General features: G+C 43.7%; 1 protein-coding gene across 1 annotated transcript; it reads left to right on the forward strand.

Annotated features, from left to right (window-relative positions):
• The first annotated feature begins 59,019 nt into the window (after nt 1-59,019).
• Nucleotides 59,020-118,168, forward strand: LOC141141133 (vomeronasal type-2 receptor 26-like). Its single transcript, XM_073628838.1, has 5 exons — nt 59,020-59,274; nt 69,205-69,999; nt 75,462-75,683; nt 89,580-89,703; nt 116,806-118,168. Exons 1-5 carry the CDS (start codon nt 59,020-59,022, stop codon nt 117,711-117,713), a joined length of 2,304 nt encoding a protein of 767 aa, XP_073484939.1. The 3' UTR covers nt 117,714-118,168.
• The last annotated feature ends 26,011 nt before the right edge of the window (nt 118,169-144,179 follow it).

Genomic DNA, 144,179 nt, shown 5'->3' on the forward strand with positions numbered 1-144,179 from the left:
GCGCATGGCTTCCATTGCAACTGTGTGAAAAACTGCAAACACCAGTTGGAAGCCACAGAGGTCTATCTCCTGAGTTAAACTCAAATTGGGGAAACTTGGCAGATAGAATGAGGGAAATGCAGCGCATAATGGGAGGAAGAGATACTAGGGGTTCAGACGCCCTGGAAAATGCAAAATTTAGGAGGGGAATCAATGTTGGAGATCTGAATGAGGAATATTTAAATAACAGTGCGGTAACTGCGCTTGAAAGTGATTCAGGAGTTGAAACAGTGGAGAATTCCGACGAGTCCATTGCTAGTGAATACTCAGACAATGAAAGTGTAAAATCTGTTCATTCCAATCAGTGATGTTATACAGCAATGTGAGTCTCCAGTGCCATATGCTCAGAGAAGGGCCTATACAGGGAGACCAGCGCTCAAGTGCTTTGGTTGTAAAAAGGGGTTCACACCACTAGGTATTGTTTGGCTAATAATGATATGCAAAGGAAATACCCTAAAATTACACCAAGGCATTATGAAGTTTATTCTGTGAGATGGGATAGCAATCCAAGGCATAGAGGCCATAGTAATCAAACCCATTTCCCTTTTTAAGACCCAAATGCTGAGACTACAAATCGAAAATAGTCAATTAAGACAGCAATGGTATCACTATATATAACAGTCACATAAACTCGCATGTTCATTCAAATATAGCACTGGGGGAAACAATGAAACAACAGCCCTTAGTGAGCTGCATGGATGGTAAGAATTTTCTGGTTAATGTTTCTTTGCTATGAATAAGGTTTAGATGTGAGTTTCAGAGATTTGCCCTTCATGTTTGGAATATTATAGAGAACCTTGATATATTTTTTTCAAGGATAAGCCTCTGGATTGTTTTTTTTTTTTTTTATTCTGTTATGATTATTATGTTTTTTTTTTCTTCTCTTATTTTTAATTTTTTGTAAAAAAAAGAAAAAAAAATGTTTTTAATGTTTTTTTTACATTTTTTAAAATTTTTAAATTTTTTTCTTTTTTTCCTTTTTTTTAATTTTTAATAATTTGTTTATTCATTTATTTTATTTTTGTTTTGTTCAGGTGGAAAAATTGTTGAAAGGGGGTAATTGGCTATGCCCTCAATTAGCAGCTGAATAGATGGTCAATTAGCAACTGAATACATTTTTGTTTAAGACAAGAGTTGATAGGAAGCCATTCTAGCCACTGGAGTTCGTTTTTTTTTCTTTGTTTTTATTTTCATTCAGGTGGAAAAAGTTCCAACAGGTTTAGGCTTTGTCCACCTGAAAGGGGAGTTAGTGCATAGGTCTTAAAGGGGTTGTAAACCTTCCAGTTTTGTCACCTTAATGCATCATATGCATTAAGGTGAAAAAACATCTGATAGTTACAGGCCCCCCAGCCCCCCGGTTTACGCGCTGGCTTCTCTGCTCTTGTCGGCCCGGTCTTCTCGGCTCTTCATTGGATAGATAGCAGCGCAGCCATTGGCTCGCGCTGCTGTCAATCAAATCCAAATGATGTGGTCCCTGGGGGGCAAGACCGAGACATACACTCTGTGTCTATGGACGTAGAGTGTATGAGATGGGAGCATGCCCAAAAGGTAACCCCCTCGGGAGAGAGCTTCCCGAGGGGGTTATCTATTGCAGGGAGAAGCTGCGAGAGCCGCTGTGGTACCCCAGAACAGGATGTTCGGGCCACTCTGTGCAAAACGAGCTGAACACTGGAGGTAAGTGTGACAGACCTAGCCAGGAGAGAGGCTGTTGGAGAGGACTGAATGCAAGCCTCTTGCCTTTTGATTATGGGCCCTGGATTTTCAATGGAACAATACTCTTTGTGAGGTGAATTAGAAATCCAGTCTGAACTGTACTAATCTGACTCAGTCGTGTATATATGTATATATTGTATGTTGTTTGATTCTGTTGGAGACTCCTTGCTGTGGTCATTTGGGATTTGTGTCCCTGAAGAGGGAGGGGGGATTCCTCCAGCAGCCCCCTGCTGATAAGACTGATTCATACTGTTGGGACACATCCTGTGAGGAGATGCTGGTGTCATCAACTCCAACTACCTGTGTTTATGTTAATTGAATGAGCTGATCACATTGTCCTCTATACAATGTTGGAGACGGGACGACTCCTATTGGAGCTGCTGCTATTGTGAGAAAATGTCCTATGATAATTAACTCAGTCTGAGCAAAAGGTCATGTCTCAGTCACCTAGGCTGTATAAAGGATTAGTTAATTAGCTCATGTTAATTAGGTTAATTAGGCTACGTTTGTATTGTTAGAGTAATATGAGCAGGAGGGTGGAACCTCATCTTCTCCTGTATATAAGACTGTATTCTGGTTCTGAATAAAGTGAGTCCATGTTAGCAACAAGTAAGTGTCGCCTTGTTTTGTGCTCAGAGAGGTTGGAATATCTGATATCTGTATACAGACTGGGAGGAAGTGGTATATGGCGGAAGCACTCAAGCGGAGTATTGGACGTTCCGTGACAGTAAGTATGACATGTTTGTTATTTTTAGGAAATAAAAAATGAACCTTTACAACCCCTTTAAGGTACAGATAAATGCATTGTTTTTCTCAGCGTTTAAATTGAGAACTTTTGAGAAGCAACATTCACGTTAATTTTTTAAAACATTTTTGCTCATACCATGGGGATCCATTTTAGAGTGGGTTCATCCTAAAGAAATCATGGTTGTTTTGATAATTTGTTCAGAGTTTCAGAAGCCAGGAATACTAAGTTATTGGGTTCCAAGGAGGGAACTATAAGTAAACATAGCAAGTGAGTAGACATTGTGGATAAGAATTTGATTCTGCTCTTGTTTTTCACTTCCATAATCCTGGTGAAGTGAGACTGGAGAGGTTTCTGGAACAGAGATGAAAGATGTTCATCTGGTTTGCAGTTTGTCTGTGCCACCCGACACCGCAAATTTGTTCTGATAAAAATTCAGGAGAGAGGGGACAAACGAAAAGATTCAGATTAATACTTGAAATATAAGGTTTCTTTTTCTAATGGATAATTTAGTGCTAATACTGAATCTGAAAGACTGTGCCTATCAACAAAACTTGTGAAACATTTTGTGAGTCTCTCCTGTCATTTATGAATGAAAACGTACTGTGAATGTAAGTGCAATTTGTTGGAGGTTGGGGAAGGAAAATAACCTATCCAATCGGTCAGAACAAGAAATGTGAAATATGTTTTTTTTTGTTTTTTTTGTTGGAGGGAGGAATTGAAAGAAGGAAAGGTTTTTAATGTGTGACATAACTGAATTAATATGGTGTAGGTACCCAGGAGACTGGCACTTACACATAAGTAAGATGTCCGTTGGCCAGGTGTCACATCAATAGGGTGAAAATTTCCTTGTAGGGGAGGTGTCTCAATCTTAGCAGTCCTACAGAGAGGTTCTCGGGTACTGGACATGTGGGACACCAGAGCTGGATATGGGCGAGATACGCCTGGTTGATGTCTCACCTGAGAGGTTGGAACCTTGCACAGGTAATGCCAGTGAATACACACAGAAGCATGCTCTGTTAGGGAAAGCAGAACAAACGCTGGCTACCAGGGTACAGTATGCCTTCACCACATGGTGCTTCAACATCTCACAGTGGTTGATAAAAGCCTATTACCCTTTATGTGCTGAGTATACACTGAACCAAGTGCAGTCATTGTACCAGTGGGTTGCTCCCAGAGATGTGCGGACACAAAAGGCACGCAGGATGCTTATTTCTGAGGAGTAACCGAAAGAGGAGGGATGTATTCAGCACTATATTGGGGGGAATAGGAGCTGTGGATGGGTGTTGTTAATGGTGTGGACATCGGTCTCCTGAGGAATAAACTCTCAGCCATAGCTTCAGACAGTAGGCTGGGCTTTGTTACTCAGAGAGATTGGTGGAATCCTTAATAGCATTCAACAAAGTCACATAAATACCCAGGTTAAAGTGGCTCCAGATTTTGTCAGCCATGTTGAGAGGTTGGTAGAGAGTGTGATGGTACAGCACAGAAATCTATCATGGGCTCTGGCATGCACGCAAGGGCAGGCGGAGGTATCAACCAACTTCAAGCTGATTGTACAGTCTCTGTATGAGGGGCAGTGGCCTTATGAGTTAGCATCACCACTCAGTAAGATTTTGCCAAAACACGTTGCTTACATTGATCCAAGGTAGTGGTCGAATGCCTGGATGGGCTGTGCTAGTCTGGATTATGAGAGATGTTATGCTTCCTCATTGATCCCATATACAGAAGTGCAGACTCAGTCTGTGTATTTGGTGGCATCAATGAGCTTACTGACTGGGGATTCTACCTTGTTGCATTTGAGGCTAAATTACCCACATGTAAAACAAAGAAAGGACACAAAGGAGAGGAAAGGCGTGCTGCTCACCCCTGTTATTGAAAACAAAAAAAGAAGCAAAATGTCCCCGGGTTTGGGGTTTTTAGGCAGCAGGATACAAATATCAAATCAATATTATGTAAAAAATATGTTTTATTGTACAAAAAATCGCACCACATAAAGGTTAAAAAATGAGCTCCAGTAGAAAATGTTTTGCGAAACCTTATAAAGTCAGACACACATTATATAGAGATATTTCCATAGCAACATTAAACAATGTTGTTGACATCAGAAAATAAAAATCTGATGCGTTTTAACCCATATATTAAGGGTCTTCTTCAGAGGTCAGTCTGTTGGAAAATATATGATAAAAGTACACATGTAAGAACATAATCGCGCACAATGAGAATGATATATAGTGCATGCATGTAATATAATTACCCAACAATGTGTGTCCAGCAACAAGAGCCCTCCTAACTGGAGATCCTTTTTAAAAAAAGTGCCTATTCTCTCTCCCCAAGGGGTCTCAAAGCACACCCGCCGACACGGCCACCTGCACCAGAGCAATAGTCCGAAGATGTGGCTTGCCAGAAGTCACACTAGAGGTCGCCCCCCATTGGGCCAGATGATCGGTCGGGGAACAGGCCACACCTGTAGTGAAAACCCAAAAATACACTAAGAAAAAACGCCCATGATATATATCAAAACAATTATATCAAAACGTATTACTCCAAAAAGGAGGTCAAATGAGAGGCACCAATCTCAACGTATACCATATACGCAACCTCAGAGTATTAAACATATACATATGTGAAAAAAGTGATAGGTAAGTGAAGGAAATCCATTAAAAATAATTAAAGAAAATAAACTAAGTTAAGGGATCAGAGTAATATACAGCCGGCCATTACAATAACGTGGTGTAAGATTGAAAGAAGGGGGACCAGGTGAAAGAGTGGGTAATTGTGGCTACTCAGAGCTGTGAAGGTGAAAGAATTACATGCAGTGTATATTGACCCCCAGGTGAAAAAGGATATGAACACCAACCGTGCACAAACGAAAAACGTGAATAAGAAAGAGTGCCCATATTAGAACAAAACATAAAAGTGACAAAGTGAACTTGAATGTTTACCTCAAACAATGTGAAAGCAAATATGGAGCTGCACCATATCGCCCTATATAATCAAACTGAGTTTGTGACCTAGCCCGGGATTGGCCGCAAGTTGTGTCAGCTTAATGGATAAATCTCCAATTCAAGTTGACAAGTCTGAAATATATGTATATAAATAAATAGTAAAGGATAAATGAATAAAAAATTATATTTGTAGAAAATTATACATAGTAAATCGTATTAACCAAACATAGTTGCATAGGGCTAGATTGGTGCAGAGCATATTGCTGGAAGGTGTACTTACAGTGCAGGAGCTGCTACAGTGTCTGACCAGCCGAGTAGAGAGTCTACAAGTGCAAAGGCTTTCATATGTATATATACTTGTTGTGGGCATGTGCCAATTGGGAAAAATCCACCACAGGTGTGAATCCCCTCCCCTAGAACCGACCTAAGAGGCCGTCATGGAGGGCATGGCCGCCATTCAGGCAGCCTCGTGTGGCTTCCCTGGCGTTCGGGATGGGCTGGCAGCCCTGAAATGACGTCATCCTCCTCGTAATTACGTGACGTACCCGCGTCACGTCGCACGCGCGGGGCCCCGCGCGCGCACAGTGACAACGGACATCCGAGGATGTTCTCGAATGCCGCCGGCAACGGCAAGGGGAAAAGGTCTCCAATGTAGGAGCCGGGGCCAGCCCGGGTGCCCAATGGAGACAGACGTGGGGGGGAGCCAGCAGATGGAGAGCGGCTCCTCCTCCCCCCCCTTGCCGGGAAGGCACATCTGAGGGAGAATCCCCGATCCAAGGGCAGCGGCAGCAGAGTTGCCAGACTTCCGAGGGGAGGAATGAAACAGACAAAGAGAAAAGCATAATAGTCATTACATTTGCTTGAAACATAAATAAACAAATATGTAATCCATCACATGTAGGGGTGTATTAACCCCAGCTGAGTATAATCATTTAATGCACTAATATGCAAGCACAGAAGACATCAGTACATGCAGGGAAAAACAGTCACATACATTGGTGAATCTACAAAATCGCAACCAAAAAAGAAAAAGAAAAAACAATATAAAGTAAATATGCACATGAAGAGAAAATGAAGAATAAATGCGATAAAGCAAAACCTAATTCTTCAAGGGAGGGGGAAAGGAGGGAAAAAAAGAGCCACAAGAACTGAGGGGTCTTTGATATTAAAAGAGGACTGGGAGAGGTTTAGTGAGTTTTTCCAGAAACAAAACCTTTTAGAAATGGGGCAAATGAGATGGCTTTGTTTAATCCCGGAAAAGAGGTGGCATCTAGTTTGAATATCCACCTCTGTTTGTGTTGGCGCAGGGTTTTGTTCCAGTCACCGCCTTGATCCGGTATATGAACCCGATCGAGTGCGGTGAAGGATACCTTGGGCATCCTATAATTGTGCACTGTCATGACATGTCGCCCAAGTGGTAAATAGTGGTTACCAATTTGCAGCCCGCTGAGAGGCTGAGCCGGGTGTCAGTTATTTTTTTATTTTATTTATTTTTTATTGGATATATTTTATAACAAAAAATAGAAAATACTTTTCTTCAAAATTGTCTGTCTTTTTATATAATAAAAAACCCAGTAGCGCCACCAAAAGGAAGCTCTACTTGTGTGAAAAAATTATATAAATTTAATTTGGGTGCAGTGTTGCATGACCATGCAAGTTGAAGTAGCACAGTGCCAAACAGCAAAAAAATATCTTGGTCATGGGGGCAGTTTAAAACCTTCTGGAGGTCAAGTGATTAAGGCCCCAAGTAAGGCTTGGAAACCAAGGAGAAAGTATAACTTGATCATTTATAATGACGTAGGATACAAAAGTTTCAAAAAGTACCCAACTAAATCCTTCTTAGAACAGAAGAGGAGACATGTGCCAATCAAATGTGTGGCAAACTTAGAGGCAAATCAAGAAGATATGAACATGTTTTGTATATTTGTGACCCTTGCTTTGACAAACCAGAGCAACCAACTATGACAGATTTACACAGGTCTGTGAGAGAACTAACAATGAAGATACATTTTACTTCCAAAAGACTCACAAAAGGGAAATGGTTGGGGCAGGTCTATTCTGTTGCAGTGCTACTTTAGAGCAGTTGAGGAAAACATGTTTGAATCGTGGAAAAAACACACCACATTTGAGATGCCATTAAAAATGAATGGCACCCAAACGTGGTGCGTTTTGCCACTGTTGTAGGGCAATTTGTAATTGCGGACAGAATCGTGACAATTGTGCTGTGCTAGGAGTTAATTATTGTGACACGCTGGGGATTAATAATTGTGCCATGCAAAAGGGTTAACTGCTCTGCAGTGCTGGGGGTTAATTATTGTGCAAAGTCAGGTTTATTGTGCCATGCTTGGGGCTGATTATTGTGCCAATAATAAGGGGATAAACTGTTCTAGGAGTTAATTGTTGTTCCATGCCAGGGGTTAATTATTATGCCTTGCTGGGGGTTATTTCTGGCCCTGACATATGCTGGATGTTAGCATTGCTGTCCACATTAGCTCCGTAGTGACAGCACGGTTGTCCCCCTTTATGTTGACGTTTTTGGTATCCGGGGAGGCAGATCTCGGAGCACAGAGAACGTGGAGCCTGAAGACATAATCCAGTTTTTAGGTTACCCATATTACATTTTCGTTAGTGTTCTTGATTTCTTGTAATAACGTTTAACATGTACTAAGCTATCCTATATACAGTATATAAACAACCTTTTTGAAGGAGGGTTTAATCTACCACATGATGACCACACATTTATAGCATGTACTGTATGCTGACCACCATTCTACTGCTCCTTTATGAACACCCTAAATCAAAAAGGTGATTTATGGCATCTTATCAGTCCTTAGATATGGTGGCTGCGTTGTCTTTATTTTAAACCTAAAAACAAAACATTTTCAACAAATACGGAAGTTATTTGCTGATCTTGCTAGAAATACTATGTCAGTTCCTGTGAACTGAACATGGATTCTGTCCTTATCTACAGAGCCTCATTGGAAGTCCACCTTATACCGAATAGAGAAACAGCCTTTTCCACCATCTCCACCAATGGTGTTGGTGGTTATTTACCTGAGAGAGAAGAGAAAATACCACATATATTTTAACTGAGTGATGAAAATGTCAGGATTATAAAGACACACTTAGGAACAAGATCAATATGCACAATCATGCCTGCAGCAAGCTGACCCAGGGAATCGATTAGAAGACCTATATGCAAGATCTAGTGATGCCCTGGTGGAGAGGATGGCAGTGATAATGGATTGAGACAACACCAGAAGGACAAGGAAGAAGCTAGCCCAACAAAAGGATGAAGGAAGGTTTTACACTTCCCTGAAGTGTTTGATGGTATTAGTCATAACTTGGGGTCCATTGTATGCTTGTCTGACCACCATCATTATAAGAGACTAAAGCCTCGTACTCACGATCGGATTTTCCAACGGGAATTGTGTGATGATAGGTTCTTGGTGGAAAATCTGACTGTTTGTATTCTCCATCGAACAAGGTCTTAAAATTTTCCGCAGACAAATGTCTGCTGTCGGATTTTCCGAGCGTGTGTACACAAGTCCGTCGGACAAAAGTCCAAAGTAGAAACATGCATTCTTGGAAGCAAGGACAAGCCAGAAGCGGTCGGTCTTGTAAACTAGCGTTAATAATGGAGAATTAACATTCGTGACGTGGCAAATTCTGAAATCTCAAAATGCAGCGCACATTCTCTTCTTCTTTAATAGGATAATAATGAAGCTGCTTTGCTGGTGATACTGATGGAGTTATTGAAAACGAATTTTCAAAGGCTTTTTTTTCTAGTGATATCAAGAATAATATTATTATGCGCTTTTTTTTGGGCAAGTTACCACAACACCATTATCCCGTAGTTTTTAAGATCAAAGATAAAACTATGTTGGTGTCCCTTGTTAATTTTAAATTGTATTTTTTTAAATGTAACTGCCTACTCTCAAACTGTCATTTGAAGTAAAACACATAGCCAAGTATTATTCTCCACAATTTTTTTTATTGTGCATTAAAAAAAGAAAAATAATGTCAGACATGCTATCTGCCAATAGAACGTAACCAAAAAGTGCATTCTATGCATCCAAAAATATAGAAAATATAACAAATCAAATCATTATTATTCAACCAAAAAATTAAATAAAAGCCTCATGCATGTGTCCTGCTTCTTAATATAGGGGGTCAGCAATGCCATGATTTGGTGAAAGCAGGGGTCCGTCATCCTGAGATAATTCCGAAAAACATCTGGATTATTCTCCTGGAGCTCCCGCAGCAAAGGCATATGACATAATTGGTCACGATTAATAAAGCAACCAATTTTTGGACCAAGAAATCCTCCTCCTCCTGTTCCTGGACTGGACTTGGATCAAAGCAATAACTCCAAGGCCAATAATAAATAACACGATATCTCCTCCGATTCCGCAACATGGCTGGCTGACGAACGGCCATTCAGAAACAAACTGAAAAGCACGAAATGAAAAGCACGAACTGAAAAGTGCTAAATGAAAAGCGTGAAATGAAAAGCGCAAATCAACACTCACTAAACTTCTACTAATATGAAATTAGCAGAAGGAGCCCAAAGGGTGGCGCTAAAGAGCTGAAAAACCATGTAGTACATCAGTTCCTTGCCGTTTGTATGCAAGACAAAATCCAGGCACACTCCTTCCGACAAAAGTCAAGGGTTTTGTCTGCGGAAAAATAAATGATCGTGTGTACGAGGCTTTACAGCTAAATAAACTAACTCCACTGCCAGCATAGAGGTAGCAAACACCATTTCTCCAACAATATTTAGCAGTCGAGGAAGAAAGGAGGCCACGGACATCCACCTACCATCAAAGACAGGCAGCGGGAGCAACAAGGAGGTCTCAACAGTCTACTCACCACCAGGAAGTCAGGACAATAAAAGGGACAGCAACACAGTGGTGGGTTACAATGTTATGGCAAAAATGTTAGGCTTCTCAACATATTTTTTTTCTATGCAATAAATACTGTCAAATAGGTTATAGACTTTTTATTTCTGACTGTTAATAATTCCATTCTTACATTAATTTTGCAATTTTACAATATATTCATTTTATCTCTATTCATACAGGTAGGCCTGTAGTCTGAAAATATCCAGAAAACAAAGTTTGTATCACTTGTTTATTTTTACTTTTTATCTGTAGGATTTAAAAAAATAACTTGTCTGTGTAATTATCTTGTCAGACGCATCTCGTATTCCCCTGTCGATCTCCTCACATCTTTGTACGTAGAACTTTTCTATATAAAGAGAACAGATTCTAGCCGGTGTGCTCCACTGCTGGAGATCCCCGGACACTCTGCGTCCTGTAAGTAGAATTATCATCATCCTCTATGTAAGAGGGAGGGAGGGGAGATACAGAATAGAGAGACACACACAGCTCATCACTTCATGACATATTACACACTGAGTCTCCTTCATCTCCTCAATATATTACATAATAAAGCATTAACATTGCACTGATTACTATTGATCTGGGATATAGAGATAGTTTTCAACACTGAAAGACTTAGCACAAAGATTCACCTTTCATCTTTTTTTTTGTTTTTCACATACATGCCTAAAGTGGAACTTTACCTATAACAACTTGATAAAAACAATGATCTTTTAGCAAGGAACATACATTCCACATTAATAATTATGCTACTAAAATTGGTGTGTGCTATAAATTCCTCCAGCATTGCTCCTGTTTTATCTTCCCGGAGGCTGCCACTTTGCTAAAGACCAGAGCAGAAGTAAACCAAGGCTGTCAGCAGATTGGCCTCTCCAAATTCAGCACAGTGCCTAAAAACAGAGAGCAACTGAGCATGTGCAGAGCAGGGGGAGACAGTGTATTACTGGAGTTTAAATAGTAGAGACACTTATTTTTAAAGTTTTACATAGCTATACCTGCAAAAGGGACCTGTCTGAGGTGATCTAGAAGGAGTTTGTTTACTGACTAAAGTTTCACATTAAATGTACTTTACTATAAAAACCCAAGAATCGCGCTTATTTATAAGTAATAACATATGAAACTAAGTGAGTAAATTGATAATCACTACAAAAAATTCAAATTAAAAACAAAATTAAATGGGTGTAAAGTGCGAACATAAAAAGATAAGTCTCTGTGTATAATAATGACAAATGTCATCCACCCGTGCAAAACAAAAAACATCCACAAAAGACGATCTTCATCCACTGTGTGACGTAAAGATGTGATCCACCACCGGTATAGAAGGGGTTACTTCTTACCAAACAGACATGATCCCCCACTACAGAGGATCATGAAAAGCATAACAGCTGTGACTCTGAAAGTATCACCCGTGATGATCTGCCGCTGGGTCCTCGGATCATCACCTTGTATGGACCGGCTCATAGGAAATGCATAGCCTGCCGCATGCAGTAGAGATGGAGATCATGTCTGTTTGGTAAGAAGTAACCCCTTCTATACCAGTGGTGGATCACAGCTTTACGTCACACAGTGGATGAAGGTCGTCTTTTGTGGACGTTTTTTGTTTCGCACGGGTGGATGACATTTGCCATTATTATACACAGAGACTTATCTTTTTATGTTCGCACTTTACACCCATTTAATTTTGTTTTTAATTTGAATTTTTTGTAGTGATTATCAATTTACTCACTTTGATTCATATGTTATTACTTATAAATTATGTTATTACTTATAAATAAGCGCGATTCTTGGGTTTTTATATTTTATTACTATATGGGTGTCATATAATTAGAATTGCTGCTTTTCACATTTATCTGTTTTAATTTCACATATTTGAGTTATTCACTCACACATATCTTAGCGCAGTTTTTTACCTGTTTTTTTTTGTTTAAATGTACTTTACTGCCTTGAAAAATTACTAAAGATTATAAAACTTTTTATTTTTCAAAATCTAAAATCTTAAAGAAGAAGAAAAAAAATACAATATTTGCACCTACTTTTCTAAAGTTAAAATTTAAATTTTTTTATAGTGCGCACAAAAACAAAATATACACTCAAAATGTTAAATTATATATATATCTATATATAGATATATATGATGAGACTGCATGAAGTGAGTAAAAACAATATATAGATATCTTCTTCATTAGAAATGAGTGAATCTGCCCGGTTTCAATACACCGAGCATTCAGCAAATCCTGTATGAAATTTGGAGAATAAGAGCAAAATTTGAATTTCAGGGGAGGATAATACTGTTACTAAATTCTGCCCATTTTTAAGGTATAATAGGCAAGCTACTGTCAAATAAAAAAGGTATGGGAAGCTGGCCACTGTCATAAGGCACATGTACTAAAGCAAACATTAAAAAAATAAGTGGCTTCAAGTACAACATTTTTTTTTTTTTGTAAAGTCTTTATTTTAGCAACATTTTAGTAAAATGACTACACACATTACAGAAATGTAACACAGAACATATAGAAAACATGACCAGGTACAGTCTAATGCAAATGGTTATTTCGGACTCAAGGTGCCAGTAGGATTAGAAGCTTATAATAAATTCCTGAACCAGGATGGTCAAGAGATGGTAGACTGGTCAGAAACCAGCCACAATACCCTCCGAGGTGCTAAGTGATCTAGAGGCCTTACAGGGGGGTCATCTCTCCAGCAGCAGTCCAAGCAGAGGGGGGCATTAGCCTCCTACAACCTTGCCCTTCCCGCTATTCCTAGGAGGACGTCTCCCCCTATACCCCGCCCGACAGGAGGTGGAAAAACGGGTGTCCACCCCCGTGTGACGAGGTAGTCCTCTTCCTGCTAACCACCTCCACCTCGAGTCCAGACAATACAACAGATATCTTAAACAAAAACAGCCTGGCAACAGAGAGGCGTTATGTAGTCTTAAAAACAAAAATATAGATACAGTAGAAATAAAGAGTAGTAAAGGAATAAGAATAGAAGGGCAATAGGTAGAAAAGGATAAGAGGGTAGGGAAGAAGGGGGGGGGGAGTGGGTGTGGAGCATACCTCTTAGCCTAAGAAGGTCTTGATGATCTGCGCCGGGCGAGTCCCCCAAAGATATGTCCTCTTTATAGCAAGTAAAGATAAAATATGTCTTGCAATGGGTCTTATTTTCATTGTCTAAGCGGGATCGCAAGGATGGTTCTGCTAATTCTAGTAGTGCCAAATCTAAGCTCGAGGACACGTGATTCGGATCGAACATATAATCTTTCCATGGGCCCCATATGGCTTCAAAACTTTCTATCTTTCCCTTACATGACGCTATCCAATGTTTGGCTTCCCTAATATCATTTACTTTTTTTTCCCAATCTTCTCTGGAAGGAACCCTGGATTGTTTCCAATAAACTGGAACAAGGCGTCTAGCCGCATTTAATAGGTGTGGTAGTACACTTTTTTTTTATCTACCAATCAGTGTCAGGGGGACATGCAGAAGGAAATAGGCTGGAGACAAAGGAATATCTAGATCTAAAATTTCCTTCACGAGAGCTTTAATGTCTGTCCAGTATGGCCTGATCAAAGGACACTCCCACCAAATGTGCAGGAGTGTACCTCTTTGGCCACATCTCCTCCAGCATTGATCTGACACCGTGGGGTAGATACGGGCCAAATCAGCTGGCACTCTATACCAGCGTGACAAAATCTTGTAATTCGTTTCTTGTGTTTTGGATTCCATAGAGCTCAAATGAGTGAGCTGGTATAGGTGTGTGAGTTGGGACGTAGAGAAATCTAGCTGTAAATCTCTCTCCCATGCCAGTATGTAAGTTGTTCTGAGGTTGTCAGTGGTGCTTAGTAAGCGATACATTTCTGAGATCAACTGTGGGATCGGGTCTTCTTCTATAAAGAGTTGCTCAAAGAGAGTGAGAGTGGAGATGTCTCTTATAGTATTCATCATCCCCCCTGGCTATAGGAAGTGGAGTACTGTTCCTTACCAGTTCATCCAAACAAAGGCCCCAACCGGGTTAAGGTCGCAAGCTCTTTTGGGCTTGCCTTGTGGTAAGCGCGCATTTTATCTTGAGCTTTCACGGTGGTGCGGTGGAGGAATGCTATACCCTATCACCTATCTATTCATTTTAAAGACTGAAATTCTAGCATAAGCCTTCTCACACCTTATATGCCTTATATGGACTGATATTCGCTTTATATGGTGTATCAATGAATGTTTATTTTTAGTTTTGTTGGTTCATATTATTTTATTAGTATTTTCTTGGTAAAATATTAAGGTCAAACTTCACCATTTATTTATTCACTTAGGATTAATAGCGCTGCTATCTTTGTTACCTCTTAGAGAGCGCACATGGATTTCAAAAAAGTGATGGAGCTGCCTATATCTCCAGAAGTTCATTTTGGAGCCCCCCGTGTTTATGTTGTAGGGATTCATAACTCATCAGCTTGCCATCGCTCATTAATTTTCCGCAACTGCCATTACCATCATCCACCAAAGGGCCTAAAAAAGCCATTTGCTCGCCTGGTGGAAACCAAAGGAACCCCCCTAACGGAGCTAGCGGGGACATAGGTGGAGATAAATTTAAAGTTAGGTTCAGTGTGTCCCAAATAGAAAGAACATGGGTCGTCAACGGGGAAGTTGTATCTGACAGCCCTCGATATTCACGTGGCAGCCACAGAGCAAAGGCCAAATTCCTGCCGGCTAACCATTTTTCTAGCGAGACCCATAATTTGGACCGGGTGTGGAAGCGCCAGTTGAGGATCCTCTGAAGAGCGATGGCTCTATGGTATTTCAAAATATCTGGGTTCCTTAAACCACCTGCTAGTTTTGAGCGCTTCAGTATTCTCATAGCTATTCTAGGCTTTCGTGCATTCCACACAAATCCAGTTAGTATGCTATTAATTTGAGAAAAGAAATTTTTGGGCAGGGGTATTGGTATCATTTGTAGAAAAAAAAGTATTTGGGGCAGGATAATCATTTTTTTTATGTTAATGCGACCTATCCATGTAAACGCGGTCTTGGTCCAGATGGAGAGGTCTTTTTTCCTTGTCAAAAGAAGTTTATTGAGTATACAATGTTATAAAGATACATAAAGTAAGTTTACAAGGATCTATAAAGTAAGCTCATTGTTTTACAGTAGGGTTTATATAGGTAAATATCATGAAATTTCAAATATTAAACATTGGGTTCACGTAAACCTAAATTAAAGATATATATCATTTCCTTAGTTACTTTTGTAGGTATTTAAATGATTTATACCTACTATACATATTGTTTACAAGTAGAGTGTATATAGGTCAAATAAATTCTGATAATGAGCTTTAATCGTAAGGTGGAGAAAAGGAAAGAGAAAGAAGAAAAAGGGTAGAAAGGTAGAGGTATGGTCCACAAGGTTGTCCCGCTCGTCAGTTTATTATTCTTTTTAGTTCTCTTTGAAGCCTTAGAATGGGTGTCTCTGTAAGTCATTTAATCTGTTACCATGGCAACAGGACAGAGTCATTGAAGTTTGACAGGAACTGTTGTTTTATCCAAGGATGCCAAAGTTTTTCAAATTTTGGAATTTGATTTTGATTGATGGCTACCATCTTAGCATGAGACATTGTATTATTCATTCTGTGAATTGTTTCTGCTAGTACCAATGTAGGAGATTTCCATGCCTTGGCCACTGTTTGTTTTGCAGCCGTTATTAGTTGGATCATAAGTTTGAATTGAGAGAGTGTTAACCATTCCGGTTTTAGATTAAGTAAAGTTAAATATGGATCTGGTTGTATTATTTTTTTAAATATTTTAGATGCAATCACGAAGACTTCCTTCCAGAAGGTTTGGATTACTGGGCACGTCCACCATATGTGTAAATATGTGCCTATTTCTGGGCATCCTCGAAAACAAAGAGCTGAGGTATTAGGTGAATATTTTGCCACTCTAGCGGGTACAAGGTACCAGCGAGTTAAGACTTTATAATTTGTCTCCAGTGCTAAGATGTTGGGTGAAGATGACTTAGATGTGAGCCATATGTTAGACCAGTCCGTGTCTTCTAAAGTTCGTCCCAGGTCCTCCTCCCACCTCTGAACGTAAGAGGGTCTATTAAGATTTGCTACTCCATATAATTGATTATAAAGTGATGAAATTGTACCTTTGGCAAATGGATCTTTTGTACAGATTGACTCAAAAATGGATAATTGGGATAATGGTGTATCCCCCTTTAGGAATGGTGTATAGAAATTTTTGATTTGGAGATATCTAAATATCTCAGAGTTTGGTAGATCATATTTTTCTCTAAGCGATGGGAATGAAAGGAATGATTTAGATGCTATGAAGTCATTTAGTGTCTGAATGCCTGATGTTGTCCAAGCTTTAAAAGAATTTGGGTAGATCCATGCCGGATAAAAGGCCGGATTTCTGATAAAAGAAAGGAGAGGATTGTGTGGAGATTGTAGCTGATATATGGTTTTTAGTTTATCCCAGAGAGATAAGAAGTGTTTAGTTATGGGATTATGAATTTTAAAGCGGTCTTTAGGATCAAGCCATAATAAATTTGATATTAATAGAGGGTCATTTTCTGAAGCCTCTATAAATACCCATAATGGGATTTCCTGTTTTGCATGGTATTTGGACAGACTGGCCAAATGTGCTGCTCTGTAGTAGTTAGTAAAATTAGGGTATCCCAGGCCTCCTTTATTTTTGGGAAGATGTAGTGTGTGTATAGGTATACGTGGTTTAGAAGAGCCCCATATAAACGAAGTTGCTCTTTTTTGTACTATTCTCAAAAAATAGGAAGGAATTGGAATAGGGAGGACTCTAAATAGATAAAGCAATTTGGGTAGAATAGTCATTTTGATTGCATTAATCTTCCCTATCCAGGATAAAGGAAGTTGCGACCATTGTTTTATTAGATTTGTGATCTGTCTTAATACAGGAGGATAATTGGTTGAGAATAAGTCAGAATGAGATGCTGTTAAATGAATTCCAAGATATGGGATTGATTTTTCTGCCCATGGTAATGGGAGTGCAGCCCTAGCCGGGATCAATTCCATGTTTGTGAGTGAAATATTAAGCACTAGGCATTTCTTAGGATTAATCATAAGGCCGGATAGGGCTGCAAATCCATCAAGAGCTGGTATTAAGTTAGGACCAGAGACCTGTGGTGATGATAGAAAAAGTAATATATCGTCTGCAAATATACATAATTTGTGTGTAATACCTCCTACTTCAATGCCAGTTATAGTTTGGTTTGTTCTGATGTATTGGGCCATGGGTTCGAGTATAAGGGCAAATAATAAGGGAGATAATGGGCAACCCTGTCGGGTACCTCTTTCGATATTAAAGGCTTCAGATTTGTATCCAGCATATTTTATATAGGCTTTGGGTTTATTATATAATGCTTTGATCCATGTTAAAAAAGTGGGGTCCAAAACCCCATTTTTGTAATGAATATTGCATATATTGCCAGGATACTGTGTCAAATGCCCTCTTAATATCGAGAGATAGAAAACATAAAGGGATTTTCCGTTTTTTAGCAATATGTGCCAATAACACTGCCCTGCGTATATTATCGCCTGCCTGTCTATTTGGCATGAAGCCTACTTGATCTCTATGTATTAATTTTCATATAATACTATTGAGGCGTTTTGCTATTATTTTGGCTAATAATTTAATATCGAGGTTTAACAGAGAGATAGGCCGATAATTCACACAGGAAGTATCATCAGAAAGGGGTTTTGGGATCATACAAACAATTGCCATTAGTGTTTCTTGCCGAAAAGAATGTCCATCTAGAAGTTTGTTAAAAGTTTCAGTGAGAATGGGAGAGAGTATTTCTGAGAATGTTTTATAGTATAAAGCCGAGTAGCCGTCTGGGCCTGGTAATTTGTTAAGTTTTAGGTCTTTTATGGCGTTAGCAACTTCATCTATAGTTATAGGCTCATCCAAACTGTTTTTTTGATTCTGAGATAACTCAGGTAAGGTTATTTTTGAGAAGAAGGATTCAGCCTCTGTAGGATTAAATTCATTGTTTGTCTTGTTTAAAGTTGCGAGATGTGAGTGAAATTTATGGACTATTTTAACTGGATTACAAGTGTAAACATTTTTTGATAATTTCAAACGTATTGGTTTGAAAGATTTGTTTGTTGAATTTAATGCCCGAGCCAAATATGTACCTGGTTTGTTTGTATTCATGTAGAAATTGTGTTTGGAGCGTTTGAGGGATTTATCAACTGACTCAGTGAGAAATAGATCGTATTCCAATCTAGATTTTTCCAGATGAGATTTTGTACTCTGAGATGGATTATCTTGAAATGATATGTAGGCTGCATTAAAATTGAGTTCTAGTTTTTTTGCTAGATTTTTGCGTTCCCGTTTAAATAGTGCCATTTGTCTTTGTATTGTACCACGCAAGACAGGCTTATGAGCTTCCCACAGTGTTATTGGGGAGATGTCTGTTATATTATTAATTGATATGTATTCCTTTAAAGCTTGTTCAATGGCCATCTGATGTAGTGGGTGTTTGAGCATTATGTCCGGTAAGTACCACGTTGGGTCATGCGCTTTTGGTATGGCTGAGGCTATAGTAGTGTATACTGCATTATGGTCAGACCACGGAATCGGAATTATATCTGATGCAATAATTTCTGGTATCATTCCTATTGTTAGAAAAATATGATCTATTCTGGTGAAGGTTTGATGAGGGTGCGAGAAATAAGTGAATTTCTTTTTCATTGGGTTACTTTCTCTCCATGAATCTACCAGATTGTATTTGGAAAGAAGTTGAGAAAAAGGTAATCTAGAGGTTATTTTGGATGGTGTAAAAGGTGATTTATCTAGAAATGGGAGGAGGACCTGGTTCGAATCCCCACACATTATCACTGTTCCTATTTTGTGTGTATTAATCACTTGTAATATATGTGAGAGGAATGGTGTAGGTTGTTTGTTAGGAGCGTAGTAGGAAATCACCGTGATTGCTGTATCCATTATATAACCCATGAGTATCAGGTATCTACCTTCTGGGTCTTTAATTTCTGATGATAAGGTGAATGGTGTGGATCGGTGAAATGCAATTAGAGTTCCCCTTTGCTTGGTACAGGCAGAAGCCGTGTAAATTTGTTGATAAAAAGGAGAAATATATTTTGGAGTAGAATCTTTGGTGAAGTGTGTTTCTTGGAGGCATACTATGTGAGCCTTCTTGTTATGGAAAGTACGGAAGGCTTTGGTCCTTTTTTGAGGGACATTTATTCCCTGAACATTCAGGGAAAGTATATTCAGTGGTGCCATGGCAATAGATCAAATAGTTTTGACTTACTTTTTGTTATGCAGAGCTGACTGCGCAGATCAACCTGTGTGGACTGAAGAGATGAATAGATAGAAAAGAAACCAGTGAATTCTGGAGTAAAGAGTAAACAAAAAACATATGAGATTAGATGATACATTGTATAAATTATTTTTTGCAAGTAATCACAATTTACCCGTGAAAGAGAATAAATATCTCTCTCAGGGGAATAAGTGCCTTCGTCACACTCCCACATAATATGGTTGGGAGAATGAGGAGGGCTAATGGGGGTACACGGATCTTCCGCTTACAGGAGAGAAGTGCTATGTCAAAAGACATCAAAATGATGTTTCATTAATTGGAGTGCAGAATATAGTTTTTGTTGAAATTATTTATTCCAGGGTGGTTGTATATGGTTAGTCTTGCCCTAGGCTAAATAATTCAGTTAGAAAGGTACTGTTAATAACTTTGGTATTGATGAAGATAGTTTGAATTATTTTGGGATTTTAACCCTTTTAGAGTAAACAATTACATATTTTATTCATATGTAACTGTTTATATATGTTAACTCATAAAATTGAGGTTGTATTGCTTCAGATTAGAATAACAAAAACATAATTCTAGGAACTAGTTAGGTAAAAATATATTCGTTTTAAGAAAAGAAAGAAAAAGCTTCCATTACTTCTGGATTATTGAACATATTTGTCCTAAAAAGTAATAAATCTATTGTTATTACCTGATAATATATAACTGAACAAGAATTTCCTTATTTCACTTATATATTCTAAGGCTATATGAATCAGAAGTAATAAGAAATATAACTGGAATGTAACATGATCCCACACAGTGTGTGACTATCAGAATGCAGTTACATTCAGTTATAAATACAGGTTTTTTATAGAGAACCATCTCTTAGTATAATAAATGAAGAGATATCAGGAATTAGGATGTCAGTCCATTGAATCTTCTTGGTCCATGGATGATGTGGCATAACGGCCTCTTTTGTGAGAATGATGATTCCCATTTTGTTCTGAAATTTTCTGGGTGCTGCCTGTAGGTGAAGATGACGCCATTCTTCTGCGTGTGGGAGTGTTGCTGCTTGTGGGTTCTGTCAGATTTAATTTTAAAAGGGTTTGTTGTAGTTCATCTGCTGATCTGCTTCTGTAAATTGTACCTTGGTAGTTAAATCTGACTGAAAAGGGGAAGCCCCATTGATACATAATGTTGTGGCGTTGCAGTTCCATTAGTTGGGGTTTCATGGATCGTCTTTTAGTAATAGTAAGTTGGGATAGGTCAGCAAAAATTTGATAAGTGTGTCCTTGAAAATTAAGTTCCTTTTTTTCTCTTGCAGCAATTAGTATTTGTTCTTTCGTTCTGTAATAATGAAATTTTATGATTATATCACGTGGGGGTCCATCTTTCTTTTTGGCTGTGAGGGCTCTGTGTACTCTGTCCAGTTCTAAACGTTCAATAGGGATATCTGGCTTTAGTTCTTGTAATAGAGCAGTAATAGTAGATTGCAGGTCTGTCACAGTTTCAGGTATTCCCCTTATGCGCAAGTTTGAACGTCTGGCTCTATTTTCGTAATCTTCGAGCTTAGTTTGAAGTATTAAATTCTCTTCTTTTAATTGTTCCAATTCTGTTATATTTTCTTGGGTTGTAATTTCAATTTCATCCATTTTTATTTCTAAGGCTGCGGTGCGGTTTCCCAGCTCTCTTATTTCTTTGGTTAGGCTTTTTGTTATTTGGTCTGGGGTTTGTTTTAAAGGAGCATCTTTTCAAATTGTAATAATATTACTGGGGATACTGAGGAGGCTTGTGGAGAAGTTTGTGAGAGGATTTGTTCTGTATCTGACTCAAATGGAGAGTCTTGCTGTGACATTTTCTGTCTGTGAGAGCGCCCTGATGCTGTATCTTGTGAGGTGACTGGAGCTGCTTCAGCTGCAGTGAGTGCCTGTGAGCTCTTTGTGAGGTGATTTTTATTTCTGCCACGGTTTCCTCCCAGTACCATATTTCCTGCCCAAACTTTCACAGTTTGTTCCCTGGGGCAAAAAGGTTCAAATGGATACCTTTTGAGCCTGCAGGCTCCGCTTTGTCCTTCTCTTCTCTCCTCAGCGGTGTGGAGCTCTAACACTGCATGTCTGCTCCGCTAGGCTCCGCCTCCTGCCCCCGGAGAGGTCTTTTTTAATTGTGTTAAGTAACGGTGGGAAATTTGTGGCATAGAGGGTATCAAGACTGTCTGTTAATTGTTTACCTAGGTATCGAATGGAGGACTTGGCCCAGGTGAAGGGGAAGGAGGCTTGTAAGCTGCTAGTCAGTGTGGGGGTCTAGTGGACCGGCAAAATTTCAGACTTAGAAAAATTAATTTTAAAATTAGAAAGCGCTTCGAATAGTTTTAGTTCCTTCATCAGGACTGGCAGTGAGATCAGGGGTTCTGAGAGGTGGAATAGTACATCATCTGCATATGCTGACAATTTGTGCTCAGTATTTCCTACCCGCAAGCCTTGAAGTAATTTGTGATTATTTCTGACATTTTGGCAACAGCCGCTGTATCGTCAAACAAATTTTCGTTCAACCTCCACGTCCAAGCCCCACGGGAGCTGGAAGGGAGTATGAGAGTCACCCCCACTGATGCGTGATCAGATAGGGTGAAATTCCCAATGGATGCAGATTGCACGAGCTCTAGTGTGGGACTGTCCACGTAAATATGGTCTATACGAGTGTATACATCATGGACTGCAGAGTGATAGCTGAAGTCTCTCTCCTTAGGGTGAAGAACAAATCCTTTTAATAACATGCATACTTAGGGGATGCATTAAAGCTGTATGTGGTGTTACATAACAGTCAACTTTTTATAGACACTCTCTGCAACCAGCCTACACACGTATTTGATTGTGGAATTAAACTAATCATTACTTTCCTTCCCTTTTATTTTTATATTTTTTGTTCTTTATTCATTATTTTTATTTTATATCCTATTTTATTATACTTTATCATACTCTAAATTACTTAGTTAGAATGGGTTTTTGACAGGGAATCTAGAATTGATAAAATGTTAAACTGTAAAATGGTCCAACTGTTCATCCATGCTTAAAGTGGTTTTAAACCCTAGATTAAGGCTTACCTGTAGGTGCTTGAAATATCTCCTAAACCTACATGGTTTAGGAGATATTTACTATGTCCCCAAACGATGCCGTCTTCTGCGCATGCGCTGATGTATTCGGTGCTTGCACACTCTTGAAAGGGCACGCTGTGCCGTTTCAAGCTGGGGTCGTGCCGTTACTGGCGGCTCCCGCCAAACCATCCTGCCACTGGCCAATTTTTATCAAGCTCTCATCAAGAATTATTCATATATTACAATATAAGATACAGTGGTGTAAAACTGGCCAGCAGCAGGACATTTGTAATAAAGGGGGAATTTTCCAAAATGTACAAGCCTATAGTGCAGCAAGGAGTGGTGACTGCTAACTGATCCTAGAGAGTGATCCCAAATGGTCATGGCGGATCAAGGCTAGTCTGGTGTTTTTGAACCTACTATTACAAAAAGTTCAGTTTTGTTTGAATTTGCCTGCCAGTTGGTGATATTGATTTCAGAAATTCACCTTGAAGCTTGTTAGGATTTTTTGCACATGCACATATTTATTTCACATAAATGTTTCTGTAGTCCACTACTCCCTGTTACCTTTATGTCAATGACCCCCGATCTTCCTTCCCATGCAATTTCAACACACGAGACAATCTCTGTACTTTATAAAACTATAACATTATTCTTGAACTCTGGTTGGTATAACAAATAAATAGAGGATATGAGATGCCTCTATAAATTCTGGTTCCTGTGTACTTTCCTTTTGTGAACTGACCAGCATCACTCTGAATAATGCCATGGATAAAAGATTCCACAGTCCCAGGCCTCCACCGCCTAATTCTCTGACTCTTGCAATCAATCCATGTCAGTTCTGGAAAGTGTCCCTTACTAGGTCCTTGGACACATAGCAAGTTTACGGATAAGCACTACTGGGTTGCACTCCCTTTGCTCACTCCCAATCAACAGTCCGTGTTACTCACAGAAAGTAAATTCCCAGTTTCCTCTGTCCGCTTTGCTCCTACTTCCTCCTCCTCATGGTAGTCCAGCACATCCCAGGCTGGGACACCCGGTTGCTCCTCTTGCTCTACATGGTGATGACTGCTCCTGCTATCCAGCACTGGGGTCTCTGAACCACCCAGGTCTTCAAGCCTCCTCCTCCTTCACCCGAACTTCTCCTGCTATCCAGCACTGGGGTCTCTGAACCACCCAGGCCTTCAAGCCTCTTCCTCCTGCACCCTACATGGTTACAGCTCCTGCACCTCTTCCAGTGAACTTCCCCCAGGAAGCATGTGACCCAAGCTTATATGCGAGTCCTGCCCCTGCCAATACAATTTAACGATTGGTCCAGAGCTCTCCACATAAGCTGCCTGCCACTCAGGTCCCAAATCCTGCCTCCCTTCCAATACAATTTCACTGGAAGGATGAGGGGACTTTCTTGAGCCCGAGTGTAGGTGGCCACACCCCCTCTATTCTAACACTCACATCCTCAAATAAACAACCAGGCCTAAGGAAAAGATGCAAGCCTTGGCCAAATTTACCTATCACTAATTACAGAAACACACTAAGCACCCACCTGAATGGGGTGGGCGCTACATTTCTTTTTTAGTTTATTCAAATTAATTATACTATTTACCACTAGAAATAAGGTAAGCTAGTTTTTTTATGAGTATATTCAAAATGAGACAAAGAGTACAAGCAAGGGTTTTACTGGAAGAATTAAGAGACCACGGATGATGCAGTAGCATAAAATTAGCAAGCAGCAGGACAGATTTTTTTTTTTTTTTATAACCCTATATCATTATTCCAGATTTTTAGTAGAAAGCCATAAAAGGTACATACTTGTGAAGCAGCAGGATATATACAAGAACAAAAAAAAACCTTGTAGTTTCGCAACAGCTGGAGGGCCGCCAGTTTGACATTTGTGTTTTAAGAGGATTTTGAAGCGCCTGGTGCCATTGTGTGAGGGAAGCTTAAAAATGAAGAATCTAATCTTCCATCAAGAGTAGTTTATTACGAAGTTAAGGTTGTGAGGTTGTAGGAGCAGCTTATAAATAAAATAAATTCCTTTTCATGTTGGTTTATGGTGGTTATAAAAGCGTAATAGATCCCAGGTAAGTGTGCTAGGAAATCGTTTGTTTGTGACATGCGTTGCCCTTCCATGTATACTTTACTGCTAACTTAAAAGGGGTTGTAAACCCTCGTGTTTTTTCACCTTAATGCATCTTATGTATTAAGGTGAAAAATCTTCTGACAGTGACCAGCCCCCCCCCCCCCCCATTTTACTCACCCGAGCCCTTCGTTCCCTAGGCGGAGACACACTTTTCCCCTCTGCCCGGGGTTCTCGGCTCTTGATTGGATAGATTGATAGCAGCGCAGACATTGGCTCCTGCTGCTGTCCAACAAATACAATGACGTGGGCGCCGGGGGGCGGGCCCGAGTCCGGCATTCTGTGTCTATAGACGCAAATGCTGGACTCGGGAACGCACCCGCAAGGTAACCCCTCGGGAGAGCGCTTCTCCCTGGGAGTTTACCGATGTGAGGGGGAGCCGTGAGAGCCGCCGGGGGACCCCAGAAGACAATGATCGAGGCCACACTGTGAAAAACGAACTGCACAGTGGAGGCAAGTATGATTTTTTTTTTTTTTTTTAAATAACAAGCATGAGGGTTTACAAACCCTTTAAGGCTAGTTATAGGTTGGGGTGGTTGCCACTTTTTTGTACAGTTGGTTGAACTGGGTGCAGGGATGCACTGAATAACTTCAGTTTGCCATTGTGCTCACATGGGTCTACTGTGCCTTTAAGGAGGGGTAGGCTCCCTCCAGGCACACCTGCTCTCAATTTATCCATTTCTATATGTGCTCCTACTAAGGAGACACAGAATTTCAGTTGACGTGGGCACTGCAGCTTACACATATACGTGCAAACAAAATTGTCTGTTTTAATGTGACTTGTTAGACAGGGTCATTTTAGTTGATTTGCAGGCTGGTGGGTAAGTGTTCTGGGAAATCTGTTTTTGACATGCGTTGTCCTTCCATGTACACTTTACTGCTAAGGCTAGTTATAGGTTAGGGTGGTTAGCACTTTTTTGTATAGATCCCAGGTGCTTGTAGAATCAATCCAAGTGACTAAAATAAAGGACAGGACAGATGTGAAGAATAGATATACAGGTACAGAGATAGATCCAGGCTCATGAGTTCCAAAGCAGAGAGGGGCAGGAGCTGAGGAGTCCTTGTTGTAATAGTATTGGCTAATTGTAGAATTGATTGCCGGGGCACATTTATGGTATCTGGGAAGGAGTGTTGAAGCTATAGGGTACTCTAGAGTAATTTAGGTTCACAGGTTAAGGCAGCATGTTCAATTGGTAGTCATGAAAACTGTTTGGTCTGGTCCAGAATATCCGTCTTAATATAGGTTTTTATATTTGGAGCACCTAGGCCTGCATAAAATGAAGGGATGCAGAGTGTTTCAGGTGAGGGCATTTTTCCTCCCAAATAAATTATTTCAGAATGCTTTGAAGCAATGGTTAGAGAAGATTGGGACTTGCATAGTTCTAAACATGTATAAGATATGAGGTTAAAGGTATATTTTTGTTAGAGTGATGCATCCTGCCCAAGGTGCTCCTACTAAATGCAAGGTTAGGCATGTATCAAGTTTTTTGGTTAGTCTGTGGAAGTTGAGTTGAAGCAGGTTGGTAGAAGGCATTATGAGATGGATTCCTAGATATGTGAGCGTTAAGGCAGGTGCCCATGAGAAAAGTTTAAACTCCGATATCTGGGTTTTAGAGGCTTGGTGAAAGCAGATGTCCAGCATACTAGATTTAGTGTGGTTAAGTCTGTATAAAAAGATACTGATCCAGATATTTCTAAAGCGTGTTGAAGGACAGGTAGGGACTAAGAGGGTTGGATAAGGAGATAACAACGTCATACACATACAGGCCAATTTTATGTGCAACATTCCTGACTGTGAAACCCGATATTAGAGGGCTGGAGCATATACATTCTTCCAAGGATTCTATAAGAGTGAAGATAAGGCGAATAAGAGGCAAGCCTGGTAGGTGCCATTAGTAACATTAAATGATTCTGAGAGTAGCCCAGATGTCTGCAGCTTCACACTAGGAGTAGAATCTAGTCCAAAAATGGCAGATAAGATGATGCAAGTAAGGCCAAATTTAATAAGAGCAGCTCTAAGGTATTCCCAGTGTACTCTATTGAATGCCTTCTCTGCATTCAAGAAGAGGAGCAGAGAAGGCATTCTATGATATTCCTTCCATTGGCTCACGTCTATAAACCTCCTAGTGCCACCAAAGGCTTGTCTTTTTGGAATAAACCCCACCTGATGCGAGTGTACTAGGTTGGGAATGTACAGTATGCGGCTAGACAGGTGGCTGGGAGTTTCACATAGAGTTTTAAATCGTTATTATAATACATATAATAATATACAGTGTATATAAGATTTGGGCCGATAATTGTTTGGGTGCTCAAAGGACTTGCCAGGTTTTTGGATGGTGACAAGGAGGGCTTTTAGCAATTCTTTTGGGATCTCTCCTTTGGTTGCAAAGAGATTAAAGGTGTTACATAAGTGTGGAGTATGAAGATCAGAGAATGTTTTATAATATTCATAACTAAGGATGAGCTTCGAGTTTGAGTCAAACTCATGTTCGACTCGAACATTGGCTGTTCGCAAGTTCGCCGAACAGCGAACAATTTGGGGTGTTCGCGGCAAATTCGAATGCCGCGGAACACCCTTTAAAAGTCTATGGGAGAAATCAAAAGTGCTAATTTTAAAGACTTATATGCAAGTTATTGTCATAAAAAGTATTTGGGGACCCGAGTCCTGCCCCAGGGGACATGGATCAATGCAAAAAAAAGTTTTAAAAACGGCCGTTTTTTCAGGAGCAGTGATTTTAATAATGCTTAAAGTCAAACAATAAAAGTGTAATATCCCTTTAAATTTCGTACCTGGGGGGTGTCTATAGTATGCTTGTAAAGGGGCGCATGTTTCCCGTGTTTAGAACAGTCTGACAGCAAAATGACATTTCGAAGGAAAAAAGCCATTTAAAACTATTTGCGGCTATTAATGCATTGCCGGTCCGACAATATACATAGAAGTTCATTGATAAAAATGGCATGGGAATTCCCCACAGGGGAACCCCAAACCAAAATTTAAAAAACAAAATGACGTGGGGGTCCCCCTAAATTCCATATCAGACCCTTCAGGTCTGGTATGGATTTTAAGGGGAACCCCGCGCCAAAAAAAAAAAATGGCGTGGGGACCCTTATCCGAGCACGCAACCTGGCAGGCCACAGGAAAAGAGGGGGGGACGAGAGCCCCCCCTCCTGAACCGTACCAGGCCACATGCCCTCAACATTGGGAGGGTGCTTTGGAGTAGCCCCCCAAAACACCTTGTCCCCATGTTGATGAGGACAAGGGCCTCATCCCCACAACCCTGGCCAGTGGTTGTGGGGGTCTGCGGGCGGGGGGCTTATCAGAATCTGGAAGCCCCCTTTAACAAGGGGACCCCCAGATCCCGCCCCTCCCTGTTTGAAATGGTAAGGAGGTACAAAAGTACCCCTACCATTTCACTAAAAAACTGTCAAAAATGTTAAAAATTACAAGAGACAGTTTTTGACAATTCCTTTATTTAAATGCTTCTTCTTTCTTCTATCTTCCTTCATCTTCTTCTTCTTCTTCTGGTTCTTCTGGCTCTTCTGGTTCTTCCTCCGGCGTTCTCGTCCAGCATCTCCTCCACGGCGTCTTCTATCTTCTTCTCCTCGGGCCGCTCCGCACCCATGGCACTGGGGGAGGCTCCCGCTCTTCTCTTCATCTTCTTCTCTTCTTCATCTTCTTCTTCATCTTCTTCTTTTCTTCTCTTCTTCTCTTCTTCATTTTCTTCTCCGGGCCGCTCCGCATCCATGCTGGCATGGAGGGAGGCACCCGATGTGTGACAGCGTCTCCTCGTCTGACGGTTCTTAAATAATGGGGGGCGGGGCCACCCAGTGACCCCGCCCCCCTCTGACGCGCGGTGACTTGACAGGACTTCCCTGTGACGTGACGGGGAATGCCACAGGGAAGTCCTGTCATGTCCCGTGCGTCAGAGGGGGGCGGGGTCACTGGGTGGCTCCGCCCCCCATTATTTAAGAACCGTCAGACAAGGAGACGCCGTCACACAGCGGGAGCCTCCCTCCATGCCAGCATGGATGCGGAGCGGCCCGGAGAAGAAAATGGAGAAGAGGAGAGGAGGAGAAGAGGAGGAGAAGAGGAGGAGGAGAGGAGGAGAAGAGGAGGAGAGGAGGAGAAGAGGAGGAGGAGAAGAGGAGGAGCCTCCCCCCATGCCATGGGTGCGGAGCGGCCCGAGGAGATGAAGATAGAAGACGCCGCAGAGGAGATGCTGGACGAGAACGCCGGAGGAAGAACCAGAAGAGCCAGAAGAACCAGAAGAAGAAGATGAAGGAAGATAGAAGAAAGAAGAAAGAAGAAGCATTTAAATAAAGGAATTGTCAAAAACTGTCTCTTGTCATTTTTAACATTTTTGACAGTTTTTTAGTGAAATGGTAGGGGTACTTTTGTACCCCCTTACCATTTCACACAGGGGGGGCCGGGATCTGGGGGTCCCCTTGTTAAAGGGGGCTTCCAGATTCCGATAAGCCCCCTGCCCGCAGACCCCCACAACCACCGGCCAGGGTTGTGGGGATGAGGCCCTTGTCCTCATCAACATGGGGACAAGGTGTTTTGGGGGGCTACCCCAAAGCACCCTCCCAATGTTGAGGGCATGTGGCCTGGTACGGTTCAGGAGGGGGGGGCCGCTCTGTCGTCCCCCCCTCTTTTCCTGTGGCCTGCCAGGTTGCGTGCTCGGATAAGGGTCTGGTATGGATTTTTGGGGGGACCCCACGCCGTTTTTTTTTTTTTTTGGTGCGGGGTTCCCCTTAAAATCCGTACCAGACCTGAAAGGTCTGGTATGGAATTTAGGGGGACCCCCACGTCATTTTAAAAAAAAATTTGGCTGGGGTTCCCCTTAATATCCATACCAGACCTGAAGGGCCTATTATGGAATTTAGGGGGACCCCCACGTCATTTTTTTTTTAAATTTTGGTTCGGGGTTCCCCTGTGGGGAATTCCCATGCCGTTTTTATCAATGAACTTCTATGTATTGTCAGACCGGCAATGCATTAATAGCCACGAGTAGTTTTAAATGGCTTTTTTCCTTTGAAATGTCATTTTGCTGTCAGACTGTTCTAAACACAGGAAACATGCGCCCCTTTACAGGCATACTACAGACACCCCCCAGCTACAAAATTTAAAGGGATATTACGCTTTTATTGTTTGACTTTAAGCATTATTAAAATCACTACTCCCGTAAAAACGGCCGTTTTTAAAACTTTTTTTTGCATTGATCCATGTCCCCTGGGGCAGGACCCGGGTCCCCAAACACTTTTTATGACAATAACTTGCATATAAGCCTTTAAAATTAGCACTTTTGATTATTCATGTTCGTGTCCCATAGACTTTAACGGTGTTTGCGTGTTCGAGCAAACTTTTTTCCTGTTCGCATGTTCTGGTGCGAACCGAACAGGGGGGTGTTCGGCTCATCCCTATTCATAATGAAAGCCATCCAGGCTCAGGGCTTTGTAAAGGGGAAAAGCGGCTGTGGCTTTTTTAATTTTAAGTTCGGAGAATGGTCGAGATAGTTCCTCAAGTTGGTTGGGTGTCACAGATGGGAATTGTGTGGACGAAAGGAATTGTTGCTCATATTGTCCTCAAACATAGGTTCTGAGTCAACTGCCTTGAGCTTGTAGAGATTAGAATAGCAATTGATAAAACAATTAACAATGTCTTGGTGGTTAGTTAATCCTTGGATGTGGTAGCCTTTTAAGTAAGGTATTTTGGTTAAAGCCAGTTTGTGTTTGAATTGTCTGGCTAACAATGCTCCTGTCCTGGTTTAATGCCTTGAGCATACCAGTTAAAGTGGAGACATTTAATATAAAAACCATAGCCCTTTTATAGATATGTACAAAGCTCATTTCTGGGATACTATAATTCCATTGTGTTTCTATGGCCAGGGTGAGATTTATTACTCCAGTGCACAAATCCGATCAAGCATGCGGGTAACTGTCTTAGTTCATAGTATTTTCTCGTGAACACCAAACTTAATGAAAAAACCTCTAATATACAATTTATGTGGGTTCCAGAGTGTGGCAACATTAGAAACAGAGGTAATATTTGTTCTAAAATAGGAATTAATCTCAGTTTTGATTTGTTCCTGAAATCGTGGATGGGTGAGATTGGAGGCATTTAGTCTCCATAGAGAATTTTTGTTGTTGTTAGGACCACGTAATAAGACCAATATTGTCCAAAGAGATGGATTGTAGGGTGTGCTTATAAGTCAGGAACAGATCAATACTGGAAAAATAATTTTGCTTCTGGGAGCAAAACACGTAGTCCTTTTCCTTTCCATGCAAACACCTCCAGGGATCATCGAGTTCCTCAGAGTGAAGTAAGGAAGGGTGAGTTGTAGATCGCTTCCTGAGTGAATTAGAAGAATCTAGGGATTTGTCAATTGGGTCATTTAAGTCATCACAAATAATATGGTTCTTCTGATAGTGGAGTAGTTTACTCATCACAGATTTGAGAAAGTGTTTCTGGTGAATATTAGGTGCATAGATGTTAACAATAACCAAAGGGTGGTTGTTGTAAGAAGCAGAGAGGATGAGATGCCTGCCAGAAGGGTTGATCTCAAGGTGCCGTGGTTGGAAGGCTACCGAGTTGCACACCACTATCACGACCCCTTTTGCCTTTGAACCATACCAGGCCGCATGCCCTCAACATGGGGGGGTGGGTGCTTTGGGGAAGGGGGGAGCCCTGAGGCCCCCCACCCCAAAGCCCCTTGTCCCCATGTTGATGAGGACAACGGCCTCTTCCCGACAACCCTGGACGTTGGTTGTCGGGGTCTGCGGGCAGAGGGCTTATCGGAATCTGGGAGCCCCCTTTAAGAAGGGGGCCCCCAGATCCCGGCCCCCCACCCTATGTGAATGAGTATGGGGTACATCGTACCCCTACCCAGTCACCTGGGGGAAAAAAAAGTGTCAATAAAAAAAACACACTACACAGGTTTTTAAAGTAATTTATTAGGCAGCTCCGGGGGTCTTCTTCCAACTTCGGGGGTCTTCTTCCGACTTCTTCGCTCTCTCCGACCTCTTCTCCCGATGTCCGGTTCTTCTCCCACTCTCCGGTTCTTCTGCCGGGCTCCTCCGCTATCTTCTGCTCTTTTGCTGCTCTTTTGCTAGCGGTTGCCCGGTCTTCTCCGCCGTCTTGTTCCCTCTTCTCTTCTTCTGATGTTGACACGATGCTCTCTCCCGATGTAATGCCGTGTGCGAGGTGCATGCCGACTTATATAGGCATGGGGTGTGGTTATCGGGTGATGTAATCCGGTGACCTCGCCCCTTATGATGTCACAGTCCTGGGGGATGATGGAAATGTGACATCAGAAGGAGAGGGGTCACCCGGTAACCACGCCCCATGCCTATATAAGTCGTCGCGCACCTCGCACGCGGCATTACAGCAAGAGAGGGCGTTGTGTCAACATCGGAAGAAGAGAAGAGGGGACAAGACGATGGAGAAGACCGGGCCACCGCTAGCAAAAGAGCGGCAAAAGAGCAGAAGATAGCGGAAGCCCGGCAGATGAACCGGAGAGCGGGAGAAGAACCGGACTCTGGGAGAAGAGGCCAGAGAGCAGGAGAAGAGGCTGAAGATCAGGAGAAGAGGCACACGTTTTTTTCCCCCAGGTGACTGGGTAGGGGTACGATGTACCCCATACTCATTCACATAGGGTGGGGGGCTGGGATCTGGGGGCCCCCTTATTAAAGGGGGCTCCTGGATTCCGATAAGCCCTCCGCCCACAGACCCCGACAACCAACGGCCAGGGTTGTCGGGAAGAGGCCCTTGTCCTCATCAGCATGGGGACAAGGTGCTTTGGGGTGGGGGGGTCGCAGGGCGCCCCTCTTCTCCAAAGCCCCCACCCCCCCCATGTTGAGAGCATGCAGTCTGGTATGGTTCAGGGGGGCGCTTGCTCGTCCCTACCCTCTTTCTGTGTGCTCGGATAAGGGTCTGGTATGGATTTTGGGGGGACCCCTACGCCGTTTTTTTGGCGTAGGGGGTTCCCCTTAAAATCCATACCAGACCTAAGGGCCTGGTATGCTTTTGGAAGGGGAACCCATGCCAGTTTTTTATTTAAAATTTGGCGTGGCGTTCCCCCTCATGATTCATACCAAGCACCTGTCAGCAATGCTTGGCGCTCATCGGGAAAGGAAAAAACACATTTTTCCTGCACAGTACCCTGTCGCCGAGAACCAGCGCGATGGGATCGCGCTGGAAACACATTCTCGCGGTCAGGTACTGTAGATCCACTGATTCCACTTCTGGGAAGCTCCTCTTTCAGGAATAACTTCCATTCCTGACCATTGAGTTTACTGCCAAGTTGGGATTCATTGAACTGCTTGTTGGTCTAGGGACTCACTCCTGACATCCAAGGCTTCGTATTTTACCATGTCCGCCAGGAAGTTCTAGGAAGCCAGAACACAGAGCGATGAGATGAGACAGGTTTTACTGTTGGCAAACCCGAATGGGAGATACCTCTGGCATGAGTTGAATAATCTAGTATTCCTTCTTGCCATGATGATAGGAGATTACCTATTGCCGTCTGTTTGGAGCATAACTGAGGCCTCCTAGGCTGTGTTGCCCAAACAACTTCACCACTTGGGAATCACTATACCCCTGATGTTAGACACTTTATCCTCCACTGGCCTATGTCATTGACCTTGAGCTAGGAGGTCACTGAGGTGAATACCAAGAAAGTGAATAGACTTTGATGATTTGTATGCCTGGAAGCTGATAAAAGCTGACAAGATTAACTATCCTTAGCCACCATCAATGGGACTTGACTCATATGTGAGGTAATCTTCCCTGGAATAGGAAGCAAATCTTCCATCACCTTAGAAGGCCAGGTTATGATGTTCTCAATCTTCCAGTGCGCCCAACCGACTGCATGGATTACTGCAGACTACTTCTTGACCATTTGAGACCATGGGATACAAACAGATGGGATAGAGCTAGGACTTGCCTCCAAATAAGGACCCAATACTGTCACCCTCTGTGAGGGCAACTCTACAGTATTCTCCTGAATGTCTAAAATGTCATTATAATAATGAGATTAGTTGGCCTTCCCCAGTTGATGATCTGTCCAAATTTGATCTGAGTCTGAATCAGGATTTGCCAGGACTTGGAGGATATTGAGTCACCCGCAGCTGTTGTCCACATAAGGAACCTGCAGTCCTTGCTTCTGCAAGATGGCCAGTACTGGAAGCAATGTTCTGGAACATGTCTTGAGTATGTGGAAAGGTCAAAAAGTTGTTGCATGAACCAGAAGTGAAACTCCCAGAAACCTGGGTGCACCGAAGTGCGAATGTACACATCAGCTAGATCTAGAGAAACTGTAGCTGCTTTATCTGATGGTTTGAGTGATTATTCTCAATGACTACATATGACGTTTTGGATCATGATCCTTTGTTCCATATCTTGCCTAAATCTGCTTTTCGACTAAAGAACAATGGACCAATGGTTCCAGTTGGGCAAGGTTTGGTAACATTTGCTTAAAGCCTTGATTGCTCTAAAGAACCATAGTGGGAATTAGAGGAGTTGGAAGAGTAGAATGAAATTCCATTGACTTCCTTACTGCACAAAGTACAACTTGCCAGCACACCAGAAATCTTCTGTTGTTGTCCCAAGGTTTTTTTGCAGACAGATCACATCACAAAGACAAGTGCTGCACAGGCCCCACTGATCCTAAGCCTCCTGCCCCAATTTTTCATTAATTTCTGCAATATAACACCTACTGGGCTTATTTGAGTGAAAAGGAACTTTCCTGCTTCTCGATAGGAGTAGACTTGGGCTTAGGCGATCAAAGACGATTATGGATCTTCCAATCTTTGCTAGCCCTTCTCAGGCCCTGTCTTTGTTCTGGGCCTAGGTAACTAGCCTAAGGGATTAGTCCCTGATCTAGACATCACTGATTCCATCTTAAATCACATTCCATTTGACTTAAAAGAGGTATAAGCAGTCAGTGGGTTAAGCCATAGGGCTTGACTGACCCCACAGAATAGTAGGAGGAACAACCTGCTGCATCCATAGTGGTTGTACTGCCTCGCTGGTCACTCTAATTTCACTCATGGATCAAACACCACAGAGGCGTATTACTGGCCAAGTTTACCTTCAACTCATCTGCTGTCGTCTGCAAATAGCCTTGGCTACTGAGGTGAAACCTTCATTTCCAAATCCATATTGGTGTTTCCATGCCTCTGCGAAGGCTATTGCACCATCCGCTGGCAGACTGGCACTTCTGGCTAGTCGGATGAAGATTACTTGGCTTGGCTAACTGCTTCTGCAGTAAAAGTTGGGCTTTACAGAGGGGATCTTGCATCCCCTGCTAGCATGAAGACACATCTGTCTTTGTTCTGGGCCTAGGTAACTAGCCTAAGGGATTAGTCCCTGATCTAGACATCGCTGATTCCATCTTAAATCACATTCCATTTGACTTAGAAGAGGTATAAGCAGTCAGTGGGTTAAGCCATAGGGCTTGACTGACCCCACAGAATAGTAGGAGGAACAACCTGCTGCATCCATAGTGGTTGTACTGCCTCGCTGGTCACTCTAATTTCACTCATGGATCAAACACCACAGAGGCGTATTACTGGCCAAGTTTACCTTCAACTCGTCTGCTGTCGTCTGCAAATAGCCTTGGCTACTGAGGTGAAACCTTCATTTCCAAATCCATATTGGTGTTTCCATGCCTCTGCGAAGGCTATTGCACCATCCGCTGGCAGACTGGCACTTCTGGCTAGTCGGATGAAGATTACTTGGCTTGGCTAACTGCTTCTGCAGTAAAAGTTGGGCTTTACAGAGGGGATCTTGCATCCCCTGCTAGCATGAAGACACATCTGGCCAATCTGATGAACGCTGCTTGACCTGCTGCTTTTTGAGGCGGAGGCACCCTTTAAGCAAACTCAGTTGTTTAGCTTGATTAGCTTAGTACCTGAGCGTTAGCGACTAGAGATCCACCCAGTCAGTTTGCACTTGAGTCAACACATTTGCCTTTGTGTTTACTGCTGCCTGATATGCAACTTGGCATAGCATCTTGGAGGACACGTCAGCTAACCACAGTACCCATACTGCCCAGGATGGTCCTTATTGTGATTACCTTTAGTCTGCTCCTTCTGGCAGCACTTTGAATCTATAGCAGTTTTCTTTAGAGCCAAACAGGACCTGTCACTGTTGGAGGAACAAGTTGCCACTTTTTCTTTGGGGTGTATTTAAGGGCTGGAGAGTTTTACTATCCATACTGCTTGTGCACTCTTTTATTTATTTATTTATTTTTTTATTTTAGGATAGCATACCTACCTGACCCTCCCCTTATTGATCGTGGCTGGTCTCTGGCTAAGATCATGGCTCAAGATATGAGCTGCAGGTTTGTGGTCATAATAAATACCTGGAAGTATTGGCTAGGACATAGCCTTAATACAATATCAGTGGCCACCCACACACCCATTTGCAGACATTGAAGCAGCAAATGCACCTATATGCTGAGCAAGGGTTAAACCCTTATGCCGTGTACACACGGGTGGACTTTACGACCGGACTGGTCCGACGGTCTTTCCGACGGACTTTCGACGGACTTCCGACGGACTTTTGAAGGAACGGACTTGCCTACACACGATCACACCAAAGTCCGACGGATTCGTACGTGATGACGTACGACCGGACTAAAATAAGGAAGTTGATAAGCCAGTAGCCAATAGCAGCCCTAGCGTGGGTTTTCGTCCGTCGGACTAGCATACAGACGAGCGGATTTTTCGACTGGACTCGAGTCCGTCGGCAAGATTTGAAACATGTTCCAAATCTAAAATCCGTCAGATTTTTGACCGAAAAAGTCAGCTGCAGGTCCTATGGAGCCCACACACGGTCGGATTGTCCGCCGGATTTGGTCCGTCGGACCAGTCCAGTCGAAAAGTCCAATTGTGTGTCCAATCGTGTGCATAAGACAGGAGCAATTACAGATAGTAGTGTAATAAACCAATTACTTGAGGCACTGAATTTCACTCTGACATTTAGCCATAATAGGTTAATGTATATCATTAAACACATTGAACCCAAAAGCAGACCTTAAACGCATAGCAGAAACACAACGCATAGCAGTGTCATCCATACTGAAGTATCACTCTGTCATAAGCAGCGCAATGAAGGTTTAATATACCTGGCAGGATAACCTACACTAGGCGACTGCCCTGTGAAGGTTAGAAAACAACAAATCAAAGCATTAGAGCATTTGACACAGTGATCTCAAACCTGCAAAGCCAGGCCTTGCTGATTTAATAGGAAATACTCAACTTTGCAGCAAACACCTGTATATCAGTTCATGCATTAGTAGTGCTACAGACAGACAAACCTGTAAGGCAAATGAAACAGACAAAACTATACACAGCAGTTTAACCTACATTGGCAGCTTGTATATTAACAGCCTAATGATTCAGGCACACCATGACAACCCATGGAAAGCTTACCTGCTCTGTGCAGCACTCCTCCTTGACTGGCTCTAAGGAGGGATGGGAGAGGCTCCATTCCTGAACAGGTGGCCACCAATCCATTCCCGGGCAGCCGCTACTACAGCAGGCCAGCAGTTACTCCAACCTCATCTTGCTGCTCCCTGCCAACTGAAAGCCCACAGTCCAGCCACAGGAAGCAGACAAGGAGCCATCTTGGAAGGGGGGAGCCCTGACAAAAATGTCAGCATCTTTGCAAGGAAAACCAACATACCCCAAGCCAGACTAACAAAATGTGTGTGCGGGGTCACAACTCACCAGGGAGGAGAGACTGGATCCATCCCAACCAACCACAAGGCAGAACAGTTTTACCTGCATCCAGAGACCAGTATCCCAGCCCCCCAGTATCCGGGCCTGGGGGGAGTCTCCCTCGTATGGAAGTTTTACAACCAAACGGGGGGGGGGGGTTTGTCACAGGAAAGAGGCTAAACCTGTACGGCTGGCCAGGTGAATCCAGCAAGGTGAGGGCAAAAATAAAAATTTTCTTTGATTCACAGCCATAACCATTTGAGGAACAAAAAGAGAATGCCGCATAGGGGGAGGCAACTTATTTAAATATAGTATCCTGATTGGGCGAGGGGAGGAGCTTAACCCATACATCTTTGCTGCCATTCTTGTGTTAGGAAATATATTTTTAAGGAAAGCTTTGCAGCACAATTTAAAAAGAAATAAAAATGTTAACTTTTTTAACTTATGAAATGACATGTTAACATATAATAAAAATCATTATACCTCCAAAACAAATGAAAGTCCAAAAAAAAAGAAAAAAAAGAAATACTCCTTTTTTTTAAAGAGAAGCCTTTTGACAAAAAAAAGCAGGTAAACCTTAAAAAAAGGCCCTATAAACATACAATAAAAAACAGTATACCACATAAGTAAAAAAAAAAAAAAACGTAGAAAAGTCTTTTTTTTTTTTTTTTAAAGTAGTCTTGCAGGGAAAAAAAAAGAAATATTGCTATGCATAGGAAACTTTAAAGAAGAACTCTAGATTTTCCTCCCCAAAACAACAGATGCATTGTGTATGTGAGTGAATCCCAGCCACACTGTTAGTTTATGTGTAACTTACCTCCTTTAGCTGTATGTAGGGGGTTTCTGTGTCTGTGATGTCACTAGAGTTGCCACCTTTTCTTCAAGTCAAACCCGAACACTTTAGCGGCACACAGCAATTTTTTTTTTAAGTATAAACTATGCATATATTTTGCTATTAAATAACATTTCTAATCATATGAAGTTAATAACAAGAGCCCCCTTTTACATCAGAATCCACAGAGTTCCCCTTTTACAGTTGAATTTGCAGAGTTCCCTTTACCTGTAAGGGGGGACTCTGCAGACTCTGATGTAAGGGAGAACTCGGGGGACTCTAACATAAAGGATGCTCTGGGAACTCTGATTTAAGGGGGAACACTGGGAACTCTGATGTACGGAGAGGACTCTGATGTAAGGGGGAACACTGTGGCCTCTGGTGTAAAGGGGAACTCTGATATAAGGGGTGCTCTGGGAACTCTGATTTATCTTAGTGTACTCACTCAGAGGCAGGGGAGAGAAGGGGGGAGACTTCAGTCACGGACAGGGATGGATGGTGAGCTCACTCACCCCTTGGCAGTCAGCACCTCTCATCCAGATGTATCTGAGGCTGCTGGACTTCAAATTTCCAGCCCGCACTTTCCTTTTCTGAGTTACAGCGCTGGGGATTGGAGTGTGGGCAGACACAGAGGGATAGGGGCGGGAGGAAGAGGTGCAGATCAAGCCCTCTCTCTTCTCCCATCTGTTTGTGTGTTTGGGGGGGGGGTTGTTAGTGTTGGCTTTGGGCAGCATGAAAGAGAGTGTAACAACAGACACTCTCAGCTTAGACAACAGCAGCCAGCAACCCTACTGGGAAACTATAGTCCAGTCTGAATAATGTGTCCGGGTTTCAGGCAGTCTGAAACCCGGATGCATGATGCCAAACCCGAACTGTCCAGGTGAATCCCGGACAGGTGGCAACCCTAGATGTCACTCCTCCACCTGGCTGAATTTCAGAGTTCTCTGACTTCCTGTTTCCTTCCTTTTCCAGTCCTGATACTACATGCCTCTTGATCCTTTGAACCTTTGTAGTTTTTAAGGGCTATGGGAGTCACTTGTACCAGTTCTGGGGGTTGATGTGGGTGGGTTCTAGGGTTACTGTGGGTGTTTCTGGGCTTTCATGTGGGTGGTGAAATGTGTAAATGTGTAAATGTGTCATGCCTTCTCCTGTGTAATTCCAGTCTTCTAGCATGCCAAAGAATTATGGCTTACTGCAATACTACAGAGGAAGGGCTATGGGAGGTTATTATGAAGGTGTTTCCTTTATATGTTAATTAATCACTTCACAGACAGACTATAGCTCCCAGGATTCTCAGCGCTCTGCATAGTAGTTAATCGGCTTGATTGGCTTTAGCTCTCCTCCTGCTGTCCAGAGGAGGATGGTGCAGCATAATATTAATATCTCGGTAGAGGGAGAGAAGAATAAAGGGCAATGTTTCCATCTTCATATTTCTGTAGACCAGCACCTACCTGTCTACATGTCCTCTGTCCTTCCAGGTACAAATGCTGAAGAAAATACTCAATATATCCCTGTTAATCCCTTTGTTAATGTTTGATAAGGATGAATATGTGAAAGAACCAGCATGTAGCTTGGCAATGGTCCGGAAAAAGCCTCAATATTTTTCGAGAGATGGAGATACCATCATTGGGGGCATTTTACAAATATCTCAATTTACAACATCATACCTCTCGACGTTCGAAACTCGTAGACACCCAGAGGACAAATGTGTACTGTAAGTAACTTATGTTTATGGAAATTCATCACTACCCCCTCCTGACACATACCTTTCTCATATGTAAAAACAGGAAATGAAGAACAGTGAACAGGGTGTTACTGGGGTGTGTGTAAGTGATCTGGTGGTTACAAAGCCACTAGATTACTTCTGTCTGACAGCCAGCAGTTAACTTGTCAGATTTACGCACACTCCCTGTGGCTGCATCCTGCAGTTGGTGGATGGACAATATTGACCCTCTTCTGTCACTTTTTGCCAAAAATGGTTCACACTTTATTTGGGAGATCTGAGAGGACAGAATCTTTTGTTTGCATTTTATGATTTGGCGGCATTTGCTACTTTTCTTTACATAGACACTTGAGGGGAATTTTTTGAGATATTTATCTTATTTACTTTGATATTTTTATTTGAGTTTTATCCACTTTATTACATTTTTTTTTAAGAATATGTTTATATTGAATGCCTACATTTAGTGCTGCACTTTATGTATACATATACAGGGCTCAAAATTTCAAGTCCTGAGATACTAGCTAGGCCTTAAGAGTTACTCGCCACCAGTTGCCCCACCCAATTTCTACCCTTCCCCACCCCTAATTCCGCCACAAACACACCCTCGTATATTATCTCATGAAATTACACTGTTAAATGCTTTATTCAGTATTAGGTTTTGTTTCGCCTCCCCCAGTACGCCTCTACCTCCAACGCCTCCCCCAGTACGCCTCTACCTCCAACACCTCCCCCAGTTCACCTCTACCTCCAACACCTCCCACAGTACGCCTCTACCTCCAATGCCTCCCCCAGTACACCTCTACATCCAACACCTCCCCCAGTACACCTCTACCTCCAACACCTCCCCCAGTACACCTCTACCTCCAACACCTCCCCCAGTACACCTCTACCTCCAACGCCTCCCCCAGTACACCTCTACCTCCAACACCTCCTCCAGTACACTTCTACCTCCAACACCTCCCCCAGTACACCTCTACCTCCAACACCTCCCCCAGTACACCTCTACCTCCAACACCTCCCCCAGTACGCCTCTACCTCCAACACCTCCCCCAGTACGCCTCTACCTCCAACACCTCCTCCAGTACACCTCTACCTCCAACAACTCCCCCAATACACCTCTACTTTGTATTCCTCTTCCCAGCATATCTCTGCCTCTAATGCCCCCCCGACATCTGTGCTTTTAACGACCCCCCCAGCACACCTCATCTTCTGACTTCCCCTCTCCAGAACACCTATGCCTCCAATCTCCCCCCCCAATCCAGCGCATCTATGCTTCCAATATTCTCCCCAATCAATCATACCTATGCCTTCAATCCCCCCCCCCCCCAATTCATCATACCTATGCCTCCAATCCCACCATGGGAAGGGGGTGGAATTGGAGGCATAGGTGTGATGGATAGGGAAAAGGGGCGGGGGGGAATTGGAGCCATAAATATGATGGATTAGGACGAGGGGTGGAATTGGAGGCCCAGATATGATTTAGACCTCCAATTCCACCCCCCCCACCCCCAATCCAGCACATGCTTGGTCTCAATACCACCCCCAGCACATCAGCACATATCTTGTTTAATCCCCCATTGTACCAATGCCTCCAGCACACTGTCATATTTACCATTCTGCAGCCACGGGGGTCAGTTATCACTGTGCACACTGAGGGCAGACCGAGATGGTTTGAGCCTGTCCACTTAGGACCACCCCACTCCTTAGATGGGCAGCAGAACGGAGGCGGAGGGGGCAGTCCCAGGCAGCTCTTTAATGCCTATTGAACAGTACGGTCTGTATGCCTGGACGGGGATGTGCAGGAGGGAGGCGGAGAAGGCCATTCCCAGGCAGCTCTTGAATGTATATTGAAGTGCACGGTCTGTGTGCCTGGGTGGGGATGTGAAGCAGAACGGAGGGGGAGAGGGGCTGTCCCAGGCGGCTCTTTCATGCCTTTTGAACAGAACGCTCTGCGAGGGAGGAGGTGGAGGGGGGCGGTCCCAGGCAGTTGACTGTATGTATTGAAATGGCCACGCTGCGAGGCTCGCAGCACGGCTGGGGCACTGGCTATAATTTCCTGGGACAGCACAGCCCTTTCATTACTTGCCCTCCTCATTTGTTTACTCGCCAAAATGCGAGTGCAAATTTTGAGGGCTGTACACATAAAGTGTATATATTATATATTTGTACAGGACACCAAGGTTGGGTCCTGGATGGGTGCTATATAGCACCGATATTTGGGGTATGATCCCTTTAAGGGAAGTGCGGTAGTGTTCAGGGGGTCACCCAGGATGGGTGAGGAATTCCCAGGAGTAGAGTCAATCAGGAGAGGACTGACTCGCAGTCCTCTCTGTCTTAATAGAGAGTTATTTGGGACCTGGAATTTGGATGGCTCTGAAGTGATATTCGGGTGGGAAAGAGCCTCCACCCCTGACCACAGGGATTCAGCACACAGGGGGTTAAAGGTGTCCAGGAAACAGCTCATAAAAGACAGGAAGTAGTGAGAGGTGGTGGTGAGGAGGAGTAGGTGATTACACCTGTTGTGATGAGCTGTGTATCTGTTGGAAGCTGCTAAAGATTCAACACGGACTCTTAAAACTCTGGGCTGAAGACTCGGCCACAAACTGTACGTGCTGAAGATAAGCAGACTTTATTTTATGCTGAAGATAAGCGGACTTTGTTTTATATATTTGTGCTGTGTGCTGAATGAAGCTTTATTTTTGATTTGCTTACAAATAAAAGCCTTTTTGTTTAAAGTTTAAACGTTCTATGCACTTAGTCCCGGGGAGCTATTATCCCCAGACTTTACACCTTAGCATTTTCAACACTTTTCATTTCTGTTAACATATTTTTGTGTTAGGAGACAAACATCTGCATGCTTAGAAAAAAAAGTGCTTATTTTCTCTAATATACACTATATTACCAAAAGTATTGGGACATCTGCCTTTACACGCCCATGAACTTTAATGGCATCCCAGTCTTATGCCCCGTACACACGGTCGGACTTTGTTCGGACATTCTGACAACAAAATCCTAGGATTTTTTCCGAAGGATGTTGGCTCAAACTTGTCTTGCATACACACGGTCACACAAAGTTGTCGGAAAATCCAATCGTTCTAAACGCGGTGATGTAAAACATGTACGTCGGGACTATAAACGGGGCAGTGGCCAATACCTTTCATCTCTTTATTTATTCTGAGCATGCGTGGCACTTTGTCCGTCGGATTTGTGTACACACGATCGGAATTTCCGACAACGGATTTTGTTGTCGTAAAATTTTATATCCTGCTTTCAAACTTTGTGTGTAGGAAAATCCGATGGAAAATGTGTGATGGAGCCTAAACACGGTCAGAATTTCCGACAACAAGGTCCTATCACACATTTTCCATCGGGAAATCCGACCATGTGTACAGGGCATTAGTCTGTAGGGTTCAATATTGAGTTGGCCAACCCTCTTGCAGCTATAACAGCTTTAACCACTTCATGCTAGGGATGGGCCGAACGACCCCCTGTTCGGTTCGCACTAGAACTTTCGAACATCGCAAAAGTTCGGAACCGAATAACGAACCTCATTGAAGTCTATGGGACCCAAACTGGAAAAATCAAAAGTGGCCATTTTTTAGGCTTATATGCAAGTAATTGGGCATACAGTGGTTATGGGGGTCTGGGTACTGCCCTGGGGGACATGTATCAATGAATTGCTGTCAAAAGTTGAAATGATATGCACCTGTCAAACAGGTGTGGAAAAATTGGTCTTTGGGTGTCGGTGGTGCCTTCAAACTATAACCCTATAGAGGTACTGATGAAAGCAAGAATTGGCCTTGCTGTTGAAAATTAAAATGATATGCACCTGTCAAACAGGTTCAGAAAAATTGGTCTTTGGGTGTCAATTGTGCCCAAGAAACCTACACCAAAAAAATTATTCCAGATGAAATCAACACCCACAATGCTAGGCAGCTTGGAAGTCCTGCAGAGATTTCACATGCATTCGTTTTGATAAATGGCACACGGTCCACAGAATCTGTGAACAGACGCGTTCTATTATCAGTAACAAAACCTCAAGCAGCACTGAATGCCCGTTCGGAAAGCACACTGGATGCAAGGCAGTGCAGCAGCTCAATAACATACTGGGCAAGTTCTGGCCAGTGGTCTTTTCTCATGACCCAGTAAGCCAGTAGATCGTCAACTGGAAAGCTCTCCATCTCTGTTTTTGCCCCTAGATAATCGTCCACCATATGATGCAGATGCTGGCGATGGGATGTGAAAGCTGACAGCCCTTGGTGGTGAGGACTAAATAAATTGTGAAATGCATCACTTAGGCGGTCGCCTTCTCCACCACTCCTCTCTTGATCAACAGACGCAAAACTATGTTTTGCAGGACATTTTAACCTACCAGAGTCGGGAAAAGCTTTAGATAAACTCCTCTCTAAGGTATCCTCAAGAGATTTCATCTTCTGCACTCTCTGTGGGGATGGGATGAGTTCTGAGACTTTCCCCTTGTAACGGTGGTCAAGGAGGGTTGCCGACCAATAGTGATCCTTCACCTTTATGCTACGTATTTTTGGGTCCTTTCGCAGGCTTTGAAGCATGAGGGAGCCCATGTACCGCAAATTTGCAGAGGCATGAGAAGCGGACTCCTCGGGGTCACAGGATTACAGTATCTGGAACTGCCTCCTCCCAGCCACGTACCACTCCTAAGGGTTCTGGGAATGGAAAACCATCTCTTACTGTCTGCCTTACTCTGATTCAATGCCTCCAAAACTGCCAGAATCCTCCTCCTCCCTTTCCTCTTGTGTGTTCTGTGGAGTAAGAACAATGGTGTTTGCATGAAGTGGGCCTTGAGAGGAAAGGAAGTCCCCCTCTTCCTCCCGCTGCTCTGCCTCGAGTGCCCTGTCCATAATGCCATGCAGAGTCGCTCCAGCAGGAAAACGGGGATTGTGTCACTGATGCATGCATTGTCACGGCTCACCATCCTTGTGGCCTCCTCAAATGGTGACAGTACAGTGCATGCATCCTTTATGAGCAGGCATGGGGAAAAAAATCTGAGCCGGCCTGAGCCTGTTGTTGTGCCATTCTCACACAGGTACTCGTTGATGGCCCTCTGCTGCATGTGCAGCCGCTGCAGCATTGCCAAAGTTGAGTTCCACCTGGTGAGCATGTCACAAATCAGGCGGTTTATGGGCAGGTGGAATTCTAGCTGAATTTCAGCCAACCGAGCACTGGCTGTGTATGACCGCCTGAAATGGCTACAGACTCTTCTGGCCTGCTTTAGCAGATCTTCCAACCCTGGGTACCTATTTAAGAGATGCTGCACCACCAAATTCAGGACATGTGCCAGGCATGGCATATGTGTCAACTTTCCTGTCTAAGGGTGGACAGGAGGTCTGTGCCATTATCGCACACCACTATTCCTGGCTCCAGCTGGTGTGGCGTGGCGTGAACCATCTCTGGGGCTGCCCCTGCAGAGCTGCAAGAATCTCTGCTTCGGTGTGGTTCCTGTCCCCTAGACACACCAGCTGAAGCACTGCATGGCACCTTTTAGCCTGACTCATTGAATAACCCCCTGAAAGCTTAGGGGGTACTTGTGGTTCATAGGACAATTCAGCAGATGAGGGCATGAAGGAGGAGGTAGAGCAGACAAATCTCGCATCATCACCACTAGCTGTATGGAGACATGGCGGCACAACAAACTGCAGCACTGAGCCCTGTCCTTCTGAGTTGCAAGCAAACTTACCCAGTGTGCTGTGAACAAAATACATCATCCCTGACCATGCTTGCTGGACCACGTGTCAGCAGTAATGTGAACTTTGCGGCTGACTGCCTTGCCCAACAATGCCACAACATTGCCTTCCACGTGATGGTACAGAGCTGAAATGGCCTTACGTGAAAAGAAATAGTGACTGGGAACCTGCCATTGTGGTACAGCACATTCTGCAAATTCACAGAAGGGGGCATAATCCACCAGATGGAAAGGCAGAAGTTGTAGAGTCAACAGCTTTGACAAGCTTCCATTTAGATGCTGGGCATGTGGGTGGCAGTGACTATTTTTCGCTGCAGCAGATGGGGTCGAAAATTTTGCAGGCTACAGTCTATAGCTGGTGGTGTGCTAAAGGCAGATGTGCTGCAAGGACCTGGGACACCCTGCGCTACACCCTCATCCCTGTCAATGGAGGCTGCTGAAAGGTCATGAGGTATAGTGGGGGCAGACTGAGGTGAGTAAGGAGGAGGAACAGAAATGTGCCCCTTTTGTGTGGCTTTCAGGTGCTTTTGCCAATGGGCTGAGTGGTGGTAGAGTAAATGCCTTGTCAAGCATGTGGCACCCAAATGGCTGGTGTTTTTGCCACGCTTGATGTGCTTGAGACAAAGTTTGCAAATTGCAACAGTGCGATCGGCTGCACATCTGTAGGCTCATGTTCCTGCCTTCCTCAGCATCAGAACCAACATCTGAATTAAGTAATGGCTGTGCATCGTCAAGGAACAAGTGGCTGATGCTGTGTTCAAATAACTCAGCTGACTCCTCCATGCTTAATGCTGGGGCTATGACAGGAATAGCTGTGGACAAGGAGGCAGGTTTAGCCACTCTGGCAGCTGCAGTGGACTGCGCGCTAGTCTCTGCTTGGGTGACGGAGGATGAGGATGGTTTAGTAAGCCAATCCACCACCCCCTCTGCATGATGTGGCTGGATAACACAGGCAACATCATTAAACAGAGAATATGATGACCTGCCTGAGGACTGTCCATGTCCACCTTTGCCTGTGGACACAGACTCTGCTGGCCCCCTAACAGTGCCATGGGAACGTCTGCCTCTCCTTGTCCTCCCAGACATGATGGGGGGTGCTTATTAACAAAAACGAATAAAGATGTAGAAATGTGTACGTGGATGCACTTTAATCAATGGAAAGTGGTGTTTGGTGCACTTTAATTTGAGTACTCACTACACAGACACACTCCACTGACACATTATAACAGGGCTCAAAATTTCAAGTCCTGAGCTACTAGCCAGGCCTCAAGAGCTACTCGCCACCAGTTGCTCCACCCAACCCCGCCCCACCCCTAAACACACCCCTCTCCTAAACACGCCCTCATAAATTATCTCATTAAATGACACTTAAATGTTTTATGCAAAATTAAGTTATAAAAATAAATATTAACAACAACAACTTTATCCGTGCCCACCAATGCGGCCTGCCTGTGCCCACCAATGCAAGCTGCCTGTGCTCACCAATGCAGCCTGCCTGTGCCCACCAATGCAAGCTGCCTGTGTCCACCATCCAGCCTGTGCCCACCATCCAGCCTGCGCCCACCATCCAGCCTGCGCCCACCATGCAGCCTGCACCCAACATGCAGCCTGTGCCCACCATGCAGCCTGTATCCACCATCCACCATGCAGCCTGTGTCCACCATCCACCATGCAGTCTGTGCCCACCATGCTGCCTGTGCCCACCATGCGGCCTGTGCCCACCATGCAACCTACCTGTGCAGGGAAGGAGAGGAACAGGAGAGCCGCCCGGATGTTCAGAGTGCAGGGAACACAGCGATAACAGCTTTCATTTCAGTTGCTGTGTTCCAGCCGCTCAACGTCATACAGCCCGGCCCCCTGGCCGGGGAACTTTGATTGACAGATCACCTGTCCCGGGATTTTACATATGATCTATCAAAGTCCCGGGACCAGGGGGCAGGGCTGTATCTGACAGCGAGCGGCAGGGAACACGGCAATGTTAAATGAAAGCTGTTATCGCTGTGTTCCCTGCGCTCTGAACATCCGGGCGGCTCTCTCTGTCTTCCCCTCCTCGATCGCTGGGAGAAGGACTCCTATTCAACCCAGGCTGCCGGCGGTGTTCGTCGTCCCCCCCCCCGCTCCAGGCAGCCCATCCTCGCCAGCCCTCAAAATGCACTCGCAAAATGCAAGCAGGCGAGTGCGGTTTTTGAGGGCTGCACTATAATATGCTGCAGGAAAACTGCACAGACGCACTGCAATATACTGTATCAAACGTGCAGTAATGCACAGAAATATACTGCGTTAAATGGCACGTAATGCACTGAAATATATGCAATATACTGCATTAAACGGCACATAATGCACTGAAATATATGGCGTTAAACGTGCACTAATGCACAGAAATATACTGTGTTAACGGCACATAATGCACTGAAATATACGGCATTAAACTTGCAGTAACGCACTGAAATATACTGCGTTAAACAGCACGTAACACCCTGAAATATACGGCGTTAAACTTAAACTAACGCATTGAAATGTACTGTCTTAAACGTGCACCAACGCACAGAAATATACTGCATTAAATAGCACGTAACGCACTGAAATTATTATTATTATTATTATATGCGATTTATATAGCGCCAACAGTTTGCGCAGCGCTTTACAATGTATAGGGGAGACAACACAATTACAGTACAGTTCAGTATAAAAGGTACAGGAGGGCCCTGCTCGTAGAGCTTACATTCTAAAGGGAGGGGGTGGTACAAAAGGTACTAGCTGCAGAGAATGATTTGATGGGGGTGGCTCGGAGACAGTTGTTATGTGGGTGTGTGTTGCGTTTGTTACAATATGATTTTTTTTTAATTAATCAGACTTGATACATGGGACATAACATTACACAATAGTGGTTGGTCATAGAGATATTGTCAGTTTTTGGCTGGAGTAGATTTCTCAAACAAATGCTGTTTTATACAATGGGGGTAGATATCATTGTTGGATTCAATTGACAGTTAAATTAACAGGCTATTGTGTCTATAGCTAAACAAGTAAGAAATGTACTTTTCTAAAGTTCTTTCAGCTCTCAAACTGAAAGAATGACTTAAATTACTGTCTTGGTTTGAGTAGACAATGGTACGACACACACACACACCATCATGCTGTAACATCAGAAGCAAGCCACCCATGATAGAAGAACAGTGCCTGATGCTCCTGAAAAATCGTTGCCAATGGAGATCACGAACATACAGTAACAGAAGATAAGTAACTTTTAAGTGTATTTGTACTGATATAGACTATAGGCTGTTCATTTGCTAGGCATTTTGCTTGTTATAGAGATCTGTCAGTCTTGTATTGTATTCCTAAGATTGTAATAGTTTTGTATGTACAGCATCTTTGTATAGTAAAAGCACATTTACACATTGCAGAAATCTCAGCTTCCTTGCTTATACCACAGAGTAACCTTGCTAGATAGACGCAAGCATAACATTTGGGGGCTCATCTGGGATCTGTGCTATAATTCTACTGAAGCAGACCTGTTTTTCTGTAGTGTGTTGTGTAGCTTGTGCTAGGTAAAATGCTGCGTAAGCTGTTTAGGAAAAGCAAGGCTGCAGAGGGTTCTGGTGGCCAGAAGGAAGTGTGCAGCTTACCTATCTGGGCCAGAAACAATGAGTGGGAGCCTCTTGCTAAAGAATTTGTGAAATATGCTTCTCCCTTGAAGCTGACTTGGGGCGATAAAGTCTCAGATCATTTTGTAGATTTTAGCCTTAAGAGGTTGGATTTAAGTAAAAAAGAAAAGAGGACAGTGTCCACAGTGGGCTGGTATTTCCTTCATACTATTTACACTGAATCACAGAAAAGGGAGAAGGCAGAGGCTGAAGTTAAGGTATTAAAAGACCAGCTAGTAGTTGCTTCAGAGTGTGTGCGTTCAACTGCTAGTCGGGCTGATGATTTGCAAGAGCGCTGTGCAGCCCTCATGACCAAATCAATTAATGCCTTAAGGAAAAGGAAGGGCCGTAAACCTGTTAGTATAGCCAGGGTAGGAGCCATTGTCACATCCCAAAATTGGGATTGTGAGGATGTGCTCTCCTCAAATGATAGTGAAGATGAGGAGATAGAGTTTGATATTTCGCATGATGATCTGCTAGTGCAAAAGTGAAAGTATGCCAGACCTCTCATTACTAAGCATAGGAAACGGCAACATGATAGAGAGGATATGGCAGATTGGGAGGTGCATTATCGCAACCCCAGAGATGTTGAATTTGAAGAAGTACAGGAGTTTACACAAACTGAACTCCATGAGCTGGCAAAACATTACAAACAAAGGTCTGGGGAACCCCTAGTGAGGTGGCTCTTACACTTATGGGATGAAGGGGCGGACAGTGTTGTTTTGTCAGGTAAGGAAGCAGTGACTATGGGAGTGTTAACCCATGATCCACAATTGCGTCAGGCAATGCGAAAAGCCCTAGAGTTTAGCGTTAATTTTTCACTGTTAGACCTTGTGAGAGATGGAATAGTCAGAGTATAAGCTAGTTCTACTGACCTGGAAAATACCTACTCCTAAAGATCAATAGGAGAGGGTATTTCCAGGTTACGGGAGATGGGTTGTATAACCAGATTAAATACGTTTCCAGAATGGATGGGTCCAGATATGGAACGCTTTACGTCTGCTCTGCGCTCTAAGCTGATGAAGTCTGCGCCATTTAATCTCAGGGCTCCATTATTGTCCTTGTTGTGAGGCCTGGGATTAAACAGCAAGATTCATGAAGCCACAACCCTTTTAAGCCAGTTGGAGGAGCTAGAGGAGATTAAAACAAAACCTGTCAGGGCAGTAGATAAGGTCAAGGCCAGACAGGAAGAATACAAGCAGAAAAGAACAGAGAAGAAAGGGAATGAGGTAGAGAAGACAGGAGGTGAAGAGAAAACCAGGCTAGTTATTTCTAGGAAACAAATGTGGGTGGACCTATTAAAGGCAGGAGTACTTAAAGAGGAGTTCCACCCAGGGGGGCCGTCAAAAAAAAAAAAAATTAAAAGTCAGCAGCTACAAATACTGCAGCTGCTGACTTTTAATTGGACACTTACCTGTCCCTGGGTCCAGCGATGCGGGGGATCGAAGCCCCGCTCGTCCCCCCCTCCGCTCGTCGGCGCCGGCATTTCAACTGTGGGCGCCAGGCTGTGGCTTCACAGCCTGGCACCCACTGCGCATGCGCGAGCGGCGCCGCACGCCGTGATTGGCCGCTCAATCACCTGGGACCTGTAATGGGTGCCAGATGATTGACAGGAGGGAGGGAGCAGAGCGGAGCCCTTCCTGTGCCTGGGGGAAAGTGATGTCACCAGCCCAGGCAAAGGAACAGGCAGACTACGAGGGACCACCTAGCAACAGGCATTTAGATGTAAGTGAAAAAAAAAAAATATCCAAATGTTTTTTTGTTTTTTTTTTTAGAATTTTTCCAGGTATTTTTGTTTTTTGGGTGGAACCCCACTTTAAAGATGAGATAGATGGCATTTCTACTGCAGAAATGTTGAAGAGGTGGAAACATTTAGTAGGGAAAACTGTCAGGGTTAGAAACACTACTCCTAGTGAAGATAACACCAGCCTGGACTTAGAGAAAACAGAACAGACCCCTCCTGTTAGCCCCAAACCAATTCCCAAAACTGAACATGAACCCAAATCCCTTTATCCTGGGGAGGAGTTAGAGAGAATCAGAAAAGGGGATTGGGAGGTTCCTTATCCTTTATGAAGGGAAGGTGAGTCTCCTGTAATAGCCGTGAGGGCAGTGACAGCAGGAGACCGACGCCCATATGCACTTGTCACTGTATGGTGGGGGAAGTCATCTTCTCCTACACATGTAATGGCTTTAGTTGATAGCGGAGCCGAAGTTACACTTTTGCAAGGAAATCCTTCCCATCACAAAGGAGAATTGATTTATGTAGAAGGTATGGGAGAGCAAACTATACCAGCAGTTAGGATACGGGTGAAATTGGCTATTGGCAAGGGATCAGGATTTATGACAAATGTTTTGGTATCAGAGTTACCCGAAAATATTCTTGGGATGGATGTACTTCAAGGTCAGTCAATTCAGACTGAAAGAGGTACATTCACATTCGGGTATCCTGATAAAGCGTATCTGGTTAGGGCGGTGAAGGCTGTGGTCAGAGGTCATGCGAAATGAACCCCTGTCTACATTCCTCCACCAGAGAAGCCAGTCTGTCTCAAGCAGTACAGATTTCCTGGAGGCCACAAAGAAATTGGGGAGACTATTCAAGAACTGTTGAGAGTAGGGATCCTTAGACCTGCTGTAAGTCCTTTCTCGTCTCCGGTGTTCCCAGTAAAGAAACCCGATATGACATATAGAATGACTGTGGATTACAGAGGTCTAAACAAAGTGGCACGTTCATTGAAGTCAGCTGTACCAGATATGATCTCAATTGTTGAGAAAATTGCTAAAAATGCAGGAGAATATCATGCTGTGATAGACCTGGCTAATGCTTTCTTTTCGATTTTAATAGATCCAGAGTGTCAAGACCAGTTTGCTATGGTGTGGGACGGCCGCCAGTACACTTTCACTGTCCTTCCGCAAGGCTATCTTCATTCTCCAACGATTTGTCATGGACTGATTGCCCGAGATTTAAGTACCCTGAATTTGAAAGTCGCTGTGTTTCACTACATTGATGACATCATGATCTCTGGGTCAAAAGAAGATGTAACTGAAGCACTGCACCTGCTGATAGAGCAATTGAAGAACAGAGGGTGGGCTATCAACAGAGACAAAGTCCAAGGACCTGCCACAGAAGTGAATGATGTGGACTGGGCCGCAGAGGAAAATTCCAGAGACAGTTGTGCAAACTATCCAGGCGCTGTCGCCCCCTACTACCAAAAAGGAGGCACAGAAGTTCATTGGAGTTGTGGGGTTCTGGAGATCGTTCATCCCACATCTTGGACTGATTCTGAGGCCTATATATAATGTCACCAGAAAAGAGACTGAGTTCTCATGGGGTTCAGAGCAGCGGACTGCATTCCTGGCTGCTAAAGAAGCTATTTTGCAGCATCAGGGATTAGGACCTGTGAGACAAGGAGTACCATTTCAGCTGGATGTAGTGGAGCTTAATGGTACCATATCTTGGAGTCTGTGGCAGCCAAATGAAAAGAAAGGACTGAGAGCAATACCCATTGGATTTTGGTCCAAACAACTGATAGGGGCACAGAAGAGATACACGCCCCTAGAGAAGTACCTGTTTGGGGCCTACACAGCACTTCAACATGTAGAGACCATTACAGGAAAGGACACAGTCACCATTCATACTGCATTGCCAATAGCAGGATGGGTGAGAGATAATGGACTGACCACTAGGGCAGCTGTAGCCCAGAACCAGACACTGATAAAATGGAAGTGGTACCTTCAAGAAAGAGGGGGTATTGCAGCTGGGGATGTTAGAGACATTTCAAAACAGTTGGCTGGGCTTGTCACTTTTACCAGCACCCGGCCAGAAGAAGAAATTCTTGTGCTGCAGTCATCCCCATTCAAGAGGCTCCACCCTTTGAGTCTCTGTCAGAAGACATGAAGGAGTCAGCGTGGTTCACTGATGGTTCAGCCATAGTCACCTCATCTGGACGTAAACGGACAGCAGCAGCCTACAACCCAAGTACAGACACAGTCCTGCAGGAGACCGGAATTGGAGGGTCCAGTCAGTATGCAGAGTTGAAAGCTGTGGTGATGACTCTTCAGGAGGATCCTTCTTCCCATGTCACTATCTACACTGACAGCTGTGCGGTTTTTAAAGGACTGACAACTTGGATGCCCATGTGGAAGTCCAATGAATGGATGATTCATGGAAAGGTGGTGTGGGGAGGCAAGGAAGTCTGGGACTACATCTGGAAGGAAGCTCACTCCCGCACCATAAAAGTGGGGCATGTTGATGCACATGTGCCCCTAGTCCCAGACTTTGAGAACTATAACAGATGAAATTGCCAAAGTGAAGGCATTTGTGCCAATTGATCCTGTCTTGATTAACTTGGCCAACTGGGCCCACAAGCAATCTGGACATTTGGGGCAGAAAGCAACATATGAATGGGCAGAGCAGAGAGGATTGCCTATATCCATGGACATGATAAAGACTGTAATAGGGAACTGTACAGTGTGTGGAGAAGTGCGACAATAGACATCGCAAAAATACTCCACTGGGTCGATTAAGAGGGGTGAGAGGCCTGCAGAGATCTGGCAGATCGATTTCATCTATCCCCTGCCCCGGGGAAACAATGGACTAAGATATTGTTGCACTGCAGTAGACACCTATTCAGGACTTATGCTTGTTCATCCTTGCAAACGTGCAGATCAAGCCGCAACGCTTCAACTGCTCCAGAAACTTGTCGTTGCTTATGGTTGTCCCAAACAAGTCCAAAGTGATAACGGCTCACACTTCACCGGATCAACAGTACAGCAGTGGGCCAAAGATTCTGGAGTGTACTGGTTGTGTCACATCCCATACCATCCACAGGCAGCTGGTTTAATTGAAAGATACAACGGGCTATTGAAGGACCAGATATGCAAACTTACACCCACACATACACTAAGGGGGTGGGATCGGGTCCCCACACAGGCAGTCATGTTGTTAAATTCTAGGTCAATAGCCAAAAGCACCCGATATGAAAGGATGGTAGAGGCTGGGGCACCGATTCCACAGCTGGAGTGCAGAGTTCAGTATTTATGTAAGGTTCCTGAAAGAACAGGGCTTAACAGATACCATGTTACTGCTTCCCATGACATAGAAACCAAGAGTGACGTATCTGAAGCTGAAGCCTATCTAGGAATGAGAGGGAATCTGGCAGGAAGGTTTGAAGTTACATTTGCATTGACAGATGAGCTTCAAGACAGTGGCTGGGACTCTGACTGGTTAGTGGATACTTCCCAGCAAGAGTGGAAAGTGAGGCTACATAACAGCAAACCTTCCAAAATAAACAGCAGTGATCTTCTGGAAATATCAGTATATTTCCTCTCCTCCCTATTGATGTTCTTTGGGAGGGTCAGAAGTGGGTACAGGCAGGGGGCAAAGTGTTCATCAGATATCCAGGCAAGAAGCCATTTAGAGGAGAGATTTTAGCTGAAGGGCCTGGATCTACTGTTTATGTATTATTAGAAGGAACAGATAATCCGCTTTGTTTTCCACTCCACAGGCTGTCTCCGATTTGATCCATAGGAAGACCAGAGAAAAGTGGTTACATGATGGAAAGAATGATGGAAGATCGCAAGAGCTGTGGAGAGCAAGGCCTTTGACGTATTACAAGCCTGGACTTGTTTCTAAAGAACTTTAGAATGGACTTTCTAATGAACTTTTTTAGTTAAAGACTGAAACACCTTCTCAGTGACAGAAATGGGAGGTGTTGCTTTCAAGGAAAATAAATGTTTAAAATGAGTTTTCATAGTAATGAAGTGATTTTCTGTATGGAGTCTGAAAGGAAAAAAAAATAGGGCGGAATGTGTTGCGTTTGTTACAATATGATTTTTTTTTTATTAATCAGACTTGATACATGGGACAGAACAATATTACAATAGTGAGTTGGTCAGATTACTGTCAGTTTTTTGGCTTGAGTAGATTTTTCAAACAAATGCTGTTTTATACAATGGGGGTAGATATCATTGTTGTATTTAATTGACAGTTCAATTAACAGGCTATTGACTCTATAGCTACAGTAAACAAGTAAGACATTACTTGTTTGGGATTCTTTCAGCTTTCAAACTGAAAGAATGGCTGTTAAATTACTGTCTTGTTTTGAGTAGACAATGGTACGTAGATACCATTTTTGTACGTAGATACAGTTTTCAACTGTCTATTGTTTCTACAGCTACAGTAAACAGACATGTTTTCTGTTGTTTGATAACTATGGCAAACAGCCTGACACATAAAAGGGGTGAGTAGGGAGACACACACACACACACACCATCATGCTGTAACATCAGAAGCAAGCCACCCATGATAGAAGAACAGTGCCTGATGCTCCCGAAAAATCGTTGCCAATGGAGATCACGAACATACAGTAACAGAAGATAAGTAACTTTTAAGTGTATTTGTACTGATATAGACTATAGGCTGTTCATTTGATAGGCATTTTGCTTGTTATAGATATTTGTCAGTCTTGTATTGTATTCCTAAGATTGTAATAGTTTTGTATGTACAGCATCTTTGTATAGTAAAAAGCACATTTACGCACTGCAGAAATCTCAGCTTCCTTGCTTATACCACAGAGTAACCTTGCTAGATAGACGCAAGCAAAACAAAGAGGGGGGCTGACTTGTGGAATCGGGGGAATTGGGATGAGAAGGTTGAAGTTACGACTACTGTTGGAGGAGGTAGATGGCCAATCTTGGCGTTGGGAATTGGGTGTGGGAGGGCCGGGGGTTTGGTGCGGTGTCCCCCGAGATTAGGAGTAGCAGGAGGAATACACTGAAATATACTGTGGTAAACGCAGTGGCGGCTAGTGAAGTTTTAGGATGGGGGGCGCCAGACCCCGCCCTTCCTTTTTGACCCCTCCCACTTCTCATAAGCCTCACCCCTTGTAGAATCCACCCACTCCGTCCCCTGTATTCCACTTGTTTCCACCCATAGTGCCAGCATAACAGGACAGAGTATATAGCTCAGCCTCACAGATCAGGGTATATAGCTCAGTCTCACAGATCCGGGTATATAGCATCACAGATCAGGGAATACAGCTCAGCCTTGTAGATCAGTGTATACAGCATCACAGATCTGTGTATACAGCCTCACAGATCAGTGTATATAGCATAACAGATCAGGGAATACAGCTCAGCCTCGCAGATCAGTGTATACAGCATCACAGGTCAGTGCATACAGCCTCACAGATCAATGTATACAGCATCACAGATCAGTGTATACAGCCTCACAGATCAGTGTATACAGCCTCACAGATCAGTGTATACAGCCTCACAGATCAGTGTATACAGCATCACAGGTCAGTGTATACAGCCTCACAGATCAGTGTATACAGCATCACAGGTCAGTGTATACAGCCTCACAGATCAATGTATACAGCATCACAGATCAGTGTATACAGCCTCACAGATCAGTGTATACAGTCTCACAGATCAGTGTATATATCATAACAGATCAGGGAATACAGCTCAGCCTCACAGGTCAGTGTATACAGCCTCACAGATCAGTGTATACAGTCTCACAGATCAGTGTATATATCATAACAGATCAGGGAATACAGCTCAGCCTCACAGGTCAGTGTATACAGCATCACAGGTCAGTGTATACAGCATCACAGATCAGTGTATACAGCATCACAGGTCAGGGAACACAGCTCATTATAAGTTGCACTCACAAATTTAAATGGTGTTCAAATCACACATGTGAGGTATAACCGTGATCGTCAGAGCAATAATTCTAGAACTCTAAACTGGTAACCATTAAAATTTTTTAAAGCATCGCCTATGGAGATTTTTAAGTACCGTTGTTTTCGCCATTCCACGAGTGTGCACAGTTTTAAACTGTAACATGTTAAGTATCCATTTACTCAGCGTAATATCATCTTTCACAATATACAAAAAAATTGGGCTAACTTTACTGTTTAGTTTTTTCAGTGAAGTGTATTTTTTCCCAAAAAATTGCATTTGAAAGACCTTTGCTAAAAAAATATATATGACGTTTGGGTGTTCTAAGTAGTTTTCTAGCAAAAAATACCGATTTTTAACTTGTAAATAACAAGTGGCAAAAACAGACTTGGCCCAGAAGTGGTTAACTCTCCTGGGAAGGCTGTCCTCAAGGTTTAGGAGTGTGTCTATGGGAATGTTTGACCATTCTTCCAGAAGCGCATTTGTGAGGTCAGGCACTGATGTGGACGAGAAGCCCTGGCTCGCAGTCTCCGCTCTAATTCATCCAAAAGGTGTTCTAACAGGTTAAGGTCATTACTCTGTGCGGGCCAGTCAAGTTCCTCCACCCCAAACTCACTCATCCGTGTCTTTATGGACCTTGCTTTGTGCACTGGTGCGCAGTCATGTTGGAACAGGAAGGGTTACCATATTGTCAGCGCCACCTAGTGGCCATTTTTTTTTTACATATTTAATTCAAAGAGGAGAAAAATGCATTATGGCCAAATTGTTCCCAAAAAGTTGGAAGCATGAAATTGTCTGATTTCCAACATCAGTGCCGGACTTCACAAATGCGCTTCTGGAAGAATGGTCAAACATTCCTATAGACACACTCCTAAACCTTGTGGACAGCCTTCCCAGAAGAGTTGAAGCTGTTATAGCTGCAAAAGGTGGGTCAACGCCATATATTGAACCCTACGGACTAAGACCGAGATGCCATTAAAGTTCATGTGTGTGTAAGGGTAGGCGTCACTATACTTTTGGTAATATATCGTATGTAGTTACCATATCGTCAGCGCCATCTAGTGGCCATTTTTTTTTACATATTTAATTCAAAGAGGAGAAAAATGCATTATGGCCACTAGGGGCACTGAGGACATAGGAACTACATGTATTACAGAAAACAAAATGATTTTCTTTCTAAATGTTTGTCACAACCGCACAACAAATGTTTTATAGATAGAACCCTTAGGTCCAGTTTACGCTTCCTTCAAAACATGGCTTTTGGACACGCTTTGTTAAAGCTCTCTGAACGCTAGTCAAAGCTTCTGTCACTAAATAAAATGGTTAGCTTACAGTCCTGTTTACACCTTGCTTTTGCTTGGTGCTTCGATGAGGCTTCAATGGGGCTTTGGTGGAGCTTCGATTGGGCTTCAATGAGCCTTTGGTGGGGCTTCGATGAGGCTTCAATGAGCCTTTGGTGGGGCTTCGATGGGGCTTCAAGCAAGCTTTGCAATAGACTTCTATGGAGGCTTTGAAGACGCTTTGAAGCACAACTAAAGCGACATGGGGTATAATTTTTAAAGAAAAGCCAAGCAAAAGCAAGGTGTAAACAGGACTGTAAGCTAACCATTTTATTTAGTGACAGGAGCTTTGACTAGCATTCAAAGAGCTTTAACAAAGCCTGTTCGAAGCCTTGTTTTGAAGCAAGTGTAAACTAGCCGTTAATGTGTGTTGAAGCCGAAGCAAGTGTGAATGAGCCCTTAGTTTGGATTGTTGGGTGAATATGAGTTACATGCAAAAATAATATTGACTGTCTCTTCAGTGAACTCAGTTTTCTGAGACATCTTTTAGTCTTCATGTTTGCCATAGAGGAGATAAACAACCGAACGGATCTGTTGCCGAACATCACGTTGGGGTACCAGATTTATGACGTGTGTAATATTGAAAGTAAAGCTATACAAAGTGTGCTGGATGTATTATCTGGGATGAAGGATCCAGTTCCAAACTATGACTGTCGCAAGAAGAGTAAAAAAGTCATGTTCGTAGGTCACAAGATGACTTCCCCATCTGTGGCATCGGCAACACTGACCGGAGTCTATGGATATCCTCAGGTAAACCACTCCCTGTCATTAACCTTAAAATTGTGAGTAAAATAACAAACAAACCAGATATTTTAAATGCTTACTTGCATAATTTTCCCATTTGGTATAAACATTTTTTTATTCACTTGCAATGTCTCTTTGAACCTTCTAGGAAAGTTGTCCACTCCAGAATGAGTTGATTCCTTAGCGTAGCCTTCCCTTCCTCCTGCCACACCTTGGCCTCCTGCAGGAGGGTGGAGAAACTATGCTAGCTACCTTGCTGCCCTTGATTTACAGAGACATCATCACTTTACCCATTCAGGGCAAGGTAACCGTGATTCTAAAGTGCTTTCAATACAAACAAGAAAAAAGGAAGTGGGATAGAAAAATTCTAATGCCTTGTACACACGACCGGTTTTCCCCTCGGAATAAACTCTGAAGGTTTTTCCGACGGAATTCCGGAGTGACGTACAACACGTACGACGGCACTAGAAAAAAGGAAGTTCAATAGCCAGTGAGCCACCCTTTGGGCTCCTTCTGCTAATCTAGTGTTTATCTCGTGTTAGTAGAAGTTTGGTGAGAGACGATTCGCGCTTTTCAGACTCCTGCTTTTCAGATCGTTTTACTGCTCTTCAATTTGTGCTTGTGGGGTTTGTATCTGTTCTTCAGTGCATGTAGTCAGTTTGTATCTGTTTTTCAGTGCGTTCTTGTCTGCTCATTTCTGATTTTCAGCTCACTCTTCACAGGCCTTGCTGTTCTTCAGTGCGTTCTGTTCGTTCTGAGCAGCCGACCGTTTTGAAGCCATGATGCGGGTACATACTCGTCGTAGAGTTCGTGCTGTGTGGGGGATTGGTGTTGGGGTTCAAATTCGGACCCAAGTCCAGTCCATGAACAGGGTGGGGAGGAGTTTATGGACCAAGAATTGGTTACTCCAGCGTGACCAATTCTCTCATATGCCTTTGCTGCGTGAGATCCAGGAAAATAATCCTGATGATTTCAGGAATTTTCTCTGGATGACTTACCCCGTTTTTCACCATCTGTTGGCTTTGCTGACCCCTTCTATTATGAAGCAGGACACCTGCATGCGGCAAGCCATCACTCCGGAGCAGAGGCTAGTCGCCACCTTGTGGTACTTGGCGATGAGGAAAAGTCTACAGGACCTCAAGTTCTCTACAGGCATCTACCCCCAGGCTCTGGGGATCATTATTCCAGAGAACTGTTCTGCCATCATTCAGGTCCTGCAGAAGGACTATATTAGGGTAACTTTTCTCCTTTAACATCACATTCAATGTATTTAATGGATGCTAATGTATTGTATTTCATTCATCATTCCCTAATTATCATGATTGTAATATGCTGTGAATGTTCTCTTTATCCTCATGCATGCTGTAATCTTTTAATGCTCCTTTTTTGTCCTTCATGCATATTTGCCTTCACTAACCTCCCCAGCATGCTATCCTGGGTCCATATACATCTAGCCTATTCACTTAACAATGTATTTTGCCAGCTCCATAGTAGTGCTTTACCCTAAACGCCCCCTAAAATGTGTCCAAATGTTATTGTTGTCCTTAAATTCAGGCAGAGTGCCAGAGGCTTTTTTTTGGGGTCCCAAACTCAGCTCGAACCATCCCAAAATTTTTACAATGGGCCATCAGAGGGGGAGAGGAATCTGATAAGTGGGACTTATATTTTTGTCTTTAAATACTCCTTAAAATAAATGTTATACTGATGTTGGCCAAGAATGTTTTTGTGTAATCTGCTTGCAATGTTATGTGCAAAAGTACTAATATTTTTTTGTCTGGTTTGACTCCACAGTTTCCTTCAACGCCACAGGAATGGCAGACTGTGGCCTCCCATTTTGCCGACCGTTGGGACTTTCCCAACTGTGGAGGGGCTATAGATGGGAAGCACATCCACATCGTGCCACCACCCCATTCGGGGTCTTACTATTACAATTCTAAGGGTTTTAATAGTATAGTGTTGATGGCGGTGGTGTCAGCATAATATGAGTTCCTTTATGTGGATGTGGGGAAGAATGGTCAGATGTTGGATGGAGGAGTCTTCGTTCTACCAATGTCCCGAGACTGGTGGCCTGGCATTGCCACCTGCTGCAGACAACGTTGAAGGACTCCCGTTCGTCTTTATTGCTGATGAAGCATTCGGTCTGGGCGAGCACCTGATGAGGCCATTCCCCCAGAAGACCCTCACCCCGGAGAGGAGGATTTTTAACTACCGGCTGGCCAGAGCCAGAAGAGTCGTTGAGAATGCCTTCGGGATAATGGCCAGCCGATTCTGCCTGTTTCTGACAGCAATACATATGGCGGACTACAAAATTAACCACATCTTATTATCCTGCTACATATTGCACAATTTTTTATGGAAAAATGCCCAAAATTATCTTGCCTCAGTTGGGCCTGAGGCCGGACTTCCTGCTGATCCCCTGACGGGCCTGGATACTGGCCGTCCTGGCTTGGCACCCCAAAGCACTCGTGAAGTTTGCCAGAAATATGTCAATTATTTTACGGGTAGGGGGGCCATTGCTATGCCAGACAATGTCTAAAATTTTTAATAAAAAAACAAATTATCTGATAAAATCTAGAATTTTCTTTATTGCTTGTGTTTCTTTTTAGCTGTCTCCTAGGTTCTCCTAGTGCACTTGTAGTGCCAAATGGATTTTCCTTTAGTAAATAAGCCCCATTGTGACTGTAAACACAAAATTACTTCAAAAACTGGTATTGAGCATTGAAAGAAGAAGCCACACATTTTTGATTAGCAAACTTTTTACTCTGTACACATTCACATGTGCGTTATAAAATTTTGTTGTAAAATATTTTTTCTCAATTTTTTTACATTTTTTTTTTTTTTTTAGAAACAGGCATGTTTCGAAACATAACATACACAACTCTGGAACTTACAAAGTTCAACGTATAAAAACTGAAGGCAATATCAGACATTATAGTGTCAAAAATATCTTGATATTGCCTTCATCAGATGGGGTGATGTCACCCCTGTAAAAACCCCTGTGTTTTAGGGGTGCAACCCCTTCCTCTCACCTACTAGAGTTACGAGGAAGGGGTTGCACCCACAAAACGTGTACATTGATATCCCCTGATGGCAGATAGCACATGTTGACACACCGTGTGCATTTTGAAAATTTGGCTTTTAAAATGTATAAAAAATATTTTCGTTTAGTCAAAAACAATTTAAAATGGTGGGATTTGGAAGATATTTAGATTCTCCCCAACACATCAATCATGTTCTTCATTTGTTGTTCAAGAACATTGAGTTTATTCCTTATGATGTCTACTTCACGATTCCACACCATGATGTACTGGAGTAGGATTTGTGCACTTGCACTTGTGAAATGTTGAGCTTGCTCTTCCACAGCCACCACATCACCTAAAAATTGTTGAGTAAAAACATGTATCGTAAATATGCAGGCATACATATATTACTTGAAGCTGGAGTGTCAGACACTGACCTGTTGTGGTGACAATCTCGCCCACTTCCTCTACCTCTCCTTCTTCCAGATCCTCGGGGTGTGGTGTTGTGCTGAGTTCCCCTTCTTTCTGAGGTGTGGGGTTTCTGGTGTCCTCTGAGTGGTGTCCTCCGAGTCTTTTCTCCCCTATGAGAATGAAACAAAAGGTATACTTAGCACACAGATATTTGGGTCCAGAAATAGGAATATGAAACATTGCTGGGAAGTGGGGTACAATTGTCTGTTTTGGCAGAGTTCCAAGCTGAAGACATGATTTGTTACCCTAAAGCTGGAATACTTACCTTTTTGTGACAATTTTCACACATGGAGACACCCCTAGTATCCACTGGAGTACCTGTGTGGGACACCTTAAAAAGTTTGTTCTTGTGTCCCACACTAGTGCTCCTGAGTCCAGATGTGTAAACAGCTGCTGAGTGTCCGCTCCTTACATTACACTGAATCAAGCTTGCATTTCATTCTAGTTACAAACACATCTAGACAGCAATGTACAAAACGTAATTTTATACAAATAGGCATGACCAAATGTATTTAACCTGTATCTGCCCAAAACATCGTATTTAATGAGCGAACAATGTTTCCTACGACCGATTACTGTGCCCACGAACATGAAAGTCACCACTTTAAACTGTACAAAAGTAAAGAAAAGCATATGGAGCAGCATGCAAGTAATACTAATAGGAACACACGACAAGTACTTACTTTTTAAAAGCACTCTCTTGATTCTTCTATACTGATCCTGCTCCCTCATTTTCAGGTCTGACCAGCGTTTCTTCAATTGCTCCTTGGATCGTCGTACCCCGAAATTCTGCCGCAGACTCTTCACAACTTTAGTCATGATCTTGGCCTTTCTCAAATAAGGTTTGATGTATGGTCCATGCTTCCATCATAGTTGTTCCTCCTCAAGATGTCCACCATCTCCACCATCTCTACAAAGGCCATATTTGAGGCCTTAAATCTTCTCCTCCGGGATCGGGACGTTTCTGGCTCCGGGCTTTCCTCTTCCTCGTTACTGGAATGAACACACACTTGCTGTGTCTCTGCCATGTCGCTCCTACTGCGCGCCGAAAAAGAAGGGGTGGGGAATATTCTAGAAAGAACGTCAGGGGCGGGCGACGTGGGTGGAGTTTCACGCATGCGCAGTGTATATCAAGCTAACACGCATGTTTTGTACGTACGATCTGTATGCGGAGGAAGGACGGAAGTGGCAAGCGTCCTAAACGAAGGTAAAATTTTAACTTGGGCCATCAGTGCTTCAAGATTGAGGCTTTTATTGGGATAAGATTATGAGAGTTTAGGCTGACATTAGTGTTTTTGTCTTGTGTATTGTCTTACAGCAAATATGAATCACTTTAAGGACCCAGAATTCATGGCCAGTTTCACAGACAGGTACAGGGAGATGAGGAATTTGTGGGAGGTGAAACACAGCTTATATTATAATAAACCAGCTAGGAGGTCTACGCTGGAGAAACTTCTGGAATTTGTGAAGACTCGGGTCCCCGATGCAACGATCGTGTTCTTGGAAAAGAAAATTGGGATTTTGAGGAACATGTATAAGAAGGGGCATAATAAGATCCAGAAATCACTCAGATTAGGAGCAGCAGCAGCAGCACAAGTGTATGTACCCAGGCTGTGGTACTTCAACAAACTGCGGTTTCTGGATGACCAGACTGAAACCAGGGAATCACTTTCTACCCTTCCCTGCAGCCTTCCCTCCACCCTTCCCTCAACCCCAGCAGAGGCTGATGAGGAACAAACTGGGCCTTCCATCCTGGAAGAAGTGGATGCGCCCAGCTGGAGTCAGGTATATTATTTTACTACATATTTATTGTCCTAATATTAATAATGTTAACGAGATGTTATAATTGGTAACAAATTAATGATTTAAAAAAAAAAGTGATTTACATATCAATAGACAGTAGTGGCCAAAAATGTTTGGGACAAGAATGAAAAATGCTGGGCTCAAAATGATAGTCTTTTCTATTTATTAACATTCAATTTGCAAGTCATGAGCTAAAAATTGTGTGTGATTAATGAACCAAAAACTAAAACTATGTGCCTTTTTTATACACAGGATGAGCTCAGCCAGGAGGAGGGTCTGGAAAGTGGCAGGCAGAAGGAGGCCGTGCCCAGTGTCAGCCAGGAGGTGGGCAGGCCCAGTGTCAGCCTGGAGTGGACGGGCCCAGTGGCCTCACCCAATCACAGGTGCCTCCCCTCCGCCTTACAACAAAAAGGCCCAGGAAGGGGATGATCATGGAGGAGGCAGCACTGGGCCTCATTAGGAAAGCAAATGATGTCCTCAGAAGCCCCCCCGATGCTGAAGAGGCCTATGGCTGATATCTAGCCACTAAATTGCAGAAGTTGGAGGAGGGCCAACACTTCCTCTGTGAGGGAATTTTTGTTCAGGCCCTTCAGAAGATGTTGAGTGGCCAACTGACTGAGAACTGCCACGTATGTGAGCTCGCCCATCCTCCTCCTCCTCCTCCTGCCACAAGTCCACCACCAGAGCCACAGCCTCCAAGGAAGGCTGCAGGGAAGGGTGCAGGGAAGGGTGCAGGGAAGAGTGGAGGGAAGGCTGCAGTGAAGAGAAGAAAGCGATGGCCTGGATTCAGTCTGGTCTGACAGAAGACGCAGGCTGGTGTAGTACCACAGCCTGGGGACATAGATATCATCTGCTGCTAGTCCTGATCTCTGGGAGACCTGGACCAGATTGGGCTCCAAATTATATGGACTCCTCAAGCTAACAATTTTATTTTCCACAGACTTGATGTCTGCCCTGGGGGCCAAAAGGCTTTGCAAATTCCAAACGTTTCTCCAGCATTGCCTTCCTCTCTAGTTTGTTACCCAGAATAAATGGAGATTTTATTTTTCACAAATACTTGCCTATGTGTTTTTCTACAAAAATGACAGATTGTTTGTGAGTAGGCAGGTACATTTAAAAAATACAATGTCAAATTAACAAGGGACACCAACACCAACCTCCTTGAGGTTAAAAAATACAAGATAATAATGGTGTTGTGGTAACTTGACACAAAAAAAAATCATGGAGATCACTAGAAAATAATTTTTCAATAATCCAAAAAAAGGAGATCTTGATGAAATAAAAAAAAAAAAGAAAAAAGATGACCATAACACATAATTCTAAACATTATTCTGGAGATCTGGCTTAAAAAAAAAAAGATTATTCATGAGATCACGAGAAATAATAAAGAAATAAGTTTGTGAGAACTCTGTCTGAATATTAGCAGCAAAACAACTTCATTCTTCTAGCATTGTAAAGCACAAAAGAATGCGCTGCATTAAAAGATCACAGAATGTGCAGCGTGAGGAATGTGCTATCTCCATTACGAACGCTAGTTTTACCAGACCGAGCGCTTCCGTTTCATACTTGCTTCAGAGCATGCGTTGTTTTTGGTGCGTCGGAACAGCATACAGACGAGCGGTTTTTACAATAGTAATTTTTTCCGTCGGATAAATATAGAACATGTTCTCTATCTAAGTCCGTCTGAATTTTCAACTGAAAAAGTCCAATGGGGCATACACACGATAGGGAATATACAATGAAAAGCTCCCATCTGACTTTTTCTGTCAAACATTACGACCGTGTGTACGTGGCATAACATGTCCTTCCTACACACATCCTTAACCACTTCAATACCAGCCACTTTTACCCCCTTCCTGCCCAGGCCAATTTTCACCTTTTTGCGCTGTCGCACTTTGAATGACAATTGTGCGGTCATGCAACAATGTACCGATATGCAATTTTTATCATTTTGTTCACACAAATAGAGCTTTCTTTTGGTGGTAGTTTGCAAATAAATAATATTTCTTCATAAATTTAGATCAAAATGTATTCTACTACATGTCTTTCGTGCAAATAATCCAAATCAGTGTATATTATTTAGTCTGTAGGAAAGTTAGAGTCCATAAACTACGGTATATACAGTATATATATGAAAATTGATCACTCCTGATGTACTGATACATTTTTTGAAACCCCAAAATGCCAGGACAGTACAAGAATCCACAAATGACCCCTTTTTGAAATGTAGACAATCCAAGTTATTTAAGAGGCATGGCAAGTTTTTTGAAGTTGTGATTTTTTTTGTCATAATTTTTTGAAAAATTAAGAAATTATTATTATTATTTTTTTTAACAGACTGTCACCAGTGCAGTACAGCGTCATCGTATAACTGGTGACAGTATGAAAAAAAAAAAAAAAATTTTTAGTATTTTTTATTTTAAATTATATATTTTTTCCTTATTTTACAATTTTTTTAACACTTTGACCAGAGCAATATAATTTTACCATAGTGACATTGCACTATGATGGGGAAGTGATCAGTATTTTTTTTTTTACACATTATGTTTGCTTATAGCAGTGAATTCCATTGATCGCCCCCTAGTGTTAACCCCTTCCCTGCCAGTGTCATTTATACATTGATCAGTGCAATTTAAAGCACTGATCAATGTAATAATGTCACTGGTCCCCAAAAAGTGTAATTTGAGGTCAGATCTGCCCGCTGCAATGTCGTAGTCCCGCTAACAATTGCAGATCGCCGCCATTACCAGTAAATAAATAAATGTCCATAAATCTATCCCGTAGTTTGTAGACGTGATAACTTTTGCGCAAACCAATCAATATACGCTTATTGTCATTTTTTTTTACCAAAAGTATGTAGAAGAATACATATTGGCCTAATTTCATGACAAAATTACCGTAGTTTTTTTACATTTTTTTGGGATATGTATTATAGCAAATAGTAAAAAATATTGTTGTTTTTTTTTCAAAATTGGCAGTCTTTTTTTGTTTATAGCGCAAAAAATAAAAACCGCAGAGGTGATCAAATACCACCAAAAGAAATTTCTATTTGTGGGAAAAAAAGGACATAAATTTTGTTTGGGTACAACGTCGTACAACCACGCATTTAATAAATAACCGCTAGTGCATTCCCAGTGACTTACTTTTTATGAGGAGGGTGCAGAAGTTCGTCCAAAACTGGTTTTTGGAAAGCCATTATTGGGATCCTTATTATATCCAGCCGTCTTGTAGAGGATGTGTGGCAGCTTGGGTTAATGGAGGACTGGAACCCTTTCACTCTGACACTGTGAATGCACTGTTATTTACTAAATGCATAAGAAAAATGTAAGTTGCTTGGCAGATACTCTGTCCATTTATAATAAATGTGATATCTGTATGTAGCCCATAACACCGTTACTTTAATTCCCCTTAGATTGTGATACAATTTTCCCTGATGAAGACTCTCTTGAATAATATATGTTGAAACGCGTCGGAATTCTGCTACTTGACGCCACCTTTTTTGCACTGGTGGTGATTGTTTCTTGTAGTAAGCTGTATAACTTTCTATTATTCTTTTCAAATATGCATTGTGTCTTTTAATATTATATATTGTCTACATCATGAAGCTCAATTAATTAATGTTTGTTCTATGTAGTTATATTAATAATAAATGAATTTTTTACTCAATGCAATTGTTTAATTGCCCTAAAAATCCCAAACTAGAGGTTTGTGCAATTTTTGGAATATTATATGGGATGATGGCAATAACACATCCAACCATTTGAGTCAATTATATTCTTTAGCTTTCAATGGGGTTGCCTCCCGCAGCTAATTACTGGGATCCCCCACTGAAGTTCATGCATGTATTCACAAATGGTCCCATTCGTTAGTGTGAATGGAACCTAATAAATACTGAAGCTCCAATAGAGCTCTAATGGATGGCAGGCTCAGGGTGGAATATTGAACCATAGAGCAAACAGACAAACCAGGCCTGCACAAAATGAAACTCTTGGGCTGGTACACTTGGCTTTTATATCTCACAAAACAATATCAATCAAGACAGACATCTGGTATGTTGTACACATTACTATATGCATAGATAATATGCATCCATAAGGCTACACTCTGATGCCCCGTACACACGGTCGGACTTTGTTCGGACATTCCGACAACAAAATCCTAGGATTTTTTCCGACGGATGTTGGCTCAAACTTGTCTTGCATACACACGGTCATACAAAGTTGTCGGAAAATCCGATCGTTCTAAACGCGGTGACGTAAAACACGTACGTCGGGACTATAAACGGGGCAGTGGCCAATAGCTTTCATCTCTTTATTTATTCTGAGCATGCGTGGCACTTTGTCCGTCGGATTTGTGTACACACGATCGGAATTTCCGACAACGGATTTTGTTGTCGGAAAATTTTATATCCTGCTTTCAAACTTTGCGTGTCGGAAAATCCGATGGAAAATGTGTGATGGAGCCTACACACGGTCGGAATTTCCGACAACAAGGTCCTATCACACATTTTCCGTGGGAAAATCCGACCGTGTGTACGGGGCATGAGATATTCACTGATATCCAAAAAAAAAAACAGCCACCAATGGCTACAAGAAGGTTTTTTGACTACTCCTAAACTTACCAATCTGATGTTTGATTACAGATTAGCTATGGAGCTATGGATTCAGTCTTTATTAATAAGTTCCGCTTTCCCTCATTTTACCGCACAGTCCCTGATGAGAGACATCAGTTTAACGCCATCATCCTTCTACTGAAACATTTTGGCTGGAATTGGGTGGGCATTGTGTCTTCACAGGACCATGAGAGTGAAAGAGTCATTACAGAGCTGAATAGTCTACTGATGCAGAATGAGATCTGTGTTGCGTTTACTATCACTATCAATGGACATATTGCACCTTATCATAATTTAAAAACTATGTACAGAATTTTACAAGCTACCAGCAGTGTTATAATAATTTATGGTACTGTAGAAAGCACATATCTTTCCGATGTCATTCATTTTACTTCCAAGGAAAGGAACATTTTCATATTGTTTGGGACTTTTCAGTTATATGTTAACTTAAAAACCGGCATTACTCTTAATGGTTCTCTGATGGTCAGTTTGCACAGCGGGAACATTCCAGGACTGAAGGATTACCTGCTCAATGTGAACCCTGAGAAATATCCTGACAACCCCATATTACTGAATGTTTGGAGACAACAATTCTCCTGTGTGCCTGAATCTCTTCTGAATTTCTCAGAATTTACAGAACTTCCTTGTGGAGAGTCTCATAGTTTTCAATCTGTGGATCTATTTGAATATGATGTGGAAAGTTTCCGCTTCTCTTTCAATGTGTACGCTGCAGTTTACACTCTGGCACATGCTCTGCATGATACATATTTATACAAGGAAGGGAATGTCTTTAAATCAGAAATCTCCAACCGGCAGATGTGGCAGGTAGGGCATATGTTTGGTGGAATATCACACTACAATCTCCTTGCTAGGTTTTATATTCTTAAAACCTCCTATTGATCCTTTGTATTCCAGATGTACAAAATAGTGTCAAGACAGCATGCAAGCACTGAAATATGCAGCAAATAAACATTACTCTGCCTGCAGTGTATCAGCTGTGGTAAAACCACGTGCATGAGAACACATGCAACTCTACACCACAGACAATGACACTTTCATTCTCATCCTGCATTTTCTATGGGATTCCATTCAGAAAATGTGCCTGTCAAAAAGCATAGGATTTTTTACTGAAAAAGCCAGATGCTATCTCCCTTGCTATGGAGGGACACCCCCACTTGTGTAAGTGGGGGAACATTTGCAAGCATTTGCAGAAGCATGGCGATGGCTATTATGCAATGTATGTGTTCATTGTATGATTGCTCTCGTTTGTACGTTATCATGCCAGTTCTAGAGGATGAAGGGTTCTGAGGTTCTGCTTAAGCCTTGTTACTTTTTCAAAGCCGAGCGATGAGGTTCATCTAACAGTGAAATGTCAAAGGGAGCAAGCACATGGAGTAGTGGCATTTCAGGGGTGTTTTTTTTTTCTGGCATCATAGGACAAAGGTATACTACCTAAATGCCCCAATCTTTGTTTCTTCTCTCCAGAGGTTCTTTTTCTTAAAGTGTAGGATTTGCATTTTTGGTTTGTGGTCTGGGCCCTGACCCACAAGTCCAGGTTTTCCCTGGCTTGGGTGGTGCCCCAAGCAGTTTGGTGTGCACACGTGCCCCCTTCTCTGTTCAGGGCCATCCATACATGGGACAGACGCCCTCCCTGACAGCCTGTCCACAAATCCAGAAAGGTTGACGATGGTCTTTTTTTGGGCCTTTTTAAGGGTGCCTATTTGGAGGTACCTGAACAAGCTGCTGCTCAGGGAGCAGTCTTTTCAGCATCTGGAGCACAATGCATCTCTGATAATGTACTCTCTGGAGAGGTTGAATGGTTCTTATTCTATAGAGTTTGGCATTGGTGCCAGCATTGGGTACCTGGGCCTGCTCCTGGACATGGTCCAGGTTAAGCTGGCTCTTTCTAAAAAAGATGCCTGTCTTAGAGGAATCAGGTGTCATCTTTTATTCGGAATGCTAAGGTATCTCTTAAATAATCTTGGCATGAGAAGATTGTGGAAGAATGTTGCCTCGTATGAGACAGTGTGTTTTCCAGAACTATACAACAGAATTTTCGGTTGGCATGGGGCAGGAGGAGGCTCAAATGTCCTTACATTCCAGTGATTATGGTCTAGACTGGTGGATGTCTCTTCTAAAGTTGGAGACAGAGAGATCTTTTCTTACTTTTACAGGACATCCAGGACATTAAGAGACTGGATAGATAGCAGTGGATCCTTGCAACATCGTGGGATCAGTTCTCCCTGAAATAGGTATTTTTTCTACTGTACAGTTCTTCCATATCTGCATTCACAGGATCTGGGTGAAAAAAAAGCTGGGGTTTATCATTACACCAGCTTGCCCCAGGAGAAAATGGTATTGTGGTCTTCCTCTCTTCCTTACATTTGCTGGCTTGGACAGCAGGGCTTTCGAAGAGATTGAGTTGAGAGATGAGGAAGTGCCTGATTCAGTCATCCTTATGCTTTTTAGAGCTAGGATAGCTGCTTCGGGGGAACTCAGTGTTGAAGAACTACAAGAGGCAGTTGTAGTGGATCTGAAAGGACTGTTACGTTTTGAGTTAGGAATTGTTAAAGACTCGTACCATAGGAGGAGACGGTATTCCTGCATGTGCAGAAGTGACACTTTGCTGGGGTCTTTCCCTGCACGGCTGTCTTCCTACTGAAGTCTCTGAGTCTGCCAATTGAATCTATAACTACTTAAAGCGGAGTTCCACCCAAATGGAACTTCCACTTTAACTGAAGGTGACCCCCTCACATGCCACATTTGGCATGTCATTTTTTTTTTTTGGGGCGGGGGGAGCAGAAACCATCTTTTTAGATTGTTTCAGCTCCCTCTTCCTCCTGGCACTCCGAAGCGCCAGAAGGGAGATTACCTCTCCCCCCTCTCTCTCGCAATCATCTGGGGCATGTCACAGGTCCCAGATGATTGCCCAGCCAGTCACAGCGCACAGTGCGTGCCCAGCTGTGAATCCACAGCTGTGCGCCCACAGTGCCAATACCGGTGCCGCAGAGCGAAGGGGCAGACGAGCGGGGCTTCGTTCCTCGCATCGCTGGACCCTGGGACAGGTAAGTGTCCGATTATTAAAGGTCAGCAGTTGCAGTATTTGTAGCTGCTGACTTAAAATTTTTTTTTAAGCGGAACTCTGCTTTAAGGATGTCCTGGCCCTAACCCTCTTTCCCCCAAAAATACAAAAAGGACTGTCAAAAGAAATACTTACATCCAAGAAGTGTCTGGTACCCAATGACTTTCACCATCTTTGCACCCACTATGCCTCACAACCCACTACATATTGAAGGATGTCAGCTATCTTTGGCTTTGGAGGTTCTCCTTAGACTGGATGAGGCCGGAGACCTTGTTACATTAGTGTTTCGCTAAAAATTTACATAATTAATTCATTTCTCCAACTAGCTATAAAATCAATACTGAATCCTGTGATGTCATGTGGCGAGTGGATTGAACCACAGCACCCAGTGGGGGACCAAACATCCAACATACCTGGAAGTGTGTTGGCTATTGAGTTTCTGCAACTTTAGCATACATTTACAGTAAATCAACCCCTGACAGAGAAGTACAGTGCCTTGAAAAAAGTATTCATATCCCTTGACATTTTCCACATTTTGTCTAGTTTAACCAAAAACATAACTGTATTTTATTGGGATTTTATGTGATAGACCAACACAAAGTGGCACATTATTGTGAAGTGGAAGGAAAATGGCAAATGGATTTCAATTTTTTTTTACAAATAAATACCTAAAAATTGTGGCGTGCATTTGTATTCAGCCTCCTTTATTCTGATACCCCTAACTAAAATCCAGTGGAACCAATTGCCTTCAGAAGTCACCTAATTAGTAAATAAAGTCCACCTGTGTGTAATTTAATCTCAGTATAAATACAGCTGTTCTGTGGAGCCCTTAGAGGTTTGTTAGAAAACCTTAGTGAACAAACAACATCATGAAGGCCAAGGAACACACCAGACAAGTCAGGGATAAAGTAGTGGAGAAGTTTTAAGCAGGGTTAGGTTATAAAAAAAATTTCCTAAGCTTTGAACGTCTCAAAACGCACTGTTCAATCCATCATCCAAAAATGCAAAGAGTGTGGCACAACTGCAAACCTACCAAGACATAGCCGTTCACCTAAACTGACAGGCCGGGCAAACTGACAGGTGGGCAAGGAGAGCATTAATCAGAGAAGCAGCCAAGAGGCCCATGGTAACTCTGGAGGAGCTGCAGATATCCAAAGTTCAGGTGGGAGAATCTGTCCACAGGACAACTTTTAGTTGTGCAACTCCACAAATCTGGCCTTTATGGAAGAGTGTCAAGAAGAAAGCCATTGTTGAAAGAAAGCCATATAACGTCCCGTTTGCAGTTTGCAAGAAGCCATGTGGAGGACACAGCAAACGTGAAAGAAGTTGCTCTGGTCAGATGAGACAAAAATGTAACCTTTTGGCCTAAAAGCAAAACACTATGTGTGGTGGAAAACTAAGACTGCACATAACCCTGAACACACCATCTCCACTGTGAAACAAGTGGTGAAAGAATCATGTTGTGGGGATGCTTTTCTTCAGCAGGGGCAGGGAAGCTGGTCCGAGTCGATGGGAAGATGGATGGAGCCAAATACAGGGCAATCTTAGAAGAAAACCCATTATGTGACGTACACACGAGCAGACTTTTCCACCGGACTGGTCCGATGGACCGAATCCGGCGAACATTCCCACCATGTGTGGGCTTCATCGGACTTCCAACGGACATTTCGGTTGAAAATCTGCCGGACTTTAGCTTTGAAACATGCTTCAAATCTTTCCGCCGGAACTCCGCCGTACCCATTTCCTATCGGGAAGCCGTTCGTCTGTATGTTGGTCCGACGGGCCAAATATGATGCAAGGGCAGCTACAGCACCTGCCTGCGAGAATGTTTCCAGCGCGATCCTATCGCGCTGGTTCTCGGTGACAGGGTATAATCTTGCGCTTGCTGCAATAGGAAAAACACATTTTCCTATTGCAGCGAGTGCGAGAAAGAGGCGACAATGTCGTCTGGTATGGATTTTAAGGGGAACCCCCTACGCCGAAAAAATGGCACGCAGCCCAGCCGGTCAGGAAAGGGGGTGGGGACGAGCGACCGCCCCCCCCCTCCTGAACCGAACCAGGCCGTATGCCCTCAACATGGGGGATGGGTGCTTTTTTTCGTTTATTAGGCAGCTCCGGGGGTGGTCTTCCGACTTCGGGGGGTCTCTTCCGACTTCTCCGCTCTCTCCGGCCTCTTCTCCTGGTGTCCGGTTCTTCTGCCAGGCTCCTCCTATCTTCTGCGGCCTGGTACGGTTCAGGAGGGGGGCGCTCGCTCGTCCCCATCCCATTGCCGGGCTGTGTGCTCGGATAAGGGTCTGGTATGGATACTGGGGGGACCCCCACACCATTTTTTCGGTGCAGGGGGGGTTCCCCTTAATATCCATACCAGACCTGAGGGCCTGGTATGCTCTGCGATGGGGCTCGCAAGGTGTCAATCTCGCCGATAAAATGGCGAGATTGACTTCCTTTTCTAGTCCCGTCATACCTCATCATGTTCAAAATGAACAGACTTTAGTCCGTGTGTGGGCAAGTCCGTTCATTTGGAAGTCTGCCGTAACTCCGTCGAAAGTCCGTCGGGAAGACCGTCGGGCCAAGTCTGCCAGAAAGTCCGGTCGTGTGTACGTGGCATTAGAGTCTGCCAAAGACTTCAGACTGGGGTGGAAGTTCACCTTTCAGCAGGACAACGACCCTAAACATACAGCCAGAGCTACAATGGAATGGTTTAGATCAAAGCATATTCATGTGTTAGAATGGCCCAGTCAAAGTCCAGACCTAAATCCAATTGAGAATCTGTGGCAAGATTTGCTGTTCACAGATGCTTTCCATTCAATCTGACAGAGCTTGAGCTATTTTGCAAAGAAAAATGGGCAAAAATGTCACTCTCTATATGTGCAAAGCTGGTAGAGACATTCCCAAAAAGACTTGAAGCTGTAATTGCAACGAAAGGTAGTTCTACAGGGGGGTTGGATACAAATGCACACCACACTTTTGACATATTTATTTGTAAAAACTTTTGAAAACCATTTATCATTTTCCTTCTATGTCACAATTATGTGCTACTTTGTGTTGGTCTATCATTTCAAGGGGTATGAATACTTTTTCAAGGCACTGTAAGTATGCACAATCTTTTCACACTGGCATATTCTTTAAAAATGTTGATGGGGTATCTTTAAAAACTATTCATTTACATATACAGCATTTATTGTTTAATATTTTTTCCCTTTAGATTATCAGGTATCTAAGGAGAGTGCATATTATAACCAAAGGAGGAGAGGAGATACAGTTCAATGAAGGAAAAGTTTCACCCAGGTTTGACCTAATAAACATCATCTTTACACCTAATAAATCTTTCTCAATGGTTAAAGTTGGATATTTCCACTATGATGCAGAAGAATTTAAATTTAAAATTAATAGGAAAATGATTCAGTGGCATCCCAGGTTCTCCAAGGTATCTAAAACAGTGCTTTTTAACCTTATTCAGTCAAGGCACCCTTTAGAACTGTGCACAATCCCGAGGCACGCCAGTCTGAGGCCTTGTAATATTTCTTAGTCCCATCGCACACATTCCTGGATGAGCTCATGAATATTGGTGCTGCAGCAACAACCAGCTGCATACTGGTTCAAGTCAAAATGAAGATATTTGCCAGCACACCATGGAACGACGTGGATAGCGTCCAAATGTGTAATTTATTGCATGATTACAACACAAGGAGAGTGCAACGTTTCGGAGTCACGCAGGACCCCTTTGTCAGGCATGTGAGGACTCCTTCATCCTTACATGCCTGACGAAGGGGTCCTGCGTGACTCCGAAACATCGCGCTCTCCTTGTGTTGTGATCATATAATAAATTACACTTTTGGATGCTATCCACGTCGTTCCATGGTGTGCTGGCAAATATCTTCAGGAGGTGTGTCCGAGCACTCACTTTTTTGCATGTTCATGCATGTCACATTTTTTAATGAGTACAAACGTACAGGCATTTGCTAGATGCGTGGGGATGTCATTAAAAATATTGACACCCATGTGCAACTGCAAAAGGCAGCACATTTTTGTGTGGTACAGGAAAACATGCGATTTCGCACGTTACCTCACTGTACCCGGTGTGAAAAAGCCCTCAAATGTAGTCTGTGTGGCACAGTTCAGTGATCTTAGACTGTAACTCTTCTCCCTCCAAATTCCCCCTTGCAGGGCAAATCCCCCCAGCACACAATCCACCCCCCCAAATTCCCCCTCCTAGCACAACCCCCCAAATCCCCCCTCTTATCACAACCTCCCCCCCAAATACCTTCTTCTAGCACAAACCCCCACCCTAAACCCCCCCTCTTAGCACAACCCCCAAATCCCCCTCCTAGCACAAATGTGGCTTGTGCTCTCTTTTTCCTCCACCTCCTCTTCCTCCTCCCTCTACCCTCACCCGCAATTTCTGCTGTCTGTACAGGAACAGTGTGGGGCAGTAGTCAAATCCTGCACATTAGGATAAGAGTGCTACTTTGTGTTAACTCCCTTGTTATGCGACTCTGCAAGGAGAGAGAGCACAGCCCACATGGCTCTCTCCTCCTTCTCCTTCAGCTACAGTATATGAATAGCTATGTGAACTATTGCCGGCAAAGCAGAAAGCTGTAGTGCCACCTGACATGTCCTTAACAACCAATGATGTTATCAGTTGGTAGGACGTGGGCGGACAGCCAGTACAGCTTTCTACTTTGTCAGGAATAGTTCACAAAGCTGTTCACACAGTTCACATAGCCCCAGGGAGGGGGAGGAGGAGAGAGCTGTGCGGGCTTTACTCTCGCTCTCCTTGCAGAGTCACAGTGCACGGGAGTTAACACAAAGTAGCGCTCAGACCAGAATGTGGCCAAGGCACCCATGAGATCTCTTTGCAGCACCCTGGTTGAAAAATCCCAATCTAGATCATGAATCACACTGAAAACGTTTAAAATGATAGGATGCAAAAAGCAACAACATAAAATGAACCAGATAGTAAACATGATAAATAAAACATGCCACATCCAGTAGGGTAGGGGGCTAAGAGGCTCACCATGGTATATATACAGGATATAAATTTGCATTAACTAAGTTGATCATTTATTTCCTTTTCTCATTATGAAGAATGCACCAGGAGGAACAGAAAAGTAAATCTCTTTTGTTGCAATAGAAGTGCTTCTGCTAGATAGGTTATATGTGGATAACAAAAAAAAGAAACAAAAAAGCACCTTAATGCCCCGTACACACGGTCGGATTTTCCGATGGACAATATCCGATCGGAGCGTGTTGTCGGACATTCTGACCGTGTGTGGGCTCCATCGGACATTTTCCATCGGATTTTCCGACACACAAAGTTTGAGAGCAGGCTATAAAATTTTCCGACAACAAAATCCGATCGCGTCAATTCCGACCGTGTGTGTCCTGTTCCGATGCACAAAGTGCCACGCATGCTCAGAAGAAATTCCGAGACGGAACAGCTCGGTCGGGTAAAATTAGCGTTCGGAATGAATACAGCACTTTTGTCACGCTGCAATGTTAAAAATGGTTTAATACAGCGCACTCTCTTCTTCTTTATAATGTGAGAAGAATGAAGTAGTTTTGCTGCTCATATTCACACAGACTTCTTACAAACTTATTTCTTTATTATTTATCGGGATTCCCTCAATATATTTGGATTTGATTTGTCACATCTGACAAAAATTTTTTTTTTTTTTTTTTTTTAAAGGCATTTTTTTTTTTAGATTTTAGGTTGGTATTTTTTCCAAGGCTGATCTTTGTTTTATTTTATTTTTAGTTTTACTCCAGAATATTTTTGTGTGTTTTTTGTGTGTCAAGTTACCACAACACCATTATTATCTTGTATTATTTAATCTCAAGGAGATTGTTTGGTGTTGGTGTCTCTTGTTAATTTCACATTGTATTTTTGAAATGTACCCGAATCCTCACCAACAAACTGTCCTTTTTGAAGGAAAAAACACATAGGCAAGTATAACTGAAAACAAAAATCCTTTATTAAGGGCTCATAACCAAACAAAGAGGGAGGCAACACTGGATAAACAGCAGAAATTAGCGAAGCCTTGGACCCCCAGGGCAGACATCAATTCTTTAACATCAAAATTGGTGGCCTGAGGAGTCCATATGTAAGGAAGTGCAGTCTGGTCCAGAAGTCCCAGAGATTCGGAAAGCAGCAGATGACATCTGTGTCCCATGGCTGTGGTATCACAAGAGGCTGCATCTTTTGCCAGACCAGACTGGATCCAGGGTCATCACTTTCTGGTCTTCCTTCCACGCTTCATTCCCGGCTGTGGCTCTGCTGTTGGAGATGTGGCAGGAGGAGGAGTAGGACCTGGAGGAGGAGGAGGACTAGTGGGACCTGGAGGAGGAGGAGGAAGAGGAGGAGGAGAAGTAGAAGGACCTGGAGGAGGAGGACCATGTGTGAGGTCACAAATGTGGGTATCAGATGTCAGTTGGGCCCTCAACCCCTTATTGAGAGCTTCCAACATTAATGACTCACACATGAGTTGTTGGCCCGCTGCATTTTACAGGCAATTATGGCAGCAAAGTCCTCCTCCACAGTGTGTGGTGCTCCCAGGGCCTCTGTAGCCTTCCAAAAGAGGATTATGGCCGCCTCCTCTAGGGTACTCCTCTTCCTGCCACTTTCTCTTTGCAGGTGTAGGGGAGGGACCGGCATATCAGGCAGCCTGCTTGGCCCGGCCACCTCCTGGCAGCGACTTCCCTGTGTATGAAAAAGGGGCATGGTTTTAGTTTTTGCATCATCAATCACAATCAGAAATTAGTACTCCAAACTAACATCTAGTTAACATCATTGATTGGACAACCTGAACTATTTAGAGGAATGCTATACCTGGCTCAAGCTGGGCTCCTCCACATGTTGCTGCCTGGAAGGCCCAGGTTGGGCGTCAGAAGCCTCAGCTGGGGGGGAAGGAAGCGTGGAAGGAAGACTGGAAAGTGATGACCTGGGTTCAGTCTGACCTGCCAGAAAATGCAGCCTGTCATAGTACCACATCCTGGGGACATAGATGTCATCTGTTGTTCCGGATCTCTGCGAATCCTGGACTTTCTGGTGCTCCCTTACATATGTACTCCTCAGGCCACCAATTAGGATCCTCAAATAGGTGATGTCTGCCGTGGGGATCACCTGCTTCACAATTTCCAACAATTGATCCAGTGCTGCCTTCCTCTTTGTTTGGTTCTTATAATGTGGGTGGTTGATTTCCCACAGACAAGGCAGCTCCCTGAACATGTCAGTGAAGATTGCCATGAAGTCGGTATCGTTCAAGATATCCATTTTCACTGCAAGACACAAGACAAACCCTAATGTCAGGCAAAACTCTCCTAATCTTGTTACAATATAGGCCTCAATGTAGAAGCAGTATAGGCCCAAGTTTGGCTCTTACCTTCGTTATCACGATCGGTGCCTCTGATACTCCTTCGTCCGCTCACAGATCGTACGTACTACGCACGCGTGTTACGCTTTATACACACTGCGCATGCGTGTAACTCCACCCTCCCCTGACGTTCTTTCTAGTCTGTTCCCCGCCCCTTTTCGTTCTGCGCAGTGGGTGAAGAGCACATGGCGGAGTCAGAGCAGGTGCGTGCTAATTATAGCAACGAGGAGGAGGAAAGCCCGGATTCGGAAAAGTCCCGATCCAGAAGGAGACGATTTAAGGCCACAAATATGTCCTTTGGGGAGATGTTGGAGATGGTCGACATCCTGAAGAAGGCCGACTATGACGGGAAGTATGGACCTTACCCCAACCCCAATATCAGAAAGGCCAAGATCATGGCGAAAGTGGTCAAAAGTCTGCACCAGAATTTCGGGGTACAACGATCGAAAGATCAGCTCAGGAAGCGGTGGTCAGACCTGAAATTAAGAGAGCCCGAACAGTACAGAAAGATCCGGAGAGTGCTGCAAAAAAGTAAGTAGTTGTGCTGTTTTCCTATTCTTTTTGTCTTTATTACGTTCGTGCTGCTCCATATGCTTTTCTTAAGTGTTGTACAGTTTAAAATGGCAACTTTAATGTTCATGGGCCCATTATTCGTTCATATCAAACATTTTTCTTTCGGCCTATAAAACACCATTGTTTAGGCCATATGCATTTTCCTACATTTTTTAGGGCCTACTTGTATGACAAATATTTGGTTGTGTAGATGGGTTTGTTACTAGAATGAAATGCAAACTAGATTCTGTGTAAGGAGAGGACACTCAGCAGCAGTTTTCACATCTTGACGCTGGAGCACTAGTGTTTGACACCAGAACACCCTTTTTATTAGGGGGCCCACACAGGTGCTCCAGTGCATACTATAGGGGGGTCTCCATCTGTAAAGCTTGTACAAAACAGGTAAAGTCTTGAAGCTTGACAAAGGACAATAAAAATGCTACATCTTGGAACTCTGCCCAAATAGACAATTGTACCCCACTTCCAAGCAATGTTTCATCTTTAGATTTCGGCCATCAAATATCTGTGTGCTAATTATACCATTTTTGTTTTACATAGGGGAGAAAAGACTCGAAGGACACCCCTCATCCGAGGAGACCAGAGACCCCCCACCTCTGGAAGAAGGGGAAATACCCCCCAACCCAAGCTGAGCAGGTGGAGGAAGAAGATGTGGTGGAAATTGACACCACAACAGGTGAGTGTCTACGACCACAGACTCAGGTAAGAGATGGATGCCGGCAGATTTTTGATACCTGTTTTTGTTTGGTTTCTCTCTTTTTAGGTGATCGTGATGTTATGGATCCAGATCCTTTCACATCAGAAAGTGCCCAGATCCTGATCGGGGAGATCATGGGGTGTAATTTCGAATTGGAAAACCTCAAGAAAAAAATCAATGATGTTATTCAAAAAAATAATAACATCATTGATGTTTTGGGGCAAATTTAAAACCACTCAAAATCACTTTGTTTTTTTGTGTGCTACAATCTTAAAAATGTTTTAGCGATGTTTTGAAAAGCCAAATTTGGAGGATGCACACAGTGTGCCAACATGTGCTATCTGCCATCACGGGAGATCAATGGATGCATTTTGGGGGTGCAACCCCTTCCTCAATAATAAAGTAGCTGTGAGGAAGGGGTTGCTCCCCCAAAACACGTCCCTTGATCCCCTGTGAATTTGAACAGAGATAATTCCCCTAGTGGACTTTAAAGGCACATATAAAAGGATATGTAGGAGAGTATATTTAAGTAAACAACAATTTATTAATTACAAAGATCCCCTGTGATGGCAGCTAGCACATGTTGACATTCGTAAATTGGTGTGCATCTTCCAAATGTGGCTTTTCAAGGGGTGACTTCACCCCATCTGAACGCAATATCAAACACAGTTCCTAAATACTCATGTCTGATATTGCCTTCAGGTTTTACCATATGTGAACTTTGTAAGTTCAAGATTTGTGTGTTTCTTGTTGGTTTTACACATGCCTGTTTTAACTTAAATGGACATTTCTATTTTTGATAATGCCACCCCAAAAATTGTTATACAACAAACATGTTGGTTTGTTTTAAAAACCTTTTCTAAATGCACATGTGATTGTGCAGGTATTAAAAAGATTGTTATCAAGAATGTGTGGATTATTGTCTCAACGCTACAACACTTTTGTGGTGATGTAATTGCTGTTTTCTGTGAAAATGGGGGTTATTTCCTAAGGGCAAATCCTCTTTGCACTACAAGTGTAGTTTCAGTGCAGTTTCAAGTGCACTTGTAGTGCAAAGTGTCTACGCCTTTAGTAAATAACACCCAACAGTGCTTTGTATAAGGTTACACAATCACGCCATTTTCAGGACTACCCACATTGCTGTCAGGGTCAGCTAAAACAAACACAAGCAGTCAATGTCACCAAAGATTAGCTTTTTTTTATTTGATAAAGGCTTCACAAATTGTCTGGCATATTGATGGCCCCCCTACCCGCAAAGAACTCAAGGTATCTTAACCGGACATCACGGGCACTCAGGGAGGGCAAGCCAGGACGGCCACTTTCAAGCGCCGTCAGGGTTGTTTCATGTAGAATTCCGGCCTCAGGCCCAACTGAGCCAGCATAATTGGCAGAACATTGGCGTAAAAAGTTATGTAGAACACAGCACGCCAGGATTATATGATTAAGTTTATACTTCGGATGGGTGTCAGAAATAGGCGGAACCGGCTGGCCATGATTCCAAATGTGTTCTCCACCACTCTTCTGGCTCTGGCCAGCCGGTAATTAAAAACCCTCTGTTTCGGGGTGAGGGTTCTCATCGGGAATGGCCGCATAAGATAGTCCCCCAGCGCAAATGCTTCATCCGCAACGAAGACGAATGGGAGTCCTTCCACATTGTCTTCTGGAGGTGGAAAGTCCAAGCTGCCATTCTGGAGACGCCTGTAAAACTCCGTCTGGACGATGACTCCACCATCAGACATCCGGCCATTCTTCCCCACATCCACATAGAGGAAGTCATAATTAGCCGACACCACCGCCAACATCACAATACTATTGAACCCCTTGTATTTATAATAGTACGACCCCGAGTTGGGTGGTGGGATGATGTGGACGTGTTTCCCATCAATTGCCCCACTGCAGTTAGGAAAGTCCCTCCGCTGGGCAAAGTGGGAGGCCACAGTCTACCATTCCTGTGGCGTGGAAGGAAACTGTTGAGGAAAACAAAAAAAATTACTATTTTTGCACATAAACATGGCAAGCAGATTAGACACAAACATTCTTGTCCAACCTCCAGATAACATTTATTAAGGGGAATTTTACAACACCAAAGTATAAGGTACACCTATCATATTCCCGCTCCCCCCCCCTCTCATGGGCCATTTCTAACATTATAGGGGGGGGGGGATCTTGGACAGGTAACCCTCTCCACTTCATTGAGAGATGAATGCCTAAATACAGGGTATTATTTGGAACAGCCCCTCCTTAGTTACACTATTGGCAGCCCACTCGACAGGTAAGAAGTGTCCTAATACAAAGATATAAATACACACTGTACACATTTGAGCACATTTGGACATTCTGCTATTACCTATCAAGATAATAAAAGTATCCAAAAACTTGAAACAGTACCATTTGAAAGTATACAGGCAGGCCCTTGCACTACATGCTTTGGGGAATTCATCCATACATCTGAGCACAAAAGACATGGGTATAGTGTGTATGGGTTTGGCAAAGTCAGCAAATAGATGACTGAGGATAGATAGAGAATTGGGATCAGCTGACTTAGCAGTTGGGGGAGGGAGGGTTAATAAAAAATTTGGGGACACTACAAAAAAAAGTGCCTCTGGCACTCTGCCTGAATTTAAAGCACAAATCACATTTCAAAACATTTTAGGGGGTGTTTGGGGTAAAGCACTACTATGGAGCTGATAAAATACATTGTTAAGTGACTACATGAGGTGAATATAGGGCCAGGAGAGCATGCTGGGGAGGTTAGTGAAGGCAAATATGTATGAAAGACTAAAAAAATAATTACATAAAAATCCAGCATGCATGAGAACAAAGGGGACATTCACAGCATATTACAATCATGGTAATTTGGGAATGAGGAGACAAATACAATATATTAGCAAACATTCAATACAATAAAATGTGATATTAAAGGATAAAAATCTTACCTTCATATACTCCTTCTGCAGGACCTGGATGATGGCAGAACAGGTCTCCGGGATACTGATCCCCAGAGCCTGGGGGGAGATGCCTGTCGAGAACTTCAAGTCCTGCAGACTTCTCCCTGTCACCAAGTACCGCAGGGTAGCGATGAGCCTCTGCTCCGCAGTGATGGCTTGCCTCATGCAGGTATCCTGCCTGCTGATATAGGGGGTCAGCAAAGCCAGCAGACGGTGAAATACGGGGTCCGTCATCCGGAGAAAGTTCCTGAAATCATCAGGATTATTCTCACGGATCTCACGGAGCAAAGGCATATGAGAGAACTGGTCACGCTAAAGCAACCAATTCTTGGTCCATGAACTCCTCCCCACCCTGTTCATGGACTGGACTTGTGTCAAGGTCAGGACCCCAACACCAAGCCCCCGCACAGCACGAACTCTACGAGGAGTACGTACACGCAACATGGCTAGAAAATGGTCGGCTGCTCAGAACGAAGTAACAGAACGCACTGAAGAACAGCAAGGCCTGTGAAGAGCGACCTGAAAAACAGCAACGAGCGGGCAAGATCGCACAGAAAACTCCGATACGAACTGACTGCACGCACTGAAGAGCAGATACAAACCCACAAGCACAAACTGAACTGCAGAAAACGATCTGAAAGCCACGAGTCTGAAAAAGCGCGAATCCTCTCTCACCAAACTTTTACTAACACGAGATTAGCAAAAGGAGCCCAAAGGGTGCCGCGCTTGGTTCTGAACGGGCCTTTTCGTCGGACGTGGTTGACGTCACCGCGTTGTTGGTGATCGGAAATTCCGACAACTTTGTGCGACCGTGTGTACGCAAAACAAGTTTGAGCCAACATCCGTCGGAAAAAATCCTAGGATTTTGTTGTCGGAATGTCCGATCTATGTCCGACCGTGTGTACGGGGCATAAGAATAGCAGGATTCTATCAGAAGTGATAACTCACTGAGATTCTGTTCACTCTATGTCAGAAACCATGAATCAGACTGAGACAGAAGTACAGTCAAATCACACATGTTTAATAATAATAAAAAAGGTAAACAGAGTAAACGTAGTCAAAACATAGCCAGAGTTCAGGAACCGGAATGGATAGTCAGACAAGCCAAAACGTCAGGGAGCCAGAGAACAGTGTAATAGAACAGAAAGCAGGATCTGGAACCAGAAGGAATGTCAGCCAAGCAAGTCTTTAACAGGAACACAGGAGAGCGTCTCTAAAGATTTTTTCATCTCTCACATCCAACCATCTGCAAAAAGTCCAATACTAATCCAATCATCTATCACAATGAACACTGATCCAGTTGACTCAAAAATGATGATCCATACCAATGATTTTCTCCCAATGGACTATCATTGCAGCTTACAGCTCTCTGTCTAGCTGCTGAATACAGGGGCGCCATGTCCATTTTGGTCAATGACCTCAGCCAGTATAACCAGTCCCTTATTTTACAGTCAACAGTCAGCCAGGGAATCCCCTAGTTGGCAATTGAATGGGGAAGTGTTATATGTTGTTAGAACACAGCTGCCCACCAGTATCCTAACAACCACTGAGAGCTCTGAGTAAGAAACTGTCACATTTAGAAAAGGGTATTAATATCACCACTAAATCAATGACTACTATACAGCCAGAGGTTCAATTTGGCAAGACCTTGTGCCTAGTCAAGTGCACAGTACTGTGCAAAAGTTTTAGACAGGTGTGAAGAAATGCTGTAAAGTAAGAAGGCTTTCAAAATATTATTTATTTTTATAAATTTATTTTTAACAATTTACAAAATCCCAAGTGAGCGAACAGAAGAAAAATCTAAACTAAATCAATATTTGGTATAACTATCCTTCAACTTCAAATCAGCAACAATTCACTTTCACAACCACTTGCACACTTTGTACACGTGAAGGGATTTCGTAGGATTAGAGTCAGGGGTTTGATTAACCAATTATATCAAGCAGTTGTTAATGATCATCAATGTTGTACATAGGAAACAGAAAGAACCGTGTAGGAGGCTTAAAACTGGTTAAGGAACAGCCAAACTCTGCTACTAAGGTAAGGTTGTAGAGGACAGTTTCATGTCACAGGTTATACACTATGGCAAGACTGAGCACAGCAACAAGACACAAGGTAGTTATACAGTGTCAGCAAGGTCTCTTCCATGCAATAATTTCAAAGTAGACTGAGGTTTCAAGATGTGCTGTTCAAGCTCTTTTGAAGAAGCACAAAGAAACTGGAGATGTTGAAGATCGTAGATGTAGTGGCTGGCCAAAGAAACTTAATACAGCAGATGAAAGACACATCATGATTACATCCCTTCAACATCGGAAAATGTTCAGCAGTGCCATCAGCACAGAACAAGCAGAAACCAGTGGGACCAAGATACACCCACCTACTGTCCGGAGGTGTCTAGCCAGAAGTGGTGTTCATGGAAGAATTATGGTAAAAATGCCATACCTTCGACATGGAAACAAGGCTAAGCAACTCAACTATGCATGAAAACATAGGACCTGGGGTGCAGAAAAATGGCAGCAGGTGCTCTGGACTGATGAGTCAAAATATTTGGCTGTAGCGGTAGGGAATTTGTTCACAGAAGGGCTGGAGAGCGGTACATTGAGTGTCTGCAGGCAATAATGAAGCATTGTGAAAGTTCCTTCCAAGTTTGGGGCTGCATTTCTACAAGTGGAGTTGGAGATTTGGTCAGGATTAATAGTGTCCTCAATGTTGAGAAATTACACACCTGAGAAACTATTCAGATGGAAGCGTAGAGATACGTCCCAATGCCCCAGAGGTGATGGAAATCCTGCTAATTTAATACATAGGTTATGGAGATGCCCTAAACTCCATTACTACTGGCATGGGGTTGTATCTATGATTAATAACCTCTTTGGGACCAGGCTGTCTCCAGAGCCGCACAGATGTCTTTTGAGCATCCTGGATCATTCCCAATAATGGTACCAATAATAAGGAGCCTATTTCGGGCCCGTAAGCTTATAGCACAAAAATAGGTACCCCCATATCCACCAGCAATAGTGGAATGGGAAACACAAATAAGGGAAAACTTAATTAAAGAAAAAAATGTCTTTTTACATAGAGGTTACTGTATATAGCGAAATTTGAAAAGATATGGAGAAGGTGGTCTAAAATTTTGGATGGATGACGAGATGGGAGTAGATAAATCTATGACCAATAGGAAGAGAGAAAGGGGGGGGGGAACTTTGGGGTTTATTTTTATTTTATTTTTTTTGGGGGGGGGTTCTGTGTGTTATGTATTTTGAATATGTATATGGGTTGTATGTTGTGTGTATTGTTTGTGTATAAAAGCAATAAAAAGATGATCTGATTTAAAAAAAAAATGTTGAGAAATAGAGGCAGATACTAACCAATCATGCCATACTATCAGGGAGGCGTGTGATTGGCCCCAAATTTATTATGAAGCAGGAGAATGACCCCAAACATAAAACCATTGTCATTAAGAACTATCTTCAGCGTAAAGAAGAACAAGGAGTCCTGGAAGTAATGGTCTCAACATCATGGAATTTGGGATCACTTGGAGACAGAAAGATTTGAGGCACCCTACATCCACAGAAGTGCTTAGTTCTATAATATGTTTGGAACAACCAACCTGCTGAGTTCCTTCAAAAATTGTGTGCCTAGAAGAACTGATGCTGATTTGAAGGCAAAGGGTGGTCACACCAAATGTTGATTTAGTTTGATTTGATTTGCATTTCTCTTCTAGTCATTTACTTTCCATTTTGTTGATAAAAAGAAACTATTAATATTTCTGAAAGCATTCTTCATTTACAGCATTTTTTCACACCTGCCTAAAACTTTTGAACAGTAGTGTATGTTTGTTTTTTATGCAAGCACAGAAGTAAATTTGTTTCTTTGAGTGCTTTGCACACTAAAAAGGGTTTCTTTCACAATTAAAGTGGTTGTAAAGGCTAAAGATTTTTTTACATTTACACATTCTATGCAGAAAGGTAAAAAAAATCTGTGTGCTGCTCCCCCCTCAGCCCCCCCCAATACTCACGTGAGCCCCATCTTGATCAAGCAATGTGCATGGGAGCCTTGGCTGTCCCAGGTCTCTCTCTCCTCATTGGCTGAGACACAGAAGCTGGAGTCAGAGGCGTAGCTTGAAGCTTGTGGGCCCGATGCAAAAGTTGACCTGGGCCCCTCTCACTACTGCCAACATGTGTGCAGATACATCCACCGCACGCCAAGATACTCAAAGTGGCTTAAGAGTTTTGAGCTCCCAGAGTTCCTCTTTACATCAGAGGACAGGGATTACCACTGGAGAATCAGAGGACAGGGATCACCGCTGAAAAATCAGAGGACAGGGACCCCTGGCAGGTCACTTGGCAGAGCTCCTTTCCCATCCCAGCACTGTATACAGCTCCCCCCCACACTACACAGGGCTAAAATCACATTCCATTACACACAGTCTGTCAGTCTTCACAGGGTGTATCTTGCTTTTATGTTGCCCTTCTGACCTGTGAAATTTTCTGGTTGGAACGGCAGTGTAGTTGCAGTAGGCAGGTACATCCTGTGCAGATCATGGATAACTGGCTGTGTTGTAAAGGAATGTGATTTCAGCCCTGCGGAGGAGGAACAGTATAGAGTGCTGTAATGGGAAAGGAGCTCAGCAGCCGGGCATAGCATGCAGGGTTTTGGGGGTGGTCAGGGGGCTTTGGGGGGGGCGGACTTAGATCTGAGACGGCAAAGCCATGTGACACAAGATCTGGAGCATGCAGCCCTTCAGGGGCCCCCTGTGGAGGTGTTAAGGGATTTGTTTTAGCAATTTCTGAAGGTTTCTCTGTCAGTGTTGGCAGGTGTTGGGTGAAGGTCACCTCCCGGAGGTGTATGTCTTTTCCCCAGTTGTCAGGGAAGTGGGGTAAGTAGACATCCCCAGGTGGGGGGGTACAGAGAATCCCAGCTGGTGACTAGGAGACACTGTGCAGTGTCATACCTCACCAGTGACATCGGTCCCATCGTGGCTACAGGACGGCACTCTCCTCCTCTTGCCTCGCTGAGCTTGGTTACCATTCCATGTTGCCAGCACACAGTACAGACACTTCCCCATCCTGGGCTGTTCTCACCTCGTGCTCCTCTCCATTCAGGACATGGCTCACAGCTTCTCCCCAGCCAATGGGAACAGAGAGGTGTGGACTGTGGAAGGCAAAGTAGAAGCCCAGTACTTGAGCGTGGCTGTGGGGCCGTAGGGCAGATCGAAGCTGGATTTTTTGGAGGATATGATAATATGACAGGGAGGCTGCAGGGCCCCCCTGGAGCTAGGGGCGGGGTTGCGATTGTGACCCCTGCAACACCTTATGCTACGCCCATAGCTGGAGCCATTGGCTCCCATTGCTGTCAACCACAGCCAGTGAGCCAATGAGGAGAGAACGGGGGGCAGCAGAGCCACAGATCTATGTGTCTTATAGACACATAGAGCAGGGCTTGGGAGCGAGCATGCAGCAGTGCCCCCATAGCAAGTGAATTGCTGTTGGGGGCGCTGGTCAAGATGGAAGAGCCAGGAGTGCTGGCAGGGGACCCGAGAAGAAGAGGATCGGGGCTGCTCTGTGCAAAATCATTGCACAGAGCAGGTAAGTATGACATGATTGTCTGAACCTTTAAGATCACTTTAAAGAAGCACCAAATAACCAAACTAACCTTGCATATTCACCATTTTTACAAGATGGCAACGTGATAAATTAAGTTAAGTTAATTTGTAAAGTTGAATTTCCCTTTAGACTCCACATTTTCTGTGCTCTGAGAGCTGTCTTCCTGGATACCAAAAACTGTTGCAGGAAGGAAGACAATCCTGCTGCCATTACTGTGTGCCCTGTCCGGAGAACGAGATCACCGATAAATATGGTTGGTGCTCCATATTCTTCATTCACATTTTCTTTAGCTATAGACACTTCTATAATGAAAGAATGCATATAATTACAACACTTACTTGTATAGGCTCTTCAGCTTTGTCTTTTAAGAGATATTCTAGGTGGAAGTAGATATTTTTTACAAGAAAGGTGTCAGGGAAAAAGGGACAATTGCAGCTATGATGAGCCATGAACCCTTTATAGGAAACTATGATGCTGACTATCCGTGTCAGTAAAAAGATTGATCACCAAATCTTGGGCAATTTCACACTTTTTTTTCTCTCTTATATGTGTGTTCTTATATTCAGGGGATTTGTATCTTTAATCTAATTTCATCTTTATCTAATTTTGGTTTGTGATGGATTTGAGGACATCAGTCTTTTTTTGCTGATATCCCTTCCATAGCAAATCACTTTTTTTTCCTTAGAAAAAACTAGTGTTTTGTTTTTGGAGGTAGATTTTGGGAGTTTTCATTTAATTTGGGGGATTAGTGTTTTTTTTTTTTATAGCGCTTTTTACACAGATGTTTCATCTGAGGGCTGCTGCTTGCTTTTGCCCTGTGTTTAGTATATTGGTCATGTTCTTGCCAATTCAGGCTATCCTGTTACCTTCCAATTTCTTATCAAACTCCTAGATACATGTGTGTAAAAGATGGTCAAAGGAAGGAAAGTGTCAATCAGCAAGGATAAGCCCAAATGCAGAGACACAAGACATAGGCATGTGTTTTTCTGCAAGATTTAAGAGTATCAGCCCTCAAATGATACAGCTGCATAAAAATTGACCAGTGGCAGGATAGTTTGCACTAGCAGAAACAGGAACAGCGTCAGAGAACTGCTGGTCAATTTCTATCTGCTAATCAAAGCAGATCTGGCAATGCTTGATGAAAGGATATCTGTCCCTACTAAAACTACCTAAAAAAAAAAAATCATGATTTTAATAAAATAATAGAGAATTGGAGGGCTGCCAAGATACTGTAATTGTACAATTAAAAAAAAATTCAATTCCATAACCAAAAATGTGCTGCTGATATTTACTATTAATGAGGCCTGTTTACCCTCAGGAAGGAGGGGGGTGAGGGGGAGACAGGAGAGCAGAGGGGACAGCAGCATATGGCGGAGGCCCGCAATTAGACCATGGTGATCAGGGCGGAGCTACCCTGATTTTCATGGTCTATTTAGAGAGGGGATACAGGAAGTGCCAGATTCAGGGTTTTTTTTTTTTTTACAGTTTAGAGGGGGGCAGATTACACAGCACAGTGCCTGTGCTGTGTAATCTGCTTTAAGGTACCAGAAAATCAATTATTTTTTTTTCGGGTTAACAAATGCTTTAATTCTTCTCTACTGGAGAATACTAACAGTAGCTGGCAGAAGCAATCAATAACCTGAGTTTAGGATCTTTTTAAGTACCCATCAAAATAAAACATATCATTAGACTGGCTACAGCCTGGCTGTATCTAGAAGACACAAGGTAAATTAGGGACACTATTGCCTAATGTGTATGTAAAGCCTAAACAATTTTTTAAACTTATTTGTTCCCTTTTGCTCTGTTACATATACCATTGAAAGTGGTTTGTTATATCTGTTCAATAAGTTAAAAATTGCCTGTTGGTCTTGTCTGGAATTCAGAGCTGTCCTCTACATTCTTCCTGTGTTATCTCAAGAAGTCTAAATAGTTCTTATACTGAACTACAGAAAAACTACTCTCTATGCTATGGAGATGAGACGATGGAGAGGGATTCTGTAGCTTACTTTAGATTTTAAATGCAAAAAGGCACTGTTGTCAGCTAACAACAAAAAATTATGTTATTAAAGAGGGAGTCCACCTAAAAAAAAATATATTAAAAGCCAGCAGCTACAAATACTACAGCTGCTGACTTTTAATAAATGGACACTTACCTGTCCTGGAGTCCAGCGATGTTGGCAGCCGAAGCCGATCAATCGCTCGGCTCTCAGCTGCTGCCTCCGCCATTCTCTGTGAGGGAATCAGGAAGTGAAGCGTTGCGGCTTCACTTCCCGGTTCCCTACTGCGCATGCGCGAGTCACGCTGCGCGTCCTAAGTGGTTCCCGCTATCTCCTGGGACCTGTGTGTTTCCCAGGAGACAGCAGGGGGTGTGAGAAGGGGCGTGACTCCTGCGGGAGTCTATTCTAGGAAGTGGGTGCAAATACCTGTAGTAGATTGTGGCATTGGAGGGGGGGAGGAATCAGATGAGCGGAAGTTCCACTTTTGGGTGGAACTTCGCTTTAAGTTGCATTTCTTGCAAGAATGTATTCTGCTACATTTCTTTGGTAAAAAAAAACAATGAAGATAAATAACAAATAGGTGTATATTATTTAGTCTGTGTGAAAGTTATAGAGTTTACAAACTATGGTATATATATTTGAAAACTCATCGGTCCTGATGTTCTGACTGCCTGTTTCAATTCTTGAGGCCCAGGACAGTGCAAATACTTCCAAAATGACACCTCCGTGGAAGGTAAACAGTGCAAATTTTTTAATAAGAGGTGGTGATGGGGCAAACATCCCCAGGTTTGGTTCGCACCAGAACTTTCAAACATGGAAAAAATTCAGACCCGAGCCATAGACCATATTAAAATCTATGGGATACAAACTTAAAAAATCAGAAGTCCCCATTTTGAAGACTTATATGCAAGTTATTGGCCATAAAAAGGGTATGGAGGTCTGGGTACTGCCCTGGGGGACATGTATCAATGCAAACTTTTTTTTTTTTTTAAAAAGATTGTTTTTAAAGGAGCAGCAATTTTAAAGATGATTAAAGTAAAACAATAAAAATGAAAAACGTCTTTAAATATGCCTGGGGGTCCCCTTAGTCTGCCTGTAAAGTGTCGCATCTGTACTGTGTATAGAACCTACTACAGCAAAACTGACATATATAAAGAAAAAAAATTACATTTAGATTGCCGGCAATACAATACCATTGCTGACAAAACAAAAATGTTAATAAAAAAGGTGTATGGGTCCCCCCCAATCCATACCAGGCCCTTTGAGTCTTGTATGGATTTTAATGGGAACCCCCTGCCAAAATAAAAGAAAAAAATGGTGTGGGGTCGCCCCCAAAATCCATACTAGACCCAGGCCTGGAAAGGGGGGGGGTGAGCGAGTGCCCCCCCCGAACCATACCAGACCACATGCCCTCAACATGGGGGGGTACTTTGGGGGGCTTATTGAAATCTGGAAGCCCCTTTTAACAAGGAGGGCCCCCAGATCCCGCCCCCCATGTGAATGAGTATGGGGATCAGTGCATGCTGGGTCGGTGATGTCCCATAACTTATTTAGTCAGCGGTTAGCCTTAGCTGCGGGCAGAGCTTTTTTTATTATTTTTTCGGTTTGACAGTGGTGGCGGGCGGCGTGATTGACAATGGTTCTACATCGGGGACATTGTTTTTTTTATTTTTGTCAGAACTATGATGAAGAAATAAAGATATTTCATGAATTTCAGATGGAGGTTTAAGGTTGAATAAGCCTCGAAACAAAGGTTAACCTCAGGACACTCACATAAGTTTTTCAAACAGAGGCATCCTGCATCTTTTATCACCCTGTTAGAGTTCTGTAAACAGGTTGTTTGCAAAACTGGGTATATAAAAGCCTAGGACAACTACGTTACATGGTTTCTAAACAGAATTTATTTGAGAAGCCTTGAATCAGTAATACAACTTTGGAAACACAGCAACCATAATTGTTTTTTCCAGCTGAGATATTCTATATTCATATGAAAATGTTTACCCAGCTAGACACTTCTGAGATAATGTTGGCAAACAGACCAGCTAATAAACATATGGGATACCTCCTCAGAAATTTCTTACCATTTAGGAATTCAACTAATGCATCACCTATAATATATTGTCACTTATCATATATGGACACTATGGGGGTCATTTATTATAGTGCCGGAAAAATGATCCTGCAGTTCCGGAAAATAGCGCCCAATTAAGGCCAATTAAGACTTCAACTCTCAGAAACTGGGCGCTAATGCAAATGGAAAGCATCGCTATTGCCCTCGAACATGCTTGTCAGATCACATATGCAGGAATAGTGGAAGTCAATGGGGCTCGAACCTGCAAAATCCAAAGTACTCACGGAAGCCTTTCAATGCAAGTTCTTTGCCATAAAGTGTAGGTTCCCCCCACCAGTCCATACCAGACCCTTATCCGAGCACGCAACCTGGCAGGTCAGGAAAAGGAGGGGACGAGTGAGTGCCCCCCCTCCTCCTGAACCATACCAGGCCACATGCCCTCAACATGCTTTGGGAGAATGGTAAGTCTGGAGCACGGCAGTACGGAGACTCTCTGGGATAAAGCAGCGGTCACAAAGTTTCTCAGGAGGAGCATGGACCTGAGCAGCAGGAATTTTGTCACCCAAAGGAGAAGTGAGACTGGTTGCGAACCATAGCCAGAATACGATCAGGAGAAATCACAGGAACCGGAACCGACTCCATCTTGAAAGTGGAGGAAAATTGTCGTGACAAAGCGTCAGCCCTTACATTCTTAGTACCGGGGAAAAAATTAGACAATGTAATTGAAACTAGACAAGAAAAGTGCCCATTGCGCCCTTCTGGGAGAGAGGTGTTTAGCCTCAGACATGAATGTGAGATTCTTATGGTCAGTAAGAATGAGAACTGGCACAGTGGTACCTTTGAGGAGATGTCGCCATTCTTTCAGGGCTAAAATGATCGCTAACAGCTCTCTGTCACCAATCTCTTAATTGCACTCCGACAGGTGAGAATTTCTTGGAAAAGTAGCCACAAGGATGCATAGCGCTCTCAGAGGTAGGATGTTGAGACAGAAGGGTGACAACTCTAGTCTCAGAAACATCAACCTCTAGGATAAAAGGTAACATAGGATCAGGATGTGCCAACACAGGAGCAGAAACAAAGGCAGCTTTGAGACTCTCAAAGGCCTTAATAGACTCTGGAGACCAACTCTGTGGGTTACCGTTCTTTCTGGTCATATCAGTCATTGGCTTGACCAGAGAAGAGAAGTTACGAATAAACTTCCGGTAATAGTTGGCAAAGCCAAGAAAACTCTGCATAGGACATAAACCCACAGGTCGGGGCCACTGTAGGACTGCTGAAAGTTTCTCTGGGTCCATCGAAAAACCAGCAGTGGAAATGACATAACCCAGGAATTTAACCTGTTCATGATGAAATTCGCACTTCTCCAATTTACAATAGAGATTGTTCTCTCTTAGTTTCTGAAGCACACGACAGACATTTATGTGGTGGCTCTCCAGGGACTTGGAAAATATGAGGATATCGTCGAGATATACCACCACACATAACTGCAACAAATCTCGGAGGACATTGTTAATAAATTCCTGGAAAACTGCCGGGGCGTTACAAAGGCCAAGAGGCATTACAAGCTACTCATAATGGCCTGTTCTGGTATTAAACGCAGTTTTCCACTCTTCGCCCTCCTTAATCCTCATGAGATTGTATGCCCCTCTCAAATCAAGCTTTGTGAAAACCGTTGCTCCCTTGAGGCGGTCAAATATCTCCGTAATCAACCACATCAGATAAGCATTCTTAATCGTGAAACGATTGAGACCCCTATAATCAATTCAAGGTCACAGTTCACCACTCTTCTTCTTCACAAAGAAGAAACCAGCACCAGCAGGAGACAAGGATTTGCAGATGAAACCTCGAAAGTGCGTTTGCAACATACTCTTCCATGGCCTTATCCTCCAAAACCGACAAAGGGTAAAATTGCGGTACTCCTCCGGCAGGGAGTGAAGAGGTGCACAGGACCTTGGCAACCTTCTGGAAGCATGTCTTACTGGATTGTGGCAGCCAGGAGAGAACCTCAGCACGGAGCCAATCAAAAGACGGGTTGTGCCTCTGTAACCAAGGATAACCAATAACCAGTGGAAACTTAGGTGAGGAAATAACTTGGAATTGGATTATCTTATGCTGAAGAGCCCCTATGGCCATGGACAATGGAACAGTCTCATGAATCACATGGGCAGGCTGCAGAGGTCTTCCGTCAAGAGCCTCAATGGCAAGTGGAGTGTCACGCAGCTGCAGCGGAATCAAGTGCTTTGATACAAAGGCAACATCAATGAACAGGCCTGCAGCGCCAGAGTCGATTAGAGTCTGTATCTCGATGGACGACTCAGCCCAAGAAAGGGTAACCGAAACCAGGGGCTTATCCTTCTGCATAACTGGGGACGAAACAACGCCACCTAAGGTCTGTCCATGACAGGACCTCAAGGTTCGTGCGTTCCCTGCCTGGCCACAATAAAGGCACAATCTCTCCCTCCTCCTAAGGGTTCTCTCAACCACAGAGAGACGCGTGAAGCCCAAGTGCATGGGTTCATCCTCACAGACCGACTCGGTACCAGGAGGCATGGGAGGTGAGGGAGGCAAGGGTGGGACTGCAAAGTTCAGAGACAAATGTACAGGAGGCTTCTGCAAGCGCTCCTTAAAAGGGAGTCTTTCTCTGAGTCTGGAGTCAATGAGGATGGCAAATGTGATCAACCTTTCCAGCTCAGTGGGTATATCTCGGGCTGCTATCTCATCCTTGATGGTATCCGAGAGACCATGAGAAAAAGCAGCCACAAGGGCCTCATTGTTCCAAGCAACCTCTGTTGCCAGAGTACAGAATTCAATGGCATAATCGGCAACAGTTCTCGTACTCTGATGGACATGAGGCACTTGGCAGCAGAAGTGGAGCATGCGGGAACGTAAAAAAACCCTTTTAAAAGAAGTCACAACCTCAGGGTAACTCAAGACAACAGGTTTTTGCATCTCCCATAGAGGGTTTGCCCAGGCTCTCTCAGAAAGCAAATATATCCCGAAACCTACTTTGCTTCTGTCTGTGGGAAATGCCTGGGGCAGCAACTCAAAGTATATCTAAACCTGGTTGAAAAATACTGTGCATTGGACTGGATTGCCCCCAAATCGCCGGGGAAGCGGAGCGAAACCAGACATACCTCTTATAGAGGTAATACTCGAGGTGGGTGCCTGCACAGAGACTGGAGCAGCAGCAGGGATGGCCTGCAACACAGGTTGTACCGGAGCAGCCACAGTGGGAGATTCCAGGAGCATTTGTAACGCCATGGCAAACTGATCCATGCGGTGATCCTGCTCATCCAATCTGGAAAAAATATTACCAACAAGTGGATTGACTGAATCTTCTGAATTCATGGCCTTCACCTACTGTCATAAACCATCAGACTGAGACAGAAGTACAGTTAAATCACACTTGTTTAATAATAAAAAAAAAAAAAGGTAAACAGAGTAAACGTAGTCAAAACATAGCCAGAGTTCAGGAACCGGAACCGGATAGTCAGACAAGCCAAAATGTCAGGGAGCCAGAGATGAGCGTAGTAGAACAGCAAACAGGTTCTGGAGCCAGAAGGAATGTCAGCCAAGCAAGTCTTAAACAGGAACACGGGAGAGCATCTCTAGATATGTGACCAAGGCGAAGGCAGAGATCATCTGGACTGGATGGCTTAAGTAGGCAGGACTGGTGAGCAGAATATCATCAACAGGTGAGTCACTGTGGAGAGATAGGAGCTGGCAATTTGCCGACAGCTGAGCAGCCAGCTTTGAGAAGGAAGGGCTGAGCCCAGCCCTGACACAAACTTGCTGGTCGCATATTTAGTTTGTAAGGTAGAATGAAGGCTGCACAGACCTTCAAGCTAGTCCTTACCTAGAGTATATCTTCCAAGCAATTCTGGCATAACTGCCCCAAATGCTGCCCCCCCTCTAGTCAAGTAGGCTTGCAATTGTTTCAGAGCAGAAAGGCCTACTTCCTGCATGCCAATCTAATCATCCTGGTAACCCAAGATTGGATGACTCTTGAGGGCCTGATGGCTAAATGAAAAGATTGTACATTTTCCTTCTTTGACCAAGTTAGTAACTCGACCGTGTGTAAGAAAACTGAAGTCTTCCTGCACTCAGTGCCTCTCTGAAAACTTGGAGGGACTACTTCCCGGTTTTTCTGGAAACTGGATATGTCAGGGAAATTTTAAGCTTCTCCCTATAAGCATATATTTTCTTTGTGCTTAAAAGCACAAATATAGCTTTCTTATATAATGCCGGGAAAGCGTGCTTTGTATCTCTCCGAGTAACACAAACAGACGCTGGTATCACTTTGAGCTCAGTAGAATCCTGAAGAGAATAGCCAGGCTGCTTTTATTTATACTAAACACATGGATAACAAAAGAAGGTGTTGGCTTCAGAATCAGCCAATCAGACACTTGTATTCATTCAAAAGAACCAATCACACACATGTATATATTCAAATAGAAAAACAGTAGTGACATGTGCAGATGTTCGTTTGCAGAGCCATGCGGCAAGCACATGGCTCTGAACACGATCTTGTGCATGTTCCCACTGCTACCAATGATGCGAGCCATACTCTGATATGGCTCAATGGGTCATAATTTTGTATGGTTATGCTATGGTTCCCATGTACGCAGATCTGCTCACTAGGAGTTATAGATGCAGTTGCCAGGGTGTGGCCAGTCCCTTGGTGAAGCATAAACAAACATCCTTAAAAGAGCAAACAGATCTGCCATGTCCACGGGAAGGTTTCCGCAGCCAATGGTCTTCCACCAACGTCTGTATGTGCGAATACCCTCACATGAGCATATTACAGCAAAACTGACACTGGGGGACATCTGACAACATACATTAATAAAAATTTCCACAACAGATACCACTTTAAAATTGAACTTTGTAGATAGATGTGGTATCCCTATCGCTGGTGAAAAGGAAAAGAAAAAAAAGACAACAAAGGGCCCTTGCAGGAAAGTGTTGCAATCTTCAACATCCTTATGTCTGAAGTAGTTGTTGTCAGGAGAACGAATTTTGCCGTGAGGTACTTCAAAGGAAATTAAACCTATTGGAGCAAAGGGTGCTCTCAGATCCAAGCCTAAGTCCCACAGAGGGAACAAGGATTTCCCTCATGCCCTGTACACATGACCGGTTTTGGCGTCGGACTAAACTCTGAAAGTTTCTCCGATGGAACTCTGACAAAATTCCATTTAAGCGGTCTTGCTTACACACGGTCAAACTAAAGTCTGACCAAAGTCCGACCGTCCAGAATGTGGTGACGTACAGCACGTACGACGGGACTAGAAAAAGGACGTTCAATAGCCAGTAGCCAATAGCTTACGTCTCTTACTTGCTTCAGAGCATGCCTCGTTTTTGGTCCGTCGGAACAGCATACAGACGAGCGGTTTTCCCGATAGGAACTAGTTCCGGCGGAAAGATTTCTAGGTCCATCAGAATTTTCGAAAAAAAAAGGTCCGATGAGGCCTACACATGAGCGGATTATATGATGAAAAGACTTTGTTGGACTTTTTCTATTGGACATTCTGCTTGTGTGTACGCGGCATCAAGGTCATATGGATTGTCATCTGGAAGAAGCATCTGGTCACTGGCTTTTGCACCCATCTGCAGCCTGTGAAAAGATAAAGTAGAGATCTGTACCTTTTTTTTTTTTAACATAAAGTTTATTTAAAGTTTCAAAAACAAACATACATTGCCAGATTATAAAAAACGTACAGACATACAGCAAAATTTCTCTTTCACATAACTGTGCAATTACAACGATTAGCAGCAATTATATAAGTAGATTATCACCTTTCCTGTGTCTTGTGTCTCATAAGCCACCACAAACATGAGGACGCAGAAACACATGAGGGGGGGGGGGGAGCTACCACCAATCACCTGTCTGGTAACAGCTACTCAATAGTCAAATGTTTCGCCTCTACCCATGCTGCCCAGATTTTCCCAAACTTTTTGGGACAATTTCTGCCCAGATATGTTAATTTGTATAGCGGGAGTGCTGCATTCACTAGGGATTGCCAAAGCTGTCTAGTGGGCGGTAAGGGCTGGTTCCAATGCAGCAATATTGCTTTCCTAGCATAGAACGTGGTATAAAAAATGAACAACTTTTTAATCCAGGAAAGCTCCATAAAATCACATATACCCAAGAGGAGAGGGATCGGGCTGTATGGGACTGTCAGTTTCCCTATAGCGTTAATGTCAGTTAGGATGTCTTTCCAGAATTCCACCACCTCAGGACAAGACCAGACTGTATGGAAGAAGTCAGCGCCGTCAAGATTACATCTAGGGCAGTTTGCTGTTCGGTCAGAGTATATTCTTGACAGGCGTGCTGGAGAGTAATAAGCTCTGTGAAGGAATTTCAATTGAATGAACCTGTCCCTTGCTGAAATTACAAGGGGCAGATACTGCTGGACACCTTCCTCCCAATTGTCACCCGCTAGTTCTGGAATATCCCTTTACCAGAGTTCAAACAGCTGGGAGATCTTAAACGTGTCGAGCGTAGCTAGCATACCATATAAAGTGGATAACGTTCTCGCACCATCAGGGGATCTGAGCTCACTCTCCACCGCTGACATCTCAAGAGTAACCAGAGAGGGGAATTGGGAACGATAAGCATGACGTAATTGGAGAAACCTGAAGAACATATGGTTCTGTAGGTCCCGATTTCTTTTCAGAGCATCAAAGGAGATCAGTTGTCCCTGAGATACTATGTCACCCAAGGTTATGACCCCATGCCTCGCCCACACAATTGGATCAGGGATGGAGCGAAAGTGGGGCAAGCGAGGGTTTCCCCACAAGGGGGCCGTCGGAGACCATACCCCAGAGCCCACCACCTGTCTGGCCACCATATCCCACACTTTAAGGGTCGCATGCATAGGAAGGGTTATCCGAGAACTAGACCGGGCCCGCTATGGATCAGGTTTCTAAGTTCCGCATATGAGCCCAGCAGTGCCACCTCTAACGAAGAAGCGGGGTTGGCCGGGCTCTCAGACAGCCACCACCTAACCGTCACGAGGACCGCAGCCCAGTAGTACTTCAAGAAACATGGTAGTGCTAGTTCCCCTAGTGAAAGATACAGCTGAAGAGTTGTTTCGGCTTTTCTGGGGGCCCTCCCATTCCAAACAAAGGAGATAATTATTCCGTCCAGTTTCCTAAAAAAAACTATTTGGTATAGGCACAGGGGTCTGACGGAAAAGATAGGTGAGCTTGGGCAGAACCGACATTTTAATTAAATTAACCCTTCCTACCAGTGTCAGGGGCAGGAATTTCCACATACTGCACCTTTGAGATATCTGATTGACCACTGGGCTCAGGTTAAGAGGGATAAACTGTTTTAGATCCCGATGTGTCTTTACTCCCAAATATCAGAACTGGGAGACCCTCCGCAGCTGCCTTCCCGCCTGCGAGGGGCCAGCCCCATCGTGTAGAGGGAATATAACCGACTTCTCACAGTTTAAAAATATACCTGAAAAATGGCCAAACTTATTTATAACTGATAGGACTGCCTGCAATGAGGTCCCATCGTCTCTAAGATACAACAGTGTATCATCAGCGTATAAAGACACTTTTTCCTGAAGTGGGCCCCTAGTAATCCCTCTGACCTCAGATGAGGACCGGAGGAGCACCGCCATAGGCTCAATGGCTAGTGCTCAAAGAGAAGGGGAGGGAGAGGAGAGAGATCTCCTTTGGGGGCAGTGTGTAACACCTGCCACACCTAGGACACAGTACACCACGATGGAGCGAAGGGGCTCCGCCGTAAACCGTTCCTGGAGGCATCATACCTATAAATATGAATACCATTTTACACTTAGAGTATCCTAAGGGTCCACACTTAGTTACAACAGATTAAACTTTAAAACCTATAGGAAGAAAGATAAAGTTAACAGAGCTGGGAGGGTAAACCTTCTCTCCCTGCTCTTGGCTAGGGATGAGCCGAACACCCCCCGGTATGGTTCGCACCAGAACCTGCGAACGGATCGAAAATTCGCACGAACGTTAGAACCCCATTGACGTCTATGGGACTTGAACGTTCGAAATCAAAAGTGCTCATTTTAAAGGCTAATTTTCATGGTATTGTCCTAAAAAGGGTTTGGGGACCCAGGTCCTGCCCCAGGGGACATGTATCAATGCAAAAAATTTTTTTAAAAACGGCCATTTTTTCGGGAGCAGTGATTTTAATGATGCTTAAAGTAAAAAAAAAAAAGTGAAATATTCCTTTAAATATCGTACCTGGGGGGTGTCTATAGTATGCCTGTAAAGTGGCGCGTGTTTCCCGTGCTTAGAACAGTCCCTGCAAAAAATGACATTTTTAAAAGAAAAAAAGTCATTTAAAACTGCTTGCGGCTTTAATGTAATGTCGTGTCCTGGCAATATGGATGAAAATCAGTGAGACAAACGGCATGGGTACTCTCAAGTCCATTACCAGGCCCTTTGGGTCTTGTATGGATATTAAGGGGAACCCCGCACCCAAATTAAAAAATGAAAGCTGTGAGGCCCCCAGGCCCTATATACTCTGAACAGCAGTATACAGGCAGTGCAAACAAGACAGGGACTGTAGATTTGTTGTTAAGTAGAATCTGTTTGTAATTTTGAACTGGTACATTTTTAAAGTGTAGCTCCAGCCAAAAAATCTGTTTTTAGGCTTTTTGGAAAACATAGGGAAGGGTTATCACCCCTGTGACATTTGTTTTGCTGTCTGTGCTTCTCTTCAGAAGATTTCACCTCACTTTTTGTCCCAATGACAAATGTTTTTTGAAAATTTGGGGTTTTTAGTGAAACAAGGATTGGTGATAAAGCATCAGTGGAAAGGAGAAAAGTTTTTCCCATATTAACTCTTACAGGTGAGAATTTCCCTTCCTATGGGGTAGATTTCATCTCACTTCCTGTTGTCTCCTTCCGTTTGCAAGTAGGAGTCGTTTGTAAGTTAGATGTTTGAAAGTAGGGGCCTGCCCTATATACTCAGCAGAAATTTGGGCCTTAGGTGTTGTTGTGGCCACAACACTGTAAGCCCTCACAGGGCCCTTCTGTGAAATATTAGATCAAGAATTGTAATTACATGCCCCTGTTGAACAGGGTCAGAAAAATTGGGCCTTTGGTGGTGGTGGTGCTGGTGGCACAACACTGTAAGTCCTCACAGTTACTCTTGGTGGGCGCAGAAACGGGCCCTGCTATGAAATATTAGATCAAGAATTCTAATTACATGCCCCTGTTGAACAGGGCCAGAAAAATTGGGCCTTTGGTGGTGGTGGTGGTGCTGGTGGCACAACACTGTAAGTCCTCACAGTTACTCTTGGTGGGTGCAGAAACGGGCCCTGCTGTGAAATATTAGATGAAGAATTCTAATTACATGTCCCTGTTGAACAGGGGCTGAAAAATTGGGCCTTAGGCACTGGTGCTGGTGCCACAACACTGCAACCCCTCACAGATACTCTAGTTGGAGCGCAGGAACTAGCCCTGCTGCAAAAGTATTACATGAAAAATTGTAATTACACGCCCCTGTTAAACAGGGGCTTAAAAATTGGGCCTTAGGCACTGGTGGCGGCGCCCAGAACCAAAAATGTTCTTACAAGCTATCAGCATGATCATTGAGGAGGAAGAGGATAATTTCTCAGCATAACAGGATAGTCACTCAGCATCAGCATAGGCAGTCTTTGAAGGGATCTGAGATTTCAAAAAAAATTATTCGGTTACATCAGCATCAGGTGCTTGGTAGCTGGTGGTGATCCAAGACTGATTCATTTTTATGAAGGTCAGTCGATCGACCGAGTCGGTGGACAGACGCACCCTGTGATCTGTTACAAAGCCTCCAGCAGCACTGAATGTGCGTTCCGAAAGAACGCTGGATGCAGGACAAGCCAGTAGCTCAATTGCATACTGTGCAAGCTCTGGCCAGTGATCCATCCTCAAGACCCAGTAACCCAGAGGATTTTCGGTGGGAAAGGTGTCCAAGTCAGATCTTGCCCCTAGGTATTCCTGCACCATGTAAAACAGACGCTGGCGATGGTTGCTGGAACCAATCATACCTTGGGGCTGCGGACTAAAAAATTGTCTGAACGCATCGGACAGACGGCCACCTTCTCCACCGCTCCTTCTTTGACTGACCGAAGCCTCAGCAACACGTTGTCCAGAAACAGGAGTTTGTAACCTCCCAGTCTCTAGGAACGCGTTGCACAGACCTTTCTGCAAGGAAAAGATGTTACATCCTTTGCTCCCTCTGCGACGGCAAGATAAGGTCCGCAACCTTACCCTTGTAACATGGATCAAGGAGGGTTGCCAGCCAGTATGGGTCCTTCTCCTTGATACCACCAATACGAGGATCCTTACGCAGGCTTTGCAGGATCAGGAAGGCCATGCAGCATAGGTTTGCTGAGGCATTCGGTCCGGAGTCTTCTGGGTCACTAAGGACGACATGGTCCGCAGCCACCTCCTCCCAGCCACGTACAAGTCCATGTGTTTCTTGGGACTGATCCCTTAAAGACTGCTGCTGATGCTGAATGCCAGGCTCCACCTCCATACTGACACAATCCTCCTCCTCGTCCTCTGCCTGTGTGATGGGCGGGCACGCAGGAACACTGGGTAAAGGGGGCCTTGAGAGCTAAGGAAGTCCTCCTCTTCCTGCCTCTGTTCTGCCTCAAGTGCCCTGTCCATTATTCCACGCAGCGTGTGCTCCAACAGGTGGACAAGGGGGACAGTGTCACTGATGCATGCACTGTCACTGCTCACCATCCTCGTGGCCTCCTCAAATGGTGACAGGACAGTGAATGCATCCCTGATCATGGCCCACTGGCGCGGGAAAAAAAAACCCAAGCTCCCCTGACCCTGTCCTGGTGCCATAGTCGCACAGGTACTCATTGATGGCCCTCTGCTGTGTGTGCAGCCGCTGCAGCATGGCCAACGTTGAGTTCCACCTGGTGGGCATGTCACAGATTAGGCGGTTCTTGGGAAGGTTAAATTCCTTTTGGAGGTCTGCCAGCCGAGCACTGGCATTAAATGACCGGCGGAAATGCACACAGACTTTCCTGGCCTAACTCAGGACATCCTGTAAGACCGGGTACCTGCCCAAGAACCGCTGCACCACCAAGTTAAGGGCAAGAGCCAAACAGGGCACATGGGTCAGTTGTCCCTGTCGGAGGGCGGAGAGGGGGTTGGTGCCATTGTCGCAAACCACCATTCCTGCCTTAAGTTGGCGTGGCGTCAACCACGTTTGAACCTGCCCCTGCAGAGGTGACAGAACCTCTGCCCCAGTGTGGCTCCTGTCCCCCAAGCACACCAGCTCAAGCACCGCATGGCATCTTTTGGCCTGCGTACTTGCGTAGCCCCTTGAACGCCTACGGAGCACCGCTGGTTCCAAGGACAAAACACAGGAAGAGGCCATGGAGGAAGAAGAAGAGGAGGGGGTGGAGGAGAGAGGTGTGTCAGAATCATTAGTAGTGGCATTTTGAAGGCGTGGTGGTGGAACAACCTCCAACACTACTGCACCTTGTCCTGCATCCTTCCCAGCTGCCAGCAGTGTGACCCAATGCGCCGTGAAACTTAGGTAATGTCCCTGTCCATGCCTACTGGACCATGAGTCAGCGGTAATATGCACCTTACCGCTAACCGCCCTGTCCAGCGAGGCCAAGACATTGCCTTCCACACGCCGGTAGAGAGCCGGAATCACCTTCCGTGAGAAAAAGTGGCATTTGGGTACCTGCCACCGAGGAACCGCACATTCCGCAAACTCACGGAAGGGGGCAGAGTCTACCAACTGAAAAGGTAGCAGTTGGAGTGCTAGCAATTTTGCCAAGCTAGCATTCAACCGCTGGGCATGTGGATATCTAGGAGTGGACTTCTTTTGGCGGTGCAGCAGCTGGGGCAGGGAAATTTGCCTGGTACAATCTGACGTTGGTGTACCGAAAGCAGATTGCCCACAAGTACTTGGCTGTGACACACCTAATTCTACACCTTCATTCCTCTCAGTGCAGGTCTCAGAGAGGACTGAAGGTATAGTGGAGTTGGAGATCTCAGCTGATGAGGAGCAAGGAGAGGTCCTCTTTGTTCTTTGGTGTGGGTCTTTTAGATATGCTTGCCAACGAACTGCATGGCAGGTCAACATATGTCTGGTCAAGCATGTGGTGCCCAAGCGGGAGATGTTTTGGCCACGCGAGATACGCTTGAGACATATGTTGCAAATAGCAGCGGTGCGATCTGATGCACTCATCTCAAAAAAGGTCCACACCAAAGAACTTTTGGAATAACGCGCAGAGACAGCAGCGACCTGCACATGCGGAGCTTTGCGGTGTGATGCAGTCAGTGTGCTGCACTTAGGCTAGCCCCTGGAGGGCATCCTGCCTCGTTGGTGATGTGCCTCCTCCTCCTCTCTCCTATCAGGCACCCACGTTGAGTCAGTGACCTCATCATCCCCTCCCTCCTCATCACTGTAGCAAACCTGACAGTATGCTGCAGCAGGGGGAGCATGACTGCCAGATTACTGTCCTTCTTGGGCACCCCCTCTATCCGTGCTCACGTTACTGCCTTCATCTAGCTCAGTATCATCATCAGAGCCTTCTAAACGCTGGGCATCCTCCTGGAGCTTGTACCCAACACTGTGGTCAAACAGTTCGAGGGACTCCTCACGAGGAAATGGTGGGGCTATGGAAGGAGTCACTGATGCCTTTGAGCCGAGGGAAGAGGCCACGTTGGCAGCTGCTTTGCCAGACAAAGTACTCTGAGCATGGGTGAGAGAGGATGAGGAGGATAAGGACGGCTTGGTCATCCACTCGACCAAGTCTTCCGCATGTTGCGGCTCAACACGGCCAGCTGCCGAAAAAAAGGCCAAGCGTGTCCCACGGCCACGTGCTGATGAGGATGCACCGTCTCCATGACCAGCACTGTTGCCTCTAGACACAGAGCCCGCTTGCCCTCTTTTATTGGCCTGTGACTGTCTGCCTCTCCTTGTTGGCCTTCCAGGCATACTAATGGCCTGTAGCTGCACTAAGCTGGGATATATATATATACATATATGGATACTGATACTGCAGCTAGCAAAATCAACTGCCTGACTGTAGTATGAGAACACCACCAACCTTCTACAGGTAGCTTTAGCTGAACACTGTGCAGAGGTCGCGATACACTAACGTGTAAATAATTTAGCTGCCTGCGGTAGTGATAGGATCAGGAAAACACCACCAACCTTCTACAGGTAGCTTTAGCTGAACATTGTGCAGAGGTCACACTACACTAACGTGTAAATAATTTAGCTGCCTGCGGTAGTGATAGGATCAGGGAAACACCACCAACCTTCTACAGGTAGCGTTAGCTGAACACTGTGCAGAGGTCGCACTACACTAACATGTAAATAATTTAGCTGCCTGCGGTAGTAATAGGATTAGGAAAACACCACCAACCTTCTACAGGTAGCTTTAGCTACACTAACTTGTAGCTTTAGCTGAACACTGTGAGGAGGATGCACTACACTAACTTGTAGCTTTAGCTGAACACTGTGAGGAGGACGCACTACACTAACTTGTAGCTTTAGCTGAACACTGTGCAGAGGTTGCACTACACTAACTTGTAGCTTTAGCTGAACACTGTGCAGAGGTCGCACTACACTAACTTGTAGTTTTAGCTGAAAACTGTGAGGAGGACGCACTACACTAACTTGTAGCTTTAGCTGAACACTGTTCAGAGGACGCACTACACTAACTTGTAGCTTTAGCTTTACACTGTGAGGAGGACGCACTACACTAACTTGTAGCTTTAGCTGAACACTGTGCAGTGGTCACACTAAACTAACTTGTAGCTTTAGCTGAACACTGTTCAGAGGACGCACTACACTAACTTGTAGCTTTAGCTGAACACTGTGCAGAGGTCACACTAAACTAACTTGTAGCTTTAGCTGAACACTGTGAGGAGGACGCACTACACTAACTTGTATCTTTAGCTGAACACTGTGCAGAGGTCACACTAAACTAACTTGTAGCTTTAGCTGAACACTGTGAGGAGGACGCACTACACTAACTGTAAATAGTCTAGCTGCCTGACTGTGGTACTAATAGGATCAAAAGAACCCCAGCAATTTTCTTCAGGTAGCTGTAAATACTGTAACAAGACAAGCCTGCCTGTCAGTAGGAAGATAACAGGAACGGATCTAGCTAAACTGAATACAGTGTATATATATATATATATATATATATATATATATATATACAACACCTGGGATGCATATATATACACAATACACTGTAAGTGCAGCTAACTGACTGACTGTCCTGCCTAATCTATCTAACTTAAATCAAATGACACTGTCTCTCTGTCTCTGTCTCTCAACGCCGGAACACACTACACAGGGCTGCCGTGCAGGCGGCCTTATATAGTGTGGGGCATGTTCTAAACCACCTGAGCCATAATTGGCCAAAGCCACCCTGGCTTTGGCCAATTACAGCTCTCTCTACAGACGGCGCTGTGATTGGCCAAGCATGTGGGTCATAGTGCATGCTTGGCCAATCATCAGCCAGCAATGCACTGCGATGCCGCAGTGAATTATGGGCTGTGATACGCCACACGACTTTGGCGCGAATGGCCCATATCGTTCACAATTCGGCGAACGAGCGAACAGACGATGTTCGAGTTGAACATGGGTTCGACTCGAACACCAAGCTCATCCCTACTCTTGGCTAAGTCCAGAGTCTCTAGTGACGACACAGTAAAGGAGCCCAGTTCTAGATATATCTACCAGAAGGATAAGTGTTTATACCAGTCTTGTATCTCTAGTGACTGGCCGAGGGGGATTAGGAAGCCGCCATAGTTCCCCTCCAGTTAACCCACCAACAGGTGAAAGGTCCATGTTTCCCCTCAACCACTACAGGGGAGTATGTTGAGCACTACAATGGAGGGGTGCACAGTCTCCTAGTAGTCAGGTGGGAGGACAAGGGGAGGGGGGAGAAGCAAGCAGCCCGACGCTGCTGAACTATAAGCTGAACACTGTGCAGAGGTCGCGATACACTAACGTGTAAATAATTTAGCTGCCTGCGGTAGTGATAGGATCAGGAAAACACCACCAACCTTCTACAGGTAGCTTTAGCTGAACACTGTGCAGAGGTCGCACTACACTAACGTGTCAATAATTTAGCTGCCTGCGGTAGTGATAGGATCAGGAAAACATCACCAACCTTCTACAGGTAGCTTTAGCTGAACACTGTGCAGAGGCCGCACTACACTAACGTGTCAATAATTTAGCTGCCTGCGGTAGTGATAGGATCAGGAAAACACCACCAACCTTCTACAGGTAGCTTTAGCTGAACACTGTGCAGAGGTCGCACTACACTAACGTGTCAATAATTTAGCTGCCTGCGGTAGTGATAGGATCAGGAAAACACCACCAACCTTCTACAGGTAGCGTTAACTGAACACTGTGCAGAGGTCGCACTACACTAACGTGTAAATAATTTAGCTGCCTGCGGTAGTGATAGGATCAGGAAAACACCACCAACCTTCTACAGGTAGCTTTAGCTGAACACTGTGCAGAGGTCGCACTACACTAACGTGTCAATAATTTTGCTGCCTGCGGTATTGATAGGATCAGGAAAACACCACCAACCTTCTACAGGTAGCTTTAGCCGAACACTGTGCAGAGGTCACACTACACTAACGTGTAAATAATTTAGCTGCCTGCGGTAGTGATAGGATCAGGGAAACACCACCAACCTTCTACAGGTAGCGTTAGCTGAACACTGTGCAGAGGTCGCACTACGCTAACATGTAAATAATTTAGCTGCCTGCAGTAGTGATAGGATCAGGAAAACACCAGTAACCTTCTACAGGTAGCTTTAGCTGAACACTGTGCAGAGGTCGCACTACATTAACTTGCAGCTTTAGCTGAACACTGTGAGGAGGATGCACTACACTAACTTGTAGCTTTAGCTAAACACTGTGAGGAGGACGCACTACACTAACTGTAAATAGTCTAACTGCCTGACTGTGGTACTAATAGGATCAAAAGAACCCCAGCAATTTTCTTCAGGTAGCTGTAAATACTGTAACAAGACAAGCCTGCCTGTCAGTAGGAAGATAGCAGGAATTGATCTAGCTAAACTGAATACAGTGTATATATATATATATATATATATATATATATATATATATAACACCTGGGATGCATCTATATACACAATACACTGTAAGTGCAGCTAACTGACTGACTGTCCTGCCTAATCTATCTAACTTAAATCAAATGACACTGTCTCTCTGTCTCTGTCTCTCAACGCCGGAACACACTACACAGGGCCGCCGTGCAGGCGGCCTTATATAGTGTGGGGCATGTTCTAAACCACCTGAGCCATAATTGGCCAAAGCCACCCTGGCTTTGGCCAATTACAGCTCTCTCTACAGACGGCGCTGTGATTGGCCAAGCATGTGGGTCATAGTGCATGCTTGGCCAATCATCAGCCTGCAATGCACTGCGATGCCGCAGTGAATTATGGGCTGTGATGCGCCACACGACTTTGGCGCGAATGGCCCATATCGTTCGCAATTCGGTGAACGACGAACAGACGATGTTCGAGTTGAACATGGGTTCGACTCGAACACCAAGCTCATCCCTACTCTTGGCTAAGTCCAGAGTCTCCAGTGACGACACAGTAAAGGAGCCCAGTTCTAGATATATCTACCAGAAGGATAAGTGTTTATACCAGTCTTGTATCTCTAGTGACCGGCCGGGGGGGATTAGGAAGCCGCCATAGTTCCCCTCCAGTTAACCCACCAACAGGTGAAAGGTCCATGTTTCCCCTCAACCACTACAGGGGAGTATGTTGAGCACTACAATGGAGGGGTGCACAGTCTCCTAGTAGTCAGGTGGGAGGACAAGGGGAGGGGGGAGAAGCAAGCAGCCCGACGCTGCTGAACTATAAGCTGAACACTGTGCAGAGGTCGCGATACACTAACGTGTAAATAATTTAGCTGCCTGCGGTAGTGATAGGATCAGGAAAACACCACCAACCTTCTACAGGTAGCTTTAGCTGAACACTGTGCAGAGGTCGCACTACACTAACGTGTCAATAATTTAGCTGCCTGCGGTAGTGATAGGATCAGGAAAACATCACCAACCTTCTACAGGTAGCTTTAGCTGAACACTGTGCAGAGGCCGCACTACACTAACGTGTCAATAATTTAGCTGCCTGCGGTAGTGATAGGATCAGGAAAACACCACCAACCTTCTACAGGTAGCTTTAGCTGAACACTGTGCAGAGGTCGCACTACACTAACGTGTCAATAATTTAGCTGCCTGCGGTAGTGATAGGATCAGGAAAACACCACCAACCTTCTACAGGTAGCGTTAACTGAACACTGTGCAGAGGTCGCACTACACTAACGTGTAAATAATTTAGCTGCCTGCGGTAGTGATAGGATCAGGAAAACACCACCAACCTTCTACAGGTAGCTTTAGCTGAACACTGTGCAGAGGTCGCACTACACTAACGTGTCAATAATTTTGCTGCCTGCGGTATTGATAGGATCAGGAAAACACCACCAACCTTCTACAGGTAGCTTTAGCCGAACACTGTGCAGAGGTCACACTACACTAACGTGTAAATAATTTAGCTGCCTGCGGTAGTGATAGGATCAGGGAAACACCACCAACCTTCTACAGGTAGCGTTAGCTGAACACTGTGCAGAGGTCGCACTACGCTAACATGTAAATAATTTAGCTGCCTGCAGTAGTGATAGGATCAGGAAAACACCAGTAACCTTCTACAGGTAGCTTTAGCTGAACACTGTGCAGAGGTCGCACTACATTAACTTGCAGCTTTAGCTGAACACTGTGAGGAGGATGCACTACACTAACTTGTAGCTTTAGCTAAACACTGTGAGGAGGACGCACTACACTAACTGTAAATAGTCTAACTGCCTGACTGTGGTACTAATAGGATCAAAAGAACCCCAGCAATTTTCTTCAGGTAGCTGTAAATACTGTAACAAGACAAGCCTGCCTGTCAGTAGGAAGATAGCAGGAATTGATCTAGCTAAACTGAATACAGTGTATATATATATATATATATATATATATATATATATATATAACACCTGGGATGCATCTATATACACAATACACTGTAAGTGCAGCTAACTGACTGACTGTCCTGCCTAATCTATCTAACTTAAATCAAATGACACTGTCTCTCTGTCTCTGTCTCTCAACGCCGGAACACACTACACAGGGCCGCCGTGCAGGCGGCCTTATATAGTGTGGGGCATGTTCTAAACCACCTGAGCCATAATTGGCCAAAGCCACCCTGGCTTTGGCCAATTACAGCTCTCTCTACAGACGGCGCTGTGATTGGCCAAGCATGTGGGTCATAGTGCATGCTTGGCCAATCATCAGCCTGCAATGCACTGCGATGCCGCAGTGAATTATGGGCTGTGATGCGCCACACGACTTTGGCGCGAATGGCCCATATCGTTCGCAATTCGGTGAACGACGAACAGACGATGTTCGAGTTGAACATGGGTTCGACTCGAACACCAAGCTCATCCCTACTCTTGGCTAAGTCCAGAGTCTCCAGTGACGACACAGTAAAGGAGCCCAGTTCTAGATATATCTACCAGAAGGATAAGTGTTTATACCAGTCTTGTATCTCTAGTGACCGGCCGGGGGGGATTAGGAAGCCGCCATAGTTCCCCTCCAGTTAACCCACCAACAGGTGAAAGGTCCATGTTTCCCCTCAACCACTACAGGGGAGTATGTTGAGCACTACAATGGAGGGGTGCACAGTCTCCTAGTAGTCAGGTGGGAGGACAAGGGGAGGGGGGAGAAGCAAGCAGCCCGACGCTGCTGAACTATAAGGGTACATCCTGTCCCCACTACGATAAAAAAAAGGACCTCCAGGTAGGCAGCGGCTGGAGTCACATTGGTCCAAGGGACAAAACCCCCCACCCCTCTTGCAGCAAAGAGTGTGTTGTCCTAGGGAATTCAGGGGGGTCTCAGCATATCAGGCCTTCTGGGAACACATAGAGGGGAAGACAGTATAACGCAAGGACTGCTGTGCTTACCACTGGACACATCTGGTGTAGTAGAAAAAATAACTATAGTCTTCACCATGCGGAGAGTTAGCGGTGTCATGGAAGGGACTCGATCCATCTGGATGCCTTTTCCGGGAAAGTAAAGAACTTGGTGGATTCGCCATCAATCACCAGTCGCGCCAGAAACATCATGCTATATTTGAGCCCTTCAGTGCGCAGCTGGGCCTTGACTTGGTCAAATGTCCCGCGTTGCCTCTGTGTTTCCACCGAAAAGTCAGGAAACAGCATGATCTTCACGTTCTCATGGCGCAGTTCTCCTATCATTCTTGTGTAGCACTAACTCACGGTGGAGCTGCTGGTTTAAGCGGGTCTGTTACCTTCACTTTGCTTCCCTTGGTTTCACCGGCACCGGGTCTAGGGGTTCCGTTGAGTTTACTTCTGGACCACACACGCACCAACACACGCACCAACGCTGGAGTACGTTTTCAATGCTTTATTGAACAAAAAAACTTTAGGAAGTAGCAGGAAAGAGGCGGAAAAGGAAACTTTCAGGAGAAACTCAAATATCTTCTTATAGAATCTTAGCGACAAATGTCCTGGTAGAATTCAGATAATTAGGTGGAATGCGTTCCCCTCGTGGGACACACTCTTTGCTCGTCTGGATAGGCCTCTCTCACCGGTCTAGCAGCCAGTACGCAGCACGAATTAAAAGTCTCTGCCGTAGCTGTGATCATGACACAGTCATATGTAAAACTGTGTGGCTAGATTCACAAGAGAGGTCTTTAGGTGTACCTGGAACTTTAAAGCTGGATCAGGACTAGAGTAAACACATTGGGGCCTGCAGGTACATGGCCATTGGTGGCCAAAGCAACAACCCTACTCTAGGATCACACCTTTAACAAAAAACACTTTCTGGTGTTTGTTTTGTTTGTCTGCTAGTCATACCACGGTCAAGAATATTATGAAATGTCTAAATATGCCCGTTGAAGGTGATTGCAGTGCTACTGATCATGGATAAGAAATGTGTAGCCAATAACTATGCGGAGAAAAATGCTTTTTTTTCCCTTTTGCACTAAAGTCAAAGGCGTGAGTTAGATAAATGAGGGTTTTCATTTGGAGCAAACTGGAATAACAAGGTAAAAGTCTGAAAATAGGTACAAAATTCAACACCTTGCATAAGTCTGAACAAGCAAAAAGCAAGAATTTCTTTGTTCTGGCACACATACATTTCACCATGCAGTTCTATAAACTCAGCAACCTTTAGGCCCCTTTCACACGATCGGACCGTTTAGGTCCGCCTGTCAGTTTTGACGGCGGACTTGAACGGGTGCTCCATGTTAGTCTATGGAGCGTCGGATGTCAGCGGAGACATGTCCGCTGACATCCGACCCGGTCCGATCCGCTGAAGAGCAGACGGATGGCCCTACGTCCAGGTCCGTCGCTGGCGGATCGGATCGGGGGAGATCTGACGAAAACGGACATGCTGTCCGTTTTCGTCCGATCCCTCCATAGGCGGCAGAGGCACCTGACAAGCCCCTCCCCGCTCAGTGAGCAGATAGGGACCTGTCATCCGCCGGCTCAGCGGAGATCAATGGACAGATCTCCCGCTGAGCCGGCGGACCGAGGCGGGCTCCGTATAAACGGAGTCCGCCTCATGTGAAAGGGGCCTAAAAGTGACAGACATGCAATAATTCTGCAGGGAGAAAGACACATGCTTTGGGAAAATCTGTATGGCTCACAGAAGTCAATGGGGTGGATTTACTAAAGGCAAATAGACCGTGCACGTTTCAAGTTCAGTTGCACTCATTTTCCCTAAAACTCCTGAACTTTGGCTGACCATACCTGATTCTTTTTGTTTTTCATTCAACCAAAAAAAAAATTGAGCCAATTTCCCTGTCTACACACGTGAGGTGGATGGGGGAATCCTTCCCTCTATAGTATTGTATTGACAGTGGGGAGCCTTCCCTATCTTCAGAATACAATGAACGGTGTGGCTGGCTATATCATTCGGAAAGAACCCGACAGACTGGTTGTTTATAAGCTGGTCGATAGATTGACTTGTGTACAACCAACTTACCCATGCATGGATTGAAATTTGTCCGGTCCTTGAATTTTGATCCATGTATAGATAGCTTTAGTAAATGTGGTAAAATTCTCCTGATTTCTATCATTCAATCATGTACAAGCAAATCTGATTTTTTTTTTTAATTTGCACTTGATTAGGTAATCTTTACAAACTGAAGATTTAACCGCATTTACTAAACTCTGGGAAAAATTAGAGCAACTAAACTTGCAAAGTGCACAGTATTTGCCTTTAGTAAATCCACCCCAGTGGCAGTAAGCTAGATCTGCCTGCTCCAGCACTTAATTTTGGTTTTTGATGGATTATAAAACCCACTCTGTTTGGCAATGGTAAGAGGCAGGTGGCCAGGAAAAATGATAAGGTGGGCATGTAAGGCAACAGAATTTACAAAAGATCACAAAGCAAATGATACCAAATTGTTTAAATGCAATTCAAAATAAATAAATAAATAAAACAACTGCATTAGATTTGGAAATATCAATGTGGAACTCTGCTTTTCAAAAGCCTGAAGTATCCATGCTTTTTTGCTCAATTTAGTCTGTCTTCTTATCAGTCTAATGATGCAATAAAAACATTCAAAAACGAATACTGGTATTGGGAAGCCTAGGTACACCAGAATACAGAAATAACAGCTATAACTTGTGTTAGTTTTCTATTTGTCTGCTATGTCTGTCAAAGTTTTATAATACTACCAATCAAATACATTGCTTATGACATTTAAAATAAAACAAAAAACGTGCGCTCATAATCATTATAAACATAAAACTCGCATTACAGCAATCTCAACCTGTGCAAATGGTTCAGAGAAATAAATGTGCAAAACGGATTATAATGAAGCAATCCAAAACAATGCAATTCAAATAAAACATACATAAAACAAAGTGCTGTCAGTGAGTAATATATAGTGAAATATGTGCCAATGTGCTAAAACATATATCAATATACTCTTTGAAACTTTCCGCACCCGATAGGTGGTTAGAAAAACAGTCCTCAAATATAAAAAAGCTTTTCAGCCATAAAAGGAAAAAAGGTTGTCCATGGAATGGATGACAGAAGGAAAAGTCCCATAGGTACTGTAAATAGCCGCTTCATAAAGGCAGAGGGAGACATCCACAATCCATCAGATCAGACGCCACACAAATAAATGGAGAAGGAGGGAGCATGTAGACAAAAACTCTCATAGAATCCAACAATGTTAAAAGGTGGACTCTTACCCTCAATGGTGGACCTCCCTTCTGGCGAGGTCTTATGTGCAGGCAGACTTAGCCCTCTGCAGGAACTGTGAGTGGATGGAATCCGAATCCTCTGATGTACCGTGCGTCTCCGACCTGGCAAAAACCAACTCGTCCACCTGAGGAGGGGTGATAAGCCTCCTCTGCTGCTTCATCCAGTAATGTCACATTACTGGATGAAGCAGCAGAGGAGGCTTATCACCCCTCCTCAGGTGGACGAGTTGGTTTTTGCCAGGTCGGAGACGCACGGTACATCAGAGGATTCGGATTCCATCCACTCACAGTCCCTGCAGAGGGCTAAGTCTGCCTGCACATAAGACCTCGCCAGAAGGGAGGTCCACCATTGAGGGTAAGGGTCCACCTTTTAACATTGTTGGATTCTATGAGAGTTTTTGTCTACATGCTCCCTCCTTCTCCATTTATTTGTGTGGCGTCTGATCTGATGGATTGTGGATGTCTCCCTTTGCCTTTATGAAGTGGCTATTTACCTATGGGACTTTTCTTTCTGTCATCCATTCTATGGACAACCTTTTTTCCTTTTATGGCTGAAAAGCTTTTTTATATTTGAGGACTGTTTTTCTAACCACCTATCGGGTGCGGAAAGTTTCAAAGAGTATATTGATATATGTTTTAGCACATTGGCACATATTTCACTATATATTACTCACTGACAGCACTTTGTTTTATGTATGTTTTATTTGAATTGCATTGTTTTGGATTGCTTCATTATAATCCGTTTTGCACATTTATTTCTCTGAACCATTTGCACAGGTTGAGATTGCTGTAATGTGAGTTTCATGTTTATAATGATTATGAGCGCACGTTTTTTGTTTTATTTTTATTTATTTTACACAGATATTGGTGTTTTATTCATGCAGCTATAAGTTTTGAATATAATTATTTCTTTAGCGCAGTTTTTCCTTTTACTTTATGTTTTATAACATTTAAGAACCATTTTATTTAACTCTTTCAGACATGGAAAGGTGTTATAAGTGTGCGGAGGATAAATGGCCCAATGAGAGAAGAGACACCTGTATACAAAGAACAACTGAATTCCTGTCCTATGGAGATACAGTGGGATTGTCTCTCATTGTTATCTCTGTTATTTTATGTTTCATAACTATTATCATATTTGGAATATTTGTGAAATACAAAGACACTAAAATTGTAAAAGCGAATAACAAGACCCTCAGCTTCATCCTTCTCCTCTCACTAATCCTGTCCTTTCTATGTCCTCTGCTGTTCATCGGACATCCTACAAAGGTTTCTTGTCTCCTTCAACAGGCTGTCATTGGGATGACTTTCTCTGTTGCCATTTCTTCAATGTTGGCCAAAACAGTTACTGTCATTCTGGCTTTTAAAGTTACCAGACCTAACAGTATGCAGAAAAAATGGCTGGGCAAACATTTTTCCACATCTATTCTGATCATCTGCTCTGTTGGGGAAGGAGTAATCTGTGTCTTCTGGTTGATCTTCTCTCCACCATTCCCAGAGTATAACACCCAAGTGATGGTGGGGAAAATAATATTACAGTGTAACGAGGGATCTGTCACTGCTTTCTACATTATGATTGGCTACATTGGAGGTCTGGCTGTCTTAAGCTTTATTGTAGCATTTTTAGCCAGGAAACTTCCAGACACGTTTAATGAAGCTCAGTACATAACATTCAGCATGCTGGTCGTTAGCAGTGTTTGGATTTCCTTCATCCCAGCCTACCTCAGCACCAAAGGGAAGTACATGGTGGCCGTGGAAGTCTTTGCCATCTTGTCCTCCAGTGCTGGTGCCCTGGGCTGCATCTTCATTCCCAAATGTTACATCATTCTGCTAAGATCAGAGATGAATGTGAAGAAAAGTGTAACCCAAAGAAATGTTTTTAAGTAATCAATCAAACAAATGCTAAATGAAAAATGGTATAGCTTGGGATAATAAAAGAAATACAATTATTGTTTTGTGAATTTAGAACTTACTTTGGTAAAAACACACAATTATATGCAATTGAAAAATTATAGGGATAGTAAAAAAAAAATAAAAAATTCTCAACAACTAGCCACAGCTACAAGCCCACGTGCTTTTATATAGGGGCATCTTGCCAGTGTTGGGCAACTCAGAGCATGGCCAATATAGATCTATAGAGGTTCACTTCAGCCAGCAATTTGGAAGCTTTCAGCTGGAGGATATTAAAGCCCAAATCCAGCTTGGGTACAAAAAATAAATTGGGTCCTCCATCAGCTCCTAACAATAAAAGAAACTCCATCTTCTATATCCACGCCCTCTTCAGAGATGTCTATAGGTTTGAATGGTGTTAGCATCGTTTGACCCACTTGCTGTGAGCTCAGGGCATCAGGTCTCTGCATTTTAGGTTGTACCTAATTCCAGGGGAATAAAAGGCAAAAGGAGAACCGGTAACATCACTGGACCAGACCAAAGGCCTCTGCAAGAAGGATATGTACTGTATAAAGATTTTTTTAGAGATAAAGTGGTTCTCCAATTGGCTGGGGAAAGGGGGGGGGGCTCAAACTGTGGAGAAGGCTCCTGAGAGTGAAAGTAGAATTCCAGCTTAAACCAAACTAGTCCCAAAAATGTCCCCTTCCCCCCTCCTAACACCTAGGCTGACTAATCTGTGTGTCTTTTTTATGCAGGTTAATCAGCATAGGTGTTAGGAGGGGAGAATAAACATTGTTAAGACTAGCTAAGTCTAGGCAGGAACTCTAATGCCCTGTACACACGGTCGGATTTTTCCGACAGAAAAAGTGCAATCGGATTGTGTTGTCGGAAATTCCAATCTTGTGTGGGCTCCATCGGACTTTTTCCGTCGGAATTTCCGACACACAAAGTTTGAGAGCAGGATATAAAATTTTCCGACAACAAAATCTGATCGGTTAAATTCCAATCGTGTATACACAAATCCGACGCACAAAGTGCCACGCATGCTCAGAATAAATTAAGAGACGAAAGCTATTGGCTACTGCCCCGTTTATAGTCCCGACGTACGTGTTTTACGTCACCGCGTTCAGAACGATCAGATTTTCCGACAACTTTGTGCGACCGTGTGTATGCAAGACAAGATTGAGCCAACATCCATCGGAAAAAATCCATGGATTTTGTTGTAGGAGAGTCCGATCAATGTCCGATCGTGTGTACAGGGCATAACACTGGAGCAGGCTGCAGATGTACTCCTCAAGCAAGTATGAAGCTGGGAAAAGGATTTTTCTAAATTTAAATCTGGTGGGCTAGGGAGAGTTGGAAACTGAAGTTTTAATTAAAGCATGTTGCCATTTGCTTGCAGCCCTCTTGCTTTATGTTCCACAAATACCGAACCCTTTCACAGGACCTAGAAATCCCTTTATCTTGGTTCACAGAGTAGGGATTATTACTTCTACTTTCCCTACAGAGGCTGAAATCTACTTGGTTAAAAAAAATACCTATGGATTAGAGCGATCTAAACAAGAACAGACATCCTATACTATACCAGATCTACTGATCGACTTCTGAACAGCCACACTGTGGGGTTTTAGCTGCTGGCTAAAGCTTTCAGCTCAGATGAGTGTATTCTGACATTCCGCTTTCAGAATAAAGTACCTAAGAGGGGGGGGATTTCATTGCACATTAAGTGTGAGGATGGGGGATTTATGTAATTTTTTACAGGTTGAATGAAAAGATATTAGTGTATAGACTGATAGACTGCTTAAGGCTTTAAATTCCCGTACATTATGCACTGCACAAGTTTGGCTGCTGGCAACAGTCACAAGCAAAGCTTAAACTGTACTCTTTGCTGGTTTTCATTCTACTTATTCAACTGCTCCTTTAGCATTACTTACAAGTCTACTTCCTCATCTCCTCTTTCTTTCTCTGTTGGGGTCCCCCAAGGTTCTGTTCTTGGGCCTCTCCTATTCTCAATCTACACCTCCTCCCTGGGTCAGCTGATAGCCTCCCATGGCTTCCAATACCATCTCTATTCTGACGACACCAAAATGTATCTCTCTACCCTTAAGCTCACTCCTTCAGTCTCTTCTTGTATCACTCATTCCTTTACAACATATCAGCCTGGATGCCACACCACTTCCTCAAACTCAATCTATCCAGAACCTAGCTCATACTAATTCCGCCCCATGTGACTCTTCCCCTGATTTTCTTTTTTATCCGTAAAGATTTTATTTAGTGTTAAAAAAGCAAGTTACAGTTCACAATTCAAATCAAATGACACAGAAATGTAATTAACAAGCAGGGTATGGAAGCCTAAGAAATGCTGGGTACATCCAATATAGGTTATGATAATACAGTACTGGTAACACAACCAGATATGCAGAATATAATAGCTGTGGGGTGGAGGATCATTATTCACATTTCCCCTCCCTCCCCCTCTCCCCCCTGAGCAGTTAAGCCCAACCAAGGCCAGGAGATAGGTGATACGGCTGGTCCCAGTTCATTTCTCTGAGTGAAGTACCCTTGCAAGCATCTATGTAGGACTATGTAAAGACACGGTTAAGAAGACCTGCTACCAAGTAGGAGACCGAAGTTGGGGAGAAAGAACATGGGGTATAGGGGAAGAAGGAGAGGGGAGGGCAAAAAGGGGTAGGATCAGGAGAATAAGGCAGGAAGGGAGAGAGGGACAACAAGGGAAGAGGAAAAACAAACATGTACACAAATAAAATAATGAGGAAGAAGGGGTCAATAATGAAGGGGAGAGTTTGAGAAGGCGCCCCAGAGCACTCCCCCTGGAAGGCCCACTTCCCCCCACATCCCCCCCCACCGACGAGAGTCCACCATTAGGGTTAAAGTTCACATATCACTTTTTATAGTACATGTTGGCGATAGCGTTCAGTAGTCACATAGTGATTCCAGCACGCCCAGGTGAAAGAAAATTTATGTGTTCTTTCCTGTGAAATATGAATCAATTCTTCCATCTCTTTTATTTTAGAAATTCTCCTGTACCACTCTCCAATGGACGGGGTGTGCGTGGAACGCCAATGCACTGGGATACATAATCTGGCGGCATTCACCAAATGCATAGCCAGAGACTTATACTATGTTTTTTTGGGTAAAGAGGTGTGATGTAGAAGAAATTGTGCGGGGGTGTAGTCCAGGGTATTTGTAGTGATGTGTGAAATGATTTCACTGACCTCCCCCCAGAAGGGTTGAATGCGTTCGCAGTCCCACCATATGTGGAGCATCGTCCCTTCCTGCTTGCCGCATCTCCAGCATGTGTTAGGGATAGAGGGGGAGAATTTGTGAAGCCGGGAAGGGGTCCTATACCACCTAGTAGCAATTGTAGCCATTTTCTTGGACTGCAACATTTAGTGAGCATTTGTGTGCGTATTCATAGATAGTGTCCCACCCTTCTGTAGGGAGGGGTGTTTGAAAGTCTTTGTCCCAGGCCAGCTGTGAAGATGCCGGGTGAGAGGTTAATGCAGATGAAAGGAGGGCGTATATTGAGGAGATTAAGTGCCTTTGTTGTGTTTTGTAGTAGCAAAGGGATTCAAAGGGAGTGAGTTGTTTGGTCCAACAAGATTGGTGTGGTTGGGACGAGAGAAAGTGGCGGATTTGTCGATATGACCAAAAGGGAAAAGAAGCAATCTTGGACATGTTAACTAGTCTTTCATATGGGAGAGGGGATCCCTCTGAGAAAAAGTGGAGAGTTAAGACGTCATCATGTGGCCATTCGCGTATCAAATAGGAGCAGGAGTCACCTGGGGGAAAGTCTGGATTTTCTCTCAAGGAAGTTAGGGGACCAGGTACCGAGGCAGCCAACCCCAATTTCATTGCTCCTCTAAAGGCCAGCAAGGAGGGGTAGATCAGGGGGTGAGATATTATCTTCTGTGACCAGGGTTTGTGAGACAGCCAGGGAAGTAGGTGTAGAGGCCCTGGTATCAGTGAATTTTCCAGGGCTACCAAGATCTTTTTGATACTGTGAATGTTCCAGTCTACTATCCTAGTGAGGTGACACGCCAGGTAATATCTATATAAGTCTGGAAGGCCAATACCCCCGTTCTTTTTCTGCGTCGTTAGGCGGGAATATTTTATGCGGGGTGGAGAGTTTTTCCATATAAAGGTGGAACAAGCTTTGCGATAAGCTGCAAAGAAGGCCGGGGGAAGGTGGATAGGGATGGTTTGCATAAGATAAAGTAATCTTGGCAGAATGATCATTTTAATTAATGCCGAACGGCCAAACCAGGAGACATTCAAGCCCATCCACTCCTTAAAATGATTTTGAATTTTGCTGAGGGCTATGTGGAAATTAGACATATAGAGGTCTGACAGCCGCGCGGTAATTTTGATTCCCAAGTAAGTGATCGCCCCCTCTTCCCATCGAAAAGGAAAGGCATCTCGACAGTGGATTACCTCCTGGGCGGGAAGAGTCACATTCAAAGCATTAGATTTTGAGTGATTGATCTTGAGATTTGATAAAGTGCCAAAAAACTCAAGATCTTTTAGTAAGTTGGGTAGTGAGATGCGGGGCGAGCTCAGGGACAGAAGAATGTCGTCTGCGAAGGCTGCGACCTTAAATTCCCTTCTACCGACAGTCAGACCTCCAATGTCAGGGTTGGATCTTATTTTATTGAGGAGGGGCTCCAGCGTCAAAATATAAATTAGGGGGGATAAGGGGCAACCCTGGCGTGTCCCATTGCTGATGGGGAAGGCGTTTGACAGGTGGCCATTAACCTTTACTTTGGCAGAAGGATTCGAATACAGGACTAGGACATGTGAGCGCATGCGGGGTGCCAGGCCAACAGCAACCAGCACCTCCCGCATATAGTCCCAGGCCACTCTGTCAAACGCCTTCTCGGCATCGAGGGAGAGGAAGAACCCTTGTGACTTAGAGGATGTGAGCCAATGGTGGAGATTCAGGGTACGGATAGTGTTGTCCCTGGCTTCCCTTCCAGGGACAAATCCTACCTGATCTGGAGAAATGAGTTCGGGAATCAAAGGGAGCAATCTGTTGGCCAAGATTTTTGCGTATATTTTGATATCTACATTTAGTAGCGATATGGGCCTGTAGTTTGAGACTTGGGTGGGATCCTTACCTTCCTTAGGGATTACCGCTACGTGAGCCATAAGCATTCCTTCTGGCACTATCTGGGGGTCTGAAAAAGCATTAAAGGTGGAGAGAAGTTTCGGGGCAAGGGAGTCTAGGAATGTCTTGTAGTACTGGAGAGAGAAGCCGTCTGGGCCTGGGCTCTTGCCAGTTTTCATCTGTTTAATTGCCAGCTCTAGTTCCCCTTTCGTAAGAGGTAATTCCATGTCCTGAGCTTGTTGGGCGGATATTTGTTTTGGAGAATGTTGCGAGAGAAACTCTCTAATGCGGTCGACTCGTGCGGCTGACGCGGGTGTTCCGGGGTGATTCTGGTGTAAGTTGTAAAGTCTGGCAAAAAATCTCAAAAAAATTCGCTATATCGTCGTTCCTGGGTAAGAGTAATCCCTGAGCATTTCGCACATGATGAACCGTTGATGAGGTTCTAGAGGCTTGGATCGTGCGGGCCAAAAGACGCCCTTATTTGTTGCCATGCTCATAGAAAACTCTTTGGCCAAGAACGTAGCGTTTCCTATTTTGTTTACCTAATTCTTCCAAAAGAAGTGATCGGGCATGTAGTAATTCTTGTAAGGTGGATTGAGCGTGCGACTGTTTGTGGGCCATTTCTAACTTTTTGATCTTCATGATCAAAGAAGTTATGTTTTCTTGGTGTAACCGTTTGGCTTTCCCTGCGAGTGTAATAAGTTTGCCATGTAATACACATTTATGTGCTTCCCAGAGGGAAACAGTAGAGACATCTGGGGTAGTGTTTTCCTTGAAATAAAGGTCTATACAGGTTTTCAAGTGTTCTACCGTCATTGGGTCATTGAGTAAAGAGGGGTTCAGTCTCCATGTTTTGGTTGTTGCGCTAGATTCAGGGTAGGAAAGGGTGATTGTGATAGGATGATGATCGGATAGGAACATTGGTTCTATGGTTGTTTGTTGGAGTAGGGCTAGGTCCTTTTGAGAGAGAAAGAAATAATCAATTCTCGAATATTTGCCGTGGGGCGCCGAGTAAAAAGTGTAGTCCCTCACAGAGGGGTACATGGTACGCCAAGCGTCATGGAGTGTGAGGTTTTGGAGTTGCATTTTGATTTGCCGAAGGGCTCGATATGGTAGGGTAGAGGCTCCCGACGAAGAGTCCAGGACAGGGTTCAGCAGGGCGTTAAAATCACCTCCCAGCAGAACCAAACCTGACTGAAAAGTCGAAAGTAGGTTGCAAATTTTTCTGAAGAAGGAAACATGATGTTCATTGGGGCAGTAGATGTTAGCTAATTTAATTGGTTTCGAGGCATATGTACCTTTGATAAAAATGTACCTGCCTTCTGGGTCGATAAGTGAGTCAGTCTGGTGGAAGTTGGCATGTCTGGAGATTAAGATCGAAACCCCCTTTGTTTTTGCTACTGGGTTGGTGGAGTGCAGTGCTGTTCGATAGATATGGTTAGATAGTTTAGGCACCGCATCAGAGCGAAAATGTGTTTCTTGAAGGAAAATGAATTGCGCTTTGTGTTTGGTCAGGGAGTTCAGAATCTGAGATCTTTTTTCTGGGAGATTAAGGCCCTTAACATTCAATGATACACACTTCATCGTTAGGGATGGAGTAGGCGCTATGGTCTTTTCCGTAAAAGTGATTAGGAAAAGCAAGTTAATAGTAGGCCCTCAGGAAATCAGTGTAGGTGGAACTCGGTCAGCCGGGGGGAGTGGGGGAGTACCCAGAGTAGGAGGGAGCGGGCCCTCTTCCACAATAGGGGTAAGCGCGGAGAGGAAACACCAAGCAGTTGAGGCACAGGAAAGTGGAAGATACAGAGATAAAAAAAAAGAAATTACACAAAAAACCCCCCTACAGAAAAAGGGGGGGGGGAAGAAGGAAAAAAGAAAAAAGGAGGGGGGAGAGGAGGAAAGACTAGGGAGGGACGGTAGGGGACAACAAGCAGAAGGGGTAAGGTATGGGAGATACGGGATTTAGTGATTTACCAGAGGTGGAAATAGATATGCTATTCCACCTATAGAGGGGAAAGCTGGTAAGTCAGCGGGAGTCCAATGGAAACCGCTGTGTGGGAACGTAGGTACAAACGGAAAAACCCACAGGTGGTTCCGCAAACTGGGGACCATGGGAAAGGAACCGTGTATGAAGTGTATGATAATGGCCTTGGGGAGCCATAACAGTTTTGCAATTTGAGCATAACAACCAGAAACATTAACTTAACAAGTAAAAAGTTAGCATATAGTTAACATATAGTATGTAACATATAACCTGAAACAGTATGTACGGCTGTCGAGGCCAAAGGCTGACCTCTCCTATATCTGAGCAACGTTTGGCGCCTTCAAGAGCCTCTGGAGAAAGAAAAACAATGTCTACTTGACCTAAAATCTATTGAAACTCGAGGACTCCTTTTCTGATTGGGTGGAACTTGCCCCCATAAGTCACCAAGCCAAAAAAAAGGGGGGGGGGGGGCTGGGAACATTAAGATAAATGCTCTATATATATATATATGCTCGATGTAGTTCTGCAGGTTGAATCCCAAAAAGAGCGACGGTGCCCATTAGGTCATAACCACTATAGTGCAGCTACAGTTAAAAAAATATTCATTAAATGTTAAATATTTATTGTTTATTGTTGCTACTATCGAAAGTGATCTAGCAGCAAGGGGGTTGCGTATGTAGTCCCCGAGAATCTGGAGTGCTTAAAAGGGTCTAAAAGGAGAAGACCCCTAGTTGGTCCTGAGACGGAACCGGTCCAAGTAGGCACACAAAGGAAAGAAGGGCAGTCGCAGAAACTCGGAGTACTTCACGCGTCAATCGCTAATGTGGGTGTATGGTGTACCCTCTGGCAGCCATTTGCAAACATTTAGAACATAAAATATAGAACGTGGGTTACAGCCTGGGGTTATAATAGGGGTGTATGGGATCCCATGCATATTCTCCCCTCACGAAGCCAATACTAAAAAAAAAAAAAAAAAAAAAAAAGGGGGGGGGGGGATTTTTATGTAATTCAGGATCAAATTTTCAAGGGGGACAATTTTTGCCACACACCACAAGGGATTCCCTGTGGTGTTTAGAAATCCAGGTGGAGTAGACTAAGTATGGGGTCATGGTACTGTGGGTGATTCAACCAGAGAGGGTCAGGGGTTCAGTCCCAGCCCTCCTCCCCCCTAATTCAGACTGATTAAGTGCCCCGGAGAGTATACATGTAATTCCGTGGTTAAGACTTTGTGCAAAAGGGGGTTACAAACATTGCATATAGGGAAGCATCATCACATAACTTTATAACTGTATGCATTTCCTCCCATTCTACCCAATGCTGGTTATCCCAAGACAGGCTACTTAAATTAAGTCCAAGGACCTTAACTTAACTTAAGGTGGAATTCAGAGTCACTTGGATGTGGATGGGTGATGGTTAAGCCAACTGGAGGCATATTGGAGACCACAAGGTAAGGACCTAGCGTATTGGAGAGGGGAGGTCCACGTTCTTGCATTCGGAGGTACGGTATGTCCGGTAATGCAGCAGCAAGATGTCAAGCCAGCAAACCTCCTACCCACGCTCCGGGGTGAAGTGTAAGGATCTAGGTGAATCAGTGAGAGTCACTGTGGTGGTCTAGGTACGGTCCCCTTAGGATCTGTTGCACAGGGAGGAGGAAGGGGGAAGGGCAAAGGATAAGGCCCAGTAGGGCGTATGGACTAGGCGATCATGTACACACAGCTCCCCTTATCTTACCTTCCCAGTAAGGTTGTCCTGTGCGGGGGTATACCTGATCTTGCCTGCATAAGCCGCTTGTCCCATGGCCAAGCAGCCATAGTTGAGGCCAGGAGGTTGGTGGGCAGGAGGAATTGCGTGCCTGTGAGTCATTCATTTCATCCGGTGAGGATTTTTGATGGCAGGTCAGGCGTGTCATCTATACTGTAACAAGAATAAAGACAAACGCAGGGAGAGGGGAAAAAAAACAAGGGGGGTAAAAAAAAAGAAAAAAAAAAAAAAAAAAACACAGGCGTGAGAACAGATGGCAAGGGGCAGTCACATGACGTAGGCGGATCAAATTTAGCTGAAAAAGTGTTGCTTGTTAGGCCTCCATGCGATCTCTTCTGGCTGGAGGTGAAGACGGAGATCCAGGGTTTTGTTGGTATATATATCTCGTCGTGAAGATCGGTTGTTAGGTGAGGATGGCCCGTCTCGATGTCTTCTCGATCTTTGTCGCTGTGCTTTCGGCGACGGGTTAAGAGAGACAGGAAGCCACAGTTCCATCGGATAGTAGAAAGAATACCATTCTGGAAGATCTATGCGGGGGAGATCGAGCTGGTCACAGAAAGCCTGTAGGTCTTCCGGGGTGCGGAGCAGGGCCGAGCGCCCCCTAGCGGTTGCAGACAACCCGAAGGGGAATTTCCAGCGATATTGTATGTTCCGAGACCGCAGAGCTTCCAGCAGGGGGCGCAACGCCCTTCTATTCTGTAAGGTTATCTGTGATAAGTCCTGAAACAGTTTAATCTCGGTGCCATTATGAATGATCCGACCTTTTTCCCTCGCCTTCCTAAGGATTTCCTCCTTCAGGGGGAAATTCACTATACAACAAATTACATCCCTGGGCGGCTCATTATCTCGGGGCTGAGGGCGCAATGCTCTATGTATTCTTTCCATCTCTATTGGAGAATCAGCCGGTCGGTCTATTAGTTCATTAAAGATGTTACTTACAGTTTGCTGTAGAAGACCAGGGTCATTATTTTCAGGCATGCCACGCACCCTGATATTGTGTCTGCGTCCGCGGTTGTCTAGATCTTCGATATGTCTGTGAAGATCTAGAAGGTGTGTAAGCTGTGCATCGTAGGTTCCCTGAACTTGGCGAATGGCTGCAGCATGATGTTGAGTGGTTTCTTCCACATCGCTGATGTGCCGAGTCACTGTTTGAAAGTCTGAGCGGAGGTCGGCAATGGCTCCCATCAGTGTGCTCTTGATGTCAGCAGCAAACTTCTCCAGGTCCAGCAGGCTGGGCGGCTGGGTCTGCAGGAAGGGGGGTGTCCCCGCCCCTGACATCTGAGAAGCGGACACTGTTTCAGGGGAGTCCGGTGCTTGGGCCTGCAAGAGCGCCTGTGAGGCCGCGTGTGTCGACTGGCGCTGAGTCCGGAATATCTCCGGTATATTGCGACTCAGCTGTGTCCCGGTCTCGGCGCGTGTGCGGGAGGTGGAGGAGCTCCTGGTCGTTCTATTCATGGCGTTTTTAGTGCTGAAATCTCCCCAAGTAGCAAACCACGGTCCCCAGTTTACAGGAGCTCAGGTCTCAAGCAGCCATCTAGGTCTCCGTCCAGGCCACGCCCCTTCCCCTGATTTTCTTGCCAAGATTGATGGCACAACTATCAACCCCTCCCCACATGCCAAAGTTATAGGTGTGATCCTGGACTCTGAACTATCCTTTAAATCCACACCCAATCGCTGTCCAAATCTTGCTGCCTCAACCTACGCAACATCTCCAAAATATGCCCCTTTCTAACCAATGACACCACTAAGCTCCTAACCCACTCCTTGGTTATCCCCCGCCTTGACTACTCCCACTCCCTCTTTACTGGATTACCTTTACATAGGCTATCCCCCCTTCAGTCCATTATGGATGCTGCTGCTGCCAGATTCATCCACCTTAGCAACAGTTCAGTGTTTGCTACTCCTCTCAGTCAAGCCCTCCACTTGCTCTCACTCACCCAACTAATTAAATTCAAAATACTAACAACAACTTACAAAGCCATCCACAACTCAGCTACATCACTAACCTTGTCTCAAAATAACAACCTAATTGCTCTCTTCGCTCCTCCAAAGACCTCCTGCTGTCTAGCTCCCTTGACCTCCTCTCATGCTCACCTCCAGGACTTTTCACAAGCCTCTCCCATCCTATGGAACTCCCTACCCCAATCTTACTATCCCCTACTCTGTTCACTTTTAGACCATCCCTGAAAACCCTTTTCTTCAGAGAAGCCTATTCTACACACAAATAACAACTATACTTTTATTTCCTCCATCAACTCTTGGAGGGGATGATAAGGGACTATATACAAGATTTTAGTAATGAGAACGGTATCATTAGCAGTAATCAGCATGGATTCATGAAGAATCGTTCTTGCCAAACCAATCTATTAACCATCTATGAGGAGGTGATTTGCCATCTAGATAAAGGAAGGCCCGTAGACATGGTGTATCTGGATTTTGCAAAAGCATTTGACACAGTTCCCCATAAAGGTTTACTGTACAAAATAAGGTCAGTTGGCATGGACCATAGGGTGAGTACATGGATTGAAAACTGGCTACAAGGGCGAGTTCAGAGGGTGGTGATAAATGGGGAGTACTCTGAATGGTTAGGGTGGGTAGTGGGGTTCCCCAGGGTTCTGTGCTGGGACCAATCCTGTTCAATTTGTTCATAAACGACCTGGAGGATGGGGTAAACAGTTCAATCTCTGTATTTGCAGATGATACTAAGATAAGCAGGGCGATAACTTCTCCGCAGGATGTGGAAACCTTGCAAAAAGATCTGAACAAATTAATGGGGAGTGCAACTACATGGCAAATGAGGTTCAATGTAGAAAAATGTAAAATAATGCATTTGGGTGGCAAAAAAATGAATGCAATCTATGCACTGGGGGGAGAACCTCTGGGGGAATCTAGGATGGAAAAAGACCTGGGGGTCCTAGTAGATGATAGTCTCAGCAATGGCATGCAATGCCAAGCTGCTGCTAACAAAGCAAACAGAATATTGGCATGCATTAAAAAGGGGAGTAATTCCAGAGATAAAACGATAATTCTCCCGCTCTACAAAGAAGGGCAACAAAGCGTATAAAGGGTCTGGAGGATATTAGTTATGAGGAATGGTTGCGAGCACTGAACTTATTCTCTCTGGAGAAGAGACGCTTGAGAGGGGATATGACTTGAATTTATAAATACCATACTGGTGACCCCACCATAGGGATAAAACATTTTTGTGGAAGGGAGTTTAACAAGACACGTGGCCACTCATTAAAATTAGAAGAAAAGAGGTTTAACCTTAAACTACGTAGAGGGTTCTTTACTGTAAGAGCGGCAAAGATGTGGAATTCCCTTCCACAGGCGGTGGTCTCAGCGGGGAGCATCGATAGTTTCAAAAAACTATTAGATAAGCACCTGAACGACGGCAACATACAGGGATATACAATGTACTACTGACATATAATCACACACATAGGTTGGACTTGATGGACTTGTGTCTTTTTTCAACCTCACCTACTATGTAACTCACAGGGCAACACAGTTATCCTTATGGTGATGGACCGGTTCTTAAAAATGTCTCATTGTATTCCACTTAAGAAGTTGCCCACTTCTAAGGAACTGGCTTCCATTTTTGCTCGGGAGATCTTTCGCTTACATGGGCTACCCAAGATGATTGTCTTGGACAGGGGTAGTCAGTTTGTGTCCTGGTTCTGGCAAGCCTTTTGTGCACAGTTGGGAATTCAGCTTGCTTTTTCCTCTGCGTATCACCCGCAGTCTAATGGGGCTGCAGAACGAGCCAATCAGTCCTTGGAGCAATTCCTACGTTGCTATATTTCTGACCATCATAACAACTGGTCAGACCTATTACCGTGGGCAAAGTTTGCTCACAATAGTGCCTTGAATTCTGCTTCCCGATTGTCCCTGTTTATGATGAACTATGGTTTCCAACTTTAACCTTAAACTACGTAGAGGGTTCTTTACTGTAAGAGCGGCAAAGATGTGGAATTCCCTTCCACAAGCGGTGGTCTCAGCGGGGAGCATGGATAGTTTCAAGAAACTATTAGATAAGCACCTGAACAACCACAACATACAGGGATATACAAGGTAATACTGACATATAATCACACATATAGGTTGGACTTGATGGACTTGTGTCTTTTTTCAACCTCACCTACTATGTAACTATGTAACTCATCACCCACAGCTATTACCTTTTGTATCACTAGACCCTCCCTGCTAGATTGTAAGCTCTAATGAGCAGGTCCCTCTGATTCCTCCTGTATTAAATTGTATTGTGACTGTACTGTCTACCCCCATGTTGTAAAGCACTGCGCAAATTGTTGGTGCTATATAAATCCTGTATAATAATAATAATAATAAACTATATGATCTTTGATTATATGGGTTTGAGGGTGGTTGTGTACACCCTAGAGTGAATGACCTCCTTGAAATGTGGGTGTCGAAGATGGACCATTGGTCCATAGTTTGCTCAATGTACAACCAAACTGCTGGGCTGCCCTGTGGCCAGTGTGCTTTCAGAACGTCCATTTAGTTAGGTGGGTGATTTTGTGACAGAAGAGAATCCACCTGTCCCCAGACAAAAGATAAACCAGTGCTGTATCAGCAATATATACCAAACCGCTGCAGCTGATGCTGCATAAACAGGAAGTGAGAGGAAATCCCTGCAAATTAAGGGAATCCCTTAGGGCCCCCCAAGTCACCAGGACTAGTGTCCTCGATGAAGGCTTTCCCCTCTATTCCTTTTCTGGAGAGAACCCAAAATTTTATTTTACTTTTAATAATAATGGTAAACAAGATAAATAGAGAGGGTGAATCACCCTAACGTGGACACAGAAAACAATAACTACCTAATAGGTGTTTTCATTTATCTCCACATGATCTAAAACTAAAAAAAGGTTTTGTCTTTAGTAATAGTTTATATCTATTTGTTTAATATGGCCCAAAAACATTATTACAGCAGTACCATTGCCTTCCACCATAGCTTGCCTACCACCATTACCATATCCTCCCACCAATACCAGCTTTTGTTTACTGCTGCTGACCTAAAACCATAACCATCTGCTGGCACTACTACAGACCTGCTACATTACCATCTCATGCTGCCTCTCCTGCCTTATTCCAGTACTCTGGCACTGTCAAGGTTCAAGACCTCTTGTTTCTGCTGCTGCTCTTTTGCTGCTTAATTCCAGCCCTTTGAAGGTGCTGCACATGTTTCTGGAAGATATATTGTGCTTTTTGTCATTTATTTTTTGGTTAATTCCAGTGCTCCATCAATCAAGAAAATGTGTAGCTATTGTCTCTTTGAAATAATGGGGCCTGTACAATATTTCATAAAAAAATATATTCTAAATTGTATTTAACCATAAAATCTGCTTCATCACTCATTCTTCCATTACAGCCTAGTAAAACCTTTTACCTGATGTGCAGCATGTGGGTGCAAAAATTTTGTCTCTCGTCTCTGACGTGGTACACTGTTATTTTTATTTCTTGATAACAACTGCCCCTTCTCTCCGTCTTCCAATGCAGTCAAGTAAAAATGCTTACTGTACATAATCTGCAGCCAGTCTGTACAATATTTCTGACTCTTGTCTCTGACATAATACAGTGTAATTTTATTGCTGGATAAAACATGACTTGTCTTTCTCTTGTACATCTAGTGACCTAGTATAAACACTTGCATGATTTACAGTGTGTCTGTGCAATATTTATGGCCTTTTTCTCTGAGATAATACACTGACATTTTTATTTCACGAAAAAAACTACCTCCTTCCATTGTAGACTAGTAAAACCTCTTTCATGATATACACCTTGTCTCTGCAATGTTTTAGGCTCTTATCCCTGACATAAAGCACTGTAATATTTATTCAATGATAAAAATTGTCTCATCCCTTCCTCTTCAATTGCAGTCAAATAAAATGCTTACATAATCTGCAGCCAGTCTGTACAATATTTCTGACTCTTGTCTCTGATATAATACACTGTTATTTTCAATCTGGACTAAAATGACTTGTCTTTCCCTCGTACAGTGCTGCCTACTTAAGCTACTAGTATACCCTCCAGCTACTGTACTATTTGTCTGGCTATTTTCTCTGAAATATGGATCTGTAATTTTTATTTCAGCATAACAACTGTCTCACCTCTGACATGTTGGGATGTGGCTTTGAAGTGATTTTGCACACTCAGTGTTGACATTTCTGCACAAAAGGAAGACAAGCTATGCCATTAAACATGTTTTGCCACTGTTTAACAATTGCTAAGAAATAGAGAGCTTTAGCTTTGTTTTTTCAAAGTGTAAACCTTCTGTTAATCAAACATATTTGTTGCTATTGTCTTTATGAAATCCGGACTATGGATGTATTCCTTATTGTTCATGAATAACAATCCCAAGGATGACATGACTAATCAAAAATGGGAAAAATAACTTGATACAGATCTTTCTCGGGAAGACTGGGAATGAATATTTACCCATATCCACAAGGGCTCCCTGAATGTCTCAACACAAGAGAACGGCTTTAAAATATACTCCAGGTGGTACAGGATCCCTGACAGAATTCATAAGTTCCACCCCAGTATCCCCCCTCTATGTTGGCGATATGAAGCAGCCCAAGGTACGCTACTCCACGTATAGTGGGATACAGCACTTCTGGAAGGGAGTACACCGCCTTCTTTCCCACATAACGACCTACACGCCAGATTTCACACCAGCCCAATATTTACTCCACCACACCTCCTTGCCCCAATCGGCTTACAAATGGTCTCTCACACTACATCTCATTAACGCAGCCAAGCTCTGCATACCCGTACATTGGAGGGATAGCTCCCCCCCTAGCATTTCTGAATGGTTACAAAGGGTTGGGAGAATTGCTGAAATGGAAGACCTAATACAACAAGCGAGGGACTCCCCAACGAAATTCCATAGGACATGGGTCTGTTGGATCCACTTTAAAGAATCTGCGGAATACCGCACCTTATCTAATACCACACCATAGCTTGACCTGGGGGTGGACACCAAGTACCAGATAATCGCTCTAGACAATGTCTACAGAACACCCCCCCCACACACACACACACCCACCTTTCTTTGCCCTTCCTATCCCATAATAAAAATTGAAGGTTTCTAGCTGTACTCACAGACAGGTATGAATACCATCCATAACTTTAAACCTAGCTTAAAAAAGGAGCCTACCTCTAATACCCCACCCCGAGATGTTACCTCTATTTCTTGGCAAGGAGCGAATCATTAAAGGACTCACTTGCTTCACCGGGAAACCGGTAAGACTATGGCATGAGGTTTAACTGGATGCATCCCCACCCTCTCACAGATTGATCCCGTTAGGGGTGATTGGGTGCTTCGGTGGCAAACCCGGTTCCTCGACACACTTCTAGGGGAGTCCCTCTACGGTTTCCATAGGTTTGTCCGTTATGCTCCCACGGTAACGGGGCTTGGTAGAAATATATCTCTGTACAGTTTTAACTCACCACTGTTTTGGTTCACACGTTTTTGTTCATACCTTGTCTGCAGCATTATTATAAGTCATATGCATTTTACTGTATAGCTGTATGCTCACTTGCATGTATTGTGTAAAACCTTAATAAAAACTTTGAAACAAAAAAAAAAAAAACAAAAAAAAATTCAAACATATTTGTTGCTATTGTCTTTATGAAATCCGGACTATGGAGTCTGTACAATACTTTTGGCCTTTGTCTCATACACTTGAAGTTGTATTTTACAATTAAATCCGATTGTCTCTCTCTCTTTACAGCCTAGTTAAACCTCCTATGTGATGTGCAGAGTGCCTGTGCAATAATTTTGGCTCTAATGTCTGATATAACACTCTGTCATTTTTATTTTTAGATAAAGACTAGCTTTTCCCTCTATCTTCCATTGTGCCTTGTAAAACCAATTAAATGATGTGCCTGTGCAATATTTCTGACTTTTGGCTCTGACAGAATACACTGACACTGTGATCAGAACCAGAGCAGAATGAAGAGACTGGAATTGGAGCTTGATCAGAGTTGGCTGTGAAAAAGGTGATCAGGATCAGATCAGGCTGAGGAAGAGGTGGTGAAGTTTAGAGCAAGCTAAGAGATAGGTGATCTGGATCAAAGAAGGCTGGGGGGGAGTGGCTGGGATTGGAGCAGGCTGAGAGAAAGGTGATCAGAATCAGAGAAGGGCGAGGAAGAGGTGATCAGAATTGGAGCAGACTAAGGGAAAGGTGACCAGGATTGGAGCAAGCTGAGGGAGAGGTGACAAAATCAAAGCAGGCTGAGGGAGAGGGGATAAAGATAGAAGCGGGCTGAGGTAAAAGTGACATGGCCGTGATCAGAGAAGGATGGGGAAGTGGCTGCCACAATCAGAACATGCTGGGGGAGAGGTGACCAAGATAATAGCAGGCTTGGGGAGAAGTTAGCAGAACTTGATCAAGTTTGGAAAAAGGTGACCAGGATCAGGGACAGCTTAGGTGGGGTGACCTAAATTAGAGCAAGCTGGGGAAGAGGTGTCTGGGGTTGTAGCAGACTGGTGGAGAGAACTAGAGCAGCAGAGGTAACTGTAAAGCCAGTTTGTTGTTACTAGATGTATGGCCAGGAGTGGGTAAATTCTCAGTACATCGTGCACTATTTCCCCACCAAAAATACACAGTCTGTGCAGGGATAATGAACATGAGGACCCAGTAGATTTTCTTAGTAATCCAGAACTTTTAAACATACGTGTAATGCGTTACTGACAGTCTCACAATGTATGGGTGGCTAAGTGCTGCCCTTCCAGCCCTACTATCCTAGGATTTTGTGGACGATGTGTATTTGTGACTTGGTGCATGTACCCTTGTCAAGCAACATCTTTTTGACCTTGCTGCCTTACACCTTTGGCCTTCATTTGTCTCCAGCACTTCTCTTTTTCTACTCTTTCGTCTTCCTTAATAAAGTAATGAGAAAGAAAGAAAAGACAAACACAAAGAAAAGGTATGCTAAGTTCCATTCTGCAGACCAGCCAATTACATTTTTTCTTGCAGTAGCTTAGAACAGCCAGAACAATAAATTATTTAGTATTGACTAATAATAGTGAGTGCTTTTCTTGTACTGCTCTTCAAAATCTCGCAGGAAATGTAGAAAAATGAATGCAGTCTATAATGACATTTTGCTGAAAAGATGTTTAAACATGCGATAACCTGTAATCTTTATTTTATATTACATTCCCATTATTCCCTACCTGACCTCAAACATTGTCCTCCAACTCCTAAGTGTGCAAAGCAATGTAAAATTACAGAGCCCTGTAGCTGTTTAGATATATTGTAAAGGGCTGTTAAAAACCAAACTGAAGGCATCCTTGAAAAAATGGTTTAGTACAATTCCATACAGCGCTACCCCCCCCATTGGAGCCACAGTTTACTATGGGTTCTCTGTTCCTTGCCTCAACCTCTTCAGTCCCTCTGAAACATTGGGGGTCATTTACCAAGATGAATGCGCTGCGCCGGTTCACACCTTAATTGGTGCGCCGGAAAAATAATTGATTACATGTGTGAACCGGCGCACGCAGACAATAAATATAAAATCCAACTGGCGCTATGTTAAATACAATTTTCTCATTGATAACAGCGCAGCCTCCAATGCACTTAGTTTATTTCATCTAATTGGGTGTGTCTTGCTAGGCAATTAGTAGCTGTTCTCAGTTAATTAACCCCTTTTGATGATAAGCTCATTCTTATTATTTCTAATATATCTTTGAATGTTTTTTTTCTTTTTTTTAACTAAATCTTTCAATACATTACAAAGAACAGAGAAGTGTTTCTAAACACAATAAAGTCATGTTTTCATATCTTTAAAGGTGACAATACACTGGGCAATCAGTTTGATCTTCCATAAATTAGATTTAGTTCAAGGGCCTATTTGATTTACTACAATTAGATGTAATTCTTCCAGTGTGTCTTCTTATTACCTATTTAGCCTAAATGATGAGTTGTACAGAGATTTTACAATCAGATTGTGTAGTGCATGACCATCTTAATTGCAAAATTTTGAATGTAGATGTGCCATGACCTACTTGTATGTTACAAACAATTTTTTGGTCCATTATGAGAACATGAGAACCCACCTTTTTCCAGATATATGGATAGCCTTCAAGACATGCTAGACCAGGATTTTTCAAGCCTGTGCTTTTTTTCATACATCACAGATTAGGGACAGTGCTGAAACCATTTTTATGCCTCCAGAATTTGGAAGTGTGGCATCTACCCAACTTCCCTCTGCTGGTGGACACAAGAAGCTACATATACAAACATACAATGGAGCATAAATAGAACTAATCACATCACCGATTTTCATTTCTTTGGTTAAGTATCTGGGACAATTGTGGCCTGTCACTAGCTATTAAATAAGATAGCTGCTTCAATGGACACGCCAGATGTGTGCAGCAGAACATGCCAAATCGTCCAATATTTTTCAAAATAGGGGCTCACATGTAGTATTGCCACACCCTTTAGGGCATGGCTGCTGTAGTGATTTCCACATGTGGAATGTCACCAAGGAACGAAGAAGTCACACTATATGGGGAGTTGCTTTAGGCTCAGCCCTCCTGCTCATGGCATGTCACTAGCTGGAATAATTCCTACTAGAAATTGATGATGTTAGGGTACAACTACCAGGCACACCCTTTTGCATACTTTATGACATAATACATGCATGGCTAGATTCAATCTAATAATTCTGGCTTTTAATTTTTACATGTCTTTATTGTCTAAATAAATAATGGTGAAGGTTTATAGTTTATTGTGCTCATCTGAACTAGTTTTCCAAAAAGCACATTTAAGGATTGTCTTTGGCCCACAAAAGAGGTCAGCTTTAGGATCTTCTCAGTGCTAGGGCCCACACTGGGAGAAAACAAGATTTTGTATTTAATGTATTTCTCTTGTATCTATTTGGATATGTGTCTATTTGGGATGGAGAATGCTCACCCATATGCCCAGCTCTTTGCCAACATATGGCACCTCCACCTTTGTATAGAAAAAGGTCTCTGATGTCCATTCCAGGTTATTTTATTCTTTTAAATACAGAAGCAATTATACAACATAGAGGAGAGGGATGTGGAAATAGCTGTGCTGCTTCCAAACCACCTCTGACGTGTCAGGGTGTTTACACAGGTCCAAGATGCCAATTCTTGCCTTGTGCCACAACGTATCCACTTTTCACAAATGAAGGTGAGTGGAGGATGTGAAGATGGCTTCCTCCCAACAGGATCCGTAAGCAGTACCACTTCTGTACAATGACATTGAGATATTAGTCACATTTCAGAATAGGCTTTCAATTAGTGCAGGCTAGTTAGAGGGAAATCACTTTATCATAGTTCAGGAGTGAAACAAACATATTGGTTGCAAACACATGCTGATTACTAAAGTATCTTTACTTCATGTGGGGCATACAGGACAATTTAGGTCCATGTCTGTCATTGGGCATGCTGGTGTGTGTAGTGTGCTACATCCATGACTGCTGTGCATATTTGTTTTTTGTTAATGTTAGCAGACAATGACAAAGTTAAAAAAGATGTTACTAATTTATGGAATTACAAACAGCTTTGCTTCCTTTGACAGGGAGCTGTGAATGGGCTCCAGGTGTCACAAGGGGATTGGTTAAGGCACACACCTGTGACTCCAGACAGCCCTTCTGAACGGGTTTTCCAGGGTCCAACTTTTAAGCAAAAAGCTTATGTGCTTATTCGGCTAAAGAACAAAAAAAATTACAAACAACAAAAACATAGCAGAAGTAATTTCATAATATACTCTCTCTAACAGGGGCACACACACAAACATCTGACAGCTGTTCTACTCCCTCTCCACTCCATACCAGAAAAGAAACAATGCTTGTCATTTAGCTTGGGGTTTTGCTGCCCAGTGGCATCATGTTGACGACAGACTCCATATAATGTCAAGAACAGCTGTCAGACATTTCTTAGTGTCTGGGTCCATGTCATGTAGAGATTTCAATGTGTTTTTTATTTCAAATTCACAACTAGGTATGATTATTTACATGTAAAGTATCTGCTGATCAGCTCAGCTCGAGTAGCCAATCCTGCCTCAGTACTCTCCCTTCTGGCGACTGCCGGCTGCAGGTCTCATTAGAAATAGGCTAGAAGGTCTTTAGCGCTGCTGAGACTAATAGTTCAATATAGACTATTTTCTGGCCATAGGGAGTGCTGGGACATGTCGTTTTGAATTGTCCGTGCTTCTTTTCGGACACTGAAACTCCCCTTTTCCCCCCACTTTGTAGACCCTTTTCTGTGGAAGCCATTTGTTGCCAGAATCTGTGAGGGACCAAGACTGCTGTGTGCCTCAATAGAATGTCCTGCCTGCCCTCTCTGATGTGTGTCCACAGTCCTCCATGGAGTGCCAGGTCTGGACTCCAATGACAACAAGACCATCACAACCCCTTACTCAGGACAGTTGACTTCTGAGTTTTTGAACCCTTACACTCCTTATTTCTCCTTCCTGTGCCTTATTGCTACCCTGTGGACTAATTCCCCTTGTTGTGCCTTATTGCTGCCCTGTGGACTGTTTCCCTTTGCTGTGCAATGTTTGCAATTCATAGACTGGTATCCCTTGCTCTGCCATATTACTGCCCTAAGGATTATCTCCCCTTGCTGTGCCATATTACCGCCCTGAGGATCCCCTCCCCTTGTTGTGCCATATTGCTACCCAGTGATCTCTTTATCCACATGGGTACATTTTATAGCAGCCCACATTAGGGTTTTCATAAGAATGCACACTATATTGTCAAAAGTATTGGGACACCTGCCTTTACACGCACATGAACTTTAATGGCATCCCAGTATTAGGTCCATAAAGGTATGGACAAGTGAGTATGGGGTAGAGGAACTTGACTGGACTGCACAGAGTCCTGACCTCAACCTGATAGAACACCTTTGGATTCAATACTTTTGGTCATTGATCCAAAACCAACAGCAAAACAAGGTCTTGAACTAAGTTAGCCCTAAAAAGCCTGGCAGCTAGCATTTTCAGAAAGCAAGCAATGGCTGCCAACAGTCAAAATTCAGCCTTGTTATCTGGATTATTTTCCAATCCATGGTCTGGCATTAAAATTGATCTTATTCCCTCATCAGGCCTCTTAATATTTTTGTGAATAGTTCTGTGAGCAAACCAATCAACATTCTGTTTTTATGTTTGTATGGGATACCACATTTTGGGTGTTGTGTAATCATCTTGGAATTAATCTTATTTGTACCAATACTGAATCAATGTAAAAGTAATGGCCTAATGATGATTTGGTCATAATGCCATGTGCCAGGTCAGTCACTATACATAAAAAATTCTGCACGGCTAGCAAAAAAAATGATCTCAGGTTTTCCCACACCAGAAATGAAAAGGTAAAAGAGCCAAAGTAAGAAATTACTAGTTCAGATGGCTTCACCTGACAGATCAATTTACACCAAACATGCTTTTATGGGGAAGAAACTTGATCCATATAATTTTCTAGCTACTTTGTATTGGTTCATCATTATTTGAAAAGATTATCACTCCATTTAGCATAAAGCAGCAAGTCAGGTTTGATCTAAGGATTTCCATTATAATAACTAGCAAACAAGCATATTCATTAAAAGGAGACATTTTTGCAGTGGGTTCTACTTTGTTCATTGTGGTCATTTCTTGCATGAGGAATATTTGTTGTAAGTTTTTTAATTTTTGTATGTGTATGTACTGTATGTGTTATGGAAAAAAATGGGGTAGTCGGGGCGCTGATTACGAAAATTGCATTGGCTAGATTGTATCAGCTCTAGTTTCTTGGATATGGACAAGTTTATATAATTTTCTAGTTAGTTTTTGAAAATATATTGCTGATCAACTTGTTCTTCTGTTACCTAGTTGGTGTTTTTGCGTACAAGTTAGCATATAAATTGAGAGTGTTTACGTACTTTCAACCAGTGGCAAAACTACCAGGGTTGCAAAGGTCACACTTCTAGTGTCTGGCCACCATGGGGGGGCCCCAAGCTGGCAGAAAGGGGGCCCACTGCAGAACACGTGAAAGGGCCCCACTGTGGGAACCAAGGTTGAACGGGCGGGTAATGCTGCTTGAGGTGGACACTGTTTGCTAAATATAAATATCCCATTCATGGCCAATTACCTGCATATAAGCTTTCAAAATTAGCACCTTTAATTTTTCCCATTCGGCTCCCATAGGCTCCAATGGGGTTCGCCGTTCAGGTTAGGGGGGTGTTTGGGTCATCGCTAATATACACTTATTGGGAATTTTTTTTACCAAAGACATGTAGAAAAATACATTTTGGCCTAAATTTAATAAAAGGGGGCGTGGTTTGCGCATGGCGCTGAATGGACGTGTCTTAAGCGAGCTCCGTCCATGCACTGGCCTTAATACCTCTAGCAATGCCTACTAGAGCCTCTGGATCCCGCTCAGTACTTGGTAAGCGGTCAGGGAGAGGATCAGCCACAAAAATTTCATCCCCGAGCTCCATTAAAAGATTTTCCGCTGCTGAGAGAAGCAGCCCTAGCATGCAGAGTGTGCAGGCCAGAGCCTTGGGATTCATCATATCCCTCTCCGTATACACGGCTTCACTCCGAGAGAGCTTCCTGGCCTCCTCCTGCGGCTCAGGGCTGATGGAAGACCTGCCGGCTCAGAAATGTCCCCCTTAGTGAGCAGCTTAAAGAAACTGGCAGGGATGTTTCACAGCCTGGAGAAATCTATGAAGAAGGAAATTACAGCGGTAAGGTCAGTTATGTCCCACCTGCTAGCCCGAGTAGAAGACATGGAGAAATGCTTAGACACACACACGAGGTCCCCATTAAAGAATTACAGGACACAGTCACTCAGCTGGCATTTTCCCATCGCTCCACTCTCTACAAGCTCGAGGACTTTGAAAATCGGAACCATAGAAATAATCTGCAAATCCGGGGATTATCAGAGGCAACCAAAGATAGCGACCTGGAGGTCACGATCTGTGGTATCCCTAACTCGATTCTGGGTAAACTGGTCACTGAACCCCTAAGATTCAATCTTGTTCACGGTGCTCTCCAGCCACGCAAACTCTCAGCCAAACAGCCTAGAGATGTAATCTGCCACCTTCATTACTTTGAGGACAAGAATGCCATCATGATCAAGCTGCATGGCACCCCGAGTATTGATTTCGATGGTGCTGTCATCAACATATTTCCAGATATTTCTAAAGAAACCTTAGAAAATCGCAGGGGGCTCAAACTATTTCTTGACCAGCTGAGGGCTGATGGTACCACTTACAGATGGGGATTCCCCTCCTGCTTAATTGCCACCAAAAGTGGACGCACGTCCACTCGACCTTCCTCAGCATGCCCCCAGTGGAGCTTCCTGGCTTCCTGGTTGGCAAGATCCTACCCCAGTGTTCTTTGTGACCCTGGAGCCCCAGTGGTGTAAAACCCCCTTCAAAAAAGAAGCACACAGCGACACCGGGATCATCTCAGAAAAATAGGTCAGATGTACTCAATTCTTACCCTCTTTGCACTCATCTGCCCACACTCAAAGGGCTACTGTTCTGTATATAAGTTATAAATGGACTTCTAAATGCCATCTCCCTCCTTTGAGACCAGAGGCTGTCAGAAGACAGTTACTGTTTTGAGATATTCCCCACTCCATTATCATAATTACATAGTTAAGTAAGGTTGAATAAAGACACCAGTCCATCCAGTTCAACCTGAGTGAGTGTGGGCGTGTGTTTACAATTGTCCCTAACCCTGTACATCCCACACTCACATCATTCCCTACCCTCAATCCAAGATCCCCATTCATATACTAGAGACAATTTTGGACAAAAGCCAATTAACCTACCAGCATGTCTTTGTGTGGGAGGAAACCGGAGTACCAGGAGGAAACCCACGCAAGCACAGGGAGAACATGCAATCTCCAGGCAGGTAGTGTCGTGGTTGGGATTTGAACCAGCGACCCTTTTTACTGCTAGGCGAGAGTGCTACCCACTACACCACTGTGCCGCCCAACATCTTAATGTTGAGTATTGACCGTATTTTTTTAGTTACTGTTTTTCAGTTTTCCTCAATGCTGGAGGTTATTTCTTCTTGTTATTTTGCACTTATCAATTTGGCTGTGTGCTGACGGGGCCTAATGCCCCTAATGTTTTGTCTTTTTTATATGTTCCATGCCCCTCTGCTTTTGTGGTTGTGAGTGAGAGTTGCCTCTATACTTCCCTGGCTGGCTACTCATTCTTTCCTTCCCCACAGGGACCACAGCAGTTTACTGCGTGAATGTTTTGTGATTCGCAGAGTCATAAGCTCTATAAATCTGTCATACTTATTTATCTTCTTCCCTTCTCCTCCTTTCCTATTTTTGCTGGTATAGATGGCCCCACGAGCTGAGAGTTCATACACCACTGACACAATGGCTACTTTGACCATTCTTTCATATAATGTAAGGGGTTTGAATTATGCCATGAAACAACCTGAGGTAATGAGAGCATTAAAACATGCTGCCTGCTCCATTGTCCTTCTTCAAGAAACACGCCTAACACATTCTACTTCTGTCAAACTTTCTTCACTCCAATTTCCAAAATGGTATTATACTCTGTCTGATAACAATAAAGCTAAAGGAGTGGCTATTGGGTTTAGTGGGAGTGTGTCCTTTCAGCTTGATGAGAAGATAGCAGATGATCATGGTCGTTTTCTTTTCCTTAAGGGAACTATAGGCAACACCCAATGTAACTTGGCAAATATATACTGTTCAAACAACTAGCCTGCCTATATGTCTCAAATCCTCACGAAACTGACTGATTTCACCAAGGAGATCACTATCCTGGCAGGAGACATCAATATGTCGCTAGACCCCATTATGGATACCTCACAGGGTCGTTCTGGAATACCATTTAAGTGCTTGTCTTAAATCAAAAAAAGACTCAATGACCTGCAATTGATGCCTGGTGCTTATTTCACCCCAAAGATAAGGACTATTCCTATTATTCCAAAACACCACTCCTATTCAAGGATAGATAATATTTTTATGACCATTTCTACCTTCCTCTCTTGCTTTCTGCCTCCATATGTACTGCATCAATATCAGATTATGCACCTGTCTCTATTTGTCTGTCCATTCCCTCTCTACCCCTTGCACCAATAATTGGAAACTTAATGATTCTCTCCTCTCTAATCCTACTGACGTCTCCATCTTATCCTCATCTCTGACACAGTATTTCATGGAGAACAGATCTCCTTAAACTACTCCTTCTCTACTATGGGAGGCCCACAAGGCAACGATGAGGGGTAAACTTGGTGCGAGTAAAAAGAGAGGAGCATGGTCAACAACAAGAGAAGAACTCAAGGCTCTTCTAGACCTAGAAACGAAAAAGAAGTTCCACCTTATCTCACAGAAAATGTGAGATCCATTCGAGCAAAAAAAAAAGGCTTCCTTCATACCTAAAATGAAACTCCACTCAGGTGAAATGTCTCATGCTTCCCCTCAAATTGCCAAGGCTTTTAGGGATTTCTATGCTGATCTTTACAATGTTAAGGGTGACCTAGCATCTCTTCCCCGGCGGAGAAACGCAAACGTATACTTTCCTACCTAAAACAAGCGAAACTTCCCAAACTCCCACGTAAGACTCTTA

Source organism: Aquarana catesbeiana, linkage group LG04 (assembly GCF_042186555.1).
Source record: "Aquarana catesbeiana isolate 2022-GZ linkage group LG04, ASM4218655v1, whole genome shotgun sequence".
Taxonomy (NCBI): domain Eukaryota; kingdom Metazoa; phylum Chordata; class Amphibia; order Anura; family Ranidae; genus Aquarana; species Aquarana catesbeiana.

What these genes read in the sequence shown, in the direction of transcription:
- LOC141141133 (XM_073628838.1), top strand. Translation starts at nt 59,020, where the DNA reads ATGTTTGCCATAGAGGAGATAAACAACCGAACGGATCTGTTGCCGAAC. An exon ending in GAGTCTATGGATATCCTCAG is followed by an intron (nt 59,275 to 69,204) that starts GTAAACCACTCC and finishes GTTTGATTACAG; the next exon opens with ATTAGCTATGGAGCTATGGA. An exon ending in CCAACCGGCAGATGTGGCAG is followed by an intron (nt 70,000 to 75,461) that starts GTAGGGCATATG and finishes TTTTCCCTTTAG; the next exon opens with ATTATCAGGTATCTAAGGAG.